At 41.4% G+C, this 121,896-nt stretch overlaps 12 protein-coding genes, 1 long non-coding RNA gene, 1 other non-coding gene and 1 pseudogene across 21 annotated transcripts in view; 9 read left to right on the top strand and 6 right to left on the bottom strand.

Annotated features, from left to right (window-relative positions):
* Positions 1-712: 712 nt before the first annotated feature.
* unc119a2 (unc-119 lipid binding chaperone a2) lies at positions 713-21,639 on the bottom strand. The gene is made up of 5 exons (XM_085289357.1): positions 20,972-21,639; positions 6,196-6,309; positions 5,437-5,536; positions 5,174-5,346; positions 713-2,677 (listed from the first exon to the last, which is right to left on the bottom strand). The coding sequence occupies exons 1-5, from the start codon at positions 21,240-21,242 to the stop codon at positions 2,565-2,567; spliced, it is 771 nt and encodes a 256-aa protein (XP_085145483.1). The 5' UTR covers positions 21,243-21,639; the 3' UTR covers positions 713-2,564.
* Positions 21,640-28,225: 6,586 nt separating this feature from the next.
* cryba1b (crystallin, beta A1b) lies at positions 28,226-30,265 on the top strand. Its single transcript, XM_085289355.1, has 6 exons — positions 28,226-28,349; positions 28,690-28,751; positions 28,871-28,989; positions 29,134-29,275; positions 29,368-29,510; positions 29,626-30,265. The coding sequence occupies exons 1-6, from the start codon at positions 28,226-28,228 to the stop codon at positions 29,771-29,773; spliced, it is 738 nt and encodes a 245-aa protein (XP_085145481.1). The 3' UTR covers positions 29,774-30,265.
* A 572-nt stretch (positions 30,266-30,837) lies between these two features.
* LOC146565919 (Golgi SNAP receptor complex member 1-like) lies at positions 30,838-44,113 on the top strand. 2 transcript variants are annotated; one of them, XM_085289353.1, is made up of 10 exons: positions 30,909-30,951; positions 31,922-32,007; positions 32,335-32,449; positions 32,637-32,712; positions 32,957-33,064; positions 33,521-33,612; positions 35,193-35,267; positions 41,313-41,342; positions 41,574-41,656; positions 43,713-44,113. In XM_085289353.1, exons 2-10 carry the CDS (start codon positions 31,974-31,976, stop codon positions 43,835-43,837), a joined length of 738 nt encoding a protein of 245 aa, XP_085145479.1. In that variant the 5' UTR covers positions 30,909-30,951; positions 31,922-31,973; the 3' UTR covers positions 43,838-44,113. The 2 variants fall into 2 exon arrangements, with proteins under 2 accessions (XP_085145478.1, XP_085145479.1); XM_085289352.1 differs by lacking the exon at positions 31,922-32,007 and having other exon boundaries at positions 30,838-30,951.
* An 8-nt stretch (positions 44,114-44,121) lies between these two features.
* Positions 44,122-46,166, bottom strand: trarg1b (trafficking regulator of GLUT4 (SLC2A4) 1b). The gene is made up of 3 exons (XM_085289354.1): positions 45,376-46,166; positions 45,096-45,222; positions 44,122-45,006 (listed from the first exon to the last, which is right to left on the bottom strand). The coding sequence occupies exons 1-3, from the start codon at positions 45,772-45,774 to the stop codon at positions 44,993-44,995; spliced, it is 540 nt and encodes a 179-aa protein (XP_085145480.1). The 5' UTR covers positions 45,775-46,166; the 3' UTR covers positions 44,122-44,992.
* Positions 46,167-51,859: 5,693 nt separating this feature from the next.
* LOC146565917 (uncharacterized) lies at positions 51,860-59,719 on the bottom strand. Its single transcript, XR_014894174.1, has 2 exons — positions 59,487-59,719; positions 51,860-52,252 (listed from the first exon to the last, which is right to left on the bottom strand). It is a non-coding gene; the product is annotated as an uncharacterized LOC146565917 (long non-coding RNA).
* A 3,153-nt stretch (positions 59,720-62,872) lies between these two features.
* trnaw-cca (transfer RNA tryptophan (anticodon CCA)) lies at positions 62,873-62,944 on the top strand. Its single transcript has one exon. It is a non-coding gene; the product is annotated as a tRNA-Trp (tRNA).
* Positions 62,945-63,407: 463 nt separating this feature from the next.
* On the top strand, positions 63,408-65,801 carry LOC146565915 (uncharacterized). Its single transcript, XM_085289351.1, has 2 exons — positions 63,408-63,719; positions 64,377-65,801. Exons 1-2 carry the CDS (start codon positions 63,665-63,667, stop codon positions 64,856-64,858), a joined length of 537 nt encoding a protein of 178 aa, XP_085145477.1. The 5' UTR covers positions 63,408-63,664; the 3' UTR covers positions 64,859-65,801.
* Positions 65,802-66,560: 759 nt separating this feature from the next.
* On the bottom strand, positions 66,561-78,629 carry aifm5 (apoptosis inducing factor mitochondria associated 5). Of its 2 annotated transcripts, XM_085289350.1 has the most exons (19): positions 78,408-78,629; positions 78,227-78,317; positions 76,714-76,823; positions 76,378-76,487; positions 76,251-76,295; positions 75,354-75,435; positions 74,975-75,087; positions 74,802-74,888; positions 74,540-74,631; positions 73,934-74,064; positions 72,023-72,138; positions 71,857-71,928; positions 71,015-71,078; positions 70,684-70,760; positions 70,455-70,572; positions 69,908-70,006; positions 69,618-69,693; positions 69,414-69,518; positions 66,561-68,129 (listed from the first exon to the last, which is right to left on the bottom strand). In XM_085289350.1, the coding sequence occupies exons 1-19, from the start codon at positions 78,421-78,423 to the stop codon at positions 68,096-68,098; spliced, it is 1,638 nt and encodes a 545-aa protein (XP_085145476.1). In that variant the 5' UTR covers positions 78,424-78,629; the 3' UTR covers positions 66,561-68,095. The 2 variants fall into 2 exon arrangements, with proteins under 2 accessions (XP_085145476.1, XP_085145475.1); XM_085289349.1 differs by having other exon boundaries at positions 70,455-70,760.
* Positions 78,630-79,468: 839 nt separating this feature from the next.
* LOC146565913 (TLC domain-containing protein 2-like) lies at positions 79,469-82,738 on the top strand. The gene is made up of 5 exons (XM_085287970.1): positions 79,469-79,579; positions 79,673-79,748; positions 79,892-79,974; positions 81,626-81,831; positions 82,345-82,738. The coding sequence occupies exons 1-5, from the start codon at positions 79,517-79,519 to the stop codon at positions 82,541-82,543; spliced, it is 627 nt and encodes a 208-aa protein (XP_085144096.1). The 5' UTR covers positions 79,469-79,516; the 3' UTR covers positions 82,544-82,738.
* A 121-nt stretch (positions 82,739-82,859) lies between these two features.
* On the bottom strand, positions 82,860-89,556 carry LOC146565912 (F-box only protein 40-like). The gene is made up of 6 exons (XM_085287969.1): positions 89,351-89,556; positions 87,605-88,777; positions 86,044-86,330; positions 85,743-85,874; positions 84,032-84,371; positions 82,860-83,289 (listed from the first exon to the last, which is right to left on the bottom strand). The coding sequence occupies exons 1-6, from the start codon at positions 89,351-89,353 to the stop codon at positions 83,071-83,073; spliced, it is 2,154 nt and encodes a 717-aa protein (XP_085144095.1). The 5' UTR covers positions 89,354-89,556; the 3' UTR covers positions 82,860-83,070.
* A 184-nt stretch (positions 89,557-89,740) lies between these two features.
* Positions 89,741-102,667, top strand: LOC146565909 (F-box only protein 40-like). The gene is made up of 9 exons (XM_085289346.1): positions 89,741-90,103; positions 91,153-91,185; positions 92,461-93,022; positions 93,321-93,826; positions 100,468-100,647; positions 100,762-101,003; positions 101,190-101,321; positions 101,492-101,777; positions 101,873-102,667. Exons 2-9 carry the CDS (start codon positions 91,183-91,185, stop codon positions 102,068-102,070), a joined length of 2,109 nt encoding a protein of 702 aa, XP_085145472.1. The 5' UTR covers positions 89,741-90,103; positions 91,153-91,182; the 3' UTR covers positions 102,071-102,667.
* On the top strand, positions 94,816-99,129 carry LOC146565911 (uncharacterized; annotated as a pseudogene). Its single transcript, XR_014894173.1, has 2 exons — positions 94,816-95,404; positions 95,981-99,129. The product of XR_014894173.1 is annotated as an uncharacterized LOC146565911 (transcript).
* Positions 97,417-99,174, bottom strand: LOC146565910 (uncharacterized). Its single transcript, XM_085289347.1, has 4 exons — positions 99,001-99,174; positions 98,626-98,859; positions 98,010-98,099; positions 97,417-97,865 (listed from the first exon to the last, which is right to left on the bottom strand). The coding sequence occupies exons 1-4, from the start codon at positions 99,128-99,130 to the stop codon at positions 97,606-97,608; spliced, it is 714 nt and encodes a 237-aa protein (XP_085145473.1). The 5' UTR covers positions 99,131-99,174; the 3' UTR covers positions 97,417-97,605.
* A 965-nt stretch (positions 102,668-103,632) lies between the features above and the next one.
* ccdc92bb (coiled-coil domain containing 92Bb) lies at positions 103,633-110,433 on the top strand. 2 transcript variants are annotated; one of them, XM_085289344.1, is made up of 4 exons: positions 103,633-103,949; positions 104,326-104,486; positions 104,578-104,625; positions 109,226-110,433. In XM_085289344.1, exons 2-4 carry the CDS (start codon positions 104,345-104,347, stop codon positions 109,939-109,941), a joined length of 906 nt encoding a protein of 301 aa, XP_085145470.1. In that variant the 5' UTR covers positions 103,633-103,949; positions 104,326-104,344; the 3' UTR covers positions 109,942-110,433. The 2 variants fall into 2 exon arrangements, with proteins under 2 accessions (XP_085145470.1, XP_085145471.1); XM_085289345.1 differs by having other exon boundaries at positions 103,634-103,949; positions 104,326-104,474.
* Positions 110,434-114,429: 3,996 nt separating this feature from the next.
* LOC146565907 (clustered mitochondria protein homolog) overlaps positions 114,430-121,896 on the top strand; it is an 18,528-nt gene continuing 11,061 nt past the window's right edge. For 3 of the 4 annotated variants that reach the window (XM_085289342.1, XM_085289343.1, XM_085289340.1), the window contains exons 1-8: positions 114,430-114,627; positions 114,871-114,947; positions 118,184-119,503; positions 120,576-120,736; positions 120,825-120,996; positions 121,279-121,419; positions 121,503-121,633; positions 121,715-121,869. In XM_085289342.1, coding sequence (XP_085145468.1) covers positions 118,228-119,503; positions 120,576-120,736; positions 120,825-120,996; positions 121,279-121,419; positions 121,503-121,633; positions 121,715-121,869 — 2,036 coding nt within the window. In that variant the 5' untranslated portion in view covers positions 114,430-114,627; positions 114,871-114,947; positions 118,184-118,227. Of the gene's footprint in view, positions 114,628-114,870; positions 114,953-118,183; positions 119,504-120,575; positions 120,737-120,824; positions 120,997-121,278; positions 121,420-121,502; positions 121,634-121,714; positions 121,870-121,896 lie in introns of all 4 variants that reach the window. The other variant, XM_085289341.1, reaches the window with a different exon arrangement.

Genomic DNA, 121,896 nt, shown 5'->3' with positions numbered 1-121,896 from the left:
GCTGGCCTCTGTGGAAGCTCTGCCATAGCCACCAATCTACCACTTTCATTGTTTATACCATTACAAAAAAACCCCATTGGGCCATAAAAACGAAAAATCGCTATGGTCATGCCATCAGTTAACCCTTCGTGTGCCAGCTGTGGCACGCGTGCCCAGGGTTGCCAACCCCTGCTGTAGTATATTAATAAGTGAGCTTTATAGGGTCTGGTAGGCTAATCCTTACATTTTAAATGGAGCCAGGCTCTGTTTCCCTCTGTTTCTACTCTCTAAGCTAACTGTATCCTGTATTCACCTTAACACTAAACAGAAGGATTAATTAAAGCAAATAGGATTTTTAAAAGCTTTCCCTTTGAAAGATTCACTCCAAGAAAGCGCACAAATAAATGGCAGGAAGGTGACTGTGCCCAGTCATTACAGATGAAAACGTTGGTTGGTTGGGTAACAGAGATAAGAGGCTGCGAACAGGATGTACCGGTCGCAGAGATTAGTGTCCATGTTCTCTCCTTGTTTTTTGTTTTATACAAGAGAATGTGAAAAAATGAAGATGTTGAGGCAGAACATCCCAGCAGAGAAATGTGTACTTTCCAAACTGAACAAGATTTGTGATCCACTTCTATTCTGTAGAAATAAAGCACTACTTCAACAAAGTGTCACCTTCATTTACTCAACAGATAGACAGGCACACCCACACAAATAGCAGCCAAGACAGTGATATTTCAAAATCTTTTATTTTTACTTTTTTCAGTCACACCAACATTTGTATTGTCAAAAACTTCCCGAGTTCAAAATAATTTGCACGAGTCACAGTCATATATAAATCTGTTCTACATATCTGTATTACATTTTTGTTTAAAATAACATTCATGTTAATTGGCTTAATCTCTGATTAAGTCAAATCTGAGTCCCCTCCTGTTCATTTCACAACTATTATAAATGTTTCATACTTTGTCTGTTGTGCAGGATGAAATCAACAAAGCAGTGCCAGTTTGAATCAATCCATGTCCACAATTACCTCTGTTAATCTGAACACCCAGCAGGTACATTTGAGTAACTTTGATTCAGCTGGCCTGTTATTCATAGATTTGTGAGTGTTTGCAAATACGATGCAGTATCTGTCTAAATTAACTGCATTTTAAATTTAGACTCATTAAAATCATCAGTCACATAAACTAATATCAATCTCTAGTGCATCAAATTAGAGTGTGTGATGAGGGAAAGAAATGCAGGAAACTATGTGGTTGCTCTTGAGTCTCAGCACAAACAGACAAAAAGCACAGTGAGCATATTACAGTATGGAGCAATCCTGTGTTCGGATCACCATACTCGGGTCCAAATCGCTGGAATGTCTCTGAATGAAAACAATTTGACAGAAAATAAGATATTACAGGGAAAAAAACTGAGAAAGAGAAAATATCCGCATCACACAAGACATGACGAGAACGACTGCAGGAAGAAACAACAGAATGGAAGAGATTTAAGGGTGACCTGTTCTTTAAGTAACTGCTGCTACATTCCTTATCCTTTCTTTTTTTGCAGAACATTTCAGGGTGAACATGAACATTTGCTAACCCATGTTTTCCTTTTCGTCTCTTTTGAAACTTCTGAAACACATAATTTGCACCTCTCTAAAGTTTTCTTTATCACTTAAACAACGAAACATGGGGCTGGAAGTACAGCTGAATTTTCACAGATGACAAAGTACATTTCATATCAGCTCAGCTTGTCTTTGTAAGTTTCCTGATTGTTGTAAAATGTTGTGCTTTGAGCAGATATAATAAACACAAGTCCTACTAAAACTAAAAGGAATAAAGGGACAGGGGGAGGGAATTATAAATACAAAATAACTACTTACTGCCTACTTTGTAGAATATGCACTAAACGGGTTTGGAAATCTATTTGAACTTTGCCAACCAGATGTTCATGTTATTGACATTTAAATCAATCATGCATCAAACTTATACACACAGACGATCATACAAAAGACACTAAAAGCAAGGGTAGACACACGCACATACAAACACACACACGCATACAAAACACACAGACTCACTGAATCTGAGAACAGATTTCCAAAAGACTGTTTTTAAGTCCTAAAAACACGTTTTCAGACGCGTTTCTAAACCCTAAAATGTAAATAATTTCTACCAATAATTAAAGATTTTTTTCTTTTTTCACTTCATGACGTGGCTAGAGAGCAAAAACCATTTGATAATTCCTAAAAAGTTGCTTACTTGCAAGTTTATCATGTTACAAACACACTTTGTTACAGCGACGCCACACTGAGCTCTGTGCATCAGTGTGTGTGTGTGTGTGTTTCCTGTTAGGCTTTGATAAACCCAGATGTGCTTACACACACACACACACACTCTCACAGATTATAAGTGTCACATCTGTGTGGGCCTTTTCTTGACGGCATCCTCTCTGAAGGAAAAACAAAGAGGGAGAGGAAGAGATACAGGGAGAGGGACTGCAGGATCAACAGGACGTTAACCCCACACGTGTATTTTGATCGTCCCTCGGGTTTAGTCCATAACTCCGCTTGCTCTCCTGTTAGCGTGCCACCTCTACGTCCCGCCATTGTACGAGTAGTCTGCCTTGTTGTGCATCACCAACTTATTGTCCACAAAGTAGAAGCTGTCCGACTGTGTCTCATACGGGTGCAGGATCATCTCTCTGACTGCAAGCAGACAGAAAACATTGCAGCTTTTAGAAGACCGGCTCCTAATCTACTCTGGTCAGATCAGAACAGAAAATAATTTTAAAAAGTAAAAGCAACACCTTCATTGGGCCTATTATGCAACTGAATTGCTAAAAATTTTATAAAGTATGTAGTTTTAAGAGAAAAAAAGTGTAAACCCAATGAGATGCATAGCTGTCATTCTAAAATGATTGAAAGAAGTAAACATAATGTGACTTTAATACATAAATAACTGGTAAATATGTATTCAAGACACACTGAGTTCACTTAATTCACTTGTTTGACTGACAAATATGCCCTGTAGTAAATTCACTATGTTGCTTACATTAAAACTGTGTCATTTACTTAGTTTATTTGTCATTACAATACACGATAGGCTAAAGTATTTTTGAATGTTTTCTCCCCACCCAACTTAAGCTGACAATTAAATATCTGAGTAGCTACTCAATAAAGCTTCCTGAGCACCGAAGCTGTCAGGTACTTCCTGATTCTCAGGAAGCTTTGGTGGCTTCTTCTCTATTACCACCATGAGGTTGCCAGTTGTAGTTTTGAGCAGGGCTGGACTGGTAATCTGGCATACCAGGCACTGGCCGACAGACCAGCGCACTGGCCAATGCCTGGTATTGCAGATTACAGCATTTTGGCCCACTCTTCTTTAGTTCATTGAGGTTTGAAGTCATTTGTTTTTTCACAGCTCTCTTAAAGTCCCACCACAGCATTTCTATGATTTTGATGTCTGGACTTTGACTGGGACTTTTTCCATCACTCTATTGTAAAGTTTCTGCTGTGCTTTGGATCGTTGTTCTGTTGCATGACCCAGTTTTTGCCAAGCTTCAGCTACCAGACAGATGGCCTCACATTTAAGTTAAGAGTACTTTGGTACAAACCCTTTATTGAACAAGATTTATGGACTTGTTTTGTAAAAAAATAAATAAATAAAAAAACCCAACCCAAAATTGGGTCTGTGGCTCAAATTGGTTGAGGAGTATTGATGGATTTAGATTTTATTATTGTCATTTGTATTAGGAAATATTTAACCATATATTCTTAGAGGTGTATAATCAATTGTGTAGTGATAGGTTGTGTGATCTTTAACAGGCTACAAAGGCTTGGTGTGTATTCCATACTGGAATGCACACCTACATCCTGGGAGCATGGGAAGAGGTCGTACCTTGTCTTATTGTTTTATGGTAGGATTAACGTAGCTACGTCTGTTCTAGTCTAAGTGCTTTTTGTTTAGATGAACTGCTGGACCTCCTCACCGGGGGGGTCTACCCTCTTCCTGACCAAGGATGTTTGCTTGTGTGTTTTTATGACCCTTTGATCAGCAGTACCACACACACACACACACACACACACACACACACACACACACACACACACACAGTATTCTTTGTTCACATGTATACCTATGTGAGATGCTATATGTTAATGACCCTATGCATATTCATGTAACCACAATAAAAGGAGTGCTATGGGGAGCCTGGCTGAGAGTCTGATGGTGGTCAAGTGGTGGAACGACGCTTGGCTCCAGCCAGGTCTCCCTCATGCATGAGTAAACCAGAGAACTTTGGTGCCTTGTGTCTTGCTTTTTGCTGCGTAGCAGATTGTCCTTAACGTTCCAGCGGATGGGTTCAAGCTACAAACCTATCAAGTATGGATTTTTTTGCCCATGTTCAGACAGCAGTGCCTCGTAAAAGCCTTGTGCTACCGTGAAAGAGTCTGAGATGCTGCTCTTGGGTTCTCTGTAGTTTATCTAAGCATTGCACCTTGTGGTAAATATGCTGGGACGTCCACGCCTGGGAAGATTAGCCGGTCTCTTGAATGTTTTCCGCATGTAAATATACTTTCTCACTTCTGAATGATGGACTTCAGATGATGACTTGGAAATGACCTTAAAACTCTTTCCCAGACTGATGAGTAGCAACAACTTTTTCTCAGATATTATTGCTGATTTCCTCCTTGGCATTGCGCAAACACACACCTGATTGCCCCAAACCTGCAAACTGTCAAAACCTCTGCTTTTATAGAAGTGCTAATACTTGCAGTTCATCAGTTATTCAAGTGCATTTTTTTAAAAGCACTTGGCTTCTCCTTGCCCTATTAATCCTCGTGGAACTTCTTACTTGATTAAGACCTGCTAAGGACCAGATGATTTTCTATGATATATATATAAAGCCTTAAAAGTTCAGTTTAATTTATATAGTGCCAAATGACAACAATAGTTGTCTCAAGGTGATTTATATTGTAAGGTAAAGATGCTGGAATAATAGAAAGAAACTAGAGAAAACCCCAACAATCATATGACTCCCTTTGAGCAAATGCTTTGGCAACAGTGGGATGGAAAAACTCCCTTTTAACAGGAAGAAACCTCCAGTAACCCCAGGCTCAGGGAGGTTCAGAAAGAAGGTAAACAGCATGTGTGCATGCTGTTTGTTCCACAAGACCTATATTCTAGTGGGTGCACAGACTTACTGATGTCTTCAGACAGAGGTGGGAACTCGTAGATGTGTTCACAGGTGTTCTTGCTGCTGGGCATGCAGAAGCCAAACTCAAAGTCAAAACTCTTGAGCAACTTCTCTCTGAAATAGTGCCTCTCAATCATCCTGAAATTCTCTATCGGTCTGTCTCCGACTGTGAACTCAACACTGGAAGGAAAAACATACACAGACAAGGTTCAATCTTTCCTTTGTTAACCGTGTCCTTGTCAATAAAGATTCACACACATTCTCACTTACGTGGCTCCAACTTGCCGCAGTCGGAGAAACGCAGGGGTGAACTGGTAACGGACGAATCGGCCGGCATTTGGGTCAATATCCCTCTTCTCACTTCCTTTATCTGAAGTGAAGACCAGTTTGCATGGAGCAGATTAAAGTACAAGATAAACCTTCGTAGATGGAAGCCTAATAGAAATGGCAGATTTATATTGTGCTGGATGGCACCAAGTAGGAAAAATGTATTTATTTGGTGAAGAAAAAGGACAGATTTGCTTTCCTAACGCATCTTATAATTTTTGTTGTCTTCCTTCAATTTGAGCCCTACTTTTGTAGCTTAGTTCCTCTAAAAGGATGGGCTGTGGTTGACTCTGTTTTTAGAGGTAAATAGACCAAATCACTACTCAAACTACAGAAAGTACAAAACACATTATCAACCCATCCTGCAACGCTCTCACTTTGAAATCTCCTAATGTAAAGAATATTTATTATATATATTATTGTATTTAACAACAACTATAACGTAATGTCTCCCGCGAGCTGCTGATTGGTAGCTGGTGAATAAACAATATCGATTTCTATTTGATTAATTAGCTCACAACAGTCATATTCAAAGGGATTATAGAGCTGTAGCTACAATATAGTGTATTCCAAACAATTTCTTAAATATTTATGTAGTGTTTGAAACTCATACGCTTTACAGCATTTCATGATGGAAATTTCTCTTTTTTTTAATAAATAGTTGACAATGAAATATATGAATGCAGAAGACAGAAGACTGACCTGTAGACGGGGGTTTGGTGATTTCAAACAGCACTGTGCCGGTCTCCATATCTCTGATCTTGAACCTGGTGAAGTCGATGTTGTAAATGTTCTCCTCTGGGCTACACAAATAATCTGAGAGGGGGAGAGAAAGGAGGTAAAATAGTTATAGATTAGACACAAAAATGAAAGCTTGCAGGAAGTTTACTCCCTACTAAATACATCTTAAGGAAATAAGTATGTCTGGGTATTGAAAATCAATACCTTTTGAGACTCAGCAAGCAGAGAGTATTAAAAATTCACAAGTAGCAATGGAAGGGGAGGACAGATTGTGTGTTTCCTCATCTTATTTAGGAGTAAAAGGTTATTTTAATCACCCTGAAACCTCCAAGGCAGTAAAACAAAATCAGTGTAGAAGTGCAAAAAAAGCAGTCTGCTGGTCTTCACAGGTCAAGTTGAGTTTGTCTCTAAAACCACAGAGAACTTTAGAACAGAGAAAAGGGCGTTTGCTGCCTGGTACAAAACCGCTTCCGTCTCATTTTCAACTTTCCAATTAAGGTTAAGCAGTAAGCAACATGACTGCTGACTGACACAAGCGGCTGTGGCTGGTAAATGTTTGTTAGGCGTCACGTCCACTGTTTGTGATGTGCCTTTTGGAGAATTGGTGCATAACTGTAAACACTAAACATTTAGTCTTTTAATAATAACTAGGACTCCCACAGTCAGCCAGGTGTAATCTCAAGTGTTTTATTAGAGCCATTTCTCCATGAATACACAACTGAAAGGGATCATTTACAAGAGCTCGGTTTCTACTTATTAGCAACTGACTAATGTCTTAAAAAACTCCTATCTTGCATTGTTGGCACAAATCCTGATGAAAAACTGTTAGAGGAGCCACTTCCTCACAATTGCAATTGCAGGCAAACACCCACAAGCGCCCAGTAAGAAAGAGAAGTGAGTTATTTTTATTCCCTTAATCCTTCCTGCCCTTACCAGGCAGTGTCAGTGCTTATTAGACTTCCCCAGCAGAGCAGACACTTCCTGCTTCCTGGCTGATCTGATACCACGGGAAGGCGAAACTGTAACATCTACCTATTGGCTGCATGTATGATGAGGGGAATTTTTTTAATGGATGGGTCATTGAAGGCCCGAGGAGCCAAAACAGAAACCCAGAGTCACACAGCAAGTTTAAAAGATGTCACAGTGTTTGCCTTGTTTGATCTTAACAGATCGGCACTTGTCGCTGTATGTTCTGCAGTTTCTCTTAATGGGCATGCTCTTTTCACACGCACACATACACACACACACAAACATGCACACATACTCATCTGCTGTGTCAGCTGACGATAAGCCAACCACATCTGCCTGCTCAAATCTGCAGTGAAACAGTGGGGACACTGCTGCTGCCTCGGGGATGATTAATCACTGAAGAGGCAGCTCTGACTGACCAATCAGCCCACCAGCTGTTCTTCATAACACACTGACAGCTAGAAATGCCGGATATCTCCAACACCAAATAACACATCTGAGGTCAGTGTGCTTCCACTCAAAGTTTAGGCAGTATGAGTTGAATTCAATTAAATTCTATTCAATTTAAATAGCATCAAATCACAACAACAGTCGCCTCAAGGCGCCTTATATTGTAATGTAGACCCTACAATAATACATTCAGAGAAAAACCCAACAATCCTGACCCCTTATGAACGAGCACTTTGGCGACAGCGGGAAGGAAAAACTCCCTTTTAACAGGAAGAAACCTCCGGCAAAACCAGGCTCAGGGAGGGGCGGCCATCTTCTGCGACCGGTTGGGGTGAGAGGAGGAAGACATGGACAATAGAATAGCAGGACCACAGCTACATAGCCTGCTGTAAGCTGCAGAAATCAGGTGGTATTTTTGACTAATAACTCCTTGCTTGAGGTGGCTGTAGGACAGTAGTTCTAAGTCACAAACAGCAGATAGACTCAGTGCGCCTGTTTCCCACCAACATGGTGCCTCCGAGCAGCAGGGCCGGCTCACTGTCAGCGGACACCAGAGTTGTGCCTAAACTCTGGTTTCCACACAACCAGAGCTATGTTTAAACCAAACATACCAAAAAGCATTTCTTTAAACAGAAACAATGGCGCACTGAATGCTGCTTCATGTTACACAGATGTTACACCTGTGGTAGGTGAGTCACTGTGTGTATTGTCTTATAATGCTAATTCCGAGCATAACTTCGGTAATGCTTCTGACACGCCCACTGAATGAGCAACAACCTACAAAAAAAAAAAACAGTTGTTGGACATTGTTTTCAGGTCTGAAGGTCTTTCAAAGTTTTTCTTTAGACATTGGCTGCTTTCTCAATCATTTTTTGTCCAGTCCTTGCACCTGACCATTTCTAGAAGAATGCAGTTTTGTGTTGTTTTATAGGCCACTTCACACCGACCTATGAATCATTTAAGCATAAAAAAAGCACCTAACTCAAAGGATGAAGCAGTGTTCTGTCTGCAAAACGGGCAATTTAGCTCACAGCCAAATTGATGCCTTTATTTGCTCCCATTTCTGTAGCCAAAGATAACAATTTGACGACAGAAAACGTAGTTATCAGATGAAAACTTGGCATGTTTCAGAGGCCGTGTGTCCTCATAAAAATGAGGAAACTGGACAAGTGGAGGACAACAGAAGCAGAGACAGTGACAGGTGATACCAAACACGCTGCCAATGCATTAAAATCTTACCTTATATAATGTCTTTCAATGTATCTTTGCACGTTTTAATAAATCGTTGGACCTATTTCCCATTTTCCTATCCAGCTGTGAAGGAATGAGGGTGGCTCACAACTGTAGTGTAAAAAAACACAAAAATGAAGAGTGAAAGAAAATAGATTTCGAACTGACGTTTAACAAGTTGCCCCACATAAAAGAATCGAGTAGGAAATAATCAACCAAAAATAACCTACATATTAACTAGTAGCTTAGTAGTAGTTCACCAGTGTGACTTCATGGTGAATGTACCTGGTTTAACGTGTTGGTCTGGAGCAGTCAGGATGAGAACTTTACTGAGCAGGAGCCCGAGAGTCTGTTTATTTCAACGTTAATCCCAAATGGAGGATTATTCACAATGCACCCCCGTGTGTTATTCCTCATGTTTATGTATGAAGCATCCCCCAAAGAAGAGCCTCACCCCCAAGTCGCAGCATGTTGTCAACTGCATTTACTGCATGCGGTGAGCGCGCCTGACAGAGTTGACGTTATTCACTGTGACACTGTGATGCCTTTGCTACTCTGTCAGTCTGAATGCTGAGGTCGGCTCTTCTAAACACATCAACTCTGCATACCCGGCTTCATTTAGTACCACACAACACCTGACCATCCAAACCGCCTCAACACACAGACATGAAACAGTCACACTAGCATAAACATTCCCAGCAACCACATAATTTTATTTAATAACATGCAATATTTGTGCCTGCAAGGTGTGGGATTTTTATTAGCAGATCTGCATTTGTGTGTCTGTGTGTGTGCTGCACACATGTATAATGTAGTCTGTTGTGCCACAGCTGGTGTTGTCCTTGTCCTTTTGCTAACCTACTGCTAATAGTTACCTTTGAGCCTCCTAATTAAGTCCCATGAGGACAATGAGGCTGAAAGCAAGACAATGGATTTGTTGTGTGAGACTGTCTGTGGCTCAGTGTCCTTTCACAAGTGTACGATCTCACTTTGCCTTAAACACACACAGACACCAACACACACAGAGCCATCTGAGGTTAACTTGCTCCCAGAAAGAAACGAAGCTGCCAGCAGACTTCAGTTTTTCACTGCCAGCTCTTCTTCTGGGCTGTGAACACCTCCAGACAGAGCATGTCCCAAGCTTTTAGAGTTTGTGCGTATGTGCGTTTGTGCGACTGATCAAATTTAAGTGAATTCAAAGCGTGAAGTGAAGTGGTCACCGCAGTCAACACTGAATTATGGTACGTGCTGAAGATGACAAAAACCTTAACCATTGAGTGCTCGCTCTGCTGCTGGGAACAGGAAACTCATCTGAAAACCACTTCTCAAACTTAAATGTCAGCTGCTTTTAACAAAATCCTCAAGTAGCTTCTCACTTCACGTCCTTCACAAAACAAAAGTTTGCTGATCAGAGCGTTCAGTGCCTTATTCCCACTTCTTATAGGTGCATCTTATTCGTGCACATGAATGATGCCTCGTGCTGATATTAAAGTATGTCCTCATGTTATTTTACAGCTTCGCTGCACACATGAATACTAGAAAAGATACACACAGTGAACAGGCTCTGTTTGGATGATGAAGTATTTCCTTTCATTTGTTCACCAGCCCACATTTTAGGAATCGTGGGTTTAAAGGGGATCTATCAACTTCATTTTCAGATCTATCTTTTTATTCTTGGACTCTTGTAGAAAAACTTTGTATGGAACAATGCTCATTGATCATATACTGCCCTTCAGTTCAACCCAATCCATACCAAGCCATTAAGCTAATTTTCTTCTCTCTTCAGGCCAACTTTGCTCTGATTGGATACCACTTCAGAATCAGAATCAGAATCAGAATGGGGTTTATTGCCAAATGTTGAGCAGGTTTACAACATTAGGAAATTGCTGCAAATATACTTGCAAATATTAAGTTTGACCAGCAGGTGGGTGGGGCTTTCATGTTCACATATTAAGGATATTTGCTCTCCAATATTAAAGAGAACAAATTAGAGCATTTAGAGCAGTCTGAAGCCTCAGACTCAAGAAAAAGAAAAAAGGCTGTAGAGGAAGAGCTGAGCTGTGATTTTCACCCACTTGCAGGGTTAGCTAACATAAAGGAAATGCTGACTCAGTCTTTGGTCAGAGGAGTCTGAAGTGGCACTTCATTTACTGGAATGATTTGTCAAAAATATGCATGTGTCAAAATGTTATCTACTATTTGAGTTACATCAAATTACTGTAAACAGTTTATCTTTATCTTTTTCTTAATTTACTGGCCAAAATACTTCTAATGTCCCTCCCTCCAAAATTCAAGCTGTGTTAAGGCATGGTAAGGTTAACATTTACCAGGCCACCTGCCCTACAGGTAAACATGAAAAGACACCAAAACCAGAGAGAGAAAAAAGCAAGCAGGGGGTGGAAACAACTGCATCAGAGAGCAGCAACAGATCCAAGAAAGAGTTGGCCCTCAGGGAGTGAGGAAACCTCACACCCCCAGAGAGTTTTCCATTAAATATCCTCACAGGTGGGCCCGGTTGTGCCAGAAAGGTTTAATGATGGATAAAGGAAAAATGCAATAATTTAAAGCAGCATCTTCATAAAAACAAAATAAATAAACAGAGTCTGTGACGCTGCTACTCTTTCAAAAGAGGAGGTAAATATCTTAATAAAAGCCTTTAAAGCTACACACACACACACACACACACACACACACACACACACACACACACAGAAAAAGATGCCTTCTACAGTAAACCAGAAAAGTGCTCCAAATTTAATAATTTTAACTTAAGGTGATTTCAGATATCTGTCCTCCTGAACATTCCCTGCAGAGATCAGCAGCTCCGAGTCGGACTGGGTCAGGTTCACAGTTCAACACATACTGCGCCATGTGGCCCAATTACACCAAAATAAACAGTTCTGAGCTTGTTTTAGCTGTTCACCCAGTTAACACTGGGACAGAACAAATTTAAGGGACCTTCCAGTATCAGTGGCACATAAAAAGGCTCATAAACACAACAGCTGAACCTAATAATGGTATCTAGTTCAGCGTGTCCCTCTTTAGATGCTGATGGATCGCTCCAGTTTATGTTTTTTCTTTACCCTTGCTCATTAAACAGCACTTAAACAGCACCATTAAACTGAAATACCCTTTCCTGTAAATGACAGCAAAAAATGTCACAACAAAAAAACTGACAAATTTAAAAACTTAGGCAATAGATAATGATTTCAATGATTGATCAACAAAACGAAAAAGAAGAAGAAGCTCAAAGAGCATGCAAACAGGCCTGTTTAATGTGTCATTGTTGGTCATGTGACAAATGTCATATCATCTCTCAGAGAACGAGTGTTGAGAAATTGTGCAACAGCTGAAGGGGGGGAAGACTTTCTCATCATGTGTTGCTGCTTGTTTCACTGACAGACCACAGAGGCCACATAAAAAAACATGAAGAGGAAAAACCTTTAAACTTGTGGCTGACCTGACCTAAAAGTAAGACTCTGAACCAGAACCAGCCTGAACTTTAAATACTGCATGAACAGAGATGCATTCGTTGTCTGCACAGTGCATCTGCACAGCAATGATTATTAGATCAAAATAGTCAAAAACTAACTGCTTACTTTCTTCCTTTTTTGGGTGACATGCTAGATATAAATATTCGAAAAGCTACATTTTATTTGTCTTTAAAGTTTTACATTTTATAAAAGAAATTTTTTTCTTAAAAAGCTTTTGCCATAAAAAATATCGGGCATCATCCTGCACTTAGAGTACATAATAATACATGTGAATGCCAAAGAAAATGACAGCAACCTCTTTGTATTCTAGTGAGCAGCAATCTGCCGGTTACGTAGGTGGGATGAGGAAGGCACTTAAGCCCAACTCAGCTCACATGGACTAATCCGGTTTAGTTACTCGTATGAAGGCAAATCCAACTAATCATTAGAGAGAGGGGGCAGGGCTGAAACTGTGTGTGTGTGAGAGAGAGAGATTGGGGTGACAAAGCAGGTGTGCTGTAAGGACAGTGAAGAGAAAGGCAGGAAGAGACGAGTGGCTAAAGAGACTGCAGATGTTGAATGACCAGAACCTGCAATGTGATGATAAAAGATGTGAAGCTAGAGGAAGAAGATGTGCTAAAGTGACATGTCATCATTACTCAGTCTGAGGGACAGAGGTTATTAGAAATGTGTAAAGTATGTCTACAGTACTGTGTGATGAGCAGATGAGCAGTATCTCTAAGTTACTTACTTTAAAAAAATAAGAAAACCTCCAGTAAAGAATTGACACAGGACCTGAGAGATACATCTGGCCCCTCAGCTGATCCTCTACTGTTCACCCTCATCAGAAAATAGTCTCAGCTGAAGGATGTCTGTCAAGAAGCCATTCTTAATGGAGGGAAACAGGGAGAAAAGGCTGAGGTTTGCCATTACACAAGAACTGGACCTAAAATCTGTATAAACAGGTCTGATGGAGGTATGAATCCAAATGTGAAATTTTTATTCCTTACATAATGTGCACATTTATCATCATTAGTATGTATGGTGGATATCAAGAGAGAGCTACAACATTGAGTGTCTCCAGACTGTAAAACACACTGGAGGCTCCGCCATGGTTTGGGACTGCAGTTTAGCCAGTGGTGTTGGGGATCTTGTCAAAATCAATGAAAAAATACCATCAAATTTTCATCCACCAGGCATCTGGAAAACACGTGACTGGCAACAGCTTTATTTTTCAGCACGACAATGACTAGAAACACACTGCTGGTGCAGTAAAAGCATGTCTGGATAGACAAACACACAGTGGAACACTATCAGTCATGGATTGGTCTCCCCAGAGCCCAGATATCAGCAATATTGAAGCAGAGAAGAAGCAAAGAAGAGCTCTGAATGTCCTTCAAGAGGCCTGGAGAACTATTACTGAAGACTACTTAATGAAATAAAAGGAAAAACCCACTAAGAGTTCAGGCTGTGTTAAAGAATTAAGGTGGTCATAGCTGTCATATTCAATTGTACAACCTCGGCACTTATTTCCCATTTTATTATACTAAATAAAATGCATTTTATATATGTAGTATTTACAAAAACATTGTACTACATTGTAGTAAACATAAGTGAGCCATGTTGTTCATATCTTACAACCTTGATAACAGTGTGATTAAAGATATTTAAACATAATCTGGTCTTCCCAGGGACGGTAGATGTAAACGAGATTAATTTTGCTAAAAGTCTGTAAAAAGTTCATTTAACTTTATAGTACGGAAGATTTAACTGCATCCCACCTGCACCGATGCACTGTTAAAATAGTACAAACCAAAAGACTAAGGTGGGTTGTTTATGCTCTGACTGTTTAACAGAGCTTGTGGGTTATAAAAACGTTTATTCAAATCATACCTCGGTCACACCTCACAGGTCACAGGTCGGTTCACACGGTCATATTTCTGTGACTGCTTCTGTCAAATGTCAGTGCAGTCAGTCCTCTTAAGATAGTCAGGAAGTTATACTTATTAAACCACTTTAGTGCTATCGATGAGTATGAATGAACATTACAGCAGAGAGCTGACCAATGGCTCAATGGCTCCAAGTTGTCTGTATAAGAAACCCTAACACTACATTCAACCCATCATCCACTCATCCTCTAGGAAGGACTGTATCCTACAGTTTGACTAACTCAAGTCATTTGACATTGGCAGTCTTTATTTTGTGTTGGAGAGACACTCAAACGAAAACCTGCAGCAAGTGGGGAAGTGGTTCACATTAGGGCTGGGCCATATTATACCGTTCACGGTAATACCGGTATAATGTTAGGCAACGATAGGAAAATGAAATATCGCGATAGAATGGGAGTAAAACGCGCATGCGCGGTGCCTTTGTTTTCATACGCACATGGCCGATTGTTGAGTGAAACAGATGAACCAGAATTGGTTTGTAAAAATGGTGCAACTTCCGTGATGTGGAACTGGTTTGGTGTTTGTCCGTCAGATACACAACAAAGCACATTTTTTTGCAGAACATGCAAGCGGCCGTTGTTATTGTCGTATTTGTCGGAAAAAAATTCAAACGTACAGCTCTGCTATCACTTCCAACATAAATGAAGACAGGAAACTAAACAGCAGTGATGTTTGTAGGGTTACTGAAGTTGGGCTAGCTAGTATATAATGATGTGCTACGTGATCGCTAGCGACACAGCTATGTTAGCATAACGTAAACAGTGAAGCTGGAGGACGAACACTAACACTTTTCCACTTATAAAAGTTAACGTGAAGGTTCTTCATGGTTAGAGACAAATGCAATCGCATGGCAGGATGCTGTAAACGGACCAAACTTCAGTCAGGAGAACAACTGAGATAATCCATCCACAATGCGAGGTTAGTCATTAATATACTGCAACAACATGGGAATAGAGAAGCTGCCAGAGAATTCAACATTAATGAATCAATGGTACAGAAGTGGAGGAAGCAAGAAGAATGAGTTTAATAAAGTTTGATTTATCTGACTGCTTTGTTTCGCTTAATGTGCCTTATAATCCCGTGCACCTTATGGTCCGAAAAATGCGTACTGCACACTGCAGTTTAATGTTGCAAAGCACCTCTTTTTAACTTCAGTGGATATTATACATGGTTATGCTCAGGATATGTCAGCCCATTTCTACTGGAAATGCCTTTTGGTTAAACTTTCAGCAAGGAATTTGCATTTGCACTGTACATTTTTATAAAGCTTTAATGTACATAAAAACCAGCTTCTTGTTTATGTGAAAATAAATGGAAGGTTGTCTTTTTGCACTAGTAATGTTGTGGAGTTGTATTTTGTCTCGCATCAATTATATCGTCAGTTATATCGTTATCGCAAATTTTCAAATATATATCGTGATAAATATTTTTGGCCATATCGCCCTGCTCTAGTTCACATGCTGCAATTCCACTTCACTGAGTTTGGAGTGCAGAAAACGTCAGATCGTTACTGGCTGCAGAATTGAAGGTCATCCAGAGGATGAGACAGCGACCAATGCTCCAGAACTATCGCTCGGGTTTCTGTGAAAAAGTTCCTGTCATATTCAATTTTGGCAGAGACAAAGTTCATAAAATTTTATTATTTAATCTTTCAGTTAAAAAAATTAAATCCATGTCATTTTCTTCTACTCATTCAGTTCAAGGTCATAGTTGGGCTTGAGCCTATCCCCAGCTGTCACTGGGCAAGACTCAGGATACACCCTGGGCAGGTTGCCAAACTATTGCAGGCTAACACAGAGAGACAGATAACCATTTGCATTATTGGTCAATTTAGAACCCCCAGATAACCTAACATGCACGCCTTTGGACTGGGGTAGGAAGCTGAAGCCCCAGCAGAACGTAGCGAGCATGCAAACGTCACCCAAGCCAGTCACTGGAATCAAACCCAGGACCTGCTTGTTGTGAGGATATGTTGCTAACCACCACCCCACTATGCCACCCTTAAAAAGAACTCATGTGTACATAAGCCCCAACATGCACAAAGACTTGAAATCCAGCCACAGGCGTTTAAATTCTTTTTATGATTTATTAGGAAATAGATGAGTAGTTATTAACCACAATGATGCACTATAAGCTGTCCAAATCACCCAATCTTTCCTATGCAGATCACTTTCTTAATTAGCTGTTTGATCAGAACAAGCTTCTTATTTTGTTTGTCCATCAGACCAAAATCATCAAATGCTCAATTTACCATAATATGATAAAGTCAAGCAGCAAAATCATCCCATCTGAGAAGCTGGAAACAGAACGTTAGAAGCAGCACAATAGATTGTTTTCTTACTAGAGTTATGATTCTAGTCCTGTAGAGTCATTAAAAATATATTCTTGTGGTTGTTATCAAAAAAACTGGGGGGCAGAAAAGCCTTTGAGGAAGTTCACAAAGACTCCAAGCAGCACCTGAGCATTTGCTAACCCCCTTTAATAACATGTGTATGAGCATTAAATCCACTCTGTAAAATATCAATAAATATAGAGGAGGTTGGGTGTGGAGAGCTGAGGTAACGGACGCTGTTTACAGGAGTATAATCATCGGAGTAACAATGGTGTCAGTGTTTTATTGCCTGTGCTATTGAGCTGCCCAAATGTGAAACAGCTGATGCCAATCAGCTAAAACAAGCTTATCCGCACTGAACTAATGCTCTGCACGGTCACACTGCCACTGCTAAACTCAAAGCAAATACTCACTCCAGTCGGCATGACTGGTTTATGTTGTTTAGTATCATCCACGTCATCTAATAACCAAAAAGAAATTAAAATAAGTGAAGACATTTCTGCAGCTATTTAGGAAGTTTTTCCACTACATTGTTTGCACTCACCAAACTGAAGCAGTCCATAAACTTAAAACTCAAAGTTTAATACTTTTGTAACAGCCAAAACAATTAGTGTGAAGTTTCAATAATTGTATCAACAAACACTTAATTATGTTGGAAAAATACAGCAGATATACCTCAGGCCTCTCAGGGTTCTTATCTATATCAAATATGGTGGTTGTCTAGCAACCAAAGTTTATGCACCTTCAACACCAGTGTCTTTTTAATTTCACAATAGTAACAACTTCTTTATATACACAAAACTTTCAATGCGCGTGACGTATTTGACATAACTGTATCGCCTAGCAACCACATAATAACATTAGCCTGTTAATATGTGGTTGTACTTGTAGCATTAATGCACCTATAACACATTACAAAAGCACAATTTTAATTTAACTTTCTTTATGTGTGACACTATCTGTGGTGCCTGGCAACCACAGACATGGCATGGGTGTGTACTAGATTTAATAAACTGTAACATTATGCAGTTGCTGCTTCTGTGTAATAACAACTCGCTGCCTTTCTTTGTGACTTTGGGTTCTGGGTTACTTTGATAAACTGTTTTTTTGTATGCAGTGTCGTCACAGAAGTGCCAAAAACTGCAGTTTCTCCAATGGCCACTTGAGGCCTTAAAAGCAAGTCAGTCCTCATAGACACCTAGGTTAAACTGCCCCACCTACAGCAATAACGTGTTCACATTTATAGCAATTTGTCCCCATTCATAACAACTACATATTGGTGATACATCTACATGTATCACCAACATGTACCAACAAGATGAAATAAAGTGTGTTAAAACTGTTGCTGCACTTTTAAGAGAAACATCTTTACATTACAATATCCTGGTGTGAAGTGTGGCCAATCTAAGATGCATGTGCTTCAGTTTCAGTGAGTTTATTTCTAATTTGAATAAGTCTGTTTGTGCATTACACCCAGTAACTTTCTGGATCTTGATTGCTGGCATTGCACAGTAATTTAGCATGTCACCCTCTCATGAAAAGCCTCCCTCTAAAAAACTAAGAAGGAGGCTAAATGTTAACATTAAAGTGTTGAAATACAGAGACCAGAAATGTATGTTGGTGGCTGCAACATTTTATTAACTTCTTATTAAGTTCCAATAAGAAGTTTCATCACTTAATAACTGACAATTTAAGGAATGTATATTCTCTCTCCCTTTTTTTTACACTGCAAAAATAATAATTAAGAAATACAGCATTTTGATTCCCAATGATATACAAAGAAATGCAGCAAATCCTCTCATATAAGAAGCTGGGAAAGAGAATACTGGGCAGTTTTTCAGTATGTTTGCTGCAAAATGATGTGTTTTTTCAATTGTTTTCAGAGCTAAACAAAACAACAGAAATAGCAGTTAGCTGCTTCCCCATGAGACACAAAACACAATCACAATGTCAGCAGGGGGGCCTTTCTTACCGCTCTGAGGCTCCATGCTGACTCGACGGATTAAGTTTAGGACTCGGTTAAGAACAAAATCAGGATCAAATCAGTCAACTGGGTAGAAAGCCCGTTCTGTCTATGCAAATCCCAATCAGTCTCAGCAGCTTGCTTTGATTATGAATGGAGGGCAAAACGATTAGTGACATCTTTACGCTGCAAAAAAAAAAGCTACAAACTGAAGTTTCCCCTCGTGGGATGTCAGAGCTCCAAACAGGTTCAAACCACTCAATAACAACAAGAACAACAAAAACCTCTTTAACTCAAGACTGTTGTTAAATCTGGCTTGCCACTTAGAGAGGGACTCAATTTCAGCCACTAACAATCTGCAGCAGCAGAAAAAAATAGTGACAAGTCACAAAACAACAGAAGGGCCTCGGTGGCTCTGACATCTCAGGAGAGCACAGGATGTCTCCTGCTTGGTTTGACCACCAAAAACGAGGCCAAGCAAGCGTGAGTGTACGCATATCCAATTCTGTCCGTACAATCCATCACCTACACTGTTTAACATGGGAGAGGGGGCGAGGAGAGCAAGGAGGAAGTGTGTGGGAGAAGAGAGATGATGCACGCTCCGCTGGCTGTAACCAAGGGGAGATGCTTCACGTTGCTGTAGTGACTCAAGCGTGTATCCACGTTGCTGTGGTGATTCACACATGCCTCCTCTTGCCTCCAGCTATGACGCTGCGAGATAGGAAAGTGAGTTTCCAAGACCATAACGGGGTCCGGCGTGGGAGTCAGAATCATTATGGTGCTCGCCTACGTGTCCCTGTGCAGCAACACATCACACACTCACTTATGGGATCACAGACTTGCCGATTAAAAACACAAAGATGCGCACACGTGTTCTCGATGAAGTCAAAACAAAGCTGAAATTACCCTAGTGTGTGTCTAATAATAGACTGCATAATGGACAATTAGAGAAACTACTAGAGTTTTCGATGGCTGTGAGCAAGATGAGCTAAAGGATGTTCCCAAAGCTCAGTAAGCTGTGATTATATTGGATTGGACAAGCAAAGACCCATTCATCATTACAGCTTTATCGTCCTCTGTTAATCTCATGCGAAACAAGAAAATAAGGAAAAGTAAAGCAGGGAATGAAGACAGGTGGAGGTTCCTCCGCTGTAGGAATATTTTTGAGAGAAGTGGAATGACAAGCGCTCACTGTATTGCTTGTGGCATCTCACGGGTGCATGTGAAATGAAAGCTTTCAGAGAAATAGAGAAGAACTGAACATGCAGAGGTGAGCCTAAAAATCCCCATGCAAGTTTCAAAATAGCAGTGAAAACATCCCACAGAGCATTTGCATGTTATCACACTCAGTATGTAATGCAAGTATGTTGTGTAAGTGAGGTATTACACTGGCCTTCAAATAGTCAAATGTCCCGCTGCCACCTGTTAGCTAACTAATAATAAATGTAGGAGTTCTTGTGAACATAAGAGCTTCCTGCCTGCTTCTCGGATGTTTAGAGGTGTGACATAATTAAAAAAAAACAGATGCATTAAGTAATAGGCTAATGTCATAAGCAGATTTCTCATCAGAAGGTTATGAAAAGGAACAAGCACATGAGTTTAAAAGTACCTAAAGAGACAGTAGGCGAATGTGACTACAGAGAGTCGATCATGATGTTTCCTGCATTTATAAACTGGCTTCAGCTTAAACAGCAAAATACTCCCTTCACACACTCATTACAGTGCTAGCAATAGGGATAGCTTATTATAACAAGTGTATTTATATAGTTTTCATACTTCTTTTTAAGCTTGTTTGTTATAGCATATTCACATTTTGCAACTTGTACACTGGCATGGGATATTTTTTCTTTGCCTCCTGTTTTATTTACATGTTTACTGAAGCAGAGGAACCACACAGACTGCTTTGAATGATGACCCCTGGGTCACCCAAACGTCTCCAGCTAAGACGCCCTGCTTAATTTAACAGAGATTAAAATGCAGAGTGGGTCGTCCAGTCTTTCTTTTGATCCCGGTTCAACATCTTCACTTGCACGCTGTCTGCATGCACCACATCATTCACCCACCTCCACTGCTTAACCTCCACATTACAGTGGTGGGCTTGCACCTCCACAGGTCGCAGGACTGAGATGCCATCAGAGAGAGCTGAATGCTCCTCTGCGCACAAATTGTCAAAAAACGTACACCAGCAGCTCAGTGGAGAGTGGAACTCCAGTGACGCTTTATCAATAACGCTTATTCAATAGGGCCTGTATGGATTACATAAATAAGGGGACACGATAATGACGTGATGCATGACTCATACAAGAGCACCTTTGTCCCCCTTTTCCCACTCACCTACCAACACAAGCAGCAGCAGCAGCACTGAACTTACTCTCTGTGATCTTCTGCAAGCCAAGAACATCCTCCGGAGTGATCACAGTGCTGGCGAGCAGTTGCTCCTCGGTGGTCACCGGGACCCCGACGTCGGTCGAGTTGCAGCCTTTCTTCACTTTCATCGCCGCCGTCTGCTTGGGGCTGCCGTTACTGGTGCTGTCTGTGCCGCTGTCGGTGCCTCCGGCGTCTCTGGCTGGATTACTACCGGCGGGCTTCTTAGCGCTTGATGGGTCCTGGCTGTTGCCTCTGCTGGTGCAAGAATAGCTCATTCTCCGCTCCTCCTCCCCCCTCTCCTAACCCAGGGCTTCCAAGATAGCTACAAAACAGTTGCCTCCCTCCTCTCCCTCCCTCACCGAAAGATGCAGAGTTGCTGCCTGTTATCCGGTGCTTAATTCAAATCCGCTTCGTCTTTCCCACAGCCTGTCTCTGCAGACGGAGTGTCGTGTGCGAAATGTGCCCCGGCTGTCTTCCTGCTCCAGCGCAATACGTGCGGAGAGCGAGCTGTCCTCCACAGCGTCAAACGCAGTTTGTGTTCTGTCAAGTGAAGCTGGACGTTTGTGGGAAAATCTGCTGGGTTTGAAATTAAAAGAGGCGGCAGATGGCTGTTGCCGTTGACGAGGTGGAGGAGGAGGGGAGAGAGAGCGTCTCAGTGGCGCAGAGACCGGCTGGTGCTTCTGCGCACAGTCTGCGCTACAACCGAGTTTTGCGCGCGGCAATCAGCGCGACAAACAGCTGATTGATATAAAACGTCTCCGATATTTGCAGCTAGTGAGGTGATTATTTGTTGATGGCGCAGGGGAGATATTAACCGAACAGCAGGCCTGTGTTTGACTGCTGCTTTGCAGGAAATGGCTAATTGCCAGAGTAACTAATTTGCCTCAATATTCACCAAAAATAACAATTTTTTTTTTTTTTTATCAATTTCTGGAGTCCAATGCATTATTGTTTTTATTTTTTGCTTTCATGCCGCTTGTAATTAAAGTACGCCAATTAAGAACAAACCTTTCCATATTATGCTCTCACACTTTTTTAACCTTTATTTGCAGCAGACACACGCTCGCTGTTAACTTTTCAATGCAGATTTTTGATTCCCAAATAAATTAAAACCAACAGCCGAAGTAACCGCCAAATATATAATCTGTGAAACTTATCTCTCATGAATGATATGGCGTCATTTTGACCCACAAACAACACTACCCTTACAAAGAAGAAGGTGCAATCATTTTGTGGCGAAGTAGGTTTCATATATATCATTTTTTTTTTTATCCTGCTAAAAATCTCTTTTTTAAAGAGTGATCAGGACAAGAAGGCAGCAGAAACTGCAACAAATATAGTTCTATAAATATATTTTAAGTGGCCAGGAAGGACTGGGCTGATTAAAATGTAGGTACAATAATGCAGTTTTAAAGATGGAGTTTGATTGACTTTTCTTTAAAAAGGAAAGAAATCAAAGAATCCCAGCCTACATCAACAAATTCAAGTATTTGGGTACTGCTGTGAGTAGTGATGAAAGATTGTTGCATGAAATCAAGATCAGGTTGCAATAGCATCCTGGTAAAACGGAGTTTTTCCTTCACACTGTCGCCAAGTGCTTGCTTACTTTTTTTGCTTTCTCATCTTATTGTTGGGGTTTTCTCTGTATAATTGTAGAGTATTTACCTTAATATATAGAACACCTTAAAGTGAATACTGTTGTGATTTGGTGCTATATACAGGGAGTGCAGAATTATTAGGCAAGTTGTATTTTTGAGGAATAATTTTATTATTGAACAACAACCATGTTCTCAATGAACCCAAAAAACTCATTAATATCAAAGCTGAATGTTTTTGGAAGTAGTTTTTAGTTTGTTTTTAGTTTTAGCTATTTTAGGGGGATATCTGTGTGTGCAGGTGACTATTACTGTCCATAATTATTAGGCAACTTAACAAAAAACAAATATATACCCATTTCAATTATTTATTTTTACCAGTGAAACCAATATAACATCTCCACATTCACAAATATACATTTCTGACATTCAAAAACAAAACAAAAACAAATCAGCGACCAATATAGCCACCTTTCTTTGCAAGGACACTCAAAAGCCTGCCATCCATGGATTCTGTCAGTGTTTTGATCTGTTCACCATCAACATTGCGTGCAGCAGCAACCACAGCCTCCCAGACACTGTTCAGAGAGGTGTACTGTTTTCCCTCCTTGTAAATCTCACATTTGATGATGGACCACAGGTTCTCAATGGGGTTCAGATCAGGTGAACAAGGAGGCCATGTCATTAGTTTTTCTTCTTTTATACCCATTGTTGCCAGCCACGCTGTGGAGTACTTGGACGCGTGTGGTGGAGCATTGTCCTGCATGAAAATCATGTTTTTCTTGAAGGATGCAGACTTCTTCCTGTACCACTGCTTGAAGAAGGTGTCTTCCAGAAACTGGCAGTAGGACTGGGAGTTGAGCTTGACTCCATCCTCAACCCGAAAAGGCCCCACAAGCTCATCTTTGATGATACCAGCCCAAACCAGTACTCCACCTCCACCTTGCTGGCGTCTGAGTCGGACCGGAGCTCTCTGCCCTTTACCAATCCAGCCACGGGCCCATCCATCTGGCCCATCAAGACTCACTCTCATTTCATCAGTCCATAAAACCTTAGAAAAACCAGTCTTGAGATATTTCTTGGCCCAGTCTTGACGTTTCAGCTTGTGTGTCTTGTTCAGTGGTGGTCGTCTTTCAGCCTTTCTTACCTTGGCCATGTCTCTGAGTATTGCACACCTTGTGCTTTTGGGCACTCCAGTGATGTTGCAGCTCTGAAATATGGCCAAACTGGTGGCAAGTGGCATCTTGGCAGCTGCACGCTTGACTTTTCTCAGTTCATGGGCAGTTATTTTGCGCCTTGGTTTTTCCACACGCTTCTTGCGACCCTGTTGACTATTTTGAATGAAACGCTTGATTGTTCGATGATCACGCTTCAGAAGCTTTGCAATTTTGAGACTGCTGCATCCCTCTGCAAGATATCTCACTATTTTTGACTTTTCTGAGCCTGTCAAGTCCTTCTTTTGACCCATTTTGCCAAAGGAAAGGACGTTGCCTAATAATTATGCACACCTGATATAGGGTGTTGATGTCATTAGACCACACCCCTTCTCATTACAGAGATGCACATCACCTAATATGCTTAATTGGTAGTAGGCTTTCGAGCCTATACAGCTTGGAGTAAGACAACATGCATGAAGAGGATGATGTGGACAAAATACTCATTTGCCTAATAATTCTGCACTCCCTGTAAATAAAACTGAAGTGAATCTAAGCTAGCAAACATTTAATTTAACTGACAAATTTCCTTCAACACAAGAAAGAGTCGAAGATGCCTACACATGGAAGCAAAGCATGGACAATGAACTAGAAAGCTATTGAGATTATCAATGCAGCAGAGACGTGAATATCATAGACCTGAACTGATTAACGAAGAAGTCTTTAAAAAAGCAAACACCAAAAGATCACTATGTAAGAACATCAGAGACAAGCAAGAGAAGCAAGATTCTTTGGACACACTATGAGAACAGGAGGACTGGAATGTGATATTACATCTGGAAAAATTTGAAGGGAAAAGAAGCAGCAGACGAAAAACCATCAGTCTGGACGAAGAAAACACAGAATGAGCTGCTGCACTGTGTGAAAGATAGGGCATCTTGAAGGACCATGATCTGTTTCCATTGTGCAAAGCAGTTAAGAAGATAGTTCACTCTTCACAACAAAGCGTTTTGATGAAAAGTAAAATGGTAAATGGCCTGTATTTGTATAGCGCTTTTACTAATCCCTAAGGACCCCAAAGCGCTTTACACGTCCAGTCATCCACCCATTCACACACACATTCACACACTGGTGATGGCAAGCTACGTTGTAGTAGAAGTACAAGTAGTAAAAGTAGTTAACATTAGCTGCAAAAGAAACCCCCTGACCCCCCTTATGATGACATGCTGAGGAACTATAGATCTTTCTATTCAAAGATGATACTTAGTATTTCTTTCACAACTGAAAATATCAGTATATAATAAATGCCTGCTTTCATCTCAACACAACTGTGGGATTCTGCTACTTTAGTTCTCTTATGTAGGTAAAAAACTTTTGCAAGAATATTTTAATAGCATGCTTTTTATGGTTTTATTTAAGAAATGATGCATCTACTTATTCCAGCTCTGCATGTCTTGCAATTAGACCTAAATAATTCTCCTCACATTGATTAAGCGTACTACATTTTAACATAAAATGTGGCTCTAATGTGCTGTAATTTCTCAGAACTTTACTGTTAAAAACAACAACAGATGTTTTCAGATGTTTGAACGGCAAAAATGAAATCATTCTGGGGTGGGTTTAATCCTATTTCTGTCTTCCTTTCACTCTCTACTGATTCATGTAAAGTCTCTGCATGACTCACTGGAGATCTCAGTCACACATGACTATCCATCACAGCTCTGCAGTGACTCTGTGTGTGATGATAACGATGCCAAACCAACCGTAACGGCAGTTTAGGAGCAGTCACAATAACAACAACAGCAGCAAAAATGCCAGCAGAGAGATTAGAGTATAAAAGATTCCTGATCCAGGAAGAGCCTGAGTCAGTTTGTGCACCTGCAGTGTGATGGGTTGTTAATATTGTGACCCTTCTTTAAGTTAATATTAAAAAGGCCTTTAAACTCAGAGTTTATATGGAAATGTTGCACCCTAGAGGAAGTCAGGATTCACTGCAGAGATAATTTCTGTTACAGGTTTTTATTTTTTAAGATTCAGGTGAGTGGAATAAAATGACTTCCAATCGAAAATATCCAGATTTCATGCTTGGAAAAAGCCCAGCTTGGAAAAATATGTTCTAGGCAAAACTTTTCACTCAAGAAATATCAGAGGAAATTTGTAGGTGTTTACTTCCTTCTTTGTAATTAGCACTCAATATGCAGGCTTTTTGTGGGACTGTTAAGTGTGGGTCTTTGACAGCTGACAGCAGGTGGTTTCAGAGTCTACTGAAGGCTCTACTGAGGTTTTGATATCTGTGCACGTGACACAGAGTCGACTATATGGACACGGCAGGCTCTTCACATCAGCCTGCTGAGTTTGCTCGTCTCTTTGTCAAGTCTGCGCCGATGCTGCTGCTGCTATCATCAGCAGAAACACACGCACACATGTTCATATATCCCTGTCCCATCTTACATTCAGACCTCAACAAATCAACTCTGATCAGAAATAAGTTCACAGAAATGGACCTACTGCGGTATTATGTGTAAAAAGTGCACACGTATCTTGCTTTTGCTCTGTTATAAGCTTAATCAGGAAATTACATGGGCATCCACATGAATGCACACACACACACACACACACACACACACACGGGCGTGTGCGCACACACACACACGCACACATAGACAGAGAGTCTGGACAATGTGCTGACCTCAGTAAGCCATTTCTAAATGTTTATTGTTCAGAGCAGCAAGAGAAGAGAGAAGGGGGGGACAGTAGCAGCTGCTCACTCTGTTTTCGCTCTGTGTTGTTCACTTTTTTAATGACACAGTGAGGAACAAATAATGTAAACAAAACTATTTATAATTCAGGCACTTTGAATAAATGTAAATAGAGTCTAAAAACCAATAAGATGCTTCGCTTAATGGGAAGAATAAAATTATTAAAATAAGAGTCTGTCTGCTTCATCTCTTGATCAATTTGTATAAAATTCCCCTTGTGTTATAAAACCCAACTGCACCAAACTATTTGAAAGTGAAGCTGCCAGTTGCAGCTCACCAGTCAATGCCAAAGCACTACCAGACCTGCCAATCAGGCCTTTGAACTGGTGCCACTGGCCCCGGTTAACCTTTATTGTTGATTTATTCAGTCTTAGAGATATTTTAAAAATAGAAATAGCTACTGCCGTTCATAGCAAAAAATAAAAATAGAAACAGTTAAGCGGAGAGCTTTGCTTTTCTGGGATTTCAAGCTTTCCAACAATGTCAGCACCTTCCTGTTTCTAATCCAGCATTCATAGCGTTGATCCAGTTTGTGTCCATCATCAAAAGTAGGTCAGTTAGATTCCTGATCTGAGTCTTGACCAACTAAATTCTCACATCTGATTAACACACTGCACTTGTAATAATGTTAACAGTGTGTGTGTGTGGGGGGGGGACATGTAGTCACACACCTATGAGTCATACTGTAGTAATAAATAAATAGGATTTTAAATTTGATTCTGGATTTAACAGGGAGCCGCTGAGCAGAAGCCAATATGGGAGAACCTGGAAAGTTCATTCTGTTCAACTGGAGTTAGCATTTTTAGTGGGAGACCCACTCCCACCAGTTGGACAGAGTCAAATATCAGGGATTTGCTTACCTGGACGACTGTGACGACCATCAAGACCAATATGGGAGAAACATGCTATCTCTTCCTAGTTCCTGTCAGTACTCTGGTTGCAATACTTTGGATCAACTGGAAGCTTTTCAGATAGTTTTGAGCACAACCTAATAATAATGAATTTCAGTAGTGTGAGCTAGGTGTGAGTGTGGTTTAGTTAAGCAAGAGGTTGGATACACCCTGTACAGGTTGCTAGTCTATTACAGGGCTATACTGGTATGATTAGTCTAATAATAGTAATAACTGTGAGATATCACTCGATCCATCCATTTTCTTCCATTTATCCAATTGAGGGTCATGTGGTGCAGGAGCCTATCCCAGCTGCTATAGGGTGAGAGCCGGGGTACATCCAGACACCATTATTTACTTTTCATAGTGTAATCACAAATTAACCCCAGCACATGTCTTTGGGGGAAAGCAGGAGTACCCGTAGAGAACCTCGGGGTGAACGTACCATCACAGAAAGACGGTGGATTCAAGCCTTCTTGGACCTTCTTGCTGTGAGGCAGTAGCCCTGATATTATTTGAAATCATAGAAAACATCACTTGGCTTTTCAGTGGATTCAGTGGTTTGCACAAGACTGTTGCTAATCCTCCACCTTTGTACCATGACTTTGAAAATCAAAGAAAACAGCCACATAAAGTATTTCACCGCTGAGCTGAATTTTTATGTGGGCCTATCTCATAATAGACCCACATGCCCGTGTGGAAAGCCACCCTCTCTTTTTTCCTCTAACATATAGATTTACCACAGAGGTGCATGTAGCGCAGTATAGCCGTGGGTCCTCTTTGTGTTTGCATGAATCACCGTGTGTCTGCGTGTTAACCCCTCTGTGGCTAAACAATGGAGTCCAAAGCAAAGTGCTGACATGAGTCCAGGCATGCCTGCCCCCCCCCGGCCCCTGACACCCGTGGGTGTATATATACCCCCCATCCACACTGCCTCCGCACACTGTTCAGTGGAACCCTGCGACACACAGCTCACCAGTTTGGGTAGGTCCAAGTTGTTAAAGTAGTTACCAATACAGCACAGTTTCCCAGTCTATGAATGTAATGTAGCCTAGGCCTCTAATGCAACAATCCAACTAACAACAGGTGGTCTTACGAGAACAGAAGGAGGCCAGTGTACCTTGTTTTATTACATTAACTATAATATGAGGAAGTTATTTTAAAACAACAAGTGAAAACAGCAAAGAAGAGTGAGCAGGAGGCTTGAAGTGGTGTGACAAACCTGGGCTTTAAATTTATGGCACAGCAAACAGTGAGCCACAGGTTTTGTGATTTTGACCTTCTCACATCATTTCCCGACTATTTATGTAATTTTACTCTGCAGGTACTGCTGAAAAAGAGGACAACATGGCTTTGACAAACCCCATGCCCATGGGCCCTTGGAAGGTAAGCATATGCTTTACACATCATGTTGCAGGGATGCAAGCAGCAGCACAAGTTTTTAGTTTATGTACAGTAATATCTGGTTCAGGCTGTACTCAGTTCACCCTCTTTGCTTTTTGCAGATCACTGTGTACGATCAGGAGTACTTCCAGGGCAGGCGTATGGAGTTTACCGCCAGCTGCCAGAACATCATGGAGTGTGGGATGGAGAACATCCGCTCCCTGAAGGTGGAGTGTGGCGCGTACGTATCCGATGAGCTTCCTTGCTCTTCTGGAAACCCTTAAACTGTTTAAAGAAACTAAAACGGAGTGTCTTTCCTTCAGATTTTGGGTGGTTTAGATAGAAGGTGCGCTCATTATTCTTTTCATTTGTTTCTGGCTTCCAGCTGGGTGGGCTACGAGCACTCCAGCTTCTGCGGCCAACAGTTCGTCCTGGAGAAGGGAGACTACCCCCGCTTTGAGGCTTATAGTGGCAGCAACTCCTACCGCATTGAGAGAATGATCTCCTTCAGGCCCATCTGCTGTGCTGTAGGTTAACACAGCACACTATAACGGCCATTAGCTGACATCAGCTTATTCTCAAATTCTGCTGAGACTTCTTTTTTCTCTCTTTTGCACAGAACCACAAGGACTCCCGCATGATCATCTTTGAGATGGAGAACATGATGGGACGTCAGTTCGAGATGTGTGATGATTACCCCTCCCTGCAGGCCATGGGCTGGTTTAACAACGAAGTTGGATCCATGCAGATTCAGAGTGGCGCGTAAGTTCACGGTCACTTTAGATCACCTTCACACAGCTGAAAAACACACAGCCACTAGAAAGCATTGACTGCTTACCTGATTCAAGCGTGTGTCTGTGTGCGTGTTTTCCTGCAGCTTTGTGTGCTACCAGTACCCTGGCTACCGTGGCCACCAGTACATCATGGAGTGCGACTGTCGCGGAGGAGAGTACAAGTGTTACCGTGAATTTGGCTCCCACGCCCAGACTCCTCAGATTCAGTCCATCAGGAGGATCCAGCACTAAGAGGAGAGCGCTTTCTTTAAACCTCCTTATCGCTCCACTCTTTCTCCCTCTCCCTCCTTCCTGTGCTTCCATCCCTCCTTATCCTCCTCCTCCTGTCCCGCAACCTCCATCTTCCAGCTAGTCAAAGCAGGATCTGGGACTGGACTTCAAGTGCTTACTGGCGTCAGTTGTGTCATAGCACTTTTTTTTTAAAAGAAACATCATAAAAGAAAAGAAAGATGTAAGAAAGACAGACAATAGGAATGACAGAAATGAGAGAAAAAAGCTGAATCAGTGTGAAAGAGAGGTGTCATCTGGCGAGGCTGCAGAAATGCAAAAACAACACAGACTTTTTTGCTCTTTTTCACCACTGCTGGCATCATCATCATCATCATCATCATCATCGTCACTGTCTTCTACATCAACCAGACCACCAGTGCCGCTGTTACTGTGATATAATTACTGCCTGTGTTCAAGACGATGAATAAAGAGAATGAGCAAAAAGACAGAGAATCACAATGCTGACACATATCTCAGTTACATCTGTTTGTGCTTTTTGTTTTTTTTCTGATACACTTTAACTTTAAACCAGCCTGTAAAGCTGCATCATCTTATAGAGTGACTCCCCGAGCCAAAGATAGAGCTGCCAAAGTTTACATGAGGCTAAATATAAGAGGCTGAATTTTGGGTGAATGTGTATGAAATGGAGTGAAGCAATTTCCAATACAAAAACAAAGTGTGTAAAGCTCAAATAAACATGTCTTTAATGACTGTTTAATACTACAGAAGTAGGCATTTTTATCTATTCTATAGCTGGTTAAATAAAAGTTTTGACAGAGTTAAAGTTAAACACCCACAGCAGCTGCAAACCCCCACATTACCTCTTCAATAGTCTAATTTAAGCACATATTGCTACCAATAAATCGGTATACCCAGTGGTTTATACTTCAACATGAAGATTTTAGAATTTTATTTATCTAAAATTCTGAATGTAGGATTTTCTACATTTTTAAAATTAGCTTTACCGTTACTGATGCCTACTCTATATCAAAATTAGTAATCTCTGAAAGCGACATACATCTTGAAACCACTAGAGGCCGCTGTGGGATAGAAAGACAAGTGCGACAACTGTATCTTCTTGACGGCTGATGATGACATGTCAACAACAAACATGGCAGGCAGCAATAACTACTGGGAAGGTAAATAATGGTGCTTTGTGTAATAAAAACCCCAAACAAACACACAAACAAACAGCTGCCACCATGTAAGGCTTTTGTTATCCAGGTCATACAAACTCAGCAGTTCAGAAACTTTATTTTATCCGCGGTTAGAAGGTGTTTTTAGCCGGTTTCGAGCTAATCTGTTAGCGTGTTAGCCTTCGTAGTTCAAAAGTCAGTAGTCAGACTTCAGCTTCCTCCTTTAAGCCAGCTTACGTGCTACCAGAGTTTGTAAACCTTTCTGTTTCATCCTCCGTTTACTGTTTATAGGCACGTAACAGGAAGATTTCAACCAAACAAGTCTTGCATCGTTAAGTGTAAACAAACAGGAAGTTAATAGTTGTTTACACATATATGGTCATTCATTGCTGACCACCAAATCAGTTACCTCGTTAATCGGATGAAGGCTTTCGTAATGTTATGGTTGCCAGTTATTATCTCCTTACATTTGGCTGAAATCAAAAGTGAGCCCAATTTTCTGTTTTGATGATCATAATATTATGAAAAACAGCTATTTTTATAATCATAAAAATAGTTTCTACCTGTACTGTGTAGTCTGTGGTTTATCAGCTTTTTGTGGATGTTTGTTGTAAACCAGTGGTTCTCAAACTTTTAAATCCAAGATCAAACTTTGGATCTCTGATACCATCTCAAACAGTAAAAGAGAATCAAAGTTTCTTTTCATTGGATAAAGGTCAGCACACTGTCAGCAGCAACCCATAATAATTCAGTGTAAAGGATGTTCTGTAATGTGTTATTGGTAAATGATAATTAAATTGTGCTATTTAAAATACACTTTACAGTGTAACACTAACCCTGCAACAATAATGTGAACTAAATAGTTTAATTTAACATGCTTCTGGTATCTTAAAACACCAGAGTTTCCGAGGCTTTATGCTTAATGCTTTCACTAACCACGTGTAGTCGGTGACCCTTTAAAATCCTTCGGCAGATTGAAAGAATTTGTCCAGAATTTAACCAAACTTGAACGCAGTGATCATCTAATGGGTCTTCCACAAAATTGTGCTCAAGGCCAAGGTAACGTTTGTCCTTTTACAGACTCTTGTACATTTTCACGGCATAATGTTGTTCCACACTACTTCCAGTTTCACCAAATTCTCACTCTTGGTGTTGTGAACAGTATCCAGTTGTTCACTCAACCGTCTTTCTGTGCTTCACACTTTACAATAACCTGTAAATCATGATGGATCATGACCGAGATGGGCTTCTCCTTCACCGACACTCTGGGTTTACATAAAATGATCTGCCTGGGTCTTTCTATCCTTACTGGACTCCTGTAGATCTGGCATGATATTGAGGGTTGTCTAATTTATTTGTTTTCCATTTATTTTCTCCCCCCGTCAGATTTGCGTAAACAAGCCAGGCAGCTGGAGAATGAGCTTGACCTCAAGCTAGTCTCCTTCAGTAAGCTTTGCACCAGCTACAGCAGCAGCCCAGACCAGCGGATGAGAGACAGCAGGTTGGCAGCGCTTTCCCCTCTTCACTTTAAACATGTACCCTCTCTCAAAAGAAATCTTGTTGGATATTAAAAAATCTTTGTGCTTTTAGAAGCTTTAGAACGTATAATTGTTGACTTATTGAATTTAAATTAAATTTTCTTTTTTACATTTTTGCTGAGCATCCTTTCTATTTCCGTCTGAAATCAGGTCTGACTCTCTGGGCTCATCTCATGACAACTCGCTTGTGGCCATGACGACTGAGCTGGACCAGCTCTTAGCCAATGTGAGTTAAATGTGGCACACGGTATGGTCACGTATAGGATGCCTTCAGTTGCAGACAATTGTGTTATTCTATGTTTTTAGAGTCAAACAGACTGTTAGGCCTGAAGCCTATTTGTTAAATAATTTTTTTCGAGTAGTCGAACATTTCAAATTATAATCCTGGGCTGTTTTGAAATCACATTATCTCTTAAAAGGTCGTCTGTGCTTCTGTGGCTACGTGATAAGAATTTAATCCTTTTTTGCAGCTTACAGCAGTCAATGACAAAATGGCAGAATGCACTAGCACCCCTGGAGTTTCGTCACACAACGCAGGATTGATGCACACCTTACAGAGGCACAGAGACATTTTACAGGTACATAGACTTCCTTCACTTTGTTGTAGGCTGTGCAATTAACTTTAATTTCATTTGCAGTTTTGCCGGACGGCACAGTGGTGTGGTGGTTAGTGCTGGCGCCTCACAGCAAGAAGGTCCTGAGTTCAAAGTTCAGGGACATTATTATTATAATTACTGTTTCACAATAATCACTTTTAGCCCTCCACACTTTAAATGTTATAATTAATTACGGTTGAACTTTGGGCAAATCCACATTCTAAAAACAATTTTTTCATGTCTTTGAGTGATCATATGATTAGTATTTTCCCCTCAGTCAAGGACAAAATCTTTCAGCTATTTATTGGAACATTCTGCGCACTTTGAAGATGCATTTATGAAATATGTACTGTATTTTGCCCCAATGTTTTCCAATCATGTTGTTTGCTAGTGATATCATGTCACACTGGCTGTAGTTTATCGTGTTTTATTTTGCAGGACTACACTCATGAGTTTCACAAAATCAAAAGCAACTTTTATAGCCTGCGAGAGCGAGAGGACCTTCTGGGCTCAGTTCACAGAGACATCGAGTGAGTTCCCTTCCCTCTCTGATCAATAAAAGACTTCATGTTGTTAGAAAATACAACCGTGAGTGAAGCGTCAGTCACGCAGGCCTCGAGGCTGGTCAGCGAGGCCCTGGTAACCTTGCTAGATAAAACTGTGTATTGCCCAAAAGGTTGGCAAGTGTTTGTCAGCACTCACTTGGTGAAACTGGCAACAAAGAAATATATGGTGCTGCTGTGGTTGGCTGTAGTTTGTAAGAAAAATTCGACTTGCTCGCCAACCCTGTCTTCAAAGTCAAAGTTGTGCCTTTTGAAGTGGTTGCAGCAGTAAGGCACAACTTTTATTTTAAGTGCTTCACAATAAAATAAAATAAAAAAAACAGCTAATATTTAACTTTGAGGAGGTGGAGCCAAAGAATACTGTCAAATTTTTTAAGCTAATGGAAATTAATTATTGTAGGTTCTTCTTTTTAGCTCCAAGTGCAGCGCAAGTGTTGTGTAAAATTATTTATTGTGCTACTTTGTGAATAAATTTGGTGGCAAATGTAGTTTAGGCTTCTCATTGATATTGATGATAACTCTAATATTTAATATTAGAAGTTCTCTTATCTTTTTAGGTGTCATTTCTTTTATCTCCCATATGTCCCAAGATGTTACAAAAATGTGTTATTAAATCACTTGCTTACTCTCCTGCTTTACGTATGCAGAGTTTTCCTTTTCCTCCTGAATTCCTTCCATGCCTACTTTTTGTTGTCACCAAATCTAACATTTTCAGCTTTCCTTATTTTTGTCCCACTTTTCTGCTCTCTTCTCATCCCTCCTCCTCTCGTCCGATGTTATCCCTGACCAGCAGGAGGCAGAGATGTCTATTCAGTGTCTGGTTTCCCCTACCCTTTAATACTCTGCATTCCCGCTATCATATTTCATCCTCTAATAAGAGACACCTCTTATTAGCCATCTTCCCTCCTCTTCTCTGTATCTGTCTATGTCTCTCTCTTTCGCCGGGGATCTCTTTCCTAAGTGCCTTCTACAGTAAATCAGACCACAAGGCTTTCATTGAGCCAGAGCTGAGGGAGAGTGGTTACATCTGGCCTGCCTGATGCAGAGAAATGCTTTTTCACTAGAGGCGAGGAAGAGCAAGAAAGTCAGACAGAGGGAATGAGACTTTCTCCTGATTTGACTTTGATTGATTACAAAAATGATGAGAGTGAATTTTAATTATTCCCACTGAGATTAGAGGTGTGGAGGAACAGTGAAAGGAGTGGGCCAACAGAACAGAAAATAGATGGATTAAAAAGATTATTAGTCCAAATAGAAATGGGATGGTGGTGGTGTAAATAAGAGATGGAGGACGGAGCTTTGGGTTAAGCACTTAGAAGCTTTAATGCAGGAAGTACATCAGTATCCCGGCATGTGTTTTTAGGATGGAGGGAAATACCTGCAGCACTGATGACGAATCATATCCTTCTCTTGTCACAGGGAGGTTGACATATTTCGATGTTAAGTATATTGTCTAAGCATCTGCACACACTCATGTTCCAGCTGTAATAACGTTTTTGGTGCTAATCTGATGCTGGAGTTTACCCTTCTTTAATTTTCTTACTCAGGTCCTACAAAAGCAGCTCAGGGGTGAATAACAGGAGGACAGAGCTCTTCCTGAAGGAGCACGAGCATCTAAGAAAGTAAGACACATCTTTAAGAAAACCAGTTTCACACTTATCACAAGAAGATTGAGAGCTATTTTCCAAAATTCCTCACTGTTTACAACCCCTTTATGTGAGAGTTGAATTCTCTGTGATGTGTCTGCGGTATTTCCACTGATGTAATAAAAAATGACTGCATCAACTCAGACACTTCCTGTTTGTAGTTATAGCTTTCTGTTCAGCTCGGTTGGGTTCTATTTATAAAAAAGAAGCGATGCAGCTATTATTCAGAAGCTCGTCTTGCTTGTGTCAGTGTGTGCTGGCGTGTTCGGAGCTGTGGTGACAAACAGGTTTCATGTTGTGGAAATGCTATCCAAAGGGGAAAAAGAGAACAGGTAGATTATGGTTTGATCTAGGAGTTGAAGCTGTATCGTGTCTTTCATAAATTTGAATGTCAGTGGGCCAGCTTGAATGCTTGTTTCTAGACTTGGGACCACATCTGAGAAGGTAGACAAATCATTTGAAAGAGCCCATCGACACAGAGCACTGTCCGTCTGTGTCTTTTAAAAAATGATTTCCACATTGTATATTCAGTACAGGTGCACGATTTGAGCCATGAGCGCACTTGTTGCCAAATGCAGTGACCTGATTGGTTTGATCTGTTTATTCGGATCCACAAAATCAGAAAAATTGTGCTTGGTTTGAAAAAATTAATGCCGCAATTTTTCCAGCGAAAATATGTGTTGAGTGTGAGCGGCTGCATTAAGAACAGGTGAGTGTGAAAAATATTTTAAACCCATCCTGCGTGTAAAGGCCTTAACAGTACTCACGTACGTTAGATTGCAGGTGTTTTTTTCTCCTTCCAGTATCTTCTTCACCAGCTGTCGTGTTACTCGTGTTGCCAGTGCTGGCTGTGTTTTCCCCTTCAGAAGTAAAAAGATAATAACACAACCTACTAATTTTACTGCACAGATTCTAAACTCTGAAGTCTGCCCACTCCTGATAACTTTTCAGCAAAATGACAGAGAAAACAGACCGCTCGCACTGCTAGCATTCCCCCAGGCAGGGCATCCAGCGTTGCTTCCACCCCCCTGTTTTACATTAGTTGCCAGTATTTGACTGGGCTCCCATTCCTCCTTTTAAAATACAGAGAATGACTAAGAATTCAGAAATCACGAAACAGTCCACCTTTAGTGTCTCCTGAACAAAATAACACATTGAGCTGGGGACTCACACTGCCGGTGCTTCCTGAGGCAGTGAATACAAAGTGGCTTCCAGTTTTGGTTTGACCACTTTGGAACTGGGGGGGGAATAGACCAGACTCTATATCGTATATTGGCTTTATGGGAATGACTGCATTACTGCAGATAATGAAAACATGGTTTAGGTTATTTTAGCAGCGAGAGACACAACTCCCACGCTCCCATCACCGCTGTTCCCTGAAGCAGTGGATCCGCAGTTTGTTCCTTCCCCTGAGTTGCCATTGGACTGAGATCCAATTCCTCCTTTTGAAATACAAAAAATAATAAATAAAAAAGGTAATTATTGTCTGACTCTAGGACAGAGCTGTGCTGCGGTTGCATATCACCTGGTGTAAATGATGGATACGAAATGGCTGAACTTCATGATTAAAATTTCTGTAGAAACATGCGAGTTGTTGAGATTATAATGAAGGTCCAGTCTGATGATTATTCATCTGTGCTCAGATGAGTCAGGTGGTCAACAGTAATTTCTTTTATCCACTCATTTTGGCCTCTCTATATAATTGTTATTAAAAATCTTTTTTAGGGGGTCAGACACCTCCAAGTCACACCACAAACCCTCGATACATCCCAAATCTGAATTCTCACGTCACTCTGAAACTTTTTTGTTGCAACAATGAACCGAAACTTGTGAGTCAGCATTGTGGTGGCAGAAAACAGCAGAGTTAGTTGTTCAGAATGAATTGGAAACACCAAAAAGGGCTTTCATTTGTTTGTTTGTTTTGTCATTTAATCTTTAAAGTAAATGTGACTAAATCAGAGAGCCTGCACAGCTCACACATTTATTATTCAGTTTCTTGTGCAAGGGAATGCCCCACCTATCAGAGATCTATTTACAAATCCTTACTTTCATAGATCCTGTATATTTTATGTTTTGTGCAACAGCTTAAACAATTATTGTTTGCATTTAGATATATTAGAAAAATAAACTAGAAGGCTATATTGATCCTAGCTGTGAGTTTAGATCAATATATTGATATTTGATGATGAACACATGCCGTTTTCTGGTTGTTTCAGCAACAATTAAAGGTAAAATAACTGCACAGATATTTCAAAGGGCTGAAAGTGGTCAGACTTGTTTCTCCAGGCAGTTTGGATTAATGTAATATCTGAGTCTGATTAAATTATCTTAAGATTTCGTAGGTATTTTGTTGTAAATAACAGTCTTGAACACTTTTTTTTTTTTGCCTGTCCCGTTTGGCTTTTTTGCCCTCAGAATTATTGTCTAAAGGCGAAGAAAGATGCCCAACAGATTTACTTTACCAAATGGACCATCCCAGCCTTGCCGTAATGGTCTATTTGATTCACCTTTTATTGTTTATTTTATTTTATTTTCACTTGCTAAATACGGGACAGATTTGACTGGGGAAAAGAAAGAGGGAAAGAAAAACAGCGAGGAAGAGGGACGGGGATAAAGGGCAAAAAACAAAAAACAACAAAATAAGCAGACAAAAAATACATATATCGATCACCTGGATCACCTGTTGAGAAAGAAAAAAAGAGAAAACAAGCAGGAAAAAAAAGAGCAACATAATAAACAACATCACGATGATCTATGGGAATATAACAGTAAATAGTAAACATTATTGTGCAGCACATAGGATCTACAGCGCACAGTGTGCTTTGAGGTAGGAGCCAAAAAGGGTGTAGTTTGTGTGTGTGAGCATCTGTGTGTACACCTGTGAGCATGAGCGCGCTTGTATTTAAAAGGTTCCTTCATGTAATGATCTGCTAGAGGGTGTGGGGAGCCACAGCCCCGTCCTCAGCACAGACCCTCCCCTAGCCCCGCTGCACGCAGCCATGAGGAAACCGTCACCTAAGAGCCAACAGAGCCCTTAATAGGCCATGACCGCAACCCCGGGTTGAGCCCTCCGAGGAAGATGCTCCTGGGGAATCCCCCGACGCCCCGTCAGGGATTAAGACTTTTTTAATGGTGATAATGGTTTTGTTTGAAAAGTCTGGAGAGCCATTAAAGTGTTTAGCTACTTCAGTGAAAAATCCACCGTGTCAGTGTTGAGATATGCACCACAGCTTTGAACTTACCAACTGACGCGGCAGTTTGTCGAGCCGGGAATCCAACATGATTAGTCATCATTTAGGTGCCTTTCATTTTACATTTTCCTTAGTTAAACATTTATGAGTTTCTTTGAGATTTCATTTTCAGGTATTTTACATGGTTGCTTCTGAATACTTCTTATTAACTTCCCATTTATTTACTTTTTCTTTAATGTGGAAGTATATCAGTTTTGTTTAATATCCATTTAAAAAATTCATACAACCACAACAAGGTCATACAGGTCTAGAGACCATTCTGCAGCCACCATGCGAATTACAATTCACTGAACATGTTTGCTCGGCGAGTTCAGATAAGTCGACGTCTTCTGTGCAAACTGCAGGTGACTACAGCGGTCCGCTAGCAACCAAATTATTCACAAGGCCGCCACAAGGAGGCCAGTCATTAGGCTCGTGTGACACTGGGTATCACACTTTTTGGCCTTAACGATGAGAACATGTTATGCCTTTTTTTTTTTTTTTTTAATGAAGCAAAAAGAAGTTTTGACTTTATTCTGATTTGTATTTATTTGTATTATCTTTTTGTTTTTTATTTGTTCCTAACAGAGGCAGTGTTTTTTTAAGAAAGGTCAGAGCAAGTTAAAAAGAAAAGAGTCTATACCTTTATATAAAGTGTTATATGAACATTTTAAATACTGCGTTGTATTTGATGAGTACTTCAGCTAATGCTAATACACTTCCCTGAGCCAACAGTAACATTATTGACAGTGCCAGTACTGGACTTGTTGAAATGCCAGAAATGTGCTGAGATGCGCGCTGCCGTGATCACTGAACATGATTCAGAAATAAACCACCCACTTTAAGCACCTTCCCAACCGTATGAGGAAAAAATAGCCCACCTGCTGTCGCAGTGTGGTTATTTCTTCCTCCAGTGCATCCTTGGTTTGTTTCGGATAAACAAGCGTTGCTGATTTTACCCAGAGAAACATTTTCCTCCTGTATCACCTGTGGAGGAGGAGCAGACATCAGCAAAGACAAACTATTAATACTCTTCAGACAGTTTAGACTCTCAGATTGAAAATTGAGGAGTTAAATTTACCTTTAACAGTGAAACACAGTCTCAGCAGCGGTCTCTGCAAGTTGAGGAACTGTTTTTATTGTCAATTTTATGAGATATTGGGCGTGCTGTTATTTAGATAGATGGAGCTTGAAAGAAGAATGCACATAAAATCTGAGGCTCTGTGAGGCTGATCTGAGAAACCACTGTTGCACTTTGACTTGTCGAAGGTGTGAACATGTCAGTGATTGATGAGGAGATTCTTGTTTGGGATTCGGTGGAGTAAATGCACTATATGAACAAATGTTCAATACTGAATGTAAGAAATGAGGTTAAAATGTGCGGCATCGTCTCAGTATTGAGGGCTGCTAAAAGGATTCGATTTAGCTATTAGCTGATCGACAGACAACACGTTGCTGCTGCTCAGTTTATAAATGTTTTGGACTGCTGGTGTTTTTCTTCTTATTATTTTATTAGATTTTATTCAAGCACTCATAACTGTTTTACAATAGGAAGAAAGGGGGCCCAGAGTGCTATCGATGTGATTATTGACAAAGTTGCCTCAAAGTAGAGCCGTTACTTCCTTGCATCAAATGGGCCAACGAGGTGGTTTGGTCATGTCCCACCGGGAGGAAGTCCTAGAGCGGATTCGGGCATGCTAGACAAATTGCATTTCTCAGCTGGACCCAGATCTGGACCTGAATGAGGGATGTGGTTGGTTAACTGGTTCATTTGCTGGTTGGCTTGTTGACACATTTAGGTTTGAATGGTTCCTCTCATTTCATTTTCACAAGAATCTATTGGCTGTGTTTGTTAAATACGCAAATGTCCAATGGTGGGGAGTCGATCCGCGTTATTGCCTCTGCTCTGTTTTCAACAAAGATGCCAACTAAACCAAATTTTTAAAAAAGACTCAGTGGTTCTAACTTTATAAGTGTGACTAGTGGTCAGATATGCAGAAATGGAAAACCATTGGAAACCATGTCTGTGTGCATATTGTAGCTGTATTCATATTCATGTACATTGAACACAGGCAGATTTAAATTTAAGTTATAATGTTATGCTATATCACAAGTAAAGAATAGGAAAATAAGCAAAGAAAGAAAAGTAGGGTCTGCTAAACATGAAGCTGCCTCGCCTCTGACTCTGTCGGCTAATAAAGGATCGTCTGAAAAAGGAGAGGATGGCAGCAGATAGATGGTGGGAGCGGTGGACGAATAGATGGAGGAAGTATAAAGCACAGTATTGATTTTTGGTCTCTAGTGAAGTCCGACAGGATGCATGCAGCTGCCTTTATATGCTCCGCTCAGCCCCAGACTTTTTCTGCCCATCACTTATCTTAGCAGATAATGCAAGCCCTTCTCTGTGTGTATGTGCACTGTTGACCCTCTGTATGTTTTCCTTACGCCTCAAGAAAATCAGAGATCAGAACCAAACATTATATATCCATATGTTCAGAGCTGAAATTTTATACATGTTAATGGACTTTCCCCAAAATCGCCCATTAACAGCACTTTCTCCTCCCTCGCAGGAATCAGATGAAGTGCTTCTCTTATGATAACAGACCGATCGGGCTGTGTGGGTTCATGGCACAGGCTTCCTCTGAGTCTTGTTGTATAATTCCATAACTTCATATAGAGAACATTTGAAATGATCTCATAAGGTTATTTTAGGAAGTTTTATTCTTTAACTTTACTGAAGATGGTTGACTTACTTTTATCCTTTTTCTTGTTTTTTGTCCTATGTTCACAGCTCAGACAGTCATATTGACAACGCAATAAGGTCAGTTCTATTAATGCTTCATTTGCTTTCCTCCTCCCTTGCTTTGTTCTCACTCAACACGTGCCCATCATAAGCAAATGCAGCACATTTCAGTCTATTAAAACAGACTACTGTAGCTCCCTACTTTTAGCTCATTAGCTGAAACAAGCTTAATGTGATTCTGCGAAGACAGCTACTGTGTGTGCTTCTTTTTGTGCCGCCGCCAGTCCCTAATGGTTTGTCTCCCTGCAGTATCGCCATGGCTACCAAAGAGAACATCACATTTCAGCGTGGGATGTTGAAGTCCATTCAAACCAGGGTCACAACTTTGGCCAGTATCCTTTTATCATTGATATCACTTCTCTTCTTTTTCTCCAGACTCGACTTTCTTTCCTTTTTTCTGTGTTAAAATAAAAATGCCAGTTCTACTCGTTGCACAGGAAAATAGAAAACTGCTTGTGAAGACAGGCAACGCCTGTGCAACCACTCTCAGTCAGCTGCGGTCTTCAAAGCAAGTTAGGCGCGATAAGACAGAGTCAGTCTGCTATGAGTTTGCGATCGAATGGAGTCAACTTGGAAGTTACGTGCAATCTGTGATAATATGGCGAAATGTGTAAATGTGATAAATAGGTCAAAACCACAAGTGTGGAATTGTCTGGAGGAATTACATTGCATGAACGGCCTGTTTAAGGTCATGCCAAAGCATTGCCATCACATTTAAGCCCAGACTTTGATTAGACCAATTCAAAACCTTCATTTTGTTTTTCATACAGGGCCAGTGTGAAATGACATTGTCATTTAAAGGAAAAGTTATTTATGAGATCAAGGAGGTGGCAAATACTTTTTCACAGCACTGTACAGTCATGGAAAAAGGTTTTGAGAATGACACAAATATTGGTTTTCATAAAGTTTGCTGCTTCAGTGTTTTTAGATCTTTTTGTCAGTTGTTTCTGAATCATCGTTAGAGGACCTTTGAACCTCTTTCCTTGAAATTCTTGATGATCCGATAAACAGTTGACTGTTTATCGGATCATCAAGACATAAATGTAAATGCAATCCATTCCTTATTATAATTATTATAATAATGAATTGCACTGTCTTGATGATCCGATAAACAGTCAACTGTTTATCGGATCATCAAGTGCAATCTTAGCAGCAACAATATCCTTGCCTGTGAAGCCCATTTTATGCAACACAATAATAATTATAATAAGGAATGTATTGCATTTATATAGCGCTTTTCGAGAACCGCAAAGTGCTGTACAATTCCACTATTCATTCACTCTCACACACTGGTGGAGGCAGCTACAGTTGTAGCCACAGCTGCCCTGGGGCAGACTGACAGAAGCGAGGCTCCCATATCGTGCCATTGGCCCCTCTGGCCAACACCAGTAGGCGGTAGGTGAAGTGTCTTGCCCAAGCACACAACGACCGAGACTGTCCGAGCCGGTTCTCGAACCAGCAACCTTCCGGTTACAAGACGAACTGCCAACTCTTTGAGCCACGATCGCACACAATGCTGGCTGCACATGTTTTCTTGCAGGTTACCATGGTTAACAGGAAGAACAACGATTTCAAGCATCGCCATCATTTTAACAATTCCAGTCTGCTATTCTAACTCAATCATCATAACATAATGATCTCCAGCCTTGTGCTTGTCAACATTCTCACCTATGTTAACAAGAAGAAGGACTTTGCAGTTTATCTGATCACTCTTCATAAAATTCTGGAGTATATGCAAACTGCCTTCATAAAAGGTGAAGCAGCAAACTTTCTGAAAACCAATATTTGTGTCATTCTCAAAACTTTTGGCCACGACTAAATGTTTGCTAGTCTGTCTGGGTGTGAATGAAGAAAGACGACCCATGCAACTGTCTTCCAATCAAAAAAGGTTGCCCAGAGGTGAACAAAGGAACACCCCCCACATCTGGGTGAACACTTGGTCACCATAGCTACCAGGGAACCACTTTCCTTTCCTAGTCACGAGGATGTTTCTGTCTTATTTTTACTTTGTGTGACTGAGCCATACGCACTTAGATAGTTAAAATAATAAATGCATAGCTAGATTGCACTAATAAATAAAAAAATGAACAGACCTGAGATGAACACTGACCATTGAACTGAATGAAAAAATATTTAGAAAATATACATTTTTTGCTATTAAGTCTTAAATGACCATAATTTTAAAGTCTCGAGTCCATCTGACAGGCCTGTGGGTTAATATAAGATGGTTTGGATCCACTGAACCACACCGCTGGATTGGATTTTTGTTTCGGAGCCTTGCTGATGTTTTTTCCTGCTACTCTCTGTCTCTTATTTACTTACTGCAAGGAAGGGAAACCCAGCTTGGGTCTTAATTATTTTCCTTCACCCTGCTACCCCACCTCTCAGATCGCTTCCCCACCATCAACAGTCTCATCCAGAAAATCAATTTGCGCAAGAGGCGGGACTCTATAATTCTGGGTGTGGTTATTGGTGTCTGCACCATACTCTTGTTGCTCTACACTTTCCAATGAATCGCCATCAACTGACAAAATATACGCACTGTAACTCTAACCAAGTGTATACCATGTGGTTTTTATTCTCTCTATGGCACAAAAATATAATTGACATAAAATATTGAAAATAAAATGTAATTTCTCAGATTGGAGAGTTTATTTATTTTCTGGGGATTTGTATATTGCTGCTTGTATCCTGTTGTTATTTTAACTCCTTATAAATTCACATAATAACCTTTCATTTGGATTGTGTATTGTATTGACTTATTTTGTTAAATAAAAGTGACAAACTCACTTCCAGCTTGGTCATGCTCATTCAGCTTTATTTCAGACATGCAGAACTATGGCACAGTAAACCAGTCATACAGTATAAATGTATAAACATGAACATCAGAGTGCCAAGATCGGTGCATACAAGGGGGGCAACCGCCCCGTTCATATCTTGCAGTATATTGTAAACATAATGAGGTTCAGTAGAGTCCAAACAGGAGTCATTTCAGTTATGACAGCACGCAAAGCAAGATATCACACTATGACTGCAGAAAGGCATTGTTGTGATACATAGACATGTGCCTAAAATTCATGTAAACAATGTACGAAAACAGCTTATACGTCTTCCTACAGCCACAAAACTCTCAAATGGGAGAAAAAGTTAATGTTTTGTTAATATTTAGTTTTGAGAAACGGGGCAGGCAGTGACGACATCATGGACTAGAAGTGCACTGATGCCTTTTTTTCTGATCTTGTGTATTTGTTGTTGTGTTTAGTGAACCCATATGTGTTTTTTTCTTTTTTAATTTATTTGCAAGTTGTAGTTTTATCCAGCTGTCTGCACAAGGCAGGAGTGCACCACTAGTTTAGACTATGAGAATATAGTTACTGACAGCCTGACACAATAGTGCAGTTTTTATCTTTCTTCCTCAGATCCTGAGTTTCTGACGTGATTGGGCATGAGTGTAGCCAGAAAAATGGAAATGTCCTGCCCTTCTTTCTTTTTCTTTCTGTTTTTTTTTTTTTAGGTCCTTAGCAGAAAACAAAACAAACAAAAACAAAACATTAAGTCGTACTTGAGAGTCTCTTCGTCTTGTTTGTGCTTTTTCATCGTCAAATTGACATCCTTCCTCGTGTGAAAATTTGAGATGACGTAAAAGAAGACTCCTTTCATCCCACTTTTCATTGCTGCATCTCTGAGAGCAAAACAGACAGAGGAAAAAGTTGATATACACAGAGTTACACTGAGATTTCTGTGTGTTTGTTCCATTTCTTCCTCGCATACCTATTGTAACCGCTACGAAGATGATCACAGCCACACCCAGCACCATTGCCAGGGCGCTGAGTAACATAGATAGACGCCCATACTTTCTCGCTCCCTCAGCATCCCCTGTCTGGAGAACAGTCCTCGACTAACGGGAAATGGAAGGAGATAAAATATAAATAATTTAAGAGCAACACAGTTGCAAAACAGTAGCAAAACACCTGGATTTACAGTGTGATTTAAAGCACGGAGAAAAATGTCTATGGATAAAGTAAAAGCTAAATAACTGCGCGGCACTCACCACATTTGCATACCACAAGGCACAAATATTGAGCGGCCAGCCGGGACAGAAACAGGACAGCACGGCGAGCCAGAGGTAACTCGGGGGGTCGGTGCCCGGTGGCACCTGAGAGGGCAGCTGTCCCAGGAAAAGCCGGGACGAGGATCTGGGTGGGGCCAGTTGCCCAACGGAGCCCGATTTAAGAGGTGATCTGTGTCCGTTCTGGTCCGCATCCAGGGAGCGGACACTCCCTCTGATGTTCAGGGAGAAAGAGTCAGATGGTTTGATGTTGCTCTGCCCGGTGGGCTCGGTGGTTGCTGTGCTCAGTAGCTTCTCCGTGTCCTGGAAGCCGGTGGGTATAGAAACTTCCCTCTCGCCAAGGGCGCTTTTCCCAAAGGCAGCATCAGTGTTAATAGCCATCACTGAAAGATAAGAAATATCTCCAAGTCGGATTCTCTGTCTGGCCGAGCCGCTTTCCTGTGGATGGAGACGCTGAAGAGTTCTTCCTTCAGATCTTGTCCATTGGGGGTCATCAGATTAAATATTACAAATTCAGCTAGCGTAAAGGCAACCTATTTAATTAAGCAGTCCAACTCCATCAAAATTTCTTATTGATGAGCGAGATGTTATTGATGTCTGAGCTTCTCTCACGTTTAGTTGGCGGTGAGCATCTGGACGCAAGTCTCGTCTCTTACCCCCACCCCCCTGTATTATGTAGTGAGGTATTACCGCATCCCCTACTTTTCTACAGCACATCCCTAATGCCGAAGCCTACTTATGCACCAGGCGATGCGTGTGACAATGCAGAAACAACAGCTAAACCCGTTTTAAGTGAACGCGCGCGGTGCGTAAAAGCTTTCCATCTTTCCATGTGCGCATGGGGGCAGCAGTTGGATCAGCATATCGAACACTATGGAGGGTGTGTGGGGGAGAGAGATGAGTGGAGCTGGAGCAGGGCGGACATTGAACCACAAGCCTCTAAACACATACACCACCTGCTGACTCAGACACTGGTTGTATTCTGCCATATTAGAGCCTGTAACGGCATCCCTGCAAAGAGCTCCCCAAATTTAACATCTGATCAGTCAAGAATCAGTTGAAGTGTTTTTAAATAAAATTAGCAATACTCGAAGTGCTAGTGCTTTCACGTCTTATCTTATACTTTTATTTTTTATGTTCTGTGTTAAGCACATTGAGTTTGCATATAATGAAATGTTCTATGTGCAATATATGCGTGTGTGTGTGTGTGTGTGTGTGTGTGTGTGTGTGTGTGTGTGTGTGTGTGTGTGTGTGTGTGTGTGTCATTGCCATAGAAGCACAAGCAGTTCACTTATTAGGACCAAAATACATCAATGACCTCCTGACCCAGTATGAACCATCCAGATCCCTCAGGTCATCTGGATCCGGTCTTTTATCAGTTCCCAGAGTCAGAACCAGACACGGAGAAGCTGCATTCAGCTTTTATGCTCCTTATATCTGGAACAAACTCCCAGAAAGCCTCAAATCAGCTGAAACACTCAGTTTATTTAAATCCAGGTTGAAGACTCACCTGTTCTCAGCTGCATTTGAATAAAGCACCAAATCCACACTTTAAGCTTAAATTTCAAAACTTACATTTAACTACTGATTTTATCTACTGTTCTGATTTTATCTGTTTTGATTTTATATACTGTTTTGTTTGTTTGTTTGTTTGTTTGTTTGTTTGTTTGTTTGTTTGTTTGTTAATTAGTTAGTTAGTTTATTTGCTTGTTTTAATCAATTTTAAATCATGCTTTTTATTTGTTCTTGTTTCTAATGTCTCTGTAAAGCACTTTGAATCACCTTGTTGTTGAATTGTGCTATACAAATAAACTTGCCTTGCCTTGCCTATTATGGATGCTAAGCTATTAATGGGTAGGACGTCAATTTGCTCTCCAGACAGCCTCGGATCTGGGTGGCATGGATTCCACAGGATGTTGGAGATGTGCTTTTGTGATTGTGCTTCATCAGAAATGATAACAATATGCAGATTCTTCATCTGAACATTGCTCCTTCGAGTCTATTGTTGCACTGCATCACGTCCCAAAGGTTTTCTACTGGACTCACAGCTGGTAATTGGAGAATACACTGAACTCATTGTCGTGTTGACGAAACCACTGCAGATGACTTTTGTTTCACTCAACAGTGCAGCATCATGCCGAAAGTATCCCTTTAGCTTCCATTAAGGGATGTAAATGGTCTGCAGCAATACTCATAGGCTTTTTATTTCAAGCCATAATTATTACGGAGGCACAGAGTGTGCCAGGAAAGAAGCCTGGACTGTTGACATGAGGCACGTTGACTTCATGGATTCATGTTGTTGGCAATCTGAGCTTATCCTGAAGTGCAATGTTTTGCCAGCCTTCACCTGTGCGGTCGACCCACTGCACCCTCAGATTTCGGTTGTTGGTTCACAGAAATGGAACCTGATGTGAACCTTTCCTGCTGTTAGCCCATTTGCTGCTAGACACATATATGCTGTGAGCCAGAGATGGTTTCTGGGCAGCTCACCACAGTAGTAAATATTAGATGTCTGAGTTATTGTGGCTTTTCAGTCAGCTCCATCAAGTCTGGATATTCCCCTGATCCAGACTTGATGGGCAAATGAGAAATACTTAAATCAGATTGGTGCTAATAATCCTGTCCCCATGCTAAGCTTCTGACCTATAGCTGCAGGATTCTGTGCCACATGATTGGCTGGTTGGACAGGAGATGATGTACAGGTGTTTTTATCAGGGTACTTGAGTATATGTACTCATTACTGAAACTGAAAATGTTACTTGTCATAAAAAGTATGCCAGTGCAATAAATGAAAATTGGTGTAGGGTCCAAACATAACACAAAGTGTTGACTTTAACCTTAATTTAAGGGGTCTAACACAGATTATATTATGAATGTGCATGTATGATTACACTATTTTTGAATTCAGATTGTATTCATTTCACAGTACAAACAGTAAGAATATCATGTAATAATCATGACATACTGCATGTTTTATAGAATATACCTTGTAAAGAAATTCTAAAGAGCCCTCTGAAAACAGTGTAAAAATAGAGTAATGTTCCTTGAAGGTGTAGTTAACTATAGTATGTAGTCATTTCTCTTCATATGATACAAATTGTCATCAAAATTTCATTATCTTAGATTAATCACCCAAAAGTTGATCACCTATAAAATAACATGTATTTGCACATGGATGCATCTCCATTAATAATCCACTGTTGTAATTAGGGATGGGTACCGGTGTCCGGTGCCATGATGGCACCGGTTCTGACATAAACGGTAGTAACCAGACCGAAAAGCAGCGCACATTTCGGTGCTTTATTTCGGTGCTTTTTTTTCCTGAGCTGTGATACACTTCTAGCCAATCATTTTACGTTTCCGAGGATAGTAGGCGGGGCCAGGTACGTACGTTCAGTTAGAGCAGAGCTACAGATTAAAAATGTCCAAGGCGAAGAGGTCGAAAGTCTGGCTGTACTTCACAGCAAAATATGCAAACTCAGCAGCCTGCAACAAGTGCTTTAAGCTGATACTGTGATACTGTAACACCTCGAATCCGATGAAACACCTGGCGACGCATAGCGTTTTTTTTTAAAAAGCCCAGAAATGCGCCGTATTTGATAGCTTGCTGCGAGACCTCACACTGTGCACGTCGGGTGGGTTGCCAGTTATCGGACCCGGAGCAACATCCCCCAAAAACCCGAAGAATAGAGTCCTGGCCCCTAGCCCTGCCAGTGTAGCAGAAATGATGAGGATGATGATGCAGCAGCAGCCGTTCTTCTCTGCGTGAGTCGCTTAATGTTGTTCGAGTGTAATTTACGTTGAGTAGGCTAACCACGTTATTACATTAATGCAGGTAAGGTGAACTAGCAAACATCATCATAGCTACATGTGACTGTCCTCTTGTTTGATGGCAGATACTCCCTTCACCCTGGCCAAAAAGGCTAAAATGACCAAAGAAAAAGTGGGAAACAGCTGAACATGAGAGGTTTTTGGACAAAGTTTGTGTTTTTTTTCCATTGTTTAAGCACTGCTTCCAGCCAGGAGTGATACCATATATGCCCCATAGCTGCAGAAAAGGCTAACATTGTTATCTTTTTACAAAAAAAAAAAACAAAACAGCTGAACATGAGAGGTTTTTGGACAAATTTTGTGTTCTCCATTCTTTAAGCACCGGTTCGAGCACCGTTTAAGCACCGGCACCGTTTCAAAAGTACCGATTTGGCACTGGTATCGGATAAAACCTAAACGATACCCATCCCTAGTTGTAATGTTGTTGAAATATGAAAAAGAAATATGTCAGTGTTTGATGACTTCTTTACTTTTTCACACCTTTCTGAGATTTCCTTACATCATATCTTAATGCTGTTTTAAAGTTCCATACCTTGTGCAAAAACATAAATCTGTATAATGAGCAAACAGATTTGACTGGATCAGCTCATGGCAGATAACCTAACAATGGTGTCAAAAAATATGATATAAATCCCTCGGGTCGTCTTCTGTCACACCAACCCTCTGATTTCCACCTGTCTCCCTCTCATTCACACACGTGTCTTGCTTCTACTAACTTTTATTCATCCTTTCTCCAGACCATACCTCCACGTCTCCAGGCCTTTCTTCCACAAAGACTTCCATCACCGCTGCAAACAAAAAGAGACTCAGAGCCGATGTCTGATATAATTCTATCCCCACCCTGAACCCATCTGTCACTCCTACTGCTTACCTCACCTCTGACTCGCTGTTCTCATACATGTCCTGCACCACCTCCAGGGTGACCAAGAAATAAATGTGTAGCTAATACTGTGTTTTTTGACAGCTAGTCTTTCCAAGCTTCTTAGATTAACATATTGTGCGTGTTACTGGTTTGTCATTTAGCATGTACAGGCTAAATATATTTCCAGTGCCTTTGCTAAGTATACAATAAGGATAGTAGGAAGTTCAAATTTGTTATCATGGTCTCATGCGATAATCTTAACATACTCCTGTTTTTATTTCATTTCACCATGGTTTCCGCAGGCTTTAGGTTTCAGTTTGGACGTACCCATAGATTTGCAGACTTTTTTGAGCCACATTTGACAATGTAATCAATTTTTATCCAATTATGACGCATACACTTCACAGCGCACCCCCACCCCCCTTTGCAAATCTGAAAAATAACAAATAAAAACTAATAAAACTTAAAAGAAATAGCAATTAAAAAACACAAAATTCCTGTTTCTCGGAGTATAGAGCCGCCTGATTTTCTGTGCGCTATTTTCAGTCATGGTGGATGAAATCTGCAAAGCTCGTCACTTTCGTTATCTTGTAACTTTTCCTTATGAATAACCTTCTTCTAGCTACAACGAAAAGCCTCCCCTTCACATGCGCTGGGTAAAAACCTGATTAACCTGATCTCCTGGAGAACCAATCAAAATGTGAGACTCTGTCTCGAGATTTTGGACACGAGGACGAGGAATAAAAATGCTACCCTCACATACCTTCTATGCCACTCCTGACTCATACAGTTACTCTCTTCTCCGTCTATCATCTGCTTCTAGCAATTTCTAACATAATAAGATGCAATTCATTAATACTGTTTAAACTATATGGGTGACTCATCAGTGTACATCTGTCCTACAGTGAGATCAGGCTCCCCGTCGCTCTCAGCCGTGTTAGTTTTGCAGAGCATCCTGACATCTGGTGGTGATTTTATGACACTGCACTAAGATCATCAAGTTGTTTGCGCTAACAACTCTCAACTTCTACTTTCGTCTTTCAAATTCCTGTTTGTCAGCGTGGAACAAAATACTCAGGATTTCTCAGCCCAACAAACCGCAGGAGCTCGTTCAGCTTTAAAAAGTTGCCAAATGTGCTGAATGTGCTTTCCAGTCATATGTATATTTGAAGTACTGCTGAAAAATTACATCAGCATAATGTGACTGATTTTTGTTTTTAATCAACTTACTAACTCTGAAAGAAAAACTGAAACAACTATACATTTTTATCCTCTACATAAAAAAATAAGTAGTTTGCTCTATTATACATAGTTTTTTCAATTTCAGGGCCTCTCCCAGTTTGAACAATCGTGTGAGTTCACCCTTGAACACACTGTGAAGGAATTCCTTAAAGCAGCTGGTGATGCCTTTAGGCTCTGAACAACAGACATTAGGGAAGTTTTTTTCTCTTCTCTTTCTGGTTTATATGTAACAGCAATCCAATTGGGTACAAACAGTCCTGACTGAATGCCATCGTGTTGACTTAACATGAGAACAAAGACCGGGCAGTTATTGCAGATCTGAAACCAATTTGCTTTGACAATTTAGCATTTAAAGAGCATCTTAATTTACTCTGATCCTTTGATGGGATCAGCAGATACTTAAAAGCCATTAGGTGTGACACATTTTTGCGTAGTCATGTGCCTCTCTGTGAGTGTGCTGTTATTTTTGGACGAGAGAACATGCAGTGCTGGTATGCACTTTATTGTCTATAGCGTGACTGCAACAACACATCTGAGAAAATATTTTGTGCTTTATTAAAAGACATAAAAAACACAATTCAAGCAGTTTTTGGTGGGAAAAGGATAACATGTCTGCCTATAATCTATACAATGTTTCTGGTCCAATCTTACAGGTTATAAAAGTCCTCTTCAGCCAAATTCCCATCACCCGTCATCTGCTTCCTCTTCTTGAGCCTTCCGGGAGCAGAGCTGGCCAGAGCAGTTCTTCAGCTGGCAGCTTTAGCATGTGTACAGAAACATAAAGCTTGCCAGTGAAGAACTGCTGTGCATCAGCTGGTATGAAGCCGGCGAGCGTGAGAGAGCCTGCAGTGATGCACAATCCGCTTTAAGGCGCAAATGGTGACTCCTTCCTCTTTCTTCCTCTGGCTTTAGGTGCATGTATTTCTGCAGAAAGAGAAGAAAAGATTGTTTAACTTCCCCTACAAACTCCCTGCTTTAGTAGCGTGGGCATGAGGTGGCATACAGCCAGTCACACACGTACAGTAAGTGGGTGCAGTCGAATCACAGTGTGTGCAATCAGCTGTGAGTAAGTGGGTGAAGTGAGCTGATATGCAAAGGAAAAAAAGTGCCCGGGGAGATGCACACAAGATCATGCGTCAGATCACCAGGATGGACAAGCGGATCAGCGGCTCAGCTGCCTCTGCACGATATACAGTGCCAGCGAGAAATTCTTAGACATTCTTTTAGTTACAGGATGCTCGCATTCAGAGAGCAGCCTCCTGAACGAGAAAAAAAAAAGAAATTTTGTCAGTTACCGTGGTTACAAAGGATGAGCGAGAAGCGCTGAATAGGAGCAGACAGCCCGTACAAGAGAGAAGAGACCCTGCAGAAGTCCAAAGAAATATTTGTTTTTGAAGTTTTAAAAAAGTTTGGGTGTGTTCCAGAGAACACCTGTACTATAACTCATCTAAATTAGAGCTGTCATCTAACCTAGTGGTATGTTGTAACTGTACAGCTGACTACGTGGTTTAAGCAGGTTAACTAACAAAGATAAGATTCATATCTAAATTAAAGTAACTAAACAGAATTTTCCAGCCTTGCTAGAAGCATGGTCCAGGCGATTGACTGTATATAGAAGATGGATGTAGCGTCCAGTAAAGCTGCATTTTTTCTAATGGCCAGAGGGGGCAGATCCACTGGCTATGAAAAAAGAAGTGCAACAGTGTTAAAGTCTGTGGAAAAATAATTCTTTGCTTCCTTTTCTATGATGATAGTAATACTTTTTCTCATGAATTTACAGCCTTAATAACTTTTTTCAAGTCTTAGTCCCCTTACCCAAAAGAGATTAAACCCACAGTACTTTGGCTTCTAATGTCATGTTTGCTGTTAAAACACAACTGTGACTGCAAAACCCACTGCTTAAGGTTTCCCACATGACTTCACTAACAATTGTGTGACAGCCATCTTTTATGTACAGTCTATCAAATAGTGTGTGCCAGATTTTTTCGCTGTTTTCACGTTACCCAGATGACACTCATTTGAGAAAACAAATGTCATAATCAATCGACTCAGATATTCGGGGTACGCATCTTCTGACCAGATGACAGCTATTGCCAGAAACAAAAGAAGTATTTTCAGTAGTTAGAAACTCTCTAAATATACTTTTTTTTTTTTTTTTTGCTTTATAGGAATGGTTGAATCCTACTGAACTTTGTAGATCTACTTTGTAGTTTTGGGTGAATGGCCAAACAATGGTTTGCCATAACCAAAAACATGCATCCGCCTTGACTTCACTTTATGCAGCACTACCGAGTAAATACACTGGCTCTAGTCTTTACCCCACATTTTTATTTCTTCTCCTTTTTAATTTTGACAGTTTGTAACTTATTTCTGAATTTCACTCCAATGCAGACCCGAGGGCTTGGAAAGCGTTTCGAGCTGATGCAAAGAAGTAAATACACATGCAGAGAGTTTGAAAACTAACCACTTGCAGCCAAACACATGCGAAGTAAAGTAGCTCAGTGTTTTTCTAGCCTTCAAAGAATGCAATTTTGTGTTGATCTTAAGATACTGAGGACATGCTCCACTTCTCCCGTCGACGATGAGTAACACATGCTGCACATTCCTGCTGTAAGGAGGGCAAGAATAATCTCAGGTGGTTCACGGCCCTGTGGACTGTGCACGGTGGGGCTGTGCGGGTCTCAATCAGCAAGATTTATGAAAATGCCAGAGACGTGGTCATGGGTAGAAATCATTTTGCCTCAAACTGAGTTGGATTTTACTCAAACATCAAGTTGAGGGGTCATTTCTATGCATGCACAGAGCTTTGACATGAAATCTACTGGGTGTGCACAGAAAACCAGCCACTAGGACAGATATGCTCATGTCAAACGTCAGATTTTTTTCTGAAGTGGGTGAGTCAGCAGCCTGCCTGTTCTGACTCGTCGATGACGTGCACTGGTAAAAGTATCAGGAATGAAGTGTATTATCTTTTTTTTAAGTACCCTCCCAATTCTGCGTCAGATATTTGATTTAAAAAGACGGCATCTGATTACTTTATTTACTCAGAAATGGTTTTAGTTCATTTGAATCTTAAAGAAAGGACTTTCACCTTTGCTCTCTTTCAGGAGTTAGGCTCTCTGTGCCCCCTACCCCAGCCCCCATCTCTCAGGATTCAGTATTTGACATTATTGCTGACCTCCACACCCCGAGCTTATCTTTTTTTGTAAACAGTCTGATTTGTTTATTTAAAATGAAACATTCAATGTGACTGGTGTGACGCAGTGCGACGATTGCAAAGAAAAGCCTTCCTTCTTCCTGGTTTGCTTCCATTTTGTCCCCACCTGTGGACTTCACATTTATTTTTCATGACCATTTAATGGCTTTCCTAAGCCCTTCAATTGTTTTATAGATACTAAATTCCACTGCAGAAAAGGTCATGAAAGACGTTTTGTGCAACTTAAATTGTGCAATCATCAGTTTTACAGATACAATAGCCGCTGGGGGGAGTTGATTTTTCTTTAGGGGTACAGAGGACTTTTAATTAGTGCTGTGCTGTAGTTGGCCTCCAGGAAACAAAACCAACCACATTCTCCAAGTGCGCAAGTGTATTCACTGAGAATGAATCAGCAGCAGGAGGATACATCCTGAGCACCAATGCTAGCTAAATGCTAAATGTTAAATGCTACCAGTGATTTTAGCTAAACACGAGTCGGTGTTACATGCGTTGTACCATTATTGTTTGATGGTTATCAGTGTTAAAGTGACGTCATCGCATTAGGAGAATTTAGCATGCATGGTCAGAGGTGGAACCAGTTGGAAACATTTGCAAAATGTAGCAGCTATCATGACAATCGCAGGCAAATTCACTCACTCGCCATAAGAACTGTGGAGACAGTGCACTAGATGAAAAGTTCCCTCATTAGTATTTGTTGCTGGTCATCATCACTGGGGTACTGAACAGGCTTCAGTTCACTAGGTAGCCCTCTATTTATTAGCCTGACATATTTCAGTCAAAGGTGTCCTTCACTTTCAGGAGCTTAAAGTGGAGAAAGTTTAACCCAACCACTTTGTGTCATGAGCAGTAATTTTGCCCGCATCTCTTGAATTAGGTTTCTAGCTGATTTTCTGTGGTCTCTGGTTGCCACGTTGCTGCAACTCACTTTGTGGAATTGCTTTAACAGAAAGCCTTAGGACCAGCGCTAGGTTGCGCTGTAACTTCAGCATATTATCTGAATTTGATCAATTGGGGTTAATAACATTTGGAAAGACTAGAAGGCATATATCTATTTTCTTTTATTCCATTTCTGTGTTTAGGAAACCCACAAGAAACGTGTGAGCTAGGCTGGCAGGAGTCCTGTGCACATGCTCTCCATCAGCTCAACTGATGATTTTAATGACATAAAAGCATAAAAGATGGGTGAATCTTCCAGGTCTAAAAAGTGAAGCCAACACGATAGTGTCTCAAACCTGCATTCTTTTAATGGCCGATAGAGGGCGACTTCTCTGGTTTCAAAAACACTTCTAGTTCAATTGAACTCTATGGGGAAAACAGCCGTCCACTTCTGAACTTTGCAACGCTTTCTTTTTGACTTTATGGGCTTAATCACTACTTTCACGTCACATTGAATGAAAAATGAAGTCCATCTTGTACTATGTGGTCTTAGAATGGCCAGTATAGTCATTCTAATCTAAGAGACAGGAAGTAGGATTATCCAGTTGTGTGGGAATTGGCCAATAACTCAGTCACAAATTATGCTAGTCAGTGAGTTTGGACCATAGGTGCAACTGAGCAACTTTCATTCTAGTCTGACTCCTCTTAATGTGTGCGGGGTCCATGGTCTTTCATAAGAGTAAAAACTAAAACCATTATGTTTAAAGGCACTCAGTGACAATGTAAATGTGCTGACGTTTAGCCAAAGTAATTTTCACCACCTTACTTTATCGTCTTAGCATGCACGCATCAAGTTTCATGCCAGCTGTTGTACTGCAGGCTTTGCGGAAGTGCGGGATCAACAGAATGACAGACTGACAAACTGACACTGGCATCTCTGGAAACAAGCCACTAGCAGTTAGGAAAAAAGTTTCTGAATGAAGTCAGTGAAGAGGACGTGCAGTACGAGTCCCCGGGCCACCCTCAGGAGTACTCGCAGTGTTAACTGTTCACTATGACTGCCACAGCGTCAAAATTGAAACTGAATTGCTTATTTGTTCCATCGCGTGCCACTCCCTCCACGAAAAGTGACTCTGTATTTTTATGTTAACAAAGCCAGCCAGTGTTGAGTCTCCCGGCTCTTTTTCTGTGCCACTCTTTCCTATATCTCCACTTCTTCTTCTTTTTTTTGTCTTTCCTGACTCGTCTGTCCTCTCCACCCTCTCCCTTGGTCAGATCAGACTGTCCTGCATTCCTGACATTCCTGCTGCGTATGTTAGAAATTCCATCTGGCTGCTGTGGGCTCGCATAGTCTCCTCCACTCCTTTTTTTCCATCGCTCTGTTCCTTACCCATCGCCTGTCTCTCTACTCATCTACATCTGGACTGTCCAGGCTGAGGCTTCACTGTCAGGTTTGACCCTCCCCACCCCCTTCTCTTTATTTCTGGCTGCATCATCCAAGAAAGGGAGGCAGACAGAACCGGGGGGTTTTGTCGAAGGCCTTGAGACAGGCTTATATACAGATAACAAACAGCCTAATACAAAAAGGATTGAGTTTATCTGGGACCGTCGATGTGCATTCTCTGCCACAGCAAAATGGGATAAGAAAAAGGAAAAACACAGTGGAGTTGAATGGGCAGGACGTGAAATAGAAATGATGGTTGTAAACAGGACGGTGTAAATGAACCATGTACAAACCGAGGAACTGCTGACATTTTAACTCTTTAGGAGGTTTTCTTATCAGACTTTAGCCCACAATTATGCTAAACAGAAAGAGAAGAGAAGAGAAGAGAAGAGAAGTTACATGATATGTGGGTGGGACATTTTGCTGAAGGTGAGGAAGAGAAAACACAAAAACATACAGTGCAAAGTTGAGACTAGGTGAGACAGACAGAGACCTCTTACCATGCTTTGAGCCTACTTCTTTGACCTCTACGCTCAGGGTCGAGATAAGATTACTTCGATCATGACTGTGACTTTGCTGCAGTTATCTCCACGTTTGGAGAGACAGCGACGGGGGTTTGAATGCTGCTACACCTCAGTGACTGAAAACGGAGGATAATTAAACGTTATGCATCTGTTGCATATATCAATTCAGGTGCATTCCTTTGCTGTGGGTGTGGCCCTGCTTGAGAGTGTTTACTGTCCCAGATTGTAGTCTGTAATACAGAGTGAACATTTCAGACTGGGAATGGGGACAAAGACAGAGAAAGGGCGGTGGCTTTGGCAGCGCTCTTCATAGAGCAGAGGGCCCGTTCTTACACTCTGCTGATCTCCGTTTGCCGGACTTTAAAGGCTATCTGACTTTAACCCTGAGATCACCACGAATAAGGAGTGTAGGCTGTTTTATTTGCTAACAGGAGTGTCTGAATGCCACTCTGAATTCATGACACTGCCTGGAAATGGTAATGTGCAGCATGAGGCCTGTAAGCCTGTCCTCAGGCAGTCTGTGCCATTTTGTTTTAAAGCGCTGGATCTTTTCTTTCTTTTTTCTTTAGTGAACCTACATAACACATCCCTTCTTGCCCCATCCTCCCTTTACAAGGCACGCAGTAGGAATGAAGGGTGTAGCCCAAGTTGAGCAAGATGGCTTCACTTCTGCAAATGAAGGCAGCAACACAGCACAGGGGGAGGTTGCTTTTTTTCCTTTCTTTCTTTTCTTTTTTGCCTGGATGCAAAGGAAACAACACAGATGAGTTGCTTTTTAACGGACATCTTGTCATTGCCATGTGATTCTCACTGACAGGGCAGCTTATGTCACACTCTGGGTTGCAATGGCACAAATGCAGCTCGTGACAGTCTATTGCGCATTCCTACCGGCACACTGAACTCTGGCTGCACAATTATGTAAGACATGCTCCATCGATGTAACAGACACTACAGCAAGCTTTGCCCTCTAACCATTTATCCCATGCATATTTGCACTTTGCTTTTAAGATGTTTTATACAAATGAGGCAGGCTGAAGGGAAACCCTATACATATACATATATATATATATATATATGAGATGAGGAGACTGGAGGGCCTGGGCAGCAAGGCCTACATACGCTTTGTTGCGTCAGCAGCTTAAAGAATGTTATCCTGCTCCTTATAAACATCCAGAGTTACAAAGTCGTGTTTATAAACTCATCTTCCACTTGAAGAATCTTCCCATCTGTGCCAGATGACGGCGGGTGTCACTGCATTTCTGAGAAATGACTCGGCCTCGGTTATCCTGGTTTTCACCTATCCCCTACTTGAGCGCAGGCTTTTTCCTTGGCCTGCTATGAACTCAGCAGATTTTAAAAAGGCTTTGAGTGCTGACACTTTTTAATGTGAAGTTTTAACGCAGACATGTTGCTGTAGCCTCCAAATCCAGCTTTTGATTTGGATGGATGCGCTTTAGTTTTACACTCATGGCAGACGTGTTAAACATCAATATTAATTAAAAAAAAACAAAAAACAACAGCTCTGAACATTTTCACTAAGGCTGTCTGTGTGCTTGTAGAGGCTTTTTTTGCTCTCTTCTGTATTAATGTAGGACTAAAGATGACTAATATAATATTTGCACATTTATGCAGTATTACAGCTGCTGGCTGTAAATAAATAAAATAAATGGAAAGCTCTTGCCCACCTATGGAAATTAAGTTCTTATGGTGGGATGGCCAAATGTCAGATTTCTAAGGTGCTCATAAATCCTATGAGCTCCCCTGTGTTAGAGGGCCTGCTCTCTCTCTCTCGCTCTCTCTCTCACACACACACACACACACACACACACACACACACACACACACACACACACACACACAGGCCTTCACAACCAGAACTCCTAAAACATCAAATCCATGCCCTCCTCAATCTGACGACGCCGATTCGCGGAAAACCCGCAGCAGGGGTGAATTACACTTGAATAAAGTATGAGAAGGACGCATCCCCATTTGCCATTTCCACGTAAACTGGGTCATCAAGCCGCCAAAGGCTAAACCAGGCTGACAAGAGCAAGCATTCAGCCAGCAGAAACACACACACTGAGTAATACGCCCCACCTTGACCACCAACAGCAGCCGGGTCGCTCCTGCCCGCTCCGGCACGTCTTGAACGGTCCGGCGGAGTTCAGGCTGCCTCGCCCACTGCTCGGCGGAGTCCGCCTGGGTGTGTCGCTGTCTGTGGAAAAAATTTGCGTCCGCGCTACGGAAACGTTTGACAGCGTTTAAGTGTGTGGAGCACACAGCAGCAGCAGCAGCGGAGAAGACAGCGCAGGACTTCAGCCCCTTTTACACAACTCCTGCCCCCCCCCCACCTTCTCTCTCTTTCTGTGTCTCTCTGCCTCTCTCTCTCTCTCTTTCACTCTCACACACACCCAGGCGAGACACACACCCGGCTTCCCACTCCGATCAGCTGGCAGCGTGATGACGTGGGCCTGCACGAGAAACGGACGTCAAAACCTGCACGGATCTGACGTGTACACGCAAGACAAGTGCATGCCGTGAGACAGCAGATTGACCTGTTTGTAGTAACTCACGTTAAAACGTCAGGTTTTATTTCCCTGCCTAAAGTAGAAAACACGCACATAAGTACTATATAGATGCTGTCACACATGCTGTATTACACGACACGCTTTCCATTAGATTATCATTACTTATGCATTTACTACTGTTTGTTGAGTGGGCGGATTCCATATGACAGTGCAGCTAATAGGTTATTGGAAATAGTGCAATGATGAATTAATTGTTTAATGTGTTTAATTACAAACAAAAAGACCCAATTAGGACAGTAAATGACGAAGTCCTCACATTTGATGCTCAAAATCATCACATTTCTTTTTGCACTCGACACGACAGTTATTGAAACTTCAGGCAGTTTTTTTCTGGTCTGTGACTAACGGTGTAATTCCCTTTTAGAAATAACAATATAATTACTAATTACCTATGAATACTTGGCAGCGGGTAATACGTCATAATGCAAAATTTACAGATGGAGAAACGTTGTTTGGGTTTTCCACCAAATTACCTAGAACTTGTGCACGACTTAAAATTACCTATAGTTTAACTATTTTTTTCTTTCCTGTAAAAACTTGAATTGCTACCCTTTTATTGTAATGTAAAATATACTGTTAAATATCATTGCTCTGTAATTTCAGAACAAAATACAGTGAAATTCCATTTAATTCCTAATGGGCTATGTTATGAAATGCTATCACATTTTTATAAAAAGCATAATTTGATAAGCACTTACCATAAGTTTAAAGTTTTAAAGCTACAGTTTACCTAAAAACCTTTCTTCCCCCCTGACTGGCAGGACTGTTGATCCCAGATTTTGTTGGTTTGAGATTCCCAGTTTTTGTGTCTTCTCTTGGATATAGTGGAACCGGAGAGCACATGCCTTGTTCTGCTCAATGCAACAAAAATACATTTAAAAGCAGCGTCTCTTTCCAGAAGCCCGATTACCCCAATAAATCCACAAACCTTGTTGTGCAGGAACTATTCTCATATTGGAGAAAAAAAAGATTTAAAAGCTATGCTACACTTCTGCCTCAGTTTAACTCTCTGGAAGAACAGGAATCATTACCCGTCGAAATGTGATCAATTCAGTGTTAGTGCTGATTAAGCAGGATTCCACTTTTGACAGACAACTATTTGCACAAAAGTTGTGCTGTTGTTCTATTAATACGAGTTTGCAAGAGGCCTCCGGAGACATCAGCAGGTCGAGATGAATTAGTTACCCTCTCAGTGCTGACGCACACAGACGCTCACGCAGCAGTGACTGCTTCTCAGTCCTTGCTTCTTTCTGTCTCTCTCCCGTGAACCTGGGCTTGTCACTCTGCAGCTTTAAGGTTGGTGCAGTTTGAAAAGCTGCTTCCTCACTGTCACCTGACACACTGAGGACACGCAGCAAATCCTCACAAGGCCACTTTCAAATGTCTTCTTCCTTTTTCATGAATATTTTTAGAACAGCGTTTCCCACAGAATATGAGTAAGGTGTATTAAGATGATTTTGACCCCTCTAAATTCCCAAATTCTTCATGAGTTCCTACAAGACCATAGTGACCTACCACTCAGATATTTTTTGGGAAATGCTATCAGCATTGGAAACAAAGAAAAGCCAATCTACTGTGCCACTCCCAGTGTTGAGTATGCCATAAATAATTATTTTAGGTAGAAATCCAGCCCAGATATATATTTAACACAGAATAACCCTGTTCAGCATATAAAATGATCTAAGTGCTCTCTGAAAACTGCTATACATGTCTAGAGTGCCTGGGGGAATACCAGTAATGAACTCTCATCTGTAAAACACCTACTGTTACAGGATTGTGATTTATTTAATGCACCTTCAAAAAAAATCTAACTTGTCATGTTTGTAAAAGCACTTGAGCTGTTGTTGACAGTGGCCTCACAAGCAGATGCCAGTGCACTTACTGCATGTAAAAATCTGTTTGTGTAATTATGTCTGCACCAGATGGAGAAGCACGCGAGTCACATCTTCCTCCACCGCAGCCAGAGTGTAAGCACACCAGCGCAAGACGTGACAGAGGCATGGGTCAAAACGCATGAAATGTTACACAGTCACATGACCTAGAAGTGGAAAATGTAATATTCTGGGTCAAAGGTGGTTCACGTGTTTCATGTTTAGCTGTGGAAACTTGATCTCTTTTGTTGTTTTGCCCATGATTTATCAGTTTTGCTTGCTCATTTATGCAATCCTGTTTTTTTAAAAGTGTTTTTATTTTTGACAGTTCCAACAGTGTCGTTTGGAAAAAGAGGACTTTAAAAACCTTTCTATCGCGTCTCACTCTGAACTTTGTCACCACTGCATGCATAAATGCTACGTGTCCTCTGTGACTCAGCAGATGGTTTGTCCCTTTTCCTCCTGTAGTTCTTGTTGGAAGATCACAGATATGTGGGGGAAATGCAGAACCAGGACAGACCCGCTTGAAATCCAGCACTGAGTCTATTTTTAGCACTGCTGCGTTTAGCGTTTAAGAGCAGACCAAGCATAGCGCCCGGGGGCCAAAATTAGCTACTTGGAAATTAATAGGAAGGTTAAAGTGCATGTAACACTTAATAATTACGGGAAAAGGCAGATGTGTGTGCAGTACAAGGAACCAGTGGTGATCACGACTCTGTGGAACAGGAAAAGGATGGAAACTCCCTAGAAAATACCACACAGCATGCAGTGGAAGTGCTTTGAAATCCCCATGCAGGAGTGTGAAGGAGGAAAGTTTTACAGATGGCATTCAGTCCCTTAAACATGATTAAAACACTTTTTTTTTTACTTTCCAGCTTTTTATAAACTTAAATAATCACAATGACAAAGTTTTTTTCTTTTGATTTTGAAAATAGAAACTATTTTTTAAAGATTATGTCACTGCCCAGAGGCTCGTAGCTCTTTCAGTGTTTTATTTTTTTTAACCTGTTTGTTGCACAGTACAGACCTCGTGGCGCAACGGTAGCGCGTCTGACTCCAGATCAGAAGGTTGCGTGTTCAAATCACGTCGGGGTCAACTGCTTTAACCCTGGGCAACAATCACATTATTCATGATGTGTGTAACGTACCGATTTCAAATACAGAATACCTGTCTGTCACTGGTTTCCTATTCGCGCTTCATGCAAGTCACTGTATTCCCCAGAAGACAAAAATAAGACTTGTTTTCAATTTCAACTTTCTCATGATTTCCCGTGATTCCCATCAACTTTCTCGTGGTTCCCAAATCAACAGCAAACTTAATGCGTCAGATAAAAACAGCTAAACAAATAAAGTCTATGAGGTTCATCCTTCTGTTTCTAAAATGTCTTCATTGTCAAAGTGATTGATTCACTGGCAGCTGGCAGCACGGTCAGGATCACAGAGCAAAGACGAACAGTGCAGCTCGAATTCGGCTTACTTCGTTTGACGTGTCGACGAGACCCGAAGACATTCTTCTCTGGGAAGGTGTGTCCTGTTGCCATGGAGAGGCGTCACTTGGCAACTTGGCGGTGTAGCGTGATTGTGAGGCACAAAAGGTAGCTCTGCAGCTCGCAGTACTTAGCCCATCTCCCCCCGTTTGTAGAAAACGTATTTGTTTTAAATAAATAAGATTGAAGGGCAGCTGCTGACAGGCTACTTGTTTCCACCGAGGTTTCTTGCCTGCAGTGAGTAAGAAGAATAATCTAAGAAGAATTTTATCCTGTTCATCAGTTGGTTTGGCGTGAGCAGACCTACTCATCGGCACTGAGACACCAGTATGCAGACAAAGAAGAAAAGAAACAAAGGCATTGTTTCCAACTGTGAAAATGCAGGTATTTTATTCTCTTTTTTTTATCAGTGGAACTCAAGTTCTGATTCATATATAATATTATGTGTTTTCCCTTAACTAGTAAAATCACTACACTGAAAGTTTATGAAAAGAATATGTGATGGATCTACCTGCCTATCTCTGAATCAAAGACAACCTCAAAATCTAGAAAAATGAAGTCCTCGTGCTGAAAAGCACTGAAAATTAGATTTGTGCCTCGAGGGCACGTTAGAGGAGAGGAAATTAAATTACAGTGCCACATTTTTTGTTATTGAAAGGATATTAGAAGCAGACCATGAAATGTATGTTTCTGATGGAGTCCATGCTACCAGCTAGTACAGAAACCATTCTGAAATGATAAACTGTGACCTAATAAAAAGCTCTTGAAACTCTCACAGCACAGCATTGATTTATTATTGGTCATGCTACAGAGAAAAAAAAAAAGAAAAGGCATGGAAAAACATCTGACCCTCATGTTTCATCCCTCAAATCACTTGAATAGGTCGTTAGAGAATCGACCCCGTGCCTCCTCATTAACCTATCATAGCTCTCTACTGTAACCCAAGCCAAAAGTCCTTAATCTCCATAGGAAGTCATTAGTAATAGGAAGCCTCAGTTTTGTTTGCTAGTTTCCCTACATGTTTATAATGCTTCCCTACAGAGAAACTTCTGGCTGTATCTTTGCCTCCTGACATCTTGCCGCTGGCCCTTGTGCCTCCTCAGAGTCCGGGTCAGTCCCAAGACCAGGTTCCCAAGATCAGAGCCTCCACTAAGAAGAAACGAGAACGAAAGAGGAAAAATCACCGCAAGGACTCTCCAGCCACGCTGACAGAGAACCATAAAAGCGATGGAAACGGAGATACTGCTCAGGGATACGTGACAGTGCTCAATGTCCCGCAGCACTCTCTCCCAGCTCAGACTCTCAGCCTGAGGTGGGAGGGAGTGCTGCAGGATCCCCAGGCTGAGGCAAAGAGACTGGAGCAGTACAGGGCCAACAGGCGGCAGCGGTACATTGCACACAGAGAGGCTCTGTTAAAAGAAACCCAGGACGCCTTAAGACAGACTTTTCCTAAAGAGAAAAAGGTTCCAGCTAAATGTGACCAGCAGGAGGCTGCGTCATTACTGCAGCTGAGCAGACACTGAATTAAAGAAGCAAAAGAGAGCCTTATGCTGTTAGTGGCCTCGGGATTTATTTGTTCACAGTTTAAAATAGATTTATGCAGTGTGAGACACAAAGTAAAGATCCTAGGGTGCTGTTAAGACACTGGACCAAAGAGAAACTGAGCAGCTGAACACCCTTTAAAACGCCCCAACAGAAATGCTTAGGTTCAAAGTACATAACCACAATGCCACAGCTTTCACGACAAGAACGCCTCCTGCTGAGCACACCTTAAGAAGTTGAGTTGATCTTTCAGGGCAAAAACCCGGTCGGGATCACATAACATGAACCCAACTCACATCTGTCAGTGAAGTGAAGGGGGGCTGATCCATTACAGCATGAGAACCACAAAGAAAGATGTCCAGCAGAGAGGGGGTGGCAATGTGACTGTAACAAAGCGCTGCTCTGCTGTCAGTCTAAGCACAATACAGTAAACACAGTAAAAAGCTTGTTGGTGACACGATGGAGCAACAATTTAATGTGCAAAGTCCTGAACTCATTATTTCTCTTTGTTGCTCCTCTAAACTGTTAACTGTGTAACACTAAATCCCTTACTGATAAATGGCAGTGGGTGTCTGTTTATCACATTTGAACTTTATAGCCACAATTATGCAGACAAGAAAATCACCACGCTACATGCAGCAGATAAAGATCATACAAATATACATACATATATGAGCTATGCGAATGCCAAACTACTGAAAAAAAATCAGAAAAGATGAGAAGGGAAAAAAATGTTAGTGGCTTCCACCTGTAAAATCATTCCTGTTTTGGGGCTTGTCTCATTGTTGTCCCACCTGCTGTTAATTTCGTCAAAGCAGCTAAAACATATTAACAACCCCTTCAATTACTTAATTGAACAGATCAATATTCTAGAAGTTTGACTTGATGCTGTAGTCTAAATATAAAGTGTTCATTAAATTTTTTCTTAACAGTATATGTGATTTTTGGAAAATGTTTGTATATGCATAGATGCTGGCACTCGCAGTTCCCTAAGCAATGTTTATGCAAAGTTTCATCAAGATGGCTCCACTCCCCCAGGAGGAAATAGGGAACATGCAAACATACATCCATACATATGCATAAACTAATTATAGTATGATGTCTCCCCGTCCACACAGGAAGCAGTTTGTCTGTAAAGCATCACTTTGACACAGATGTTTGGCTACTAGTAGACGTTCCAGGTTGTGGTTGCCTAGGTAACCCTATAATGTATTTACCACCCTATCATATGTCAATCCTCTAATGAAAGGATGTCAAACTGATTTTGCATGTTGCATCACATACAAACCAATTTGGCCATAAGTGGGCCAGACACTCCCCTTTGTGTCAATGTGAAGACGTTTAGCATACAAAAAACATACATTTCTATAGTTCTATAGTTGTCTAGTGGGCCAAAGTTTCTTAAAACCTGCAATTGCTACCAAGTTTCATTGGCTTTCAAAGGTTTCTGGTCACCACATAACTCGAAATCACTTCATGTGTGGATGCAGCTTAAGGCTCTTTGTGCTATAGATCTTTTACTGTCTCTAAGATGTTTGATGAGCAAATGCAGTAACATACAACATCTTAAATGTCCTTCAAATCGCATAAAGAATTAAGTGTAATTATAGGTGTACATTTATGAAGTGGGACAGATTACTTCCTGTTTCTGTCCACTCTGTGTAGGAACACTACCACTGGTGGACAATAGATGTCAGAACAGTCCCTCTCTGAGTGAATCATATGTTCTCATGAGTCACTAAATACAACAGAGACCAAACTGATATGCCTGAGTTTTTTTTTAATTCAAAGTTGAAAACAAGACAAAAATGTTTAAATGACAAGTACTTCACTTTTATTCTTACTCTTGGCATCAAGAATCACTTTGAAATGATAACAACGCTGTTACTAACAAGAGGGCTGATGATGCTCATCAATGTGTCTTCTTCTTGTCACCTCAAGAAAACAAATCTAATAATGTTCTTATACCGAGGATATCATAGATTACTCGTTGTTACAGAGTGACTGGGTTCCTGTGAATTTACAGCATTATACTGTAAATGCATTGTACATACAGAAATGAGGTAACTTGAATATCACAGGAGTCAGTCATCTCCTGTGCAATGAAATACACCTGCTCTATCCATAATTCTCTGTAAAATTAGCCATTTTCCCCCTGCATCACCAGAGCTTGATTTTCATTGTATTTAGGTTTGCACAATTAGCCAATTTTTATTTCTCTTACATAAGATAAGAGCTTCAATTTTATTAAAATGGCAAGCAACAAGTTTCAATTCAAATGCTAATAAAAAAAACTGTTTAGCCTGCCCTTTGCAAAGAAAAAAAAAACTAAATCTTTGACAGGCAACATTAGTACAGAGAGAAAAAAAAGCCATTACCACCTACTACCACCTAAAATATCACTACTGGTACTACTAACTGGATCTGGCCCTGAAAGGTCCTGGGTGAACTGAGGCATCCTGCTGAGAGCGAACAGTAAAAGCTGAGGTGTGAATTAAAGATAGCAGCAGAGCGATTGAGGCGGGGGGAGAGAGAGAAACGCAGCATTTCTGTTGTGCAGTGCTTTTGTTCGTTGTTTGCTGCAGGCCTATTGTTTGCTGTTGGTGTATTTTGTTACCATTGCCTGTTTCAGCATCTCTGTTTCAAAGAGCTGAACACTGCTGCCTCTGTTTTCCTAATCCCCCCCCCAACTCACTGACCGGACCACGAACGCGGATGTAGTGGGCATTAAGGTCACTTATGTTTTTCCAGCTGCCCCATCCAAGTAAAAGTGAGCTTTAAATACTAACAGCAGAGAACATACTGAGGCATCTTAAACAGCGATGTCTCTGGACTGTTACTGAAACACTCCTGGAGACATAAATCCATGAAATAAAATAAAAAATCTGTTAAATTAATGACAAAAAAATTAGATTTAAAAAAGAAGACCTATAAGCTGCATCTTTTTGAGGTATCTGTTGTTGACATTTGGACTCCCCCTCACATGAGCACTGAATGCATGGTATGCACTTCCACACAGCCCGTATTAGATGCTGAGCTGTTACTGCAGCTTTCACTGTGTTTGGTGCTCCTTCCCTCCGCAAGTGAAGTTTGTCTCTTCCGACTGAAAAGTTTCAATCCACATTTCCAAACTCCCCCTGGTCCTTTTTGTGAGCCGTGCTGAAGAAGAGACATACGGAGGAACGAACATTGGACAGACGAGTGTAAGGAGCTGAATATCAGGACAGCTGCAGCCAGCTCAGGTCGTCTGATCTGTCAGAGAGAGAAAAAATATTTCAAAAAATGCTTTTATGTAGATTTCCACTTATCTTGTGTAATTCTGCCTCCATTCACCAGCACGGTGAATTTTAAATCAATCACCATGCGATGTGCTGACTTTCAGCTTTAATTCAAGATGTTTAACAAAAGTATTGCAATAGATACATCCATTTTTAAAACCTTTTTTATACAAAGCTCCCTTTTTTTCAGAAAGTTAATTGGACAGATGACTGTCAGGTGCTTATATGACCTTGAAGGTCTGTTCTCTTGCTATTCATTCAGAAATTAAGCAGAAACAACGTCTTCCTGGAAGTCCCAATATGAGGTCCAGAGAGATACCAAAGCAAGTGAGCGAGTGAGTCATCATTAGATTGAAAAACCAAAAAAAATTCCTTCAAGAATGGAAACACAGCGCGTTTGCAACAAGCAGGTCAGATCAGACTTTACCAGAAAACATGCAAAGAGAAGATGCAGCTCTAATATAATGTTTGGACAGATGAAACCAAGATTAACTTGAAACATGGTGACAGCGTTAGGGCATGGGCATGTATGGCTGCCAGATCATCTGTTTATTGATGATGTGACTGCTGCTAGAAGTAGCAGGGTCTCAGGAAACATTTTTTCTGAGTGTTAAACAGGATATGCTGTATTTTGAAATTAAGATGCTCCTAGCTAACAAGTGTGTTCCATATTTCTTAGTCAGAAATGCACCTCATTCATCATGTTTGGTTTCAAAACAAGATGATATCATGGGCAAAAAAGACACTGACCTATGCAGGGACGTCTCTAATGATGCCATGAAAAACTGTTTTCAAATTTTAGTGATCTGAGATTTTTACAAAGCCTATGAAAAGTTTGATTGAGCCCATGTGAGAAGCATTCATGTTCTACCCAGATCCCAGGCATCACCAGAGACAAAAGTATTTGTTTAGTTAGAACTTGTCTGAATCTCTTTTGAATGCTACGTGTAATAAAGGCCAGCTTGAAACAAGGCAATGGCTTGATTATCCGAACAATGTCTGGACATCATGTCTCAAAACAGCTTTGAAGTCATGTTCCTGACCACCTGTGGTGTCTAACTTAAACAATGAAACTCTGTTAGATCTTTTTTTGGACTCCACCAACCTCTAGGTAAGAAACATGGCTCATTTTTCACAAAAATAAATCTCTCTACATTGTCTCTCTGGAGTCATATTGTTCAGATTCAGTTTGACTAAAATAATCAGAAGATGGGAATATAGAAACAAAGTGTAAAACAAACTGAACGATTTTACATACTGGGCCTCGTCTTTTGTGATGACTTTTCCTGTTGCGAGTCTCTCAGCTACTGCCGACACTGCTGGATCAAAGTTCAGGCCAGCTGCTGCTATGACCTCCTCATCCCTACAGGGAAAAAAACATTCCAAACATACACATCTGGGTATTTATTTAATGGTTACATTTTTTCTATCACAGTTGAATACAGTTTTAACAACAACTTACTTAATGTACAATGCGAGGAACTTCCTGTCCTCAAACTGTCCTTTTATCACGAGCTCAGTGTATCCCTCCCCATAGCCTGCACACAGCCAAAGCAAACATTCAACAATGGCATGCAGAAACATATGAAATCTATCACAGAGGGTTTATCTACAGTGTTTTCAGGCAGTAAAATAAACAGTTTGGATGGCAAAGACTGAAAAGAAAGATGTAATAACTTCACATGAATAATGATAATAAGACACCTGATTTTTTGTGTGCCAGTAAATATTTACGTGTGTGTGTATACCCACCTGTGTATCGGATGGTCTTACCCACAAGGACAGTCCAGTAGAAAGGGACTGAGTTCAGTTCAGTTGTTTTGTTTAGCATGTTCAGAGCTACTATTCTCCCTTAACACACACACAAAAAAGTTTAACATGTAAATGACATATATGGGATTTTACCCTGTAACACCCAGTGTATCATATTTTATACATGAGTTTTTGAGACCATGAATCAATAGCACCATAAATTTTTAAGCAATAGCAAAAATTATACAAATTAAAATGTATATATGCAAATTGATATTTAATTTGTTATTGTTTGTATTCATCAGAATGCTTAGTAAACACTCCAGCCTGAAGGAGAGAGCAAAGGTAAGGTTGACAGTGTTGATGTCAGTTTTGGAGCTTTAAGTAATATAAATTGACCCAGAATTCTCGTGAATTTAGTCCCGCTTCCCATAGATGACATTTTAACAGCTTTTGTGCTTCCCATGGTAAATGTCAAACATTGATTTTGTGCATCAAAGTCTCTTTGTGAAACTTTCCAGTTAAGTCTATATGTTTCCTGCTTCACCCTGTGCTTGTGCCATCTGCCAGTGTCCAATGTTAATCATCCTGTTTTTAGCAATGGCCAGTGGGAACATGGCCAGATCACCACCACAGAAGACATCGGGGACATTGGTGTGCATGTACTGCAGGAGGGATACACACAGAGAACTGATGATCAATGTTCCAAAGCACAAGTTTGGGGAAAAAGTACAAGTCAGGCTTATGTGCTGTAGATAATCGGGTGAACCGCTGACCTTGTCGACCTTTACAAAGTTTTTTGAGGTCATCTGTATTTTACTGTCCTTTAGGTACTCTGAGTTCGGCATGGTGCCTAATGGAGGAAAAATAGGAGCAGTTAATCAGGTCATTTCACTCAGTTATTTGTATACAATTTCAACAAGTCATTTAACATTAACATCAGACATATTTACAATATGCTGGCAACAGTAATTTAAGTGAATATATACATATATTCCTTCGGGATTAATAAAGTATTCTGATTCTGATTCTGATTATAAAAGCTTTCAAGAATTCTGTGTTGCTTAATAAAAGACTCATAAAAGACTCTGATATGTTTCCACTTACCAATACCTACAATCAAAACTTCAGCTGGGATAACTTTTCCACTTTTCAGCACAACCTCCTTCACCTTGAGGAATAAAACAGAATGTGACAGGAAGAACTCAGTGTTAGTATTTTTTTTTTCATTACTGAAGATAAAACTGCTGATATTCTTATCTAAAACTAGGCGTCACAATCCTGGGCCATTTGACCCAGCCTTTTGAGTCTTAATATATTTTGATGTTTATGGTTTATGTTTAAGTTCATTAGCTTATCTAAGTTCATTTCTTTTTTGCCTATGATGCCCTGTTATAATTCATTGTTTATTAGATTTCCCTTGTGTCTTCATGCCTCTGTTTAAGTTTCCGTCGCTCTTCATGCGTTTCATGTCTGCATCTCATTATGTTTCTCGTTTTATTTTGAAGAGGTTTGGTGTCCCGTGTTCGTTGTGTTTAGTTTCACTTCCCCTGTGGCATCAATATGTTTATTCTAATCAGCTGTCACCCATGTGTTTCCACTTCCCCTGATCACCTCCAGTGTGCATTTTGTGTGTTTTCATTGATTCCTTGTCAGGTCATCTGTTGAGTTCTCGTCATGCCTCCATGTTTCCAGGTTTTTGTCATGTTCAAGGTTTTGTTCTTTGTCAGTTGTGTTTAGCATTTAGTTTTTCCCAGTTTAGTTCTAGTTTCGCCTCAGTGTGCATCTGCCTTTTGTTTTGTACCTTTTCCCAACCTCAAATAAACGGCTCGCCTTTTGTTATATTATAGTTTTGTTCCAAGTGTCTGCATTTGGGTCCTCTTTCTCCATCCACATGTTCTGCCAGTGCAAATCGTGACACTGGAATGAAGTTTATCTCCTCACTTTACCTTGCCATTCACACCTCGGATCTCTGTCACGCTATCATTCATGTAGAATTTCACATTTCTCTCAATCAGCATCTACAGAAACAAGAGTGAACAACAAACAGGTAAGCTGGAGATGAACTACTGTCAGGGAATAACACGTACATCTCAATCTCTTCATCTTTCTTACCGTCATGGTGAGTTTGCCGATTTCAGGACCTAATGTATTTTGGTACGGCATTTCACTGCTGCCTATCACTGTGATACTGGAGGCTTTGTCTGTCAAGTAAGATGCCACCTCCATGCCTGAAAGCAACATGTAATTGTAGGTGCTGGAGCGAATATCAGTGTGAATAATATATTTTACTTAATATTTGACATATGATGCGAACAAAAAGACAAAGAAAAAAAGAGAAAAATAAAGCTAAAAGATGTTGATGCTGTAAACTAAATTTTTTATTTTCCTCTCTTTTGTAGGCTTTTGGTCTATATAAAAATAGGGAAGAAAGGAAAAAAGGAAGTTTTCACAGTTAAAGCATATAATTCCACTAGCTTTGTTTTCTACACAAATCCAGGCAATACAAATGTGCACATAGTAACTATAGTAGAGCTGGGCGATATAAGATTTTTTCATATCACGATATGTTTTTTTCATTTCAGGCGATAACGATATCTATCACGATATAAGCCAAATAACTATATTTGTAAGATTTAAATGTGCCGTTGCTCACAAGTAAAATGTGAAATAATCAGCAGCTTGTTTTGATTTAAATATTTATTTCCCATAGTAAGTTCAACAGGGTAGATGTACTTAAGGAACATGAGACTTTTTCAGATAAATAAAGGCAAATATTGCAAACTACACAAAAGGCAGCCGCTAAAGCGTTTAAGTTCCAAAATAGAACAAATGAAACAGACTAAATTGTCAATTCCACTTAGAAACAAAATATTAATTCTAAAAATAAATCTTAGTTTGTTTTACAGAAGAACAGACAAAACTGACTAACTTTTGTCAATATCAAATAAACTGAGAACTAAAAGGAAATTCTCAATCTCTCCTTGTTGTATAGCTTAGCTTTTCAAACAGTTTTAACAGTTACTTTAGTCTGACAAAAGCCGAATGACGAATTAGAGCTTCCAGTCAGAGATTGAGCATGCACCGGTTTATTGTATTTCCAGACTTGCTTTCGGCACAATTAACAGTGCGCGCTACTCTGTTTTTTGTCAGACTTGAAATAGCCGAAATACCGTCACACTACGGAACTTCTATGGCTCTTCCGTACAACAATCTCTCCGGTGTTCTGACAAAACGTCCTACTTTGGCAAAACGTCCTACCGTAAGTAGTTTATGCACATTTCTGCTGTCATAGTAATTCCAGCACAAATGTAAGTAGGTATGACAGTTTGCCACTTAACTTTGCCTATCAGAGTATGCTTGTAGCTCACATTCATAAAGCCAGGATGGTTTGCCACTTCATTTTACCCATTAAAGTATGCTTGTAGGTCACATTCAGAAAGGTAGCATGGTTTGACACGTATTTATACCCGTCAGAGTATGTTTCTAGCTCTTATTAACAAAGGTAAGATGATTTGCCACTGAATTCTAGCTGTAAAATTATGCTTCTAGCTTATATTCACAAAGGTAGGACGCCACTGAATTTCGTGTTGTGCGCATGCGTAGAAACAACAGGTAGGATGGTTTGTCAGGTAGGATGGATTCCCAGAACACCTGCATTGGAACCATCATCTGTTTTCTCTTCGGTAACCTTCGGTCACGCTCTCGGTTGATTTTTCTCTAGTCAGCACACTCATTTCCTCCATTACCCGGGCGGCACGGCAGCTGGCTGCTTTCCAAAACAAATACACATGTGCGGCTTGGCACTTGTGCTGTACGTAACAAGTCACGTGACGTGACGCTGCGGCTGTGATTGGTTCGGCTCTGCGCTAGTTAATTTGGATTGGCTGTTCCTCTTTTTTTTTTAAGAGGACAAGAGAGATGAGGCCTATCACAATAGTTTAACTTTTCTATCGAGAAAAAGTTATTTCGCAATACATATAGTTATCGTTCTATCGCCCAGCTCTAAACCATAGTAATCAGTACCAACAAATGAGGTTCCCACGAGGACAACATCGGAGCCCGTACAGGCTGCGTGGATTTGCCGGGCGTCCTCTGGCGTCTCCAACATCTTGATATTCCCCAAGTTCATGCCAGGAACATCCAGACCCTTTGCTCTAAAGGACAGGGATCAGAAGCAACTCACTCTGTTGTAAAGTAAAGTGGATGCTCCATGATCCTTTCACAGATTTTTTGAAACGACTAATTATATCTCAAAGCGGTAAATTTTCTCGTTTTAAACTTTTGATGTGTTTTCTATCTTCTACTGTGGGTTTATGAGATTTGCCGACCTCTGCATGCTGTTTTAGGTACCTTTTATGCAGCAACCCAGCTTTTTCAGAAAAGGTGGTGTTACTCTGAGACTCAGCTTAATAAAGTCTCCTTAGTTTTATCGTAAAAGTGAATTATAATATTTTTCTTATTTAAACTTTTCCATCAAATGTGCAGACTTAAAAATATATAATAAAACTGAGAGGACACTAACAATAATATTTTAGTTGGGGAATAATTGATGCCTGCCTGAGGCCAGAGAAGGTGTTTGTGCTGGAGCCAAGTATGTGTTTGTACACATATTTGTGAGGTTGTCTGTACCTGCAGCCAGTTGAAATGAGGAGTTGGTCGTAGCTCTGGACTGAACCATCATCAAATGTGACCGTCTTCTTGTCTGTGTCCACGGAAAGCGCCTGCAAACACATCAGCAACCAGTTTCAAAGCATGACTCAATCACATAGATAGCAAGTCATTCCCACATGTGTTGCTGTCCGGATGAAGATTTACCTCAAGGTCACAATGTCTATGAGATAAAACACAGATGCAAGCACATGCAGGATGTTGTCATACAGGAAGTACTCACTTCTTTCCTGAGCCACACCTCTATGTCATACTGATGGAAAAACTCCATCCTCCTCATCAGGATGCTGTCGCTCTCCACGTTCATCACCTGTGAAATCAGCGAAACTCCAGTGAAGTGAAGAAAATTCATAGAGACTTTCATGTGTTTGTGTCGAGTTATTCGCTGTGCTGAACCTTGCTCAGACGTGTTTTGTCGTAAGGTAGGAGGTCTTCTCTGGTCACCATGATGATCCTGCCACCAAAGTTTTCCTGCCGCAGCGTCTCAGCACAACTGAGTGAAGCGGCTCCTACACTTACACAAAACAACACACACACACACGCAAAGGAAGCAAATCAGAGGCAACGCAGTCTAATACCTGCACGTATCCATGTACAGCATACATGTACTTTTTTTGCAGGATCAGAGAAGCGGCTCATTTTCCTGACACATTTACTCAAATCCCAAGGCAAAATTGTTACATTTACTTATTTGTTGAGAGGACATGGTGGAAGATGCCAGTTAAGTGCCCTATTGAAGCCACACAACCACACACACATATTGGTCCACACTCACCTCCTCCCAGCAGCAGAACAGTGTGAGTAACTCCTGGGACTGCAGTGCCCATACGCTTTATCCTTTTCTCCTGCCTGAGAGTCTGAATCATGGATCAAACACGTGGTCAGGTCATCAGTAGGTACCAACAGTGATATTTACAAACAGAAAATTATTTCAGTTGCCTAAAAATACACTCACGGTTGCTTTCTTAGGTTCAAATCAAATCAGCCAGTCACATGAGACAGCCCTTCAGTGCATTTGTTCACTGCAACTTTCAGCTACAAACCAGTTTACAAAAATGTGAATCAAAATAAAGCATAAGAGTTTGTGTCAGTGATGAACTAAAAAGATAAAACTTGATATTTTAATGATTTTTAAGGGGAAAATGTGCTCAGTATGAATTTATTGACACGTCACACTTAAGAAAAGCAGGGAAATTCCACTCTGTAGCATCCTATTTTTTTTAAAAACAACAAAATGATAAGTGTTTGGGGCCCAACTGTTTTCGTTTTTAAAGCAATATGCTCCCCATTTTTGATTAATCTGTGTTTTCAACTGCAAAGGTCCTCTTTTGTTAAGTTTTGTAATGTGCTAACTGTTTCAGTGGGTCACAGATTTGGGTTGCAGAAGTACCAGGAGTCTGCTATGTTGAAGTCAGGTCATCAACTGGTGTTTATCGCCTCCACCATAAAAATCCAGGTTCTCCCTCCAACAGTTACTCCCTGGCAATAATTTCAGCCTCTCTTTCCTGTAGCTGGGTTTTAACTAGTGTTCATGAATGCAGCGGGGAGCTGTGTTCAGTGACAAAGGTTTTCAGAATTAGTTGTGTATGGCCTTCTTTCCTCGCTGAAGAGATCGATACCAGGAGATTAAAATGGCCTCATATTACTAAAACAGAAAAGGTAACCTACTTACCTTTTTATTTATGGACACATACACTTTGCTGTTTTGAATATGGACCTTCAAAAGAGAAAATAAAAACATTTAAACAACAGCAAATGTGCTCATAAGCTTTGTATCAATCTGTCTCTCCGGTTCATACTTTGTGGCAAGGTAGACAGTCGATGCCGGGGTATTCCTCGAGATCGCCTGTGTGGACATTGAAACAGGAGCCGTGCCACGGGCAGCGCACTCTGTTCCCCGAAATAAAACCTGAACACACAAAGATGCGCACAAGAAAAATACAAGATGAAGACAAATTATTAAAACATAAGAAACACATATGAAGCTCAGACCAGTCTGATACCTTACAGTGTGCACAGACAAGATAAATTTCCTTAAATGACACTTTTCTGCCCACACAAGCACCCAGACTTGACTCAAGACTGAAATACATCTATGTCACAGAAATTCCTCTTCAGACTTCCTGTCTTCATACCTTTGCTAAGTGGAGCGCCGTAGTGTGTACACTGGTTCCCAATGGCGCTGTATTTACCCCCACTGCGCGTCAGCAGCACACCGTGATGTCCGACTTCAACTTCCATCATCCTGAGATAACAGACACACACACACACACAGAGAGAGAGAGAGAGAGGTTTTTCATTTTTTAGAATAAGATAAATTTCATTGTTTGTACATCTAAGCTTGTTTAACACTTCAACTTGGTCTTTTCCTCCAGCCGTGGAAGCGTCGTGTCTGCAGGGATGGCTTTATCTGGACTGAAAAAAATATTTTTTTAAGTAAAATGCACCTGAAATGTATAAAATCAAAGGTTTATGTATTAAAATAATTCATCATTAATGGGTATAAACTGAATGCACACCTATCAAGTAAGTTAGTTGACCAGATTAGATTAAATGTAATGTTTTAGATTGAATTTATACAACAAAATTATGCACAAAAATTTACATGTAATCAAATTACATAAAGTTACCATTTTGGGCATAAATGTTTTTTGAATACTTTGGGCTTTTTTATTTTTAAAAAAAAGTGCCCGATGAAAACTGTAGTCTGTGGGCCATCAACCTTTTGCTGATTCTGAAGTGTGGCGTGCCAGAAAAAGTCTGAAAACCAGAGCTTCAGTTCAGCCAGAGACAAGGTGGTCGTGTTATCCTCCTTATAAACTGTACTCACTTTGTTGATGCCTTACCCCTCCCCTGTTCCCGCAGAGGCTGTATTTTTTGATAAAACTGCAACCTTGGGGAGTTTTTGACGGGGTACAATCAATGACAAGGCCTCCTGGTAGTATTTTCACTAAAACTGTCGTAGTATTGTTGGGTTTTAGACAGGTTCAATAGCCCCAGTGTCTCTGGCTCGTGTTTATGAGGCTGGTATTCACTGTCTGATCTACAGTTTTGACCAGATGGCACAGACATATATTCACTCCGGAGCTTTCATCTACTGGGACCCCCACTGTCATTTAGACCCCACAGAGTGTCTAAATAATCTAAATAAAGGGGGTTTTGTGGTCAAATGCGTTTTACACTGTGAGGTACATACAGCTCAGCCCCAAGGAAAATTCCCCTTTCTGTCAAAGAAAAGAAGGTTATGAGATGTCTTAATTTAAGAAAAAGAGAGGCCAAGAAATGTTGCTTTAGCAAAGAAAGAAATCTCTGAGCAAGACTCTTTGAGCTTAAATTGTAAGAAATAAATGTGGAAAATAACAAAAAAAAAGTCTAATTTCTCAGACTGACCAGTAATAATAGAAAAAAGGGTTTATTCACAGAAATTAACCATTTTTGTGAGGACAAAAAACAACAACAAAAACGAAATCGATTGGACTCTTTGCCGGGCCGTTTCTGGTCCCTGTCCCTTTTGTTTGACATCCCTGCTATAAATCATTCAAGTGTTTTAGATGTCACACTGAGACCAGTTTAAAATTTATAGCAATAACTGTTTATGTGGTTAAAACACAAAGGCATATGTTTGCAGGTTCCCCATCCCCTCCTTACTGTCCATCCTGCAGGTCTGACTCCAGACAAACCACCTCTGTCAGCTCCTCTGATGGGTTCTCTGAATCAGAGTCCGTGAGCTCTCCGCGGGCTGCCCAAACACATTATAAATAAATAAATGAGTCATCAAATGAATGATCATCAGTTTACTTTCAGACACCACTCTGCTGAGGCTACTCACACGGCTTGGTCGACATCTCTGTGATTCAGCTGTAAGAGCTCGCAGACACCAAGGCGAACCCCAGGGACATTAAAGGTTATTCAGACGCTCAGGTGGAAACAATTTGAGTCCTGCGTCACTTTGCTTTCCTCTCAGCAGATGAACAATGGGAGTCCATTTCCAAGGGAACCAGTCCATCCCCAACCTGCATCCCAGTTGGTCCAGTGAAAAGTAGATGATTTGGCTCTAATCACCCTGGAAAGTGTCTTCGGTGAGGCAGTGAGCGGAGAGTTTGGGCACTGTGGCGGCTCATGTTCAGCCGCCGTATTGTCGCAGAGAAAGGAGACCCTGCTCTTTTGTTTTTTTACAACGGCAGCACAGAGAAAGGCTGACGAGGCTGAACGCTGAATGGAGGGGCGACAAAGCAACACTTACTCAACCACAGGTGGTTATAATTCACTCTAAAGCAGAAACACTGAAGTCAGGCACTGTGGTCACATTCACACATGAGGCTGCACGTCTATCAGATTTTCGCCCATATGTGCCACAAGGAATTTCATTAAGAACATCCGGTGCAAACATCAAGTTTGCCATCAACTCGGCTTTCACAAAACGTTTCTTTTTTTAACATTGTTGAGATCACAGTTGTTGGAAAACTTGGCGTGTGTGTACGTATGTGTGTGGGGCTAGTAGAGCTGCTGAACTGTTCAGCAGACCTAACAGTACTGCTGAAAAGATGTCATAAAGATGAAGCGAAAGTGAGTTATGAAAGCCAGGGTTGTTGTCCTTGAGAGGCAATCGTACCATTATGTGTCCACGGCCCTTTACTATCAGCTATGAGTTTATCACTTGGTGTGCGTGATGTGCGTTAGAGGGCAGAGACTAGAAACAATATATGATATATAACAGTGACCTCACAGTGACACAAGCGTCTCATGCTCTCTTTTCATGAAGCGTGTTTCCACTGAGGTATGCACTGGACATGCGTGAGGTGAACTCCGCTCAACTATTGTTATGGATTTGAAATCAACACTTCTTCTCACTGGAGGCTCTGCCGGCTCTTTCAAACTGCTCAATGCAGTCATCAGAGTCCTGCCAACACCGCAGCCGGCACAGAGGATAGCCTGGAAATGGAGGAATGTCAGCACGTCGTTAGCTCACAGCTGCCTGACAGGAGCGGGGGCTGTTTTATGGTTCGTAGAGGCGCGCAGCAGTCAGGGTAGTGTGGACGTTTGTTTTCTACTCGTGTGATATTCACTCTTCCTGTGGGCTCTCTCGCCCTGCAGCTTTTACCGTCACCCTCAGATGATGGAGGACCTGATCTCCTTTTGCTCCCTGCACTCCCACAGTCTTTATCCACAGGTGATGCCCACACAAACACACGCACACACACACACATGCAAATGTGTATACATTGAATTTCAAAAAATAACTTGATAGCAGTTTAATACTTTAGCGTTGTTTAAATACATTAGCCTGCACGCATATTTCTACCTCTCCTCCAGGGTATTTTATCCACGACTTCCTAGACATGGCCTTGAACCAGCCCTTCAAACAGTCCTGGGAGCTACTCCTCCACCACTCTTTGGTAATGACCTTTGTGGGTCTAATGCTTGGGTGTGTTTTTGCTAACACAGTGTGAAAACATGAACCAACATACACTTTTTGTAACGGGAACACATCAGTTTATTTTACACAAAAACAGGGAATAATAATCCATCTATCTCAGTTAATAAGATACTTAAGATACTTCTCTCTTGTCCTTACAAATGTAAGTGAAAATTATGACCTCATAAGAGATCATAATGAGCTGCTTTTTGTTTTGTTTTTTACATTTTTGAATATGGAGGTAGAGTGATGCAGCTATTCACAGGATAGGATTTGATAGGATTTTTTGGACAAGACCCTGCGGAGTTGAGATGCTGGTGGGGGTGAAGATGAAACCTGAGTTCAGTGAAGTGAAGATGAGAGATGAGTCTGAAAAGAGATCACAGATTTAAACAACGCAGAGTGGAGGCTGATCGCCTCAAAGAAGCCAGGCAAGAAGAAAGTAGTAATGAAGAATATAACGATGTCAGTATTGAGATTGACAGCAGGGGAAAGTGGCAGTAATGAAATGAACAGACTAGCAGCCGAAGAGCCAGGAAAGCAGGCAGATGAGTGATTACAGATCTTCCTTATTGAACTTTCACATAAGCTTAATTTCTGTCATCCATTTAAAATACGGGATCTGAGTACTGTTTCATCTCCTGAGTGTGTAATCTAAGAACACAAGCACAAAGTTGAGTCAGTCTGGTGATAGCACTCATCCCATATCCGGGTGATAACGACGAGGTCAGTGAGCGAAACCTCAGTCGTGCTGCTCTATGCTGTGATTTTACTGTCAGCGCATACAGCAGACCTGCTTTCAGGCAGCACATGTTGTGTCATGGTGCGTTTGCTCCTGACTGTGCTGCTAAGTATCTCTATGCAGGTTCTACTTTATCCAAAGACACAACGAGTTATTTATTTTTACGTGGCGAACAGTTAATCCTGCACAAGCCTTTCTGATCAAAGTTCAAGGTTCAAGTTTTATATGTTTGCGTCCAGTTTTCTCAGAGTGGGTCACCACATTCCTGAGGTTACCCAACAGTATATTCTCCTTCATCAAGTTTGGCTTGTTTTTAATTTATCCAGATACTTAATTCATTAAATTCATGCAAAAAAAAAAAATCTCACAGAATGTTTAGTTACATAACTCTTTTACCAAACTTTATTTACAGCGATTTATTAACATTTTAAACTCTCTTCTGTTGTCATTCTGTTATTTCCTGCGGTATTATTTTCAATAGTGGGAGGGCAGCAGCGTCGCCTCTCAGCACGCATCAATAACAGCCAATATAAAACTGATAATTATGAGATCAATCAGCAGAGCCATCAGCTGGTGTGTGCTGGCACAGATCAGCTGATCTCAGGGGACGTGTGGAGCTTGACAACCTGAAATTCATCCTCCAAATACTAATGATGGTGTGTAAAAATTCATTCATAAAAATTCATAATTATTCAAGGCTATAAAGCCTTTAATAATCATGGTCCAGCAGGTTTCTATATATCACTTACTGACATTCATTTCTGGGTGGTCTGAAATGAGCTAATTCACATTTTCCATGATTAAAACTTGTGATTTTTGCATGATTAACGTGTAAATAAAGTGTTGTATTGCTGTCTCTTTGCATGTGCTGTTTTAACATTTCTCTCAGGTGATCTCATGCTTCGGTTTGGCTGTGACGTCCCGCCTCTATCTGGGTTTTGCAGCGGTGTCTCTGCTGGTAGAGATCAACTCTGTTTTCCTTCATCTCAGACAGCTCCTCATCCTCTCAGGACGGAGGAACAAGCCAGGCACTGAACTCACCGCCCCTCAGCCCTCTCTCGCCTACAGCATCACCAGCTGGCTCAACGTGGGAACGTAGGTGGTTCAGGAATTCTTTTTAGCAGGAAGAAATGATCTTTTTATGCGAGGCGGGAAAAGATCATAAAGCACCTTTTTAAAAGCATTTTTGAATATGTTACATCAAATAAATGTTAATATTATGCAAACTTAGCCTGAGTAAAGCCTCGTTAATTTTTTTTAATGATGGCTTCATTTATTAAGGAGAGGAAAAAGCTAATTCCCCCGAAACCTAATAATTGGTTGTGTAACCAGAATTGTTGAGCTTAAAGTTGTGAGGCCTCCAGGAAACCATCTGCGCTCTACTTTTACTTCTTTAATCTGTTTCCTGAAAGGCCTGTTTTGTGTTTATCTGCCTGAAACTGTTGTCCAATAATCACAGATGTGCCAGTTTTATCCCAGCTGCTCCCACATCAATATCTCAGATACTGTGCAAGATACTGAATCCCAAGCTTTCACTATCTGGGCCTTGCATGGTGACTTTAGTGTAGACTGGTATCTGTCAGCTTGTTTCTTCTGTTTCATCTGCAGGTTTCTGGTGTTTCGTGCCTGCACGCTGGGCTGGATGAGCCGCTGGCTGGCCCGTCACAGTGAACACATTCCTCGTTATGTCCTGATGATGGGGGCCGCCGGCCTGAGTCTCATCTCCACCATGAACGTGGCGATGTTTTATAAAATGTTTAAAGCGGATATCCTCAAAAACATGCGCAATGCCACTGAGAACCACTAGGGGGAAGCAGAGCTGTGTTACTCCTGCACAAGTGACTTGAATCCGTTTTCTACCTCATCACGTGGTTAACGCTGCACTTGCAATTCATTTTCTAAGCAAATATGTTTTGTTTACAGGCGTAACACAAAATAAAATAAAATAAAATGTGGATGCATAAGATAAAGTGTTTGGTGATACTATTTAGTCATGAAATCCCTCTCATTTCAGTTTATAACCATTTGCAAAGCATCTGTGAAAAAGAAACGTGTGAATAAAAACAGCAGATATCTGTAGCTTGATTTATTTATTTATAATTAAAATGAACTTCAGTGCTCTTCTGACATCATTTTTAAATATATGTAGTTTCTAAGATTCAGTTCAACATGTGACCCCAAAACTTATCTCTGTAAGCATTAATTTTATATTTATTGTGATTTTTCTCCTGTAATTTTAAAGTGAACTGCAGTGGCAGGAGATATAGGAATAGAAGGAGGGGGAAAAGAAGTTAACATGCAATAAAACCCCAAACCAGACCAGTTTACAGTGAACTACATCATGATTCTCTTCTGCTGGAACATGGTAACCAGAGTGGGAGGTTTGCAGCTTGTGTTGGGCTGGATTTTTTCTCGCATGCGTGGCAGGTAAATCTTCTCCATCCTGGACTCCCTCTCATAATAACGACACACCTTTAGATGCTCTGAGATAGGCGGCACATCCTGAAAGCACCACGTATCCACCGGAGAGAACAAGGTACTGAACTGCCAGACCTGCAGTGATGAACAGCGATGGAGATGCAACTAAATATAAGGTCCTGACTGCAAAAGTGGGATATCTCACATTTTATTTCACATTAAATCTTTCAGTGCTTTGATTGTCCAGAATGGTCACTATTACAGTAGTTTAAAAAATGAGGTGATTTGCAGGCCTCTGCTTTTTCAAACTGGGAAACCATTCAATCTGTCATTTTTATTTATTCTGAAGTTGCTTCAATTATATTTAGATGAGGGTGCTCTTTAGGGTGAAGTCAATATTTCTAATATAATCTGCTCCAAGTGGTCACAGCATGAATGATGTGATTCATGAAGTCAGAAAAAAAGACTCATGATTACAAAGATGTTAAATTGCATTCATTTACTGACTTTTTGCTGTGAAATGTTGCATGCGATTACTTCTTTGGCCTTCAACAATTAAACAGCCTGGTAAGAAACGTCAGCGTTGTGTTTTCTAAACTAAATGTAGCATCACTTGATTACTATCAAGGCAACCCTGCTACATGATGACAACAAGATCAACAATCATCTGGTTTCTTGTGCCTCCAGCTCAAAGCCAAACTTGCACTCGTCCCTCATATCTTCCTTCTTTTATGCTGTATTCTTGCCTTTATTTCTAATATTTACTTCTAATCTTAATTGCCCCTTGGGGATAAATAAAGTCTTTCTGATTCTGATAAACATGAAATATCTTGCATTATGTCTACTGTGAGTCCTGTTAGCGTGGCTCCAATCTTACCCTCTGCTTCACCCTCCACTTGGCTCCTCCATGAGAGTAGGTCTTCCTCTCCCAGCGGAGGGTGACCATCCCTCTCTCCTGCAGCTGAGAGGAGCACACCTGCCTCATGAGGTGGGACACCATAGCCAGCTGGGACAGGGAAAAGCTGTCCAGGAAACTGGCCACGTGGCACAGCACTTCGTAGGGAAGAGAGGTCAGCGAGTCGTCCGCTCCTCCCGCTCGACTGCCTCTCTTCCTCCAAGCAAAGCTGGTGGAGGCATCCGTGCTCCTGGATGTCTGGGAAGTGTCACCCAGGCAAACAGAGGTGGTGGGAATCAGGCTGAAGCAGCCTAGATCATCGCTGAAAGTACAGACGAAACTGTGGTCTTTGAAAGAGTATTGGATTTTTATTTGCAGAGGATTAAAATGCTTTGACTCTGATCTGAGTTATAGATTGTTAAAATAAAAGTTATAGTAGCTTTAAGGTTAATTTATGCATCATATTTGTTATTTTCACAACAGTGTGATGTTAAAAGTGTGACTTGTGATGAAATAAAAGATTAACTGAAGTTCTGAAGCGTTGTTCAGTTTGATGCTTTCAATTTTACAGCCCAAAACCAAAATCAGGGACACCTTGCAAGCAATGAAATATAAGAGTGAAGCATTAAGAGCTAAACTTACAGATAGTGTATTTGTGTGCTTGTAGAAGCTACAAACATCCAAAAAGGAGAAAATATTACTCAAGGAGGCCAAAACATGACAGCTGTGTTCTGCATCTGCAGGATATGTGAACAGATAACTATGTGCAAAATGTTTAACTAGTCAGTTTGATAGTGTGTTTCTGCTGCCCTCAAGTGGTTACAAATAGTTGTTGCAGATTTACACGATTCACTTTGACATAAAGAGAAGTGTGGAAAAAAAAATCTACACGCGCCACGATTCAGCAGCTCAGATTCAGAAGCATCTTTAGCAGCAATAACGTGAAGTAATCATTTTCTGCAAGACTTTATGAGACTTTGATATCACTGTGCAGGAATCTTTGCCCACTCTTGTTTACAATGTTGTGTCATGGAGGTTTGTGGGCGCACGGTTATGCACGGCTCTCTTAAGTTCCCACTACAGCATTTGAATCAGTTTTTGGACGGGGTCATTGCAAAAGTACTTTCTTTCCCTGTACTTGAGATCATTGCCCTGTTGCATGACCCAGGCTCACATTTGACTCTTGAATACTTTGATATGGTTTTGTTTGTTCAAGTCAGTGGCTGCAGTGCACTCAGGTCATTTGGCTACAAAATAAGCGCAAACCATCACTCCTCCACCACCGTGCTTTAAAGTTAGTTTGAGGTGTTTGTGCTCACATGTTGCTTAGTTTCTGCCAAACCTCCACTGTGGTCTCATCTGTACAAAGGACGTAATTAGTAAATGTACTTCACTGTTGCTCGCAAATGTTTTTCAGATTATTGCAGTTACTCTCTGCCCAGCACTAAAGTTTACACAGGAGTCTATGCACTCCTGTGTAAACTTTCTTTATCACATGACTGTATAAAGAGCTTTTTTATTTTCTACACAACTCTGAATTGATTTTTTTTTATTGTTTATAAAGCTCAGAAAGTGAATTAGAAATGTAACTGGGACACAGTGCAGTTAGAATGTGTACCCTGTACCCCTCTAACACGCTTCAGCTCACAGTTAAATTTGTTTACATTTCGATGAACTCTGTGATTTCTCTCACTTGTAGCTGATGGTGGCTTCGTGTGTGGAGGGCTGAAATCTCCTCTGGCTGTAGCTGCATCCCAAGTAAGCGAGCGGGCATCTCTGCTCGAACCATCCGTTTACACACATCTGGATATCACTGTGGACGTTCCTGCACACGACAGAACATTTTTTATTAGAAATAGATCACTTTGCTCTCACAGTATCAGATGGGGTTTAGAGCATCATTCTGAGTCAGTGACTGCTTTGTGTATTTCTTGTTCAGGTCTTAATCTCTTTAAACGATGCAAAACCTAAATATTTAAGAAAAAACAACTCACTTGTAATGTTTGCCATATTCTCTGCGCTGGAAGGTGTGTCCACAGAGGAAGGTGAAGGCAGAGCTGGCCTTGTGATGTCGGCTGGTGACGCTCTCCACCTGCAGCTGAAGGTGCAGCTCAAGCGGTTTGACAGCCGTCAGGTCGGCCAGCGAAGTGTTTCTCCGGAAAGGAGCCGACAGAAAGCTGTAGGTCTGCGTGCCTTCGTCTGTTAACAGACCGTCTGTGGACACGCTTTCTGCAATGAGGTGACCCCTCAGCTCCTTCTCCAGGGAGCACAGCAGAGAGGCCTGAGCAGCCAATCAAACAACAGAGCAATATTTCATCGGGGAGCTTCGTAGCTGGTGAGCATTAAACAACAACGAAAGCAAAAACGACTCTCATTTATTAAACATATGACAAATATGACATAAAACGTCATCAGTAAACAGTAACACTTGTTTGTTTACTCCGTACTTTGAGAAAACATGAATATTTGTTCTCTGCACATTTTGTTCCATTGGCTTGTGATGCTCCAGGATTTAAAATACAGTCTAAGAAGGTACAAGAAAGATATATTCCTGCTCAAGAACATGAAAGAAGTTTTTTCACTCACACTGTCGGCTTATAAAATGTAAAAAGAAATTAAAAGCCCTAAAAAACAACAACAACAACAACAAAAAAAACCCAACAGTTCTTTCTGATATTGTCCTGCAGCAAAGCCACACTCTCCTCTTAGATAACCAACTTAAGTGGTTTATTTTATAATTTTTGCATGTGTCCCAGCACTAAAACCTACCGAAGAAAGTAAAAATGAAAATAGACATACATTTTTGTAAATGACCTGAAAGAACTTCAGTAACTTTGTCTTCTCGCTTCAAACTTATTACCATTCACCTTCATCAGCTAGACTCTGTTTTCATCAGGGTGTCAGCTATAACCATCATGCTTTATATGTTTTACAATCATATTATTCCTGGCTTTTAAATCTCTTTTAATATTATTATTGTTGCATTTTGTTGTAAGGTGACCTTACAATTCAGGACAATGATTCAGCTCTATGAGGTTGCTGAATCATTTATAATGTTTAATTACTTTGACATACACGTCTTAGGACTGTGGATGGGAGCGCAGGAAGAACTAATGCACATGGAAAGTCTTAAAATCATTATGAGTAATGCAAAAGGAGGTATTGAGTCTGTGGAAATCCTTTACTGGACTTGTCTACAGAGCTTTTCAGCCATTCTGAATTCATGGGTCACCTCTCTAACAAAACTACAAAATGCACAGCATTAGCAACTATCTCGTGAAACAGAATGCAACATATATTCCTCTGGGGTCAATAGAGACTGAAAACTATAAAGCTAAAAGCAAGTAAGCAATCAAGCAAAACATTAAGACACACCTTTAAAACAATAAGCAGCTGTCTGCTGATAGGTCTGAATGCATGAATGAATCTGAATGAATCAGTGCTGTGTTCACTGCTTGTTTCTGCTGTACCTTAGTGACTTTTTTAAAGCCTTTGCAGGTCTAAAAGGACAATTTTACAAAAAGTCTACAAGGAGGTTCAATTTCTTTGCCTCACCTGAACTTCCTCCCACACTGGCATTGCCTCTAGTGCCACCCCCAGGTCACTGGTATCCACAGCTTTGCTCTCTCTTTTGTAAAAACCTGGGTTGCGGATGCGGCTCTGCTTGGCAGAAAAGCTGGTCGGGACTTTGAAAGTGCGCACAGTGATGATCTTCATTGGCTCCAGGCGCTCATATGTAAACTTCTTCTTGTTCAGAGTGCTGGTCAGCAGTTTGCAGGTGTTTGATGATGTTGCACCTCCACAGGTATCTGCTTTATCTTCTTCCGTAACGGTGCTCAAGCCTTTCCCCCTCCCTTTAGCCAGTCCCCGTCCCCTTCCTGCCACAGCTGTCCCCTCAGTTTCCCTGCATCCACCCATCTCCATGCTGAACATTCGCTCCCAGGCGCTGTAATTTTCAAGATGATCAGCCTCTATTCCTGATGCCCTTGCAAGAGCCTCTCTTTCTTCCTGTGTAAGCCCCTGCTCATATTCGACCCGAACCTCTTCCTCCTCATCTTCTTCTTCTTCTTCTTCTTTGTCATCAGGGGTATTATCATTCAAATTGTACGTGTTAAAAGAGGCCCAGGCGAGCTCACTGGCTTGTTTTGCAGCTGCCCTTTCTGCTGCCTCCTTCTCCAACATGGCCTTTTTCTTCCTCTCCTTTTCCTTCCTTCTCTCCTCCTCCATCCTCCTTTCCTTCCTCTCCTCCTCCTCCACACACTGGATCAGCTCTGGGAACAGTTTCTTCATCTTCATGGAGTGAAAGAGGCGGTCCTGGTCTTTCAGAGCCAAGGCCAGGTCCAGACACCTTCCCTGCGCTCTTTCTCTGAGCAGGTTTTCATGCAGCTCCATGTTTGGGAAGGAGTGGGCGTCATTGGCTGGCCAGCGGTTCCACTCCATGGAGCAGCACACCACGCTGGCCGGGCACACCTGGAGGTGAGCTGCCCGTGAAGAGCGAGGCAATTGGATCGGGCAGCCGTACTCAGCGTTGATGCAGGGCACCCTCACATTAGGGCAGAGCAGCAGGTGATCCTCTTCTTTGCACAGGTGGAAGAGAGCGCCACAGAGCAGACGGCAGGGGATGACTGCGCAGCACACAGAGGCCTCTACCCGAGCCCTGCAGCGGCGGCTGTAGCAGGAATCACAGTGGATGTGGTGGCGCACCTTGGAGGCCCGAGAACGGTGACTCTGATTTGAATGAGAAAATAAACAGGAGGAGCCAGCCGTGTAAGAATGATGACTTACTCAAAAAGCAACACAAGACATTAAAACACAACTCATTAAAGCTGAAATATGTAGAAGAATTAGGTGAAGAAGGAGTCAATGTCGCACGTTCTGTTTCTAACCTGACTTTCTTTCTGCACATCGTGTTGGCTGCTACATTGACTGACTATCCCGTCTTGAGCTACGAAGTGATATCATAGAAAAATCTGTGCTGTTGCACAATCATACTGGACATGCTTTTGCATGTTGGATGCCCAAGAACGATCACTCTGATTTGGAAAAACTAAGAGAGACCAGACTGATTTTTCAGGAGGTCTTACTAAGCCAGCTTCTTTTGTCAATTTTTAAAAGTAGAAACAATAGATGTATAACAAGACAGGTTTAAAAAGGATTTCGGCAAACAACATATGTGTTCAATGGAGAGATGACAAACATAACACACCTCATGTGACAAATGTAAAGCTGCTGAAGGAAAAACAACCAACAGCGTTTTGAAATTTTTGGGGGGATCTGACGACTGCAAAAATGAAATCATACCATTTTTTCAGATCCTCTGGTGCCAGGTCTCTGAAGCTGCAGGTCTGCCCTGCGAACAGAAAGGAAACTGTTAATCAGACTGAGCCCAGTGCATGTAAATGGACAATCAGAGGATATCAGCAGAATCCTGTGGCGTAAGATTCAAAGAGGGTTTGAGGTTTGAAAGGAGAGAAAGTCCTCGCACTCCTTCTGGTACTTTTAAAGACCAAGTGTTTCCATGTGTGTCTGTTATGTGTGTTTGTGTGTTATAAATAGAGCTCAGCACTGACTGAGAAATCTTATACGGGTGGTCAGAGACATGGTTTGGGTTACTGGTCGTCTCAGACACTTGCATCAGAAATCTGCCTACTTTCATTCTGCGCGCAGCAAAACGAGGCAGATTCTTGCTTAATATCCAAACGGAGTCCTCTAGTGGATATTTAAGTGTTGTCAAAACACTGTCAATGTGAATTTATTTTGCAGTTGTTGCAGCAGAGGCTGAGCTACTTGTTCTAATGTACTTGTACTAACAAACTTGTGCTCGGACACATAAACTCAGGCTGTGAATACGGAGATAGGAAGTCTTGTATAAAGTTTGGCACCTGTGGCTCCCCGCTGCAGCAATGTTGAGAAGCTGAGCGCGGAGTTATTTCTACTTGTGAACCTGCTTGTGCTGCTTGGCTAATTATAACCTACCAGTTCAAAGAGCACGGGGACAGAAAGCAACGTTATAAAACCAAAGAGAAAAAACAACTCGTCCGTGCTGTCCAACCGGTAAGGTATTCGTCGAGAAGGTTTGACTCCATTGTGAATGTGCTGAAATTCTCTGAGATTACCTGGTTTCATCTCTAATTTGAAAGGATTCCAGTGAAACTGCTCGAACAAGTGATAAAAGTGGAGAAGTGAAATATTTCAGCTGATCTAAGTGCTCGTCTGACTTGTACGTGTCGAGATTTACAGCCACACAGGCCACAGCTCGTTCTGGGTGTCTTTAAAACTGCACTAGAGCCAAGTGACATTTGTTTTACGCTTAGTGCAAAAGCTGCTGCATCAGTGTAGAAATGCTGCCCAGAACTTATTTGCCTGCTTGTTTTGCCTGTTTTAGGTCATTATTGTCAGAGTCTACTTGTTACTGAACAGGAAAGCAAAACAGTGGGAAACTGTTTTGACTTTCACAATATTTTTTTTGCAGATGTTCCTTCAGTTTTTAAAACCATGTCCGGTCAGGATGGCGTGCAGTGGTTAGGACTGTTGCTTCACAGACTGTCGTTCTAGGTTTGAATCGAGAGGTTGCTCTGCTTTCTCTGTCTGTACCGATTTCTTGATAGATTCCAGTTACAACTTCCCCTCTGCAGCTCGGGATCGGACAAGAGGTTTAGAAAACATTTAGATTCTCAAGTCGTGCAAAAGGGTAGTAATATGTTTTGTTTGAACACCTCTGACACATCCTGGCAGCAACCAGACTGAGAAGCATGAACTCTCCAAAGGATTCTGTTGTGTGACTTTGGAGTTTTTCACCCTTTTATGCAGACAAATGTACAGAAACATATTTGTGGGTTTGAATGAGTGCGAGATGAACTAAGTAAAAAATTTTAATGGTTTATGGCAACATATGAGCTTCGGTTTTGTTCATTTTTCTTTGTTTACTTGTCTTTAACAATCTGATATACTGTACGTGACCAGTGATGATGGATTGCATGTGGATTAAATGTGGCCTATATTATTCAGTGTTGGGATGATGTCACAGAAAGGTCATATCATGTCATATCATGCTTGACAGAAATGTCAATCATATACATTTGCTTTGTATTTTCTTCTTACAGAGTTAGAAAACCAGCTGAAGTCCCGTTAATATGGTGAGTCAGACTTTTTCTGCTGTTGAATTAAAGATTGAAGCTCATAGAGCTTTAAAGGTGGAGTATGTAAGATTATTGGTTTTAAAGATTATTTAAACCAATGGACAAACCTGCTTCCATCTCATATATACATATGTCTATTCAGATACAGAATAATGTAGATAATTCACTGCTAATGCTATTTTCTGATATCCCACTGTCCTCCACTCATTATTATAATGACTTATGTGTGGTATTAAGGACAGTGTTATTACTATTGTACTATCAAGACTAGACAACCCCATTGCCTAGCTCTAATAGATCTATGTATTATTATGATATTATCATTGTTGTATCTTAAAGATAATGGAAATAATCATGCATGCATGTAACTTGAACTCCCCACCTTTCCAAGCTACCCCCTTTTGAATATAGTAACTATATAGTCTAACTGAGATAACCCCCATCACTCTTTTCATCGTTAAATTCTCTGATCCTCTGAGTTTAATATGATCAACAAACCACTTATACTGTAAGGAGGCTGTCCCCCGACTCCGATCAGGTCTGGGGGTGAACCAGAGCTCTGAAACTGGACTTGTAACAGTTGTAATTCCTGCATTATGCGCACCATAGAAAAGATTTCCACTTACAAACCATCACTCTTGACCTCAGTGACCTTTTGTGCCAGAGCTGTCCTCTGAGTATAGTCTCTGACTGACTGTCTCTGTAGTAGTTTTACAATCATTATTACTGTTATATTCCCTTTTTTCACCCATCCTAAGTGCATTTATTTTGGACTGAAGAGAAATGAGGACCCTCACACTCAACACACACTCTCACATTCACACCACACCTATTCTCTTTACCTGCTCTGTCTTGTCTTGTTGGTTGTCATATATCTTTCTCTAAGTATCCTAATCCATGTGATGTCCTACTCCTTTTGTGGTACTCTTCAAAATAAGGTTCATTTAAAAAAAGATTCAAATATTATTAAATTAACAACAGATTATGAAACAACAGATCATGTGTATTGTGTTGTAGAGATATCCACCAAAGTTTGCATGCTAATAGCACATGCTATCAGTTTGTATCTAAAGACTAAATTGAGAGCTAAAATGAGAGCAAGAAGCAGTGCAAACAGGTTACGCCTATGATGCCAGACCAACATAGAGTTCTGAAGCATCCCTTTATTCCAGGGAATTTCACATATTGCACCTTTAATGAGCCATATTTTCATATATTGTAAACATCTTGTCATCACTGAATCATTCTGGGTTTTTTCCTGATCCAAATCAGAGTCGGCGTTCTCGGGCCTCCAGGATGCAGCAGCACATCCACTGTGATTCCTGCTACAGCCGCCGCTGCAGGGCTCGGGTGGAGGCCTCTGTGTGCTGTGCGGTCACCCCCTGCCGTCTGCACTGTGGCGCCCTCTTCCACCTGTGCAAAGCAGAGGATCACCTGCTGCTCTGCCCTAATGTGAGGGTGCCCTGCATCAATGCTGCGTACGGATGCCCTGTTCAGCTGCCTCGCTCCTCACGGGCATCCCACCTCCAGGTGTGCCCAGCCAGCGTGGTGTGCTGCACCATGGAGTGGCTCCGTTGGCCGACCGATGACACAAACCCACACAGCCACAAAGCCCTGCAGGACAACTTGGTGAAAGAAAGTGAGGGACAGGAGGAGGCTCTGGACCTTGCCATGGCCATAATCGATCAAAAAGACCTTTACAGCCGCCTAAAAATGAAGCCGCTCTATCCGGAGCTGACAGAGGAGGAAGAGGAGGAAATAAATGATGAGATGAAAGAGGAAGCAGCAGCTGGTGGAGTAGTCAATGGTGTCGTAATCGAAGATACCAGTGATGGTGGGTAATAGTGGTGCTTTTCAAAAGATGCTTTCCCTAACAAAATCTGCCTAAGAGTTACTGAAAACCTAAAACCCATGAGAGATTAAAAATAAATTGAATTTTTTGTGAGATTAAAATCATGTTTTAGGTACTCTAAAAATAGATTTGTGATAAATAAATCCTTAACACTTCTATCAGCACAGAATATTTCTGGATTAAACTAAAACATCTTCAACTGTTTTTGAATGTTTTTGAAACTCAGTAAAGTTCAGTTTCTCTCTTTGAAAAGTGTATTTCATTTATTTTTTCTCTCCAGGTCTTCCTAAAAACACCTCCTGTGAGCATAGTGGTGCTGAACAGACTGTACCAAACAGTGCTGTGCAAGGTTCAGGCATCAACAAAGATAAATATGACCTGTTCGAGATGATGTTCAGCATGGACAGAGGCGGCTGTGAGGCCGCTCAGGAAAATCTGAACAACCCCAAACAAAACCCAAACGTTGGTGACAAGGGAAAAACTCAGAGTGGCAGAAATCCAAAAGGGACTGAGAGGCAGGACCAGACAGACGCAGAGAATGACAGCTCTGCTGCCAAAAACTGTCCCCCAGCGGACACCAGTAAGACCGGGATGGCCCCGTGGCAGGAGGGAGTGCTGGACCGTTTGGGGCAGGAACTCACACCACAGGAGTACAACATGTACGTGGTGCATCATGGTCGCATGCTGCTAGCCTTTGGACAAATCGAGGCCTGTACTCCAAGGGAGAAAGACTTTGTGTACGGCAGCTTGGAGCCTATTCCAGTCCAGACACTGCGCTCATTCAAGGTGATGAAACTACATTTATTTTTTTATTGTAAAACAGAAATAGGACAGAACAGGATGTTTAAGTGCCACTGTTGCCTTACTTAAAAAAAAGAAAAGAAATGCTACTACGTCTCTCATTTTTCATTTGAGGATAGATGGATAGACGCCACTAGGACGTCATTTCCATCCGTGTATGACCATTCAGACCAGTTCTAAACAGTCCAAAATCTAAACTGGACTTTAAGAGCTCCTTTTACATCTGATTTTGGGTTTTAACTAAGAGCAGGAAGTGGAAAATGAAAACGTTAAGAGTGAAGCACAAATAACAGCTGCTAAAAGCTCCAACCAAAGACAAATTGCACTCAACAATGTTAAAATCCCAAACAGACTTATTACCAAGTATCCAACACTCAAAGCTGAGGTTTACAGGAAAAAAGAAATATATAGTATTTACTGAGGTTTCTTATTGCTATGGAAGCTTCTTTGTCCCACAAAAAACTGCATTCAAAATTTCTAAAACTTCTAAATTTCAACTTACTCGCTTAAACTTCTGAGAAAAGAGGTCAAAATCAACAAAAGAACTTTAAATTACAGTCTCCATTTCTGATTTGTGTCATACTTTTTAAAGTGAGTAGCTGGACGGTGTTTGAAGACAACTCCATCACTTCAATTCAAACTAATACCATAATAATACATTAGCGACCAAAGGAATTACAAATCTTTGCCAACTGGCTGGTAATTCACCAGTGGTTGCCAGATGGTTGCAGACCAGTCTTCATTTTGACTGGAACAATTGTCACATGTTCAAATATTAATGGTATATAATATATAATATAGTTAGTGGTTACATGTGTCCAAAACCCCACTAACAAAGTGAATCTTTCAAAACTTGGCTAATTGATTTTATATAATATTTGTGGGTGTGGCTTCAAAGCTAAGCATAGACTGGGGAGATAAATAAAACCCTTCTCTTGGGCTGCAGCAACATAAGTTACTGTTTAACAAACTGATAATTGTTAACTGAGTCCAGAGTCTGTTTGATTTGAGACTCACTATTAATTGATCGATAAGTAGCTGTAGCTAAAAGGCCCCATAAAACTACTGTTAAAATCAACAGTGTGTTCACACCAAACGCAATAGACGCGAGCAAACGCCTCTAATTTGACTCGTGCACATTCGCACCTAAACACGTGTCCAAGAAAAATCCATCGCGCCTCAAAATTGCATATTTTGACGCGCGTGAACCGGAAATGTGGGAGGAAGTTGTGCCAGACGGTATCTTTGCAAGATGGCAGCTGTCGAGCTAGAGCTTGAAGAGAGAGTCTCCCTTCTCTATGTACTGTGGAGAGCAGTGCAGCGGCGTAAAAGACGTCCTCGCCGTACCTGGGTCCATCAGGTCCTCCAGAGGCGTGAGCAGTTTGGGGAGTTTCACCATTTGCTCCAGGAGCTGCGCCTGGATGACGGCCGATTCCAGCGATACCACGTCTTTCACTCGCCAGTTTGAGGACCTGCTGTCCCGCGTCGGTCCCAGAATCTCCGCCTAGACACCAACTACAGGCGCTCAATCCTACCTGCAGAGCGCCTGTCCATCTGCTTGAGGTTAGTAAAAGTGTTTAATACTTAGTCCTTTATTGATACCTGTGCTAATATATGCTAAACCATCCGTTTATACACTGCTAACATGGATGTGCTATGCTAACAGTGAATGCATCGGTGTTTACTGAAAGCAAACTGTGGTACAGAGACGACTGTGTATAATATTTCTAGTGATACTCGAAAGGTCTCATCAAATCCCGATTTAATTCGATTTATGCTGTTATCAGTGTTTACAATGATAGCACGGCTGTGGTGTCATATCAATATATGCTCTCGGTGTTTGCTGAAAGCAAACTGGTATGAGGACCACTGTGAGTTAACCTTTGTAGTGATACTCACTCCTTTTTTTTTTATTTAGACCAGGTTTAATTCTGGGATAGTTGAATATTTGTATATAATCCCCGCAGACTGTTTTAGATTATATCTAATATACATTATGTAATTATCATTAAAATTACAAAATGTTTTATGTAAGATTTATGTTTTGTAATTTAAATCTGACATCACAAAAGTGTTTTGGAATTTCAATAATTTGTAACTGCAGTACACATAACACTAATTTTAAACAATTTTGTCCAGGTTCCTTGCCACCGGGGACTCCTTCAGGACCATCGCGTTCAGTTTTCGAGTTGGTGTCTCCACGGTGAGCCAGATCATCCCCCAGGTAGCGACGGCCATCTGGGACTGTCTAGTGGATGATTTCATGGCTGTGCCTTCACCTGGAGACTGGCGGTCCACAGCAGAGAGGGATCCCAGCAGCGCTGGAACTTCCCTCTCTGCTGTGGAGCTCCGGATGGTTCTCCTTGCTGTTGTGGATGCAAGGTATCGCTTCCGCGTTATTGATGTTGGGGGGTACGGGAGGACCCGGTGGTATTCTGGCCAACTCCACCTTTGGTCAGGCTCTTCGGGCTGGGACTCTGCCTCCTGACCAGCCTCTACCTGGTGGAGAACACCGTGGAGCCCAGCCCCATGTCTTTGTGGCTGATGAAGCGTTCCCGCTGTGGCGTGAGCTCATGAGGCCTTTCCCTGGACGCCTCCTCCCTCTAGAGAAGAACCTCCACTCCAGGGCCAGGATGAGAGTGGAGGGTGCCTTCAGTGTCCTCTCCTCACAGTAGAGGTTGTATCGGCGCTCAATGGAGCTCCGTCCTGAAATTGCGGAGAAGTGTGTGAAAGCAACGTGTGTTCTCCACAATTTTCTGCACTGTTTGGATGAGAGTGGGGCACCTGCTGTGAGGGGTGTGGCACCTGCTGTGGTGGAGCCGTTGCAAGGCCTGGGTCGTGTAGCAGCAAACAACTCCTCCAGAGGCTGTCCTGGTGAGGGAGAAATTCATGGCCCACTTCTCGGCGTAGGGAGCTGTGTCTTGGCAACCAAAGGAGTAGCCTGTTTGAAGTCCGAGTGACTTCCCCACAACGGCTCTTTTAAGAGCCACCCACAAACCTCTAAAGAGTGTTCCTGTCTTTTTCAATTTTTCTTAATAAATGGAGCTCTACTCCAAAACAAACTAGCCTCTTTTTACTCTCTTAAGTAACTTGTCTTCACTGTGTTCCTATAACCAGTGTGATGCAAAAGTTTGGGCAACCTTGTTAATAGTCATTATTTTCTTGTATGAATCACTGTTACAATGAAAAATGTCACTTGCATATATCATATAGGAGACACACACACATTGATATACACTAAATATTTATTTCATTTCTCTTTTTTTGTGTTGCCAATTTATGCACCTGCTTGATTTAGTTTAAACAGTTATTGCACACTTTCTGTAAACCCAGTGAACTTCATTTCACTTCTCAAATATCACTGTGTGTGTCTCCTATATGATATATTTAACTAACAATTTTTATTGTGACAACCAACAATTTGTACAGGAAAATAATTACTTTTAACAAGGTTGCCCAAACTTTTGCATCACACTGTATTGGTATATTTTGTCTTTAGTATAATATGAAATAAATTCTACTTGTGTCAAGTCGTGTGTCAACATTTGCTGTGTAGTAGAACTGAGACATTAGTCATTACAAATGTTTATTGGAAAAAATATATAAATTCACTAACAAAAACATTAAACATAAATATAAAATTTAACTATTTACAGAGACAGGAATAAAAAGGACCCAGCTTGGAGTGGAAGAGCCTCAGGGAGAAGGAGGAGAAAAATAACAACATTGTTTCTGCCCTGGAGAGCTGCTGCCTCATCAGAAAACTACTGATCATTAGGGTCCAATGTTTCCAAATTTAACACAGCTGTGCTGTTGTCAAAAACTAATTTATGAATTTGAAATTTCACGAATTCTCGTGTCTGAGGCGGCATGCTCTCCAGAGCAGGAACAAGGCTGAGGAGAAAATGTTCTGTTGGAGACGGGCGTGGCCTCTTTAGGGACTCCAGGATGGCCAGCTCCACCGCCGATGGACCGTCCTGGGACCCGTCCCTCGACCGCCTTCGAGATGTCCTCCTCTGTGGGCCTGTAAAACACAGCACAAAAAGACAAAGTAATGAGAAGGCTGCTACTAGATTTTCATTTTCAAAATTGAAGAAAAAAACAAACAAACAAACAAAAAAAAAAAAACAGGATATAAACAGATTGGTTATAGATATTTAGTACATGCCTGTGGGTGCAGCAGCAGGAGTGGAGGGACCAGGGACTGGGGAGCCAGGAGAAGCAACAGGGGATGACTCTGCTGTAGAATCAGTTGACTCTATCAAGACAATATTAAATGTTAACAGGTTGAAGACAATAGTCAGAGAAATTATATAGAGTGGTCTCTCATTTATTGCAGCACATGAACAGTAGTCGCAGTTCTCACAAGTTGATTCTCAAAGTGCAAACCTTTGTCGATTTTAAAACGTAAAAGTATTATGCCGCGCTTTTTCCAAGGCGCCACTTTTGTGCGCCTTTTTCCCTCGCGGTGCAGGTGTGTATTTCCGAATGAGGGTCATAGTTATGAGTGTTTTTGTGCTGTTTTTTCTATTGGACGTGATGGTTATAGAAACCAAACATGATACGTTTGGCAAGCGCAGGAGACACGACACGGAGGAGATTTGTCAATCAGGCTGCAGAATGCAATGCTGTACGATGCAATAAAAAAAAAAAATCAGCGAAAAGGCGAGGCAGTGACGGATGAACAGCGGGACCACTGTATACTGTTTATTAATAAACAAAATATATTCCTATATGACAACACGCATAAATTAACTGCCTACATTAACTCATTGTAAACATACCTTCTGACTGACACTCCCCTGCTGCCTCTCCGGGCTGTCCCTGGTCCTCGGGGGGGAAGTTCTCCATGGTCCCCACCAAATTCCCACTTGTCTCCCGCGGGGTGAGGAAGGGGTCCAGAAACCCCATGACCGCGAAGAACTTCCATCTCCTCCCCGATCCTGCTGCAGACCCACTCCTCTTCTCCTTATTATACGTGTCCCTGAGGCTATTCCACTTTCTCCTGCAGATGTCCTCTGAATAAACACATTATCTTGTTAGCGGAAAGGTATTTGTATATCAGTGGGAAAATAGCGGGACAGTAGGCGGGCTTGCTAGCTTTTGCGCGGCTTCATCGGGTCAGTCTGAAAATTAAAAAGAAGAATGAATGAACTTACCAGGTTGCCCGATCTCCTCACTTATGTGCCTCCAAGCTAGGTCCTTTTTATTCCTGTCTCGGTAGAAGTAGTAGCTAGCATCATATAGCTCTGGATAATTAGCCACGGCTCTGATGAGCTTTTCCTCCATACTGAATGAAGAATGAAGGGCTTTGGCTGGATCTGCCCCTTTGACCCAGGTCAGAGCCACGTCACCAGGCTCCTGATTGGTTGTCGCGGCACGATTTGACGCTGGAGTTCAGATTTTTCCATCTCGAGCGGTTGACGCGATATGCGCGTATGCACAAAATGCAACACAAAAACTGACACGCTTGGTGTTTTTTTTTCGCGAGTCAAACGCGCCAGACGCGGTACGCTGTCATCGCGCTTTTCCATTGACTTTACATGTAAACCTGACGCTCTGGCCGCCTCTATCGCGTTCGGTGTGAAGACAAACTGCTTTATAAATACATGTAGACCAGTGATATGACTTAATTTGCTTAAAAAAAAAGTTTCGATCTCCTGGTTTATTATACTTACAATAATCATATTTATGCTAGTATTAACTTCGATAATCGTTTGAGGGATACTTTTTACGTTTTTTGCTTTAAATTACTTTTATGGACAAAATCACATTATCCCCACTACTGCTGGGGTGGAAGCTAATGGGACAACACATAAGTAAGAAAAAAAATATCATGTCAGTGTCCTGTAAAATGACTTAATAGCATTACCTGCCCTCTGTGATGTATTGTATCCTGTGCCAGCCCTCCAGGGTTGAGCAGCATGACAGGGTTTTCTCTGTACAGCAGTGAAAGATCCTGGTGTACAGAAGAAACAGATGTTACAGATGTTGTTCAGTTATAGCACAAACTTCATACTTCTAAAGTGCTTTATTTTAACTTACAGAAGCACAAAATGAATATTGGATATTTGACATGTCTCTGTGTGTTCCATCTTTTAGTTTCCCAAAGTTTCCCTCTTCTTCGTACTGAGGCGTCACACGTTTTGTCTCACTGTATATACGCTGAGCAGCTTATAAATGCACCATTATGGTCCTTTAACCTGCTGGAAGCTTTAACTTTTAGATAAAACGGACTGTAGAGGCATTGTCACATAATATATAGTAAGCAGAGATACAGCCATGAGTTGTAGTGTGAGTAAAATAACTGAACTTTTCATCACCAAACTAAAGTGGCTTACTGCATTTGATTCAAGTGCTCATAATTGGTCTTCAGTAGAAATGAGTTCCACCCACTTCAAACTAGTGAGACTCTCACAGCTGAAGCAGTGATCTGTGTCTATATGTGCAATCCTACCAATGAGATTAAAGCTGACATTTGAACTTTTAGTAGCCTTTTAAACAGAAAGAAAACAGTTATTCAGCCTCTGCTGTTGACCATTCTGGCTTTAAAATATCCACCAGGATCAGAAAGCACAAAAGGTTCTCTGTTCACTGTACTCGCTTGATGTTTGTCTTCCTCACAGGTACCTGACAGCTATCACTACAGGCGACGTGTTCATCTATACGACACGGCCGCACGGGTTCAAAGTGAACCTCGCGGTGTGGACACATCGGACCTCGGAGTCAAAGAAGATGAGTGGCTCACTGATGAAGCAGCAGCCACGCTGCTGGGCTATGCAGAGGAAGAGGTCATGGGTCACAAGGTATAACATGCTCAAGCACACAAGCAGTTCAGGAAAAAAAGTGGAAAGTCTGAAAACCTTTATATGGTTTATAGTTGATCGGGTATTGCAACTGACTGGTTTCCCTCCCTGCAGATCAGCGAGTCGAAAGCATACGACGGGCTCTACATTGACGTGGGAACGCAGACATATTCGTTTCGCTCAGCTCCTTTCAAAGGGAAGACCACCCTGGCTGAGGTGATGGTGGACAGACCGCTGAAGCTTCACCTGCAGCTGCAAGCGGAGAGTGTGAACAGCAGACACAACAGAGCCAGCTGTGTCTTCACCTTCCTCTGCGGTCACACCTTCCACCGACGAGAGTTCGCCACACATGTCAGGTGTCTGTGCAAAATCTGCCCTCAGCATTAAAGTAATAAGTGTTAAGCTCTCACTGGAAGCAACTGTGGATGAGCGCATTTTTGTCTTTTTATTTTTAGACACAACCTGCAAAAAACAAAAAAAATGTGTATGAATGGCCCTGGTTGTGTGCTATGAATGTATAAACTGCCATGTTCTTTTTCCAGGAATGTGCACTGTGACATCCACACATGTCTGAGCGGTTGGTTCGAGCAGCGGTGTCCACTCGCGTATCTGGGGTGCACCTATAGTCAGAGGAGGTTTCATCCTTCCACACATAAAGCTACCGTCACATACAAGTGAGCACAACTCATATGAATCCACAAGGATTCATTTGTTAATGAAAATAGTCTCTTAATGTCTTAAACATTGAGTACAGTGAGTGCACCAAAGGGAAGATTTTATTGCATATGCTCCTCCTTTATTTTAGTTTTAACTCCACCCACTCTCCTTTTTCCCTCCCATACAGTAAGGAGCTGAGGAGTTTTAACTTGCGTCCAACATTCGAAGGATTAGTAGGTGACAATTCACCCACGAGCTCAGAAGGAAGAGGGGGCTCTTTGGGCTCTCTTCCCTACGAGGTGCTGTGCCACATGGCCAGTTTCCTGGACAGCCTGTCCCTCTTCCAGCTGGCTCTGGTGTCCCGCCTCATGAGGCAGGTGTGCTCCACTCTGCTGAAGGAGAGAGGGATGGTCACCTTCCGCTGGGAGAAGAAAACCTACTCACACGGGAGAACCAAGTGGAGAGCCAAGCTTGTGAGATATAGAAACAAAGCCAGCTAGTTCATCACATACTATGGCAATTATTCCTCCTTTGGTCTTCTCCTGACTCTGTTTTGGTTTCTCTTCAGGTGTGGGAGTTCAGTCATCTCTTCTCCTCAGTGGATTCGTGGCATATGGCTGACATCCCTCCTATATCTGCTCACCTGAAAGTCTGTCCCTACTACGAGGTCTCCCTGCACAGTAAGCCGGTTTCCCTCCCCAGCATGGACGAGAAATGCAGCCAGAAGAGTTCGAGCCTTGTCAACCATTTCACAGGAAACAGATGACAACAATTCCCCTGCTGCACCTGCCCCAAAAAATGTATTTATGGCCAGGTTATTCTGCACAGATATAAAGAGTGTCTTCTATAACCATTATGTTGCAAAACTCTACAGAAAAAAAGTTACCTAAACTTAACAGAGGCTTTTGGCTTACTGGAAAATAACGTGTTCTAAGTATTATCATTAATCAGACTTTTAGCTGATGATATTTGTATTGTGTGGGATTAAGATGATTATAACAGAATAAAAACTGTTAATGTTAAATAGAAAATAAGTTCATACTTTCATTTATAAATATACTATATGTTTATTAGAAGTGTTGATCAATCATATTTTAGTCATTTTAAACAAAACAGCTGAACTGGTTCAAGGCTTTTTTGTTTTTATTTGTCAGAAAAGATATTAAAATGAACACCTTTGTGGTTTTTACAAAGATTATATGCAGAACCGTAGGACCTAAAGCTGGATAAACATGATGAGGTATACCATTGAGATATAAGAAAGAGTTGTTGAAGCTTGGTTAAGAGGAGAGACTGAGCAGCCAAAAGAAGAAGATCATTGTGGTTCATCTTGGTCTGTGAAAATGACAACGCACATAATAAATGCTTTCTTTGGACAACTTCTTTAAATGTGTGACTGATTGTGGACTTAAATTTTATTTCAGTTTTTGTATATGTAATATTCATATAACTGCTACCTCCTTTTAATTTCAGAGGCAAACATTGACTTAGCTAAAGCAACAATTACTGGTTACTTCTCTTTGTCAGACAAAACATCACCTGCCAAAGCAAATGCTGTTTTTTGTTTTGTATTTTAGATCATTTTTGAAAGATTCAGAGTTACACAAAAGGAAAGTATTCTGAATCTGCACGAATGAGAAACTTTACAGTAATTTTAAACAGAATATATATTTTCCATCTTTTTTTGGTCCAAGCTTTTAAAAGAGATATAATTATTTTCATTCTTTGTCATTGAAAATAAGGTCTTACAAAAAACAAAAGTACACCAGCCCATTCAGTCTCTTGTAGAAGCTCCATACCAGCAATAACTTGAAGTAATCTTTTCCTGTATGACTTCATCCGTCTCTCACATCATTTTTGGAGGAATGTTGACATCTGCTTTTACAGACGTCCTCCCACCTGCCGATGATCAGTTAATCAGCACCTTTTTTGCTGTTCATATGATGGTGTATTTACCTAATGTATCTAATTTTAAGGTAAATACTAAGAACCATATTTATTTCTAACAAAGAATAAAAAGGGCATACTTTCTTTTTACCATAACTGTAAATTAAATAAGGTAAATTGATTAAATGAGTAAAATAAATAAATTTTACTGGATATGTAAGACAATAAAAACAGAACATAGAAGAAATAATCTAATACAGAAAATGCTGCTGATTGGAATTTTTTGTGAAACTGTTTTTTCTATCCTTGTATGAAGCACGGGTTGCTGTCATATAAGCAAAATACACTTCTGACTCTGTTCACGTTGGAGTAAAGATGAACTGTTGTGGGCTTATTGGTGAATTTTGAGGCATTTAGAGCGGGTTACATTTCAGGAAGCTCCTCCTCCTCCTGGTGCTGCTCCGTGGCACCGACAACCTCACACTCCGTGGTGCTTTTGTTGTGAATACATCACCGCGCTGCACATAGCCAATAACCAGAAGGTTACGAGGAGGTTGTTTCGACTCAGCCTGCAGTAGGATTCATTCATTCGTGTCGTCCCGGAGAAGAAAACAAGCGAGCGCTTTTGCAGACTGATCGCTTTGCACGGGCCTTTTGTTTTCTGCGTTTCTGCTCCATCAAGGACGGGAAATAAAGAGCCAAATCTATACGGAGATCCATGACAGACGCTTTGGAGAGGATATCGCTTCAGTATCACGGTAGGCCACAGCCAGTGATGGAGATAAATGAGAGACTGAGTAAACGTGCAGAAATGAGAAAGCTCATAAAACTGATAATATTAAATAAGAGCAGGCTACTGTCAAATCACCCAAGAAGCAGATGCATAGAAATGCATTAAAAACCCTTAAATGATGTAGAAAAGCATTGTAATATAACACCAGTTATGCTATATTGCATGAAGAAAAATGCATAATTACTAATGGATATCATTGAGTGATATAATCTTATTTGAAGTGTTCGCTTGCAAGTATTACTCAATGCCAGCATTGAAACTGCGACACTAATATAAACAGCTGTGGTAATAAATCTTGCAGCCAATCCAAAGACAAACCAGCCATCAACATCTGTGCACAGGTTCTGCAGGGGTTCGGCCATGGATGCCGGGAGGCTCGAGCAGCAGGTGGCCAGTGTGGAGAGAGGCATCACCTTCCTGAAGCAGGAGCACCTGGCCATGCTGACTGGCCTGCAGCTGGAGATCACACACCTGAAGAGGCGCTGTCATGGTCAGTGTACAGGTGAACTGCTCTTGCCATCTCATTATGTACTTACTTGTCTTATATTTGTCTGTCTGCCAGCCTGTTGTACTACTTCCTTTCTTGCCTGCAGAGCTGAGCTGTGAGCTGGACTCCAGGTTTCCCGACAGAAACACAGCAGGTGAGAAATTACAAACCCTTGCTGAGCAAGGGAAAAATGATATATGAGAGACGCTGAAACTTTATATCATAGCTGTAGAGATCTAAAAAAGAAAAGATGGGCAGAGGACAACTGAGAATTAACAGGGTTACACTGACAGGGCAAGCTTGCTAATATTTATAAAATCTATATTTATTGTAAATTGTCACAAAGCAGAGCTACAAGTCGATAATAGATTTTAAATACCGTGATTTTAAATCTTGTTTTTCAGTTATCAGCTGGATTAGCTGCTGTCATAGTTAAAAATGAGCCTAGGGAAATAAAAAGTTATGTCTGTAGATCCCAGTGTTGACTTATTTGTAGCAGTACATGATGATATTGGTTTGTTGTTAGCATTTTGAGTTGCATATTTAAAATATATCAAATAAAGTTATCAAAATGACGTGAGATTATAAAGTTTTGCGACTCTTCTAAAAAATAATTAAAGATCCTAGCTCACTGAAATTTAGCCCTTACTTTGTAGATATACCTCTTAGGTAGCACTCTGCTTCCAGTGTGTCTGCCACTATATAGTACTGTAGTATAATACTGACAAATTAGACTCATGTCTCTCTTGATTTGATTCTTGATGTGGTCAAAACAGCTACCCTTAATCTTTAATTTCATTTGGGAGAGGGAGACAAAGTAGAAAGTTTTCAAACTTGGTGAGTGGGGTGGGCGATAAGTGGTAGTTCTGCTGATGTAGCATGTTTTTAATAATGCATGGTGTTCCCCAGTCATGATTCTGACCTGATGTGTCGCCTTTGACAATGTAGACATTCCCACTAACAACCCCAGTTTGGTTTTCAAATCATAGTCAAGACATTCAGCCTCATAATTCTGGCTGCATGTTTGACCACGCTTCTTGGCAGAATTGGTTTCCTGGCACAGACCCACAAATTTTCAATAGTGTTGAGGCTGGGACTTCAGAAGCTTAATGTTAGCTTGCTTTTCCAGATATCCAAATTCAGATTTGATGTGTTTGTAATAGAGATGGCACGATACCACTTTTTTATGTCCGATACCGATACCGATATCATAAATTTGGATATCTGCCGATACCGATATGAATCCGATATAGTGTTTTTTAATAAACAAAACTGTTTTTTAAATATCTTGCTGCATTTTGTATAAGTTCATACTCAAGTTTAAAACAACAACTACACTAAAGCTATTCTGTTATACCTGTATGCAAAAAAAAAATTTCATAGTTCAGCAATACTGATCAATCTAATAAACTTAAACCTACACCATCCTCCCTATTCTGGTATTTTAAAGAGTACTTAGCATAAATATTAAGCAACCTAACTAATAGGGTTCCAACTCCCAGCAACAACAAAAATAAATAAATAAAAAATAGGGAACCACCCCTCACGCTCCACCTCATGATGCTTAATCGACGTAGTCAACCTTAATTTGATGCAGTGTGAAAAAAAAATGCACAGAAATCAATTATTTTTCAAGAAATATTAAATAGATTCAACATCTTTCTTCAACAAAATTGCAGACTGCACAGATGGTACCTTCCCAAAGTAAAAAGTACTATAGCTTACTAGGGTATATATATTAGACTTAATAGTCACTATATACAGTAATTGACTTCTATTCATTTTACATCAAATTAAAACTTTGGGTGTAAGATAATTATTTATTAAAAGCTAGACATTTTAAATGAGAATAAGAAAGAAAAGTATGTCTTTGTGCCCCCTTTTCCCTGTTAATGCCCTATCGGCCCCCCTGGCTAAACTTTGCTAGATCCGCCCCTGCACAGTTACCAGCGTCAGCTACGTAGAAAAAGATCCTCGAGTAGAAAGTAATATTAAATAAATTCTAACAACAGCTGATCAAGCTTAAACGTGCTGCTGTTGTTCAGCCGCTGGTTTCCTCTTTCTGGTGCAAAGTGGGCCAAAAGCAAACTAGAGACACGGACTCCTGACAGAAAAGCCGATCAGCTGATCGTTAAGCAGTTTCATGATTGAAGTAGCAGCCGGAGAGCGAGAGGCAGTCGCTCCATATATCGCTTGTTAAGCTTAACGCAGGAATGCTTTACAAACATTCAGAGATGGACTTACACACTTGCTTTACTTCTCTTGGGATAACTTTGTCGGAGATGAAATGCCGGGTTGCTAGCGAAGCTCCAAATGCTATCCAGACCACCGACAGGTCCCGCATGCCACAGCCGCTCTATCACGTGATGCATACTGCTCCGACGTGCTAACGTTCTGAGGTGAGTTACGGTGTGTTGCAAGTTTTGTGAGGTGCTTTCGTGATATTTAATGGATCGGATTACATTTTTTATTTTTCTCCGATATCCGATCCAGTAATTTAGGTCAGTATCGGACCGATACCGATATGTAATATCGGATCGGTCCATCTCTAGTTTGTAATCATCATCCTGTGGGAACACTCAATCACTCATTATTCCATTCTAATGTACCGGTATCACAGCAAACAGCCCCAGAGCATGATGCTACCACCACCATGCTTCACATTTGCTACACTGTTCTTAGGTTTGAAAGCCTCACCTTTACTCCTGCGAACACACCTCTATTCATTGTGGCGAAACAGCTCAATCTTTGTCTCGTCTGACCATCACATTTTCCCCAGAAGGCGTTTGGCTCGTCTCTGTGGGCCTCGACCTTGAAGGTGTGCTTCTTTCTTGGTTGAAATCCTCCCAGTCCTTGGTGATATAAAACTCACTTCACTGTGGACAGTGATGCTGGTATTCCAGCAGTTTCCAGTTCATGGGAGGCTTGAGCCTTGCTGGTTCCTGATTATTCTTCGGTGGTGGTTCGATCCCAGGCTGCCTCCTGACTGCATGCCAAATATCCTTGGGCAAGATACTAACCCCATGTTTGCCTACTGGTGGTGGTCAGAGGGCCCGGTGGCGCCAGTGTCCGGCAGCCTCGCCTCTGTCAGTGCGCCCCAGGGCAGCTGTGGCTACAATGTAGCTTGGCATCGCCAGTGTGTGAATGTGTGTGAATGGGTGAATGACTGAATGTAGTGGCCTCAGAATCTCATCTCTGATTTTTGCAGATGATGTGGTTCTGTTGGCTTCATCGGGTGAGGGCCTCCAGCTCGCACTGGAGCGGTTCGCAGCCGAGTGTGAAGCAGCGGGAATGAGGATCAGCACCTTCAAATCTGAGGCCATGGTTCTCAGCCGGAAAAGGGTGGAGTGCCCACTCCGGGTCGGGGATGAGTTCCTGCCCCAAGTGGAGGAGTTCAAGTATCTCGGGGTCTTGTTCGCGAGTGATGGGAGAAGGGAGCTGGAGATCGACAGACGGATTGGGGCTGCAGCTGCAGTAATGCGGACGCTGCCGTCGTGGTGAAGAGGGAGCTGAGTGTAAAAGCGAAGCTCTCAATTTACCGGTCGATCTACGTCCCTACCCTCACCTATGGCCACGAGCTGTGGGTAGTGACCGAAAGAACGAGATCGCGGATACAAGCGGCAGAAATGAGCTTCCTCCGAAGGGTGGCTGGCCTCTCCCTTAGAGATAGGGTGAGAAGTTCGGCCATCCGGGAGGGGCTCAGAGTAGAGCAGCTGCTGCTCCACATCGAAAGGAGCCAGCTGAGGTGGTTCGGGCATCTGACAAGGATGCCCCCTGGGCGCCTCCTGGGTGAGGTGTTCCAGGCATGTCCCACCGGGAGGAGGCCCCGGGGCAGACCCAGGACATGCTGGAGAGATTATATCTCTCGGCTGGCCTGGGAACGCCTTGGTATTCCCCCGGATAAGCTGGAGGAGGTGGCTGGGGAGAGGGAGGTCTGGGCCTCTTTGCTTAGGCTGCTGCCCCCGCGACCCGGCCCCGGACAAAGCGGATGAAAATGGATGGATGGATGGATGGACTGAATGTAGTGTGAAGCGCTTTGGGGTCCTTAGGGACTAGAAAAGCGCTATACAAATGCAGGCCATTTACCATTCTTGAACAACCTAACCAGTTTCCACTAATCTGAGGGTGACAGTGTGGGTTCTCTGAAAAAGCTGTACTTACAGTTGGTTGAACTGATGTTGGAATGTGCAGATGTTTAGAACTGGCTCCAAGAGGCATTCCTGACATGTGTAAACCTGTAATTCACCTTCTTAGATCGATCTTAATCGAGTCCTTGGACTCAACTGAGGTGCTGAGTGCTGTCAAACAAATCCTTTTTATGTTGGCAAAGAGAAACTAAGAGTTACAGTTACTACACAGTGCTGGAAATGGTCCCTAATGCACAATAATGCATGCAGGTGGAGATCTGCCAAACTGAAGGTTTTGGAACTTTGTGATTGTACCCTGTACCGTAAGCTCTGATGCAAAATGTGATCTAAATAATAGATTTTTTTTTTTAATTATTGGGCCAGGTTTCACTGACTGATAAGCAAAAGTAGACAGAAAGCACAGTGAAAAGTGAAATTCATGCAGAATAAGATAAGAATGAATGGTTAAGTAGATGAATCAACAGATATTAATCACAGAAAAACAGACCAAAGTCTGGCACTAGAAGGTAAACAGTGAACCCCTCATAATTTGTAGTGTATCTCATAGCTTTAGTATCCACTGAACCTGCATTTCTGTGTGTTTGTGTTTTCATATATGCTTCACAGAGGAGGAGGCAGAGCTGGCGGCACGTTGTGATGCTGCAGAGCGACTTCTACAGGACCAGCACTGCATGATGGTCGCTGCACGGGGGGAACTGCGGGCCAGCCGGGCACGGGCATCGGCACTCGGGAGGAGCCTCAGAGAAGAAGAGCGACGTTTCTTAGAGGAGCTGAAACGTCGAAGCCACAAGATCACACTGCTGAGTCGTGAGCTTCAGCGGCAAAATGTCACGACCACGACCCTCTGTCACGAGCTGCACACTGCGCGGTTAAAACTGTTCCAGCAGCAGCAGAGCAGTGGGTCTGCTCCTGAGGGAGAGGAGGAGGCCAGAGGAAAGGAGCAGGAGGAGGAGGAAGAGGAGGAAGAGGAGGATGAAGATGATGAAGATGGTGAAGGGGAGAGCTCAGACTGGCTACTGTCTCCACCTCCTCCTGTCTCTCCCAGCCAATCAGAGGCAAGGCAGAGGATGCGCATCAGCGTAAGAGAGGAGAGGGTCAGGGCTTGCGTCCCACAGGAGAGAGTGACATCACCACAGCAGCCACACCCCATGCCTGACCCCGCCCTCTTCCTGGTGCCACTTAGGTACCGCCTCCTCCGCATGCACCAGCCAGTCAGATCACAGGATGGAGAAGGGCTGGAGGACGAATGGGAGGATATTGATGACAGCAGGGTGCCCAGGAGGGTGGACATGGGAGCAGGGGAGGGAGAAACTGCTCTGTGATGAAGACAGGGAGGTGGCGTTGTCTTCCAACAGGTCTCAGCTAACGTCTGATGCAGTTATACTAGAAAAAGATCCAGATGAGAGCGATGTAACCTTGTGATTGTGTGTAGATTTTGGGAGGTTAGAGTTAAGTTGTGCAGGAGTGCGTGATCCAACCTACACGTAGACGTTATTAGGTGAATTTGTTAAATTGATGGTGCAGCTTATAGTCTGAAAGTGTGAAGAAACAGGGCAAAAAAAGCAAAGAAGATTAATGGCTTCATATGGATGCCTTTTGATTTAAACACTGTTGATCACAGCTTTTTTCCTATAATTAGTAGCCTTGCCTCTGGGTTCATGAACACTGACATCGTGCCGATAAAGTGGCTGTCTGCTTTCTCACTGCACAAGCTGTACTGCAGGTTTGGAGAGTCACTCTGAAAGGCTTAGGGACATTTTGTAATCATTCGCACTTTATTAAATCCATGCAATGTGCCTGTTAATGGCCGAAAATTATGTGGTCATGTTTTTTGTTCTATAGTTGACTTCTTAGGCTGCCTCTAATAACATTAGCGAGTTCTCTGCCCTAGTTAAGTCTCCCACTAAGCTGTAATAATTTATTTTATATTCATTACATGTTTCCTTAGAAGATTCTTTAAGGACACAAAGGTAGGGGGAAAGTGCATCGTCCAAATCTTTATTCCAGGCTTAGGTCATACATACAGTGGGGCAAAAAAGTATTTAGTCAGCCACCGATTGTGCAAGTTCCCCCACTTAAAATGATGACAGAGGTCAGTAATTTGCACCAGAGGTACACATCAACTGTGAGAGACAGAATGTGAAAAAAAAATCCATGAATTCACATGGTAGGATTTGTAAAGAATTTATTCGTAAATTAGGGTGGAAAATAAGTATTTGGTCACCTCAAACAAGGAAAATCTCTGGCTCTCACAGACCTGTAACGTCTTCTGTAAGAAGCTTTTCTGTCCCCCACTCGTTCCCTGTATGAATGGCACCTGTTTGAACTCATCATCTGTATAAAAGACACCTGTCCACAGCCGCAAACAGTCAGACTCCAAACTCCGCCATGGCCAAGACCAAAGAGCTTTCGAAGGACACCAGGAAAAGTATTGTAGACCTGCACCAGACTGGGAAGAGTGAATCTACAATAGGCAAGCAGCTTGGTGTGAAAAAATCAACTGTGGGAGCAATCATCAGAAAATGGAAGACATACAAGACCACTGATAATCTCCCTCGATCTGGGGCTCCACGCAAGATCTCATCCCGTGGGGTCAAAATGATCATGAGAACGGTGAGCAAAGATCCCAGAACCACACGGGGGGACCTGGTGAATGACCTGCAGAGAGCTGGGACCAAAGTAACAAAGGTCACCATCAGTAACACACTACAACGGCAGGGAATCAAATCCCGCAGTGCCAGACGTGTTCCGCTGCTGAAGCCAGTGCATGTCCAGGCCCGTCTGAAGTTTGCCAGAGAGCACATGGATGATACAGCAGAGGATTGGGAGAATGTCATGTGGTCAGATGAAACCAAAGTAGAACTTTTTGGTATAAACTCAACTCGTCGTGTTTGGAGGAAGAAGAATACTGAGTTGCATCCCAAGAACACCATACCTACTGTGAAGCATGGGGGTGGAAACATCATGCTATGGGGCTGTTTTTCTGCCAAGGGGACAGGACGACTGATCCGTGTTAAGGACAGAGTGAATGGGGCCATGTATCGTGAGATTTTGAGCCAAAACCTCCTTCCATCAGTGAGAACTTTGAAGATGAAAGGTGGCTGGGTCTTCCAACATGACAATGATCCAAAACACACCGCCCGGGCAACAAAGGAGTGGCTCCGTAAGAAGCATTTGAAAGTCCTGGAGTGGCCTAGCCAGTCTCCAGACCTCAACCCCATAGAAAATCTGTGGCGGGAGTTGAAAGTCCGTGTTGCTCGGCGACAGCCCCAAAACATCACTGCTCTCGAGAAGATCTGCATGGAGGAATGGGCCAAAATACCAGCTACTGTGTGTGCAAACCTGGTAAAGACCTATAGTAAACGTTTGACCTCTGTTATTGCCAACAAAGATTATGTTACAAAGTATTGAGTTGTATTTTTGTTATTGACCAAATACTTATTTTCCACCCTGATTCACGAATAAATTCTTTACAAATCCTACCATGTGGATTCATGGATTTTTTTTTCACATTCTGTCTCTCACAGTTGAAGTGTACCTCTGGTGCAAATTACTGACCTCTGTCATCATTTTAACTGTGGGAACTTGCACAATCGGTGGCTGACTAAATACTTTTTTGCCCCACTGTAAGTAGGCAAAAGAAATGCTGATAAAATAGATAGAAAGGTCAAATGCAAACACAGAAAACACAAGGATCTTAAAATTGAGGTGAATAGCTCAATCTATTCCAATGATGACCTGGCATTAATCACTCTAGTGAAAGTGATTAAGTTATTGGATGTAGAAACAGCAAAAAATTGGCAAATGGGTTGTTGTTCAAATAGCACCCTTCTTCTCAGTTGAACATTCAAAACACTTCCTAGTACTACGTCTCATTCACCCAATCACACACACATTCATACAGTGTATGGTGCATTCATATTATGTATGCATAGGTACTTTGTGACATTCCAGTAGATGCATCAGAAGCAACTTGTAGGTCTAGTATCTTCCCTAAGGATTCTTTGGCATGGAGGAGTCAAGAATCGATCCAACAACCTTTTGAGTAGTAGATGACTCACTCCATATCCTCACAGATGCCCAAAATGGAAGCAAAACTAACCCGGGTGTAAAAATAAATTATAAAACAGTAACCCGACTCCAGCCCCATATTTCATATTCATATTTGGGGCATATTTGGGCAACACGGTCGTTAGCATTGTTGTCGCACAGCAAGAAGGTCCTGAGTTCAATTCCACCATCAAGCTGGAGTCTCTCTGTGTGGAGTTTGCATGTTCTACTCGTGTTTACGTGAGTTCTCTCTGGGTACTCTCCAGCTTTCTCTCACAGTGGGGATAGGTTAATTGGTCAATCTAAATTGCCCATAGGCGTGAATGCGGGAGTGAGTGTGAGTGCGAATGGCCTTCTGTCTCTGTGTGTTAGCCCTGCAACCTGTCCAGGGTGTACCCCGCCTCTCGCTCTATGACAGCTGGGATAGGCTCCAGCGCCCTCCACAACCCTGAAAAGGATAAACGGAAGCGAATGGATGGATGGGAGAAATATTCAAACAGTTAATAGTTAATACACTATAATTTAGCAGGTATAAGGGTATTTTACGTTTTTATTAGTCAACAGTTAACTTCTCCTGCTGCACTGCTGTAATTGTGTTCTTTATAATTTGATTATAAGTTAAATTATAAATAGTGGAATTTAAACTGAAGTAAGCTTTTATTTCAAATTACAGCACTGGGTGGCAGTATAGCCCAGTCTTCAGAGGGATTATTATAAGGATAAGTCTTTGAGCCCTGCTATAGGTGTCATAGGGATATAATCTTACACATGAAGAGTCGCTTCCGCATGTCCGCTGTAAAGGCATTATCGTATTAGCTACCTTATTAGGTAAGAAAAACATAGGAAATGGTATTGTAGCTAGTAGCATTTTTTTTACAAATGTGCTCTATCATACACACAAACACCTACATAGTTGGCTTTTCTGGGCTTGGAAAATTAAAGCAGAGAGAGCATTCAGGGTCCAGACAAGTCTGAGGAGGAAAACTGTGAAGACTCATAGTCCAGTTTTCAGAAATTAGTCCTTCATCTGATTCTGGAAAACTGGGACTCTACACCTTCATATATGCACATTTTAACCTGGTAAAACAAGGTGAAGGACACATAAGAGACCAAGACTGCTGAACCATGAACCATTACTTTCTAGTGAAGCTGGCAGTTTAAATAAAATTAAATTTTGACATGAGTAATATACGCACAAATATACACACATATATGTATATACATATATATATAATGTATTAAAAAGAAAACAAAATATAAATAAGCTATAGCGAGAAATTAGGTTTACAAAAATCACTCATTAAAACCCAAACATGGTTCTGTCAGTTTGTCAGTCGACACTTGTCTCCTAGCAAACGTCCCATTCTAGAACGTTCCCACAGTTGTCTTGGTGACTGTGCTCAGAATGCAAATGTACCGCTGCAGCGCTTCCATGGCAACCAGAGAGCTGCTTTCAGACTGATGCCTGAGTTTTCAGCGCACCTACTGGAGCCTCATTTCCAGCACTGAGTGTCTGAGGAGGTGTTTGCTGTGTCATGTTTACATCTCACACAATGTGAAAAGGCGCCAGCCCTCGTCCCAGTCCTCCTCCTCTTCCTCCTCCTTCTCCTGCTGATGCTATTTATATACATTGCACGTGCTCACACGTTCAAGATTGATAGAGAAAGCATGGGCCGATCTGAATACAGGAAGTTGCATCATGAGCGGCAGAAAGGTTGCCCTCTTCTGGACTTGGACGGGTACTGTGTGTTTGAGCAGAGGGCCTGCCACAGCTCCTCTCCTCCCCTTGAAGGGCAGACACACACATAGTTTGTGTAATGTGGTTTCGCTGTAAGGACTGGGGAGCCTCCTGCTCTGGAGGAAAGCCTGAGGAAACTTACGTTTCTGATTCCATGAGGAGCAGGAGAATCTGGAGAAGATGAAACAGATTGACAGACTCAGTCTTTCTACAAGGGATGGTAGGGTTGTAGATTTGCTACATTAATCTGTAATGAACTGATGTGATTTTCTCTGTTTTGAGACATGTGCGCTCATTTTCTGCTGTGCTTGTGTTCTCATGAGGTCAAAATAATGTGTGCTACATGTTACATATAAAATCATAACTCTGTCCATTTCAGATCTTCTGCTGTTTTACTTTGGCTCTTTTGAAGCTTTTTAGAGGATATTTTTCTCCTTCTCATCTGTTTTCTTCCTCATTCCAGGATTTTTACACATCCAACATCACTGCTGAGTTCGCCTGATCAGAATTTGTCTCTGAGGTTTTCCAGGCCCTTCCACTGTAAGGTGACACCTCTGCAGGAATACTTCATGATTGTCCTGTCATCAGCTGTCGTCTAAGGCTCTAAGCTGCTTGCATTTACACATGACACACACACGCACGCTTGTGGCAGTGTCAAAACTAGAACTCAGTTACGGCTTAGACGCTCACACCAGACTGAAAGTGCGTGCTTCTGATGTCTACTAACCTCAGCCAGAAGTGTGTTTTTTGTGTGTTTGCTTTGGGTAGCATAAGACAGCGTTATCAAATGTGCAGTCAGGAATTTGTATTGTGGGGGGAAACAGTTATCTGATCCAATCCTAAATTTGTAAGTTTGCTCCCTTGTAATGAAATCATCAGACTCTCGTTTTATGGTAGTTTCAATCTAATAGAGAGAGACAGAATATCAACCAAAAATCCAGAAGAAGGACATTATAAAAAAGTTATAAATTGTTTTAAATGTCATTGATCGAAATAGGTTTTTCATTCCCAAGCAAAACATGACTTTGTACTTTTGCTTGTTAGCAAGCACAGGCAAAAGACGTTTCTTGTAGATGGTCACTAGGTTTGCACACATCCTAGAAGGGAATTTGACCCACTCCTCTTTACAGAAACTGTGAAAATTTTCAGGCTGCCCCCCTCAGATTTTTTACAGGGTGAGGTCTAGAAGTCTGGAGATCAGCAATGCTACTCCATTACCTTGAAGTGTTTCTTCTTTAGCCCCTCCTTTGTTGCCATGGTGGCATGTTTTGGGTAGCTGTCATGGTGAAAGAGCCATCCTATGAGACACCTTCAGGGCTCTGGCTGAAAGAAGGAGGTTCTCATTAGGGGTTGGCGATATAAACGATATACGATAGAAACGATTTGGCCAACAATAGAGATTTGACTATACCGCTCTATCGCGATAGCACATGTTGATGATGTCATCAAGCTGCGCCTGGTTTGGTTGAAAGCATGGCAGTGGCTACAACCATTATCTGCAAATTATGCCGAGAGTCATAGCAAAGAGATGAAGCACTTTTGAAATATGGGGAAAGCCAAAAACTGTGCTTCCTCCACTTCCGTAACATTGATTTATTAATGTTGAATTCTCTCGCAGCTGCTCTATGTTGCAGTATATTAATAACTAACCTTGTGTTGTGGATGAATGATCTCAGTTGTTCTCCTGACTGAAGTTTGGCCCGTGTATAGCATCCTGCTATGCGATTGCATTAGTCCCTAACCACCAGAATCCCTCACGTTAACTTTTATCGAGTGGAAAAAAGTTGGCGTTCATCCTCCAGCTTCACTGTGCTAATGTTTTGCTAACATAGCTGTGTTGTTAGCAATCACGTAGCACAACATTATATACCAGGTAGTCCAACTTCAGTAACCCTGCAAACTCCACTGCTGTTTAGTTTTCTGTCTTCATTATTTTGGAAGTGGTAGGTGGAAACTAGCGAGCTAACTTCCTGTTAACTTCTAACTCTGTTAAATTTAATAACTTCTGTTTTCATGGATGCCTGGATGTTAAACTTAATTGTTACACCTGGTAAAGCAGCAACGCTGATGATTTTATTAAAGATTAAAGAATTTAGACCATTTTTAACTCTCAGTGTTCGTTTGACTTTAGGACCTGATGGGCTCAAAATGTGGTCATAAATATTTTGTACTTGGAAATCGGTTTTGTATGTCTAAAAATATTTGTGTGTGTGTGTAAAAAAGATTTGTATGTGTAAAAATAATTTGTGTGTGCATAAAAAAGATTTGTATGTGTAAAAAAAATTTGTGTGTGCGTAAAAAAGATTTGTATGTGTAAAAAAGACCTGCAGTTCAAAAAAGCGCCCCTCTGACAGCCAAACCCATTGTTCTCTGACTGGATTGTTACATTTGTGATTGACATGACATTGACCAATCAGATGAAAGGAAGAAAAATCGGGTCAAAATTCGTACTTGCAGGGTTTTGGTTTTTTTTGGCTAAGTCCATAGACAAATCTTTTTTACGCACGCACAAATTCTTTTTACACATACGAAACTGATTTACAAGTACAAAATATTTATGACCACATTTTGAGCCCATAATGGAGTTTTGGACCCAGATTACTCCGCGAAGCTCCTCACTACGGCAGTCGTAATGCTCTGACAATCCATCAAGCAGTGCGGCTTACCAAAGTTGTACTAAAACATTTTTTAACAGATTTCTGCAGCCAAAATCGGTTCGAGGTCAGTAAACACAACCAGAATGCATACATAAGGCACACTCTCGATTTCTGAGAAAATTAAGGGATTTTAAGTGTGCCTTATAGTGTGGAAAACACGTTATACAGAAGAAAAGAATATATCGCGATATATATCGTTACCGCACATGCTTCAAATTATATCGCGATATGAATTTTAGGCCATATCACCCAGCCCTAGTTCTCATCCAAGATTTTACAGTATATGACCCTGTCCGATAGTGCCTCAATGTGGTGGAGTCTTCCTGTACCCTTAGCTGAAAACAGCCCTAAAGCATGATGTTTCCACCTCTATGCTTGACTGTGGGTTTGGTGATCTTTGGGTGATACTCAGCATTTCTCATCCTTCAAACATGGTGGCTCAAGTTTAGTTTCATTTGGTCACAGCACTTCATTTACATGTTTTCTGTAAATGATAAAGAGGAGTGGGCAAACTAAAGATGGGTATTCTTCAACAGAGGGACCTTGCAGGTGCTGCAATGTTTCAATCAATTGCAGTGTAGTGTTACCACCAGTTTTCTTGGTGGCTGCCTTCAGATCATTAACATGCTCCTCCCATGAAGTTGTGGGCTAATCTGCCACCTTTCTTATGACCATCCCAACCCCATGAGGTAAGCTCTTGCATGGGGCTCTATGTTGAGGAACTGGTGAGAAACTGGTTTTGTGGACAGATGTGCTTTATACATAAAATGGGCTGAGATCCGCCAGAGATTAAATAATTCATTCCACCAATGTAAAGATAGAAAACATAGCACCAATAATGTCAGGTTTATCTAGAAAAGAAAACAATGTCTAATGTTTGTGTATGATTGCGTTGTTTTCTGGTGAAATGAGGAATAATTAGGACCATTCATTATCTCTAAATAAAGTTCCTACTTTGTCAAAACTGTAGGGTCTTGTTGCTTGGTATTTCCTAGTTTGACTTATTTGTTTCCTTTTTATTGTTGTAACTGAACAACACTGGCTCAAGTATGAAAGTATAAGTGGACTCTACTGGGGTTTGACACTAACATAGTTTTTTTTTTTTTTGGTCCTCTCTAGGTCACCTTCACAGTTTTTACTTCTTTTTAGCGCATAAAGGCACCATGGGAAACATCTTCCAGTGCTGCCAGACCCTCTCAAACTACTTTAAGTGTCAGGATACACCAGGCCTGGGTGAGGCAGAAAGATCTCCTCTGCTGTCCAGCGAAGAGAGTGAATGTGAGTCACTGAGTTTGCTGGACAACTCGGAGGACGACGTGTTAACCGTCTCAACAAACAGTATAACAAACCTGGCCCTCGAACCGGAGAACTTTCTGTTTCCTGACATCATCCTAAGCAGTAGCCTGGGAGGAGATGTGACTCTGGTGGAGCCAATGGTGTGTCTGCTCGTGTCTGAGGAGGATGAAGGAGGAGGCGAGGGGATGGGCGAGCAAAGAAGCGAAGAACAAGGAAGGAGTAATGAGATGCGAGGCAGAGGGTACTCTGAGGTTGAGACTCAGACTGAAATAGAGACCCAGATTGGTATGGGGGTGCAGACTCAGACTGAGTCGCAAACAGAAGTTCAAACACAAACAGAAACACTCGAGTTCGGTAATAAGAGGGTGGTGAGGGGAGGAAGTATGATCATTAATAGTGAGACTGGAAAAGAGATGCATGATTGGGATCAACATGAAGGTGTGGAACAGCTGCTTTTGGAGGCACAAACATCGGAGAAGAAAAGCAGTGACATTTGGTGTGACGTTGAAGTTTCTGCTGACTTGAAGCTGCCAGGAAAGGTAGGAAGGCAGACAGCCAAAGACAAACTCGAAGTGACGGCCACCTTAACAAAGCTAACTTTGCAGACAGAAAGAAACACTGACCCAATTGAAGAGGAACATACAGATTCTGCCCTGAGAGAGTCGACAACCTTACAGTGCAACAAAAAGCCAGACGAGCAAAAGACTGAATCCAAACACACCTCAGTGATGCAGGCTGACCACAAGGTCAGCGGCACAAATGAAAACATTGCTGCAGTGGAGTCAGAGAAGATGACAAAATGCAGCAATAATGACACAGAAAATGTGGAAAACTTTAACCCCACTGAGGGTTGTGTGAACCTGAAACAACAGAGCAATCAGGACAATGGACAGATGGAAGAGTTAGAGCAGACTGCAAATGAAAAGCAACATAATAATATCCACATAAAAACAAACAATTCTGTGGTTCAGACAGCAGGTCATATTCAAAGTCAGGACAAGTCACATCTGCCAAAGAAGTTAGAGGAAGCCATCAAGACTGATGAGCGACAGGCAGAAGGAGAAGAAGAAGGAGAGACTAAGATTGATCGAATGACCCTTTTTTTAGTTGACAGACTGTTTCTGGGAGCAACACATGACCAAAGTGAGTGGATTTTTTTTTTTGTAGTCAGTATTACAGCTGGTTAAGCTAAGACTGTGTTTAAGAACTCATTTATTTAGTCTGAAATCTATCACAGTGAAAAACTCTGGATGATAACACCATATCTTCATTCACCTTCCTTTTCATTTTTTAGATCTTTTTCACTTCCTCGGACAAGGAGGGCATATTTTTGGTATTTTTGGTCGTGTCATTGTTTCTGTCTGTAAAAACAATAACTTAAAAAGTTTTGAAAGATTTCTGGTCAAATTTCATAGGGGTGTAGATCCTGCTCTTCAAGGACTTCAAGGTCAATTCACTAGCTGGGCCTACGTCCTCATTTTAGGTTTGACAGCGTTTTAGTAGGTAAAGGTGAATACTTGGACATGAATTGAGCTGCGGTTTGGGGAAGGCCTCGAAGGGGACTGGGTTTGGCGGATCCCCATGTACTAATAGGAGTGAATAAGTTAAAGAATTGAGAACAAGGAGGGAGGGAGGGTGGGGCACATAAACGAGAATGAACAGCTTGCAGAACTGGGGGAACCTATATAGATGACAACCAGCAGGAGCGTGTTTGGAGGCGTGGTCCTGCTCCTGAAATTCTGAGATATAATCTCCAAAAATTGACAAAAAGCTTTATAATTTAAAAACATTGATTCTCATAAGTGTAGTGTTTGTTGGAATGTGGAAAAGCCGAAATACACTGTAATATAAAATTATATAATAAGCTCAAGTTGTTCATGTCCAGTTATTCGCAAATCAGCATCTATTATCCATTACCCGCTCCAACATAATGTTGGGTAATCAGAGTAAACATCTGCCATGCTACCCTTATCTGATTTTTACTCCACTACAAACTTCTTAAAGTATGTATGCAATCCTCTGCACTTAGTAAATACTGCCCAGAGAGTGAGCAGGATGCTCTCGGGGTGCTTCCTGTATGATCAACTTTCCTTGTTTTTATTTTCATTTTGAATTTGTATTTTCCACCTGATTAACTCACATTAAAGTGTTTGTTTGTTTTTCAGCCAGTTTCATCTCAATGGTCTATTTTTGTCTTTTCTCTTCTGTTTAACAGCACATCCAAATCCAGCTACAGCACCCTCTGAAGATGATCTCCCAGAGCAGTCTGATGATGATAAAAGGAAAAAACTCAGTATCCAAGACATAGTTGATCTCCAAGAAACAAGTTTTACTGTCAGAATCCAGCCTCCGGGAACAGAAAGTTTTGAGCTACAGGTTCTGTTGTTAGTCCCTGTTTTCTCAAAGATTCACTTCACTGTGTCTTCATTTCACTTCAGCTCTCATGTTTCTCCTCCACCATCAGGTGACCGGCCAGATGTTGGTTGTAGAGCTCCACCAGGTGCTTATGGATCATGAGATCACCTGCCATCGCACGTGCTTCTCCCTCCAGCTGGGTGGTGTCACGCTCGACAGCCTTAATGAGCTGCACTCTGTCCCGGGCATCCGTGACGGAGCGGTGATCAAGGTGGTGGAGGGTAACTGCCTCTTCCTGTTCTTACTGCATTAGTTTTGTCTTCATGTGATGATTCACCATTTGAGTCATTTCTCAAAATAGTATTAGAGTGAAAGAAAAACATGAGTACAAAACATCCATACCTTCTTATACTGATGTTAAATTATTTAGCATTACTATTTCTGCATTTCCACTTGATAATCTTATTTCATGAGCATCTTCATATGGAAAATTCTTCCATTTAATCCCGCACTCGTGCAAGATAGATTTGAATCCTTTGTGAGCGTTGTTGCTCCTGTTGCAGAATCTTACTCGGTGCGTGATGCTCGTCTTCATCTCAGACATGTACGTGATCTTCTGAGGAGCCTCGACCCCACCGATGCGTACAACGGCGTGAACGGCAGCTCACTGTCTTACCTCACCTTCTACACCACAGGAAACAATGGTAACGCCCCTCTGTCATACATTAGGATCAGCTTCCCTATAAGAAAGCGCTCAACCCTTTCACCTTTACGTTCAACCCTGCAGATGGTCAGAGCGTGGGGAAGAGGCGAGCTTCTGAAAGGGAGTCTGTTGACTGCAGCCCTCCAGAATACGTCCTCCCCGGCTCTAAGGAGCGACCGCTGTGTCCACTTCAACCAGTCAGAGAGGACTGGAAGGTGAGCTGTCAGTTTTTCTACATGCAGTTAAGGCTGGGTAAATGTGCATTTAGTCGTGGTTAAACAACAGTGAAATGACAGCCTTTGCAGTGCCTGCGGGTCTTGACCCTCAGCAGTTGGAACCCACCTCCAGGAAACAGGAAGATGCACGGTGACTTAATATACCTGAATGTCCTGACTATGGAGGATAGAGAACTCAATATTACATCCTCTACACGGGGTTTCTTCCTCAATCAGTGAGTTTTACATGCTATAAAAAGGTT

Source organism: Mchenga conophoros, linkage group LG10 (genome assembly GCF_057382185.1).
Source record: "Mchenga conophoros isolate Kocher_MC1m ecotype Shallow Benthic linkage group LG10, M_conophoros_male_GT1.1, whole genome shotgun sequence".
Taxonomy (NCBI): Eukaryota; Metazoa; Chordata; class Actinopteri; order Cichliformes; family Cichlidae; genus Mchenga; species Mchenga conophoros.
The sequence above is the reverse complement of the archived record's forward strand: the minus strand, read 5'-3'. Positions and strand labels throughout refer to the sequence as shown.

Bases quoted from the DNA above. Each gene is read 5' to 3' on its own strand.
- LOC146565909 (XM_085289346.1), top strand. The intron at 100,648-100,761 runs GTATAACATGCT...CCCTCCCTGCAG, and splicing joins AAGAGGTCATGGGTCACAAG to ATCAGCGAGTCGAAAGCATA. The intron at 101,778-101,872 runs GTGAGATATAGA...GTTTCTCTTCAG, and splicing joins CCAAGTGGAGAGCCAAGCTT to GTGTGGGAGTTCAGTCATCT.
- unc119a2 (XM_085289357.1), bottom strand. From the start codon at position 21,242: ATGAGCTATTCTTGCACCAGCAGAGGCAACAGCCAGGACCCATCAAGC. The intron at 5,537-6,195 runs GTCAGTCTTCTG...TCTTCACTTCAG, and splicing joins CACCAAACCCCCGTCTACAG to ATAAAGGAAGTGAGAAGAGG. The intron at 5,347-5,436 runs GTAAGTGAGAAT...TTTTCCTTCCAG, and splicing joins CTGCGGCAAGTTGGAGCCAC to TGTTGAGTTCACAGTCGGAG.
- cryba1b (XM_085289355.1), top strand. From the start codon at position 28,226: ATGAGTCCAGGCATGCCTGCCCCCCCCCGGCCCCTGACACCCGTGGGT. The intron at 28,752-28,870 runs GTAAGCATATGC...TGCTTTTTGCAG, and splicing joins TGCCCATGGGCCCTTGGAAG to ATCACTGTGTACGATCAGGA. The intron at 29,276-29,367 runs GTAGGTTAACAC...TCTTTTGCACAG, and splicing joins TCAGGCCCATCTGCTGTGCT to AACCACAAGGACTCCCGCAT.
- aifm5 (XM_085289349.1), bottom strand. The intron at 71,929-72,022 runs GTAAGAAAGATG...TTGTTTCTGTAG, and splicing joins TCGGCAAACTCACCATGACG to ATGCTGATTGAGAGAAATGT. The intron at 71,079-71,856 runs GTAAAGTGAGGA...TTATTCCTCAAG, and splicing joins TCCGAGGTGTGAATGGCAAG to GTGAAGGAGGTTGTGCTGAA.
- ccdc92bb (XM_085289344.1), top strand. From the start codon at position 104,345: ATGGATGCCGGGAGGCTCGAGCAGCAGGTGGCCAGTGTGGAGAGAGGC. The intron at 104,487-104,577 runs GTGAACTGCTCT...TCTTGCCTGCAG, and splicing joins CTGTCATGGTCAGTGTACAG to AGCTGAGCTGTGAGCTGGAC. The intron at 104,626-109,225 runs GTGAGAAATTAC...TATGCTTCACAG, and splicing joins TCCCGACAGAAACACAGCAG to AGGAGGAGGCAGAGCTGGCG.
- LOC146565915 (XM_085289351.1), top strand. From the start codon at position 63,665: ATGCAGACAAAGAAGAAAAGAAACAAAGGCATTGTTTCCAACTGTGAA. The intron at 63,720-64,376 runs GTATTTTATTCT...GCTTCCCTACAG, and splicing joins TTCCAACTGTGAAAATGCAG to AGAAACTTCTGGCTGTATCT.
- trarg1b (XM_085289354.1), bottom strand. From the start codon at position 45,774: ATGGCTATTAACACTGATGCTGCCTTTGGGAAAAGCGCCCTTGGCGAG. The intron at 45,223-45,375 runs GTGAGTGCCGCG...ATTTCCCGTTAG, and splicing joins CCTTGTGGTATGCAAATGTG to TCGAGGACTGTTCTCCAGAC.
- LOC146565912 (XM_085287969.1), bottom strand. The intron at 86,331-87,604 runs GTGAGGCAAAGA...TTGGCTGCTCAG, and splicing joins CAGTGTGGGAGGAAGTTCAG to GCCTCTCTGCTGTGCTCCCT. The intron at 83,290-84,031 runs GTAAGATTGGAG...TCATCACTGCAG, and splicing joins AGTGGAGGGTGAAGCAGAGG to GTCTGGCAGTTCAGTACCTT.
- LOC146565913 (XM_085287970.1), top strand. From the start codon at position 79,517: ATGGAGGAATGTCAGCACGTCGTTAGCTCACAGCTGCCTGACAGGAGC. The intron at 79,580-79,672 runs GTTCGTAGAGGC...CTCGCCCTGCAG, and splicing joins GGAGCGGGGGCTGTTTTATG to CTTTTACCGTCACCCTCAGA. The intron at 81,832-82,344 runs GTAGGTGGTTCA...TTTCATCTGCAG, and splicing joins AGCTGGCTCAACGTGGGAAC to GTTTCTGGTGTTTCGTGCCT.
- LOC146565919 (XM_085289352.1), top strand. From the start codon at position 30,909: ATGTCAACAACAAACATGGCAGGCAGCAATAACTACTGGGAAG. The intron at 32,713-32,956 runs GTGAGTTAAATG...CCTTTTTTGCAG, and splicing joins TGGACCAGCTCTTAGCCAAT to CTTACAGCAGTCAATGACAA. The intron at 35,268-41,312 runs GTAAGACACATC...CTATGTTCACAG, and splicing joins GAGCACGAGCATCTAAGAAA to CTCAGACAGTCATATTGACA.
- LOC146565910 (XM_085289347.1), bottom strand. From the start codon at position 99,130: ATGGAGGAAAAGCTCATCAGAGCCGTGGCTAATTATCCAGAGCTATAT. The intron at 98,100-98,625 runs GTATGTTTACAA...TTGTCTTGATAG, and splicing joins AGGGGAGTGTCAGTCAGAAG to AGTCAACTGATTCTACAGCA. The intron at 97,866-98,009 runs GCATGTACTAAA...TGTGTTTTACAG, and splicing joins TCCTGCTGCTGCACCCACAG to GCCCACAGAGGAGGACATCT.